At 39.5% G+C, this 127,629-nt stretch overlaps 8 protein-coding genes and 1 non-coding gene across 12 annotated transcripts; 5 read left to right on the top strand and 4 right to left on the bottom strand.

Moving 5' to 3' along the window:
* Window positions 1-3,996: 3,996 nt before the first annotated feature.
* On the top strand, window positions 3,997-8,483 carry LOC141756253 (alpha-1,6-mannosyl-glycoprotein 2-beta-N-acetylglucosaminyltransferase). Its single transcript, XM_074615847.1, has 2 exons — window positions 3,997-4,075; window positions 4,190-8,483. Exon 2 carries the CDS (start codon window positions 4,384-4,386, stop codon window positions 5,704-5,706), a length of 1,323 nt encoding a protein of 440 aa, XP_074471948.1. The 5' UTR covers window positions 3,997-4,075; window positions 4,190-4,383; the 3' UTR covers window positions 5,707-8,483.
* brox (BRO1 domain and CAAX motif containing) lies at window positions 7,560-29,492 on the top strand. Of its 2 annotated transcripts, none has more exons than XM_074615842.1 (13): window positions 7,560-7,700; window positions 11,532-11,633; window positions 11,896-12,002; window positions 14,675-14,771; window positions 16,415-16,510; window positions 16,658-16,730; window positions 18,802-18,907; window positions 20,424-20,513; window positions 21,746-21,831; window positions 21,961-22,042; window positions 24,111-24,261; window positions 25,357-25,516; window positions 26,584-29,492. In XM_074615842.1, the coding sequence occupies exons 1-13, from the start codon at window positions 7,642-7,644 to the stop codon at window positions 26,665-26,667; spliced, it is 1,293 nt and encodes a 430-aa protein (XP_074471943.1). In that variant the 5' UTR covers window positions 7,560-7,641; the 3' UTR covers window positions 26,668-29,492. The 2 variants fall into 2 exon arrangements, with proteins under 2 accessions (XP_074471943.1, XP_074471944.1); XM_074615843.1 differs by lacking the exon at window positions 7,560-7,700 and adding an exon at window positions 10,577-10,730.
* Window positions 29,493-29,868: 376 nt separating this feature from the next.
* Window positions 29,869-32,592, top strand: LOC141756262 (uncharacterized). Its single transcript, XM_074615858.1, has 5 exons — window positions 29,869-30,780; window positions 31,004-31,171; window positions 31,260-31,314; window positions 31,404-31,498; window positions 31,617-32,592. Exons 1-5 carry the CDS (start codon window positions 30,757-30,759, stop codon window positions 31,827-31,829), a joined length of 555 nt encoding a protein of 184 aa, XP_074471959.1. The 5' UTR covers window positions 29,869-30,756; the 3' UTR covers window positions 31,830-32,592.
* A 149-nt stretch (window positions 32,593-32,741) lies between these two features.
* trnas-gcu (transfer RNA serine (anticodon GCU)) lies at window positions 32,742-32,823 on the bottom strand. Its single transcript has one exon. It is a non-coding gene; the product is annotated as a tRNA-Ser (tRNA).
* A 2,129-nt stretch (window positions 32,824-34,952) lies between these two features.
* mep1a.1 (meprin A, alpha (PABA peptide hydrolase), tandem duplicate 1) lies at window positions 34,953-44,637 on the top strand. 2 transcript variants are annotated; one of them, XM_074615832.1, is made up of 14 exons: window positions 34,953-35,078; window positions 35,163-35,187; window positions 35,274-35,318; window positions 35,430-35,470; window positions 36,196-36,271; window positions 37,379-37,496; window positions 37,661-37,836; window positions 38,250-38,468; window positions 39,332-39,478; window positions 39,598-39,813; window positions 41,890-42,354; window positions 43,983-44,156; window positions 44,238-44,322; window positions 44,379-44,637. In XM_074615832.1, the coding sequence occupies exons 1-13, from the start codon at window positions 35,022-35,024 to the stop codon at window positions 44,285-44,287; spliced, it is 1,809 nt and encodes a 602-aa protein (XP_074471933.1). In that variant the 5' UTR covers window positions 34,953-35,021; the 3' UTR covers window positions 44,288-44,322; window positions 44,379-44,637. The 2 variants fall into 2 exon arrangements, with proteins under 2 accessions (XP_074471933.1, XP_074471931.1); XM_074615830.1 differs by having other exon boundaries at window positions 34,954-35,078; window positions 44,409-44,637.
* A 5,924-nt stretch (window positions 44,638-50,561) lies between these two features.
* On the top strand, window positions 50,562-61,206 carry mep1a.2 (meprin A, alpha (PABA peptide hydrolase), tandem duplicate 2). 2 transcript variants are annotated; one of them, XM_074615828.1, is made up of 14 exons: window positions 50,562-50,737; window positions 50,857-50,881; window positions 50,964-51,017; window positions 52,517-52,554; window positions 52,639-52,714; window positions 52,809-52,926; window positions 53,113-53,288; window positions 53,691-53,912; window positions 54,319-54,465; window positions 55,579-55,794; window positions 55,980-56,426; window positions 57,965-58,138; window positions 58,387-58,591; window positions 60,610-61,206. In XM_074615828.1, exons 1-14 carry the CDS (start codon window positions 50,675-50,677, stop codon window positions 60,758-60,760), a joined length of 2,112 nt encoding a protein of 703 aa, XP_074471929.1. In that variant the 5' UTR covers window positions 50,562-50,674; the 3' UTR covers window positions 60,761-61,206. The 2 variants fall into 2 exon arrangements, with proteins under 2 accessions (XP_074471929.1, XP_074471930.1); XM_074615829.1 differs by having other exon boundaries at window positions 50,628-50,728.
* Window positions 61,207-61,302: 96 nt separating this feature from the next.
* On the bottom strand, window positions 61,303-72,861 carry adgrf3b (adhesion G protein-coupled receptor F3b). The gene is made up of 9 exons (XM_074615827.1): window positions 72,628-72,861; window positions 71,671-71,811; window positions 70,324-70,523; window positions 69,356-69,535; window positions 65,635-66,948; window positions 63,920-63,961; window positions 63,643-63,672; window positions 63,483-63,556; window positions 61,303-62,371 (listed from the first exon to the last, which is right to left on the bottom strand). Exons 1-8 carry the CDS (start codon window positions 72,776-72,778, stop codon window positions 63,491-63,493), a joined length of 2,124 nt encoding a protein of 707 aa, XP_074471928.1. The 5' UTR covers window positions 72,779-72,861; the 3' UTR covers window positions 61,303-62,371; window positions 63,483-63,490.
* Window positions 72,862-75,114: 2,253 nt separating this feature from the next.
* LOC141756570 (uncharacterized) lies at window positions 75,115-91,624 on the bottom strand. The gene is made up of 10 exons (XM_074616434.1): window positions 90,608-91,624; window positions 90,208-90,299; window positions 87,263-87,323; window positions 87,034-87,046; window positions 83,805-83,957; window positions 80,816-80,968; window positions 80,310-80,371; window positions 80,144-80,202; window positions 77,506-77,630; window positions 75,115-75,356 (listed from the first exon to the last, which is right to left on the bottom strand). Exons 3-10 carry the CDS (start codon window positions 87,314-87,316, stop codon window positions 75,115-75,117), a joined length of 861 nt encoding a protein of 286 aa, XP_074472535.1. The 5' UTR covers window positions 87,317-87,323; window positions 90,208-90,299; window positions 90,608-91,624.
* Window positions 91,625-97,093: 5,469 nt separating this feature from the next.
* LOC141756237 (adhesion G-protein coupled receptor F1-like) lies at window positions 97,094-118,522 on the bottom strand. Its single transcript, XM_074615821.1, has 22 exons — window positions 118,451-118,522; window positions 117,670-117,721; window positions 117,407-117,550; window positions 117,122-117,295; window positions 113,328-113,366; window positions 112,912-113,067; window positions 112,617-112,784; window positions 112,402-112,431; window positions 111,987-112,277; window positions 111,808-111,896; window positions 111,612-111,673; window positions 111,189-111,310; window positions 110,848-111,060; window positions 108,602-108,805; window positions 106,763-106,885; window positions 106,475-106,656; window positions 104,185-104,349; window positions 101,364-102,725; window positions 101,164-101,205; window positions 100,121-100,162; window positions 99,969-100,029; window positions 97,094-98,377 (listed from the first exon to the last, which is right to left on the bottom strand). The coding sequence occupies exons 1-22, from the start codon at window positions 118,517-118,519 to the stop codon at window positions 98,319-98,321; spliced, it is 3,849 nt and encodes a 1,282-aa protein (XP_074471922.1). The 5' UTR covers window positions 118,520-118,522; the 3' UTR covers window positions 97,094-98,318.
* Window positions 118,523-127,629: the final 9,107 nt, after the last annotated feature.

Genomic DNA, 127,629 nt, shown 5'->3' on the forward strand with positions numbered 1-127,629 from the left:
ACTTTATTCTCGTAATATTACAACTTTTTTCTCGTAAAGTTATGACTTTATTCTCGTAATTTTACGACTTTATTCTCGTAATATTACGACTTTTTTTTACGCCCTAATACTCCGTCGTAATATATGTCCGTTTTGGCCTACAGACACTATTTCCTGAAAGTAGAGATGCTCTCTCTCTCTCTGCGCTGCGATTCAGGCCACATGATTTAAATGTGGCATTATTTGATGCAGTGGGACCGTTTATATCACTGGGTCACACACCCAGTCTGTTATGTTGTGTTATCTGGAGGAAGTGGTCCAGCAGCCTCAGCAACAACAGAGGCGGCCCTTCATTAACCCTGAGTCGAGCATGACAGCCTGTGGGGGGATTATAAATAGAAACTGTCACATATAATAACAGCCCACCACAAAAAAGAAGAAGAAAAAAACGGTATACATTAACATGTATGAAATGCTGTAATTCAAACTTCCCATTCACAGCCATTTGACATACATGTGATTGAAGAAATAAAATCAAATATTACTAATAGACAGTATCACTATCACTGTCAAAGTTAACGCGATAATAACGCGTATGATATGTGATATCATATGAAACTAGAAAACCTAAGGAATCCATTGGTACCAACCATGTCATACTAGATTGTCGAGGAAAAACTGTCATGGCCATTTCCAAAGGGTCCCTTGACTTCTGACCTCAAGATATGTGAATGAAAATGGGTTCTATGGGTACCCACGAGTCTCCCCTTTAAGGTACATTTTGAACAGATAAAATATGTGCCGTTAATTTGCGATTAATCGCGATTAACTATGGACAATCATGCGATTAAATATTTTAATTGATTGACAGCCCTATCGATTATGATTACTTGTTACGATTACGAGCGGGTCCTTGAGAAAATTTTCCCCCCTGTAAGGAGTCCCTGGCCCCGAAAAGTTTGAGAACCCCCTGGCATAGATTAGTTTTCTCACTACAGAGCAATTTTTAATCAACCTAATACAAAATTGAAAGCTTTAAATTGAACAACCAATTTAGTGTCATAGGTCAAGAAAAGACTGGAATGTCATCCCTGCTTCCACGGGAGACATTGTATACAGGGTTGGGCCAATATGAATATATCAGAGGTTTTTCCATAATGTGACCACAGATTTGCAAATACGATACGATACGACAATACTTTATTGTCAGACAGGTCTGAAATTTGTTTTGCATAACAGCAGCTCCATTTGCAACATCACAAAAAGGACAAAGACAAGAAACAAGAATACGTACATTTAAACATTACAACCACAGAAGACGATATTCAGGGCCCTTCAACGTACATTTGATCTGGGATTAGGCTCCATATTTAGTTTTAGGATTGACTGGTGTACAAAAGAATGCTTCAGTCTAACCTTATTAAATCGTGGAACCCTGTATCTCCGATTTGATGGTAACAATTCATATTCACTGTTCAAAACATGGTTGGGGTCAGAGACGTGTTAGCCAGCCTTAAGATGTTATTATGATAGGCTGAGTCATAGAATTTCTCAAGGGGTTGACCTACAATCTTTGAGCAGATTTTCATTTGGTGGAGCAGTTTTGACTTTGAAGTAGTGGACAAATTATTGTACCATGTAATATAACAATACTGTAGAACACTCATAATCACAGAAATAGAAAACAAAAAAAATAATTTGTTTAATCGCCCCAAATCAATGAACAGCGATTTATTGCAATTTGGGATACAATTTTATTCATCAACTGTTTCCCAATTCATTTTCCACAAAATGTACTATTTCATGATGTATACTGATATCGCCAGATAAAGGAATTTATCACCTAACTCTAGTTATTAAGTAGTCATCACTACTGAATATTATGCATGGACTAACAGAGAGCACAGGTATTCTCCCAACACTACAGTGTCCTATTTAAACCTATTGTCCCAGTATCTGACGCCGGTCCCGGGATCCGTCTCCTGTTGTAATGTCCCCTTCCTTATCAGGGGGATCAAGTTTTCCAGTTTCAGCTGTTAACACCCTACACCCCTTTGTTTGGGTGAGATTTCAAGAAAACAGATTCCAATTAAACCAGTCAAACCTGAACAGGTAACCTAAAGGCCTGGGGGGGGGGGGGGGGGGGGGGGGGGATGTACTTTATTGAAGTAAATAAAGTCCCTTCAAAAATCCTATTATACATTTCATTCTTATTTAATTTCAAATTAAATTTTTATAGCAACAGTAGGTCAAAACTATAAAAGTTATTTGTTTTAACGCCACTAATTTCTTTAACGCATTAACGCAACTTGTGATTTTTAGGTTGCAGTGGGCTCTGCTTTTTTTTTAAGCTAGTGAAAGTTGTGGTATTAGAAACTACAAAATCTAAGGAATCCATCGGTACCAACCATGTCATACTAACCTGTCTCCAAGGAGGCAAATAACGCTCCAAAGTTACGTTATATTTTGGTGAGGAAAAAACTGGCATGGCTAATTTTCAAAGGGGTCCCTTGACCGCTGACCTCCAGATATGTGAATGTAAATGGGTTCTATGGGTACCCACGAGTCTCCACTTTACAGACATGCCCACTTTATGATAATCACATGCAGTTTGGGGCAAGTCATAGTCAAGTCAGCACACTGACACACTGACAGCTGTTGTTGCCTGTTGGGCTGCAGTTTGTTATGATTTGAGCATATTTTTTTATGCTAAACGCAGTACCTGTGAGGGTTTCTCATTGTTTGTCATTGTTTTTTTTGCTGTTAATTAATTTCCAATAGTAAATATATACATACATTTGCATAAAACAGCATATTTGCCCACTCCCATGTTGATAACAGTATTAAATGCTTGACAAATCTCCCTTTAAGGTACATTTTGAACAGATAAAAATGTGCGATTAGTTTGAGATTATCGCAATTAACTATGGACAATCATGCGATTAATCGCGATTAAATATTTTAATCGATTGACAGCCCTAACACATACATATACAGGTCAATATATCTATACAATATATAGACAACATCTGTTGAGCAAAGAGCTTTATACAGAGATGAGAGAGCATGGGAGTTGGCATATTAAGACAGGACCTCAGTTTTATTGCCATTTAGCTGTAGGAAGCTGCTTGCCATCCAGGTTTTATGCCATCAAGAGACATTTAATTTCAGAAGAATAACCCAAGGTGGACCAGCTTTTCTCCTTAAAGTTACGAGCCGCTCCTCTGAGTCGCTCAGCTTTTTAATTCATTATTAATATTTCTTTTAACCGTTATAACCGATTGCGTTAATCAGTTTAAGTGCTTAATGTCAGTTAACGGTTAAACGGTTAATTATTAACATCCCTAGTTCACACATTGGCATTAAACAAATTTTTAAAATGTGTAAAAAACTTACATACAGTCCCTTTAAAATACAGGGCTTAAATATAAACATGACTAAATATAAAAATAGTAAATGTAAAGTAAGTAATGCAAATTTGTAATTTTGTTGAAGACAGTATTTCAGATGGGAATACAAACAGGATGTAGTATATATAATAATGAGAAGTAATACAAATATATACAGAGGTGTAAACAGGTAGTAGTAGTAGTAGTAGTAGTAGTAGTATATACAGTATATAAATAAAGGTAACAAGTGATGAGCTCAGGAGCTCAAATTCTCTGTTTTTATATCAACAGTGCAGCTATATGGGTCCAAACTGAGAATGTAATGCCAGGAGACTATAGAGAGCCTTTCAAAGGTATAACTATACACTCACTGATTACTTCCACACTGTGATGCTGTAGTCGACTAACAAGAGAAACACTGTTCCAGTGTTACTGCAGTAAAGATAATAACATCTTTCTCTGAGAGATGTCTCTCCTGTTCCCTATTCAAATAGAGCCTGATTTACATTACCCTTCTCATATTACTCCGCTGCAGGCAGGACGCTGATTGGTCGAGCAGCAGCTTCGTCTCTCCCCCTGGTTGGCTGGATGGGACACGTCAGCAGTCAATAAGTTGTAGAGACAGACTCCACCGAGATGTCTCATGGTCCGGACCCATCATCCTCCTCTTCCTGGTTATGAGCGTGTTGACACCTACTAGTTTGGGGGTAAGTCAAATGAAGCGTCGACACGCAGCTAGCTTCTTTTGTTTTTAACGCCGAATTAACACACAACTTTAATATAAAGTAGTCAGCTCGCTTTGTTCTACTTTTTCTCAACAGGTGGCAAAAAAACCCAAGCGTCAGTTTGGACAAATGTCTCAGTTTACTGGTGGAGACACCGTCGAGAGGCGCGCGGAGGAGCAGCAGCAGCTAGAGCGAGACGGTTGACATGTCACGACACGCGTCACGCGACGAGTTTCACGAGAGTTTGACGGCGCGAGGACACTGAGTTCACAATGAAGACTTTAAAGTGAATGAAAAGCCATTTTTTTTTGTTGTGCTCCTCAAAGTGTGTTTTTAACTGTAAGAAGATGAGGTTCAGGCTGCTCAAGAAGAACCTGCTGGCGCTGCTGGGTGTTTCCGTGGTAGTTGTGACTCTCCTGTTTTCCACACGTGTGTTGTTACTGTCTGATAATGACACATCTGGACCTACTCATAGTAACAATAACGCTCAGGGCAACCAGGCCATGCACTCTGGTGACGTCAAGTTCAACTTTGGCTCTCTCCCAGAGTTGACTAAGTCAGTTTATAACGCCAACTACAAGCAGTGTGTCCACAATGCTGACAAGTTCCCGGGGGAGCCTCGGCTGGTGCTGGTCGTGCAGGTCCACAACAGGCCCGAATACCTCAAGCTGCTCGTCAGATCCCTGGAGAGAGCCGCCGAAGTCCACGGCTTCCTCCTCATCTTCAGCCACGACTACTTCTCAGAGGAAATCGACGCCATCGTGCAAGGGATAACTTTCTGCAAAGTGCTGCAGATTTACTTCCCCTTCAGCACGCAGCTGTATCCCGACGAGTTTCCTGGGAAGGATCCACGGGACTGCCCTCGGGACATATCCAAGGGCGACGCGCTCAAAACAGGATGCCTCAACGCGGCTCATCCCGACTCCTACGGGCACTACAGGGAAGCCTTCATAACTCAGACCAAACACCACTGGTGGTGGAAGCTGCACTTCGTGTGGGAGCGGGTGCAGGCGATGCAGGGCTACGACGGGTTCGTGATCTTCCTGGAGGAGGACAACTACATCCTACCTGACTTTTTCCATTATTATAAATCCATGATGGAGTTCAGGAAGAGCCACTGCGCTGACTGCGACATGCTGGCTTTGGGGAACCACGACGGTTTAACTGATTTCACCAAACTGTCCAACAAGGTGTTGACCACCGGTTGGATGTCCACTAAACACAACATAGGCATGGCCATCTCCAGGGAGGTGTACTACAAGCTGATGGGCTGCAACGTGGAGTTCTGCACCTACGACGACTACAACTGGGACTGGACCCTGCAGCACCTCTCGGGCACCTGCATAGCGAAGCCCGTCAAGGTGCTGGTGGCGCAGGGCTCCAGGGTGCTTCACACGGGAGACTGCGGCCTCCACCAGAAGGAGAACTGCAGGCCGGAGTGGGCCTCGCAGAAGGTGGAGGAGGGCCTTCATACGGTCAAGGACAGCTTCTTCCCTCCGTCTCTCGTCCTCAGCAGCACAGAGGCGGTGGAGCACAAGGCGCACATGAAGAACGGAGGATGGGGGGACGTCCGAGACCACATTCTATGCAATAACTACGCCAAACGTCTTTGAACTGTAACTTTGGGTAAAAATGTCTATTGATATTCTGCAGATGTGCCATTCATGGGGGGTTTCTGCAACTACAGTCACTTTTGATTCGCCCAAAATTAAAAAAAAAAAAAAAAATTAAAATTTTAACCACCAGAGTACGTAATACTTATAAACCTGTACACAAAATGACATATCATATCACTCATTTTATGTATCTCAACAGATACCACAGTTGTGGGACATGAAGAAAAGTGCTGTTTGGACCCATAAAATGCTTCATAAATTGTTCAAAATTACATTATTTAGTAATTATTTTTTTACTCTCAAGATAGGTAATAACACGGTGTATATATTTATCAAGCATTGCACTGCAAATGTTGACCCAAAATTTCATTGCTGGGACTTTAAAAATGCCCGTAGTTGCAGAAACACTCTCATACGTAACATTTCAGGGTTTCAGAGGCTGCAGTAATGTTCTTTTCCGGCGAGGTTTTTCAAAAAACAGGACCAAATCAACTCCACGAATGCTGCACGTACACAGCTAGACTTGTTCTTCCAGTCATTTTATATTTTGAATCACCAAAACTGCACAGTTGCCAAAGACTTTTCTTGAGATTTGTGTTGTGTATACTGCAAGCTTGGTCATGCTGTTCAATTTCATGTCACCAGCTTTGTTTATCTCTGGGTGTCTTACAAGCCAAAACATTAGATTAGATTTATTGCGCAGCAATGGGAAGAATATATATCCGAATATGCACACACAATAATTTGCAATTTTATTTGCAAATATTTTTCCTTGTCTGGGAACATTGCACAGGATGTTGTTTAATTCTCAAGAATTTCAATTGTGTTAGTGCATTGCTTTTATGATCCAATATAGCCGCAATGCTTTTTTTACATGTGCTTTTTAATGGTACGATTTTAAGTGCAACAAAAAAAAGAAAAGACTTGCGGTTTTAATCAAAAATGTGTATGACAATCTGAAATATAATGGGGAAAGTTTTAGATCGTACAGCAACTGCCTTTGACTTTAATGTCAATGATTTCATGCACATAACGGGATCTGTGTTATACCTTCACTGTAACCGGGGGTCTTTTAAAGCAGCAGTAGGCAGAATGTTTTTGGCATCTTTGGGCAAAAATTCCATAATAACCTTTCAGCATATTGTAATTCAAGTGTTCTGAGAGACTTCTGCTCCTCCTCATGGCTCTGTTTTCAGGCTTTAAAAAAATCTAGGCCGTGACGGGAGACTTTGGCTAATCACAGGTCATTTCAGAGAGAGCGTTCCTATTGGCTGTTCATTCAACGGAGGCAGCTGTCAATCACTCGCAAACTCCGATCAAATGGTCAAACATTCTGTTACTGTAATGCCTATTTGTAATGTAAATTGTTTTCAGAATCATCTTGTAATGTACTGTTTAGCTGTAAAATGAGATAAGTTTGCTCCGGCTGGTGGGCGGGGCTTGGTATTTCCTCAGTTAATTTCCAACATGGCTGCCAGATCACAAACATTCTCATTTCACAGCGGAACGGTACACTACAAGATGTTTCGGAAAACATTTTCTGTGAGAAATAGGCACGGAGGAACATGATTTTTTTTTTTCCAGATTATCTGTCTCATGCACTTCTGTCAGGATATAGTAACCCCTTTCATAAAAATATATATATATTTTTCAAATCATACTTGTTCCAATCTGCCTACTGCTGCTTTAAGGTGAGGTCACCACTTACGTAATCAGTCTGTATTGACCTCCTGGTTGCATCAACAGAGCTTATTGGTTTTTTTTTTTCTTTTGATCGTGACTCTTTATATTTGCTTTCTGATAGGTGAAAAGTGACCTTTTGGAGTGTTGTTCAAAATCGTTCTTTCTGCAAACATCAGGGTAGTCTAGGATTCTGCATTTCTACATTTGCACCTTCGTCGTTGGAATTTAATTTTGGGATATAACATCCCAATGAGGGATTTTCTAAAACGGCTTTGCTGTTCCTTTTCCTGGCATTCATTCAATAGTCGGTGAGAAAAAAAAAATCCCACTATAGCTGAAGGTTTTACAGTGTAAAACTGACACACGTATTGTTGCTATTATTGCCTTAAAGCTGACCAAAAGTGCCTTTTATACTTTGTGCCTAAACTTGTTTTTAAAAAGAGATTTTTAAAGGGGCACTGATAACATTGTTGTTGACCAAGTACTTAGTCCACTGTTTATGCATTTGTCAGTGCTGGGGACCTGTAGTTCACATGATATATATATATATATATATATATATATATATATATATATATTTATATATATATTTGGTGGTGTCTTTCTTCGTGAGATGTTGAGGGAAATTGAAATGTGAAAGTTAATTTCACAAAAGTCTTCATTGTACAATTAGGTAAAAATAATTGCGTCACTTTGGCATCTTGTTTGTAACGAGTGAATCCAGATAAGCGGTTTAATCTGATATTGGTGCACCTCAGTGTGCCTTACGGAGATTCCTGGTAAAGAAATATGAATGGAATGTGATTAATTAAATAAATATTCTTCTATTTTTATGTTGAAAAGCACAATCAGTTCTTAAGGAACATGGCAAAGATGGCCTGATTAGGCAAAGATGGACTTTGTACAAATGACTTTCTCTGACGTGTGTATGTATGTATGTGGGTTGTTTGATGATTCCTTGGTTGGTTGAGAATGAGACAACTTTTTTTTTTGCTAGTTTTCTTTTCTTTCTGATTATCACTTGAAATAGCTGTTCATTGTTCACTTAATGTTTGCCAAATGGGGGAAAAAAATAAAAGGCAGAATTTTCATTGTTTGTTGCATCATGGATAAAAAAACAAACTGGTAACACTTTCACTTTACACATGTTTAAATTTTTTTTTTGTAAATTAATTTATATGAAACTACATTCTTACAGAGGTTATATTTATATTATGGCTGTCAATCGATTCAAATATTAAATCGCATATTTTTTCATCTGTTTAAAATGTACCGTAAAGGGAGATTTGTCAAATATTTAATACTCTTATCAACATGGGAATGGACAAATATGCTGCTTTATGCAAATGTATGTATATATATTATTTATGTGTGTATATATATATATATATATATATTATTTATTTATAATATGTATATATATATATATTATTTATAATATATATAATTTATTTATAATATATATATAATTTATAATACATATATATTATTTATTTATATAAATGTATATTATTTATTTATAATATATATATATATTATTTATAATTGTTTATATTTATTATTATCAATTAACAACACAAAACAATGACTAATATTGTCCAGAAACCCTCACAGGTACTGCATTAAGCATGAAAATATGCTCAAATCATAACATGGCAAACTGCAGCCCAACAGGCAACAACAGCTGTCAGTGTGTCAGTGTGCTGACTTGACTATGACTTGCCCCCAAACTGCATGTGATTATCATAAAGTGGGCATGTCTGTAAAGGGGAGACTCGTGGGTACCCATAGAACCCATTTACATTCACATATCTGGAGGTCAGAGGTCAAGGGGACCCCTTTGAAAATGGACATGACAGTTTTTCCTCGACAATCTAGTATGACATGGTTGGTACCAATGGATTCCTTAGGTTTTCTAGTTTCATATATCATATATCATACGCGTTATCTATATATATATATATATATATATATATTAGTAATATTTGATTTTATTTCCTCAATCATATATGACAAATGGCTGTGAATGGGAAGCTTGAATTATAGCATTTCATACATGTTAATTTTTTTTTTTTCTTTTTTGTGGTGGGATGTTATTATATGTGACAGTTTCTATTTATAATCCCCCCACAGGCTGTCATGCTCGACTCAGGGTTAATAAAGGGACGCCTCTGTTATTGCTGAGGCTGCTGGACCACTTCCTCCAGATAACATAACATAACAGACTGGGTGTGTGACCCAGCGATATAAACGGTCACACTGCCTCAAATAATGCCACATTTAAATCATGTGGCCTGAATCGCAGTGCAGAGAGAGAGAGAGCATCTCTACTTTCAGGAAATAGTGTCTGTAGGCCAAAACAGGAACATGTATTACGACGGAGTATTAGGGCCACATTGAGGAAAAAACTAAAATCTGAGATTTCGAGAATAAAGTCGTAATATTACAAGAATAAAGTCATAACTTAACGAGAAAAAAGTCGTAAAATTACGATAATCTAGTTTCATATGATGCCATCATCATACAACCTCCGAAAGATCGAATAGTGGCCGGGCCCGACGGATTTTTAAGAGGTTAATATGTTAAAGTAATTATTGGACCCCTTTTAAAATGGCCATGCCAGTTTTGCCTTGCCAAAATTTGGCCCAAGTTTTTAGCGTTATTTAGCCTCCTTTGCGACAAGCTAGTATGATGTGGCAAGTTGCGTTGATGCGTTATTGTTGCGTTAACATTGACAGCCCTAGCCTATACAGTATAATATAATATTTAAAAAAACAACTCAATTTTAATCTAATTGAGACAGTGTTCAATGGGTACACGTCCAGTTAATTCCAGTAAGAACCTGGAGGTATTCAGTCATTACACAGGAGGTTTACTGAAAATACAAAAACATAACATCTCTCTACAGACAACCATACAATTTTTGATCTCTGGTCGATCTTTTTCATTCATCCATTATTTTATCATTTTGGTTATGGGAATTATTCTAAAAGGCAACACCTGCATAGAAACGCAACAAAAGACAATTCGAGGAAATTATCAGTTAACTAGTTCGACAAAAACGCTAATTACCAGTGAGTGACCGTGCAGCTGTTAACAGCAGTGATCTCATCGCATGTTTACGCTCTTTTGAGTCACTGAACAACAGAGAAGCTGATCGGAGATCTCAGGTATTTTCCGGACACGCGTCACATGACTGAACCGTGCGCTCTCATTGGTCCGTCTCTACTCCGTGTTTATTTCCGGAAGTAAGTTGTTGTCAGTGGAAGTGAGACTTTCCACCGCTTTTCCCACCACAGGACTATCAAACCTCTAGTCTAACAGCACCGGGACCATAGGTAAACAGTCAAACATATACTATACATTTAAACTACCAGTATATTCACCCAGCTGTATATAATAGGTCAGTTATCACATCCACTCGACCAGCGAGCTCATCATGTTTACACCTCCAGATGTTAGCCGCTGTTAGCCGCTAGCTAGTTACTGCTCTCCGTAGCTTACGTAACCGACTTCTTGTTTACAACAGACAGACACATACTCGTTAATAAACACCAGTCTTGGCAGCCCAAAGTAACGTTAGAGGCTCTGTGTGTTCATTTCAGTGAGGTAACAACTAGTGCCTCTGGAGAGAGCTAACTAACACGGCCGCTAGCTAGCAGAGCTGTAGCCACCGTGTCGGTAACATGACGTTAGCCGAGATGACACATAAGCTAGCTAACGATGCCTACCTAATAATCATCTCTAATTAAACATTCTGCAGGCCACCCTTTCCACTATACACACAGTGTGTTAATACTAGAAATACTCCTCATTCATTGACTGCATGTCATCCTGTGTTTAAGGTGTGCCCTCATCAATAACCTGATATTTCCAGGTGGAATTTCCTTCATTCATTCATTCATTCACTTATTTCATTCTCACTGTGCAATATCATTTTCCACTTGTGCAATTGTGTTAATAGTCTGTTTATTGTCAATACTGTATATACTGCTCCTATTTTTTGACTTCCTTCTATTTAAATGGTTCATATTTTGTTACACTTTGTTTAGCTCTTTTTTTTACTGTGTTAGCTGATGCATCTTGTTTTTTGCTCTATATCCCCCTTTGCTGCTGTACACTGCACATCTTATCCACAGGATGGCTCACTGGTTTCACAGGAACCCACTGAAGGCAACAGCGCCTGTGTCCTTTAATTTCTATGGAGTGGCAGGGAGCCCCGCTGCCAATAAGATATGCAAGTATGTCTTATCTCCATTATCGAGAACATTGTTGTCAAATTGGACTGTGACTGTGACCATGATCAAATACTGTAGTACATCGTTTTTGTCTCCTTACCCTCTCTAATGATGATGTAATGTCCTATGACATGTTCCTGTTCCTGTAATCACCTATTTCTCTTACGAGATGGCCATGCCCTGTTGTTGGATATAATCACTCTGAATACTGTAATGCTATTTTTTTTAGAGCATCGATTGATTGCTTTTTGTTTGACACATTCAGTGACCTGAGGACAAACAGGGCGAGACTGCTGGAGATGTTCACTGATGTCACCTGCAACCCCGAGATCATGAAAAATGCCACAGATGCATACTTCTCCCTCCTCCAAGGTGTGTTTACACTCCCACTACACCGTGCAATCTCATCTATTCTTCTTCTCTGTCTTGTCCGTCAATACAAACAATACAAAAAAACATTGTTCAAACCAACAGAGCTTTATTTGAATTCTGGTCGAGATCCCAGCGTTTCCCAATGTAACACCCTCCACAAGTGCTGGCTAAGGAATGACAGTCAGGGAGTAACTTAAAAGAGTAGAAATTTTAATTACAGAAATTTAATTTTACAATTATATCCCCCACTGTAACCTACTCACTGTTTAAACCCCAGCTATACTAATAGGGCAGGGCTGAATTACACACTGATATACACTACAAATCAAGGCGTTTACACGCTGAGTGAATTTCACACATTTATAAGTCACACGTGATTGATTTCACTGCAAACGATTTGAAACCACACCACGCCTTAAGCCTGCCCTGGCTGTCTGACTGGGATTCGACCTGAGTGAGGTTATACACTGTGGGGAAGCAGGCAGATTGATGAACAAAACAAAACAAAACAAACAACAAAAATATAAAAAAGAAACTAGTCCGCCCCCAAGGGCAATACCCATATTTTTTGCCTGCTACCAGCTCACTTGCCAGGGCGGACTAGACAGCAAATAAACCCTAAAGCAAAACAAACGCAAACAAAAAATAGTCCCACGGCAAGAGCAGCTAATGGCCGACTGATGCTCTGCAGAGAAACAAATATTAACAATCTTAAAACACTTTATTATCAAACATTGAAATACATGCGAACTAAATATAAAAACACTACATAACTAAACTTTAAAATACCTGTTACGTCGATCTACTTTCCTACCGACTACCAGCCGCCTTCAACGCAGCAGGGAAACAGGCCTGAAATACATGAACACAAGAAATGTCACACACATTCAAACCCGACAGCATAAAACAATACACAAAGACACCCGTTTTAGGCCTACCAGTTGTTCCTGCTCTCTCGTTTCTCTGTCTGCCACATGGAATGAGGTGTGCACCTGCCTCCCTCCACCGGCCTGAATCAATGCCACAATCAAAGTTCCTCCTGCAGGTAGACCTATATCTGCAACCCTCCCTCATGGTTGCCCTTCCCCTTTCCTGGTCTGTCAACCGGCCACACCAAGATACCCAATGGGAATGGGATAGGCTGAATTTGAAAGAAATGTGTATAAAATGATGTGCAATACATCTGTATTATGTCCATTTGATTTGAATGGTGCAGCGTGTCAGTGGTAACATCTCATTGCTTCAATAAAGACTTGGAGCAAGCGGATAGAGAATATGCTGCCCATGGTGCTGTCAGATGGAGTGGGAGAAGAATTTTTCCAACTTTTAACCTTTTTTCCATTCCACCCCTCTTTTTCATAGACCCATTTTGTCTTTTTTAGGGGGGGTACAGGTAGTCTTTAGGCGGAGTTAGTAGGTCAACAGTAGATGTCACATAGAAGTGGTATACATCATCTGAGAGCTGGGAACCTGAAGATAAATTTGAGATGCAGCTCAGCACTGTGTCAAGTTGTTCTTGTCATAAATCAGAAATTACGTTAATTTAAAATAGATTGTGAAAGTGTACACCGACTTGGAACATGATGATAGAAGTATATGATGGTCATTCCCATGCTCTATTATGTCTCATAAGTTGTTGCAGCAATTTTTGGGTTGATACCATTTGTTACACAGATTTGGTGATAAATTTAAAAAAAATGTACTACTTGGGAATTGATAAAAATGATCAATAATCCCTCCAAAATACCACATTAAGACACCAAGACCTTGAAGGAACACCATAGGTATCAAAAACGTTTGACATTTGGAGATTTCTGCAAGAATTGTATTTTTCAGTGACTGGATAGCGAGTGCTTCTGTTGTGTAAACTGCTCAGAAACCCCCTAATTGTTGATCTACTGTAAAGTTTCATGAAGCTGTGATTATCTTAGAGGTCACCACAGGTAATTCTATACAGTGAGGTCAAGCTTAAAAAAATGGTCTCACTACAATGAAATGGCTACTATGGGGATTAACATCATCACACATGAACACAATCGGGCTCATTGAATCCACAAGAGTCTCAGCATGTTATTTTTTGCCCCAAACTGCATTTGATTATCATAAAGTCTGTAAAGGGGAGACTAGTGGGTACCCATAGAACCCATTTTCATTCACATCTCTTGAGGTCAGAGGTCAAGGGACCCCTTTGAAAATGGCCATGCTAGTTTTTCCTCTTCAAAAATGTAGCATAACTTTGTATCGTTATTTAGCACTCTTTCAGACATGCTAGCATGACATGGTACCAATGGAAAGGTTTTCTAGTTTTATATGATACCACTCTAGCTCTAACACTAAGCCTACTACAACCTCCAGATTCCTCAAAGAGTGGAAGAGGTCAGATATTTAAGGGGAAATTTAAGGGGAAAACTAGATGTTAAATAGTGTAAAGCCAGTTAAGTATGCAAAATACTTCACATTTGTACAGTTAATGAGCAACATCTTGGCATGTCATTGCCTAAAAACACTGTGCTTGAAAAACTAATTAATTATTGTAAATTGTGTGTCTGTGTTTGCCTTCTAACATTGCATTTGTTTTTTTTGTTTTTTTAAACTTTTATTTTGCACCTAACCAACAGCTTCTCTCTTTTTTTTCTTTCTTTTTTTAAAAATATTGGTTCATGATACAATAGGCTTCATCTCATCCTTGGATGGAACTACACAGGAGAACAAGATGAGGTTCATCCAGAACTTCAAGTGGACTGACACCTTACAAGGAAACTCACCAAGGTAAAAACAGACGGAATGCTTCCAGTCTCATTGAAAGTATTTTATGTAGTGTTAAAGGTTGCGTGGCACTGTTAAGTGTATGGGTTGCAGTTTTAATAAGGAGGGGCGAAGTAAACAGTTTAAAGTGTTTCTAGGAGGCCATTAACCATCTATTTGAAAGATGTGCTGCACATATTAACAGTTCCTAAATGAGGAATTGTGGGCAGAAGTGATTACAAAAACTTGAAAAAAAAGACATTCAACTTCTTACTCATGACTTAAGTGGCCATCTAGTGAACAACACAGATACACATCTAACATCCGTTCTATCTACCATCTCATCCTGTGTGAAAGTCCTCGCAGCAATGAAGACTACACATAACCCAGCTCTAGTTTAGCTCATTACATTTTCACCTCAAAAGCTTATAAAGACATACAAAAACGTTCTGATAGGGCTGCACGATCATGGCCAAAATGATAATCACAATTATTTTGATCAGTATTAAAAGATCCTGATTATTCATCTCGACTATTCATTGATTTTTTTGCGACAAAATATTTTTTATTGCACTTTCACATTTAAATAAAACAGAGCACTGCTTTCACTTCCATGTTGTGCTACATTCCTGCTAATTAAGGCTGACATTGCAATATTTATTTTTCTGTGATAGATATTGCGATATAAAAAAATACAGGATATATCCAACCTAAATTTTGTAGGCTACATTTTAAAGTTAAATGCATCAATCTGGTGCACTTTGAGAGCAAGATCTATGAAGAACTTTGTGCTCTTGTAAACAGTTTAAAGGTCCCATATTGTAAAAAGTGAGATTTTCACGTCTTTTATATCATAATGCAGGTTTAAGTGATATATAAATACTGTGAAAGTATCAAAACACTCAATCCACGGAGAAATACACACAGCCTGTATTCAGAAGCTCTGCGTTTGAAACAAGCCGTTAGGATTTCTGTCCATTTGTGATGTCACAAATACACAATATTTAGACCATTTCACAGTTTTTAAACGTAAACATACTTAATGGGTCCCAGTTTATTTCCTGTTGCAGTGTATGTGAATGACATCAACTGACAGGATGTAAACATGGACCCAAGCTGTTTCCTAGCAACGCAATTCCGTTGCCACTCCGTTGAAATGTACTAAAACGGAGCATTTCAGACAGTGTGAATACAGGTATATTCAAGCCGACAGTATGAGGAAAATATTGTGTTTCTTGAACATTAAAGCATGTAAACATGTTTTAGTAGAAACCCAAAATACAAGTATGAACCTGAAAATGAGCACGATATGTCCCCTTTAAGATCTGAAAAAAATCACACCCACATAGCATGATTAACAAGAAGGGCTCAGTGTTTCAAGACGGGTCGGGGGTTGCCGACGTTGCCGCAGACCTCTGGTTGACAGTTGCGCTGGGAGTCCCGTCCATCCCGCAGGGAGAGAGAGGGTGCAGCCAGCATTAACATCTACGGTCCCGGGAAGCAACTAGGTCTGGGCGAGGGCTCCTGTAATGCTCACGGAAATTCACCTGGCGAGGGCCTACTCACCTGCAGCCCTACTTACTGATCATAGTTATTACCCTGCAAAACCAGCAGCTACAGTCGTACCAGCCTGTATAACCCACCGTCTCTCCATGCTCTCCTCCCAGTGCCCAGCAGGATGCAGTCTTTGAACTGGTCTCCATGGCCTTCAACGTAGCCCTCTGGTACACCAAGTTTGCCTCGAGACTAGCGGGCAAAGAAAAGTATGTCTTTTTTTTTTTGTCCGTATTGTTGTATTCATTCATGTTAAATCCATCGTATATTGATTAATCCTAGATTTTTAAAGTCGTGTGCACTGCTTTGTTAGTATACTAAACATTTTGTTGCCGTCATGTTTTCCCGTTTTATAGCGTAACAGAGGCCGAAGCGAAAGATGTTCACCGGAGCCTGAAAGTTGCTGCTGGTATATTCAAAACCCTCAAGGTGAGGAACATCTACAGACAAGTCAAGTCCTCCTAAAGCCACTTCCCAGTGTCAGACTTTGAAAAACCCCCTAGTCTAAAATGTAAAAAGCTAGCCCCCACGATGCCTTGTGGGGAATTATTGATGTAACTTCTGGCGCGTCGTGTCACTGAACCTGAACCGACATTTTCCATGGTAACAATTATTACATCAATTGAATATTTTGACATTTTAAAATTTTCATTAATCGCCGTTGAAATCATGTTCCGCGCTCCGTACGGAACACCGTTAAGCTTAATGATCTTCCTACACAGGCGGAGGCGTCACTTTGCCCCACTTTTCTCAAAAACTCTTGGTCCAAAAGACATCAGTCAAAGTGTAGACAGTTTAATGGATGTTCCCTCATGAGAATGAGCACACAAACAAGCTTGTCTGGCTCTTAACAATAGAGGAGTTGTTGCCTGGCGTGGCGCTGAAGGGCGTAAAGTGTACAGAACACCGTACCACAGCTCCACAATGACATTTTTAGAAAATGAAAATTTAACATTAGTTAAATATCTGTTAAAAATAAAGCAGGATTTGCTAAATTGAAGGCAAATTACTTTTCAAAAGAAGCGCCGTTGGCGGTTAGCTACTATGGTTAGCCCAGGGGTCTGCAACCTGCAACTCCGGAGCCACATGAGGCTCTTTAGCCCCTCTCCAGAGGCTCCCTGTGGATTTTTAAAAAAATTAGTGGAAATGAATAACTGTTCTTTGTTTTTACATTTTAATTTTTTTTTTATCATTGTTGTAGGTCTATGGTACGACAGTACGACGGAGTATTAGGGCCACATTGAGGAAAAAATAAATAAATCTGAGTTTAGAGAAAAAAGTCGTAATGTTATGAGAATGAAGTCATAATATAAAGTAGTAATTTTACGTGTTATTTTCTTTTTTTCTCGTGAAGTTATGACTTTATTCTCATAATATTACGACTTTTTTTCTTGTAAAGTTATGACTTTATTTTTGATATATTATGACTTTATTCTGTAAATCTCAGATGTTTCTCCCTCAGTGAGGTCCTAATACTCCGTAATACATTTGCACTTTGGCCCTCGCTGCATTAGACTTATATACTATATACTTAGACTATAAACTGTTACCATCAACACAATGCTTAAATGACAGATAGATTTTTTTTTTAATTATTTTTGCCTAAAATGGCTCTTATGATAGTAAAGGTTGCTGACCCCTGGGTTAGCCTATGGGACTAACTAGTTTACTGCTACTTCCGCTACCTCACCGGACGTTACGCCCATAATCGTTTCTACAGTAACACCCCTGAGAATAAGGTGGATAACATGAGGGTTTTCTCCAAAGACTCAGAAACTAGAGATGTTCGATACCTGAACTTGTGGTATCGACTGATATACGAGTACCGAACCAATGCCAGCGTGATAAAAAAAATATATATAGTTATTACTATTATTTCACAGCTGTTTACTGCTGACCATGTTTGGATGTGATATGATTACTATCTTCGTTGTCTGGCTGGGCTCAGGTTAAACCCTTTAATGTAAAACATGAACATTCAGTTTTACTTGTTGTAATGTTGTGAAATGTTGCCAAATGGCTGATATTTTCCTCGCTGACTGACTACCGTTACACTCTCCACCAGCACCGCACTGTTGTTGTTTGCTATCGTCACGTGACAAACTACCTGCGATCAGTTCTTCTTCGCTGCTCTAAAACAGTAGTTGCCGGTGGCAGCCATGATACATCCAGGGGCGACAGCACAGTGAAGGCTACTGTTTTTGGAGCAGCGAAGAAGAAGTGATTTCTGGTTAAACAAGTCGATTTTTTTTCTGGGTTGATAAGTTATGGTATCGGATCGTTAAATAGTCTCGCCGATACCAGATATACCAAATTTTGGGCAGTATCGGACGCATTTCCGATACTGGTATCGGAACAACTCTACCTGAAACAGCAGCACTTCTTGTTCCTTTACTTCCACTGCAGCAGTCAGATTAATACAGTCAAGAAGTGCATCGGTTAATAATAAATAATAAGTTAAAAGCTGATTTTCACACAACGAATACTCTGTTTGCTACAGGAGGTCCACATCCCACGTCTCATCACCCCAGCCGAGAAGGGCCGAGACCTGGAGCCCAGAGCGATCGATGCATATATCATCCAGTGCCAAGCGGAGGCACAAGAAGGTAAAGGCGCTCCAGGCTTGAACTCTGAACTATATAGCTATATAGACTTGTACTCTTCAGCCATAACTAGCATGCACCAGGCCCGGTCGTTGTACGTCAGACACATTTCTATTAGATTAATATAGTTTCTTTTTTTTTTCTTTTTTTTACTGTTTTTGTGATTCGCAGTCGTGGCTTTCTGTTGAAGTTTTAATCTGAAATTCTGCTCAAAATTCATCTTCTCAATTTATACTGTAGGCCAACTGTCTTAGCTGCACATTACTCGGCTGCAGCGGGGCATTTTTCTTTACTTCCTAGTATGTAACCATCATGAGAGGGAGCAGTAAAACTGAGCTTACTGTAGTGGCGATATCTGTGTACTCTAAAGCCCGGAACACACCAGGAACGTCAGGAGTGCGTGGCGGTTGTGTTACCTGTTGTTTTTATTCCGGCATCCGTGTTAACAGGTAAGAGCAGCCACACTGCCCACGAGACGCACGTCACACGCACGTCACACGCACGTCACACGCACGTCTCAGCTGCGTCTCCTATAGAGATTCGTGATCTCGCCTATTTTTGACGCGTGTCACGCGCGGTTCACAGCAACAACAGACAGTGAAAGTGATCTATTGACTGTATATTAACATCATACCAGCAAGATTACTACAGTTTCGATGTCTACCTGTAGAATATGTTACGGAGAAGAAACAAAAGTAAAGACTTATTTTTAAATTAACACTTCCAGCTTTCATTTCTAAATAAAAGCCCTAAAGCGTTTTTTCTGTGGACAGAATTCCTTCATTTGTTAACATGAGGCTTTTATTCTGGAATATGTGCCGGACAGTGTTCTAGAACATGCAGTGACTTGGGGAGCTCAACGAATGGATATAGTACGGAGTTTTAATTGCGGATTATTACTATTATTTACAAATTACCACACGTTTCTTAACCTTTCTCGGTCTAAAATAAATAAAAATGATATTTATAATGAAATGAAATGGCCATTAAAAGGCAAACTCTATGTAGAAAGAAAGGGCTGACAGCTCCAGCAGACATGCAGCTGAAACGCAGCTGGTGTGAACTCCCGACGCGTGATTCATGCAGCCGCCACGCCATGCAGCCGCCACGCGCTCCTGACGTTCCCAGTGTGTTCCGGGCATAATACTCTCTACACTAGCAGATCTAAATCCAAGACAGAATGTCCCCTTAAGGAGCAATGAAGTTTATATTATACATCGCATCATAGCCTGAAATAATACAATCTGAATAGAACCATAACAGTGCAGTGTGACGTAGCAACATAATTCTTAAGTTGGGTGTTGTGTTATAGGAACTATAACCTATAACCAGTGGATTGTTTTACGTTGAATTTAAATTTATATTGACATCTGACAATACCTAAGGGTTACAGAGGCGCTTTCCGGACAAATGACAGCAGACACTCACAGCAATGAGTTAATGAATCGTTAATGATTCCTAACCGGCTAAATTTTATACCGTATCCATATTTTTACCATCTATTTCTCTTTTTCCATAGTGACAATTGCCAGAGCGATCGAACTGAAGCACAACGCCACGCTCATCGCAGCGCTGGCATTTGAGACGGCAAACTTCTATCAAAAAGCTGGTCAGTATTTTGGAAATTTTTGGAAAATTTCTTTTGAAAGTGTTAAAGTATTACAGTGCTCATTACATTTTCATTTAAAAATTCACCAGAATGCAGGAAATGAAATGTTGGACCCCCAGAACCCCCGCTTGATATGTCCCCCCCACCCCCGATGTTGAAACGAAATCTACGCCCTTGCTTTTTAGTATGGCAGCAGTGTAATGTTGTTTGAAATGCTGTAGTTGCTTCCTTTTAGATATATATCTCTGAGCATCCCCAGCTCTTGGAACAGGTTTTGTGTGTCGCAGTGCCTTTGCAGATCAATCTTTTATTTCGCACAGTTTAGTCAAATGAAAAACTCACAGACAGGAGATTTGGTTTGAAGTACTTTGTAGGGCTGTCAATCGATATATAATATTTAATTGCATAATTTTCCATAGTTAATCATTTTTTATCTGTTCAAAATGTGCCTTAAAGGGAGATTTGTCAAGTATTTAATACTCTTATCAACATGGGAGTGGACAAATATGCTTTATTTATACAAATGTATGTATATATTTATTACTGGACATCAATTAACAACACAAAACAATGCCAGATATTGTCCAGAAACCCTCACAGGTACTGCATTTAGCATAAAACAATATACTCAAATCATAACATGGTAAACTGCAGCCCAACAGGCAACAACAGCTGTCAGTGTGTCAGTGTGCTGACTTGACTATGACTTGCCCCAAACTGCATGTGATTATCATAAAGTGGGCATGTCTGTAAAGGGGAGACTCGTGGGTACCGGCTTCACTGATCTGGAGGTCAGAGGTCAAGGGACCCCTTTTTAAGTTTGGAGCGTTATTTAGCCTCCTTTGCGACTAGCTAGTATGACACGGTTGGTACCGATGGATTCCTCAGCTTTCATAGTTTCATACGATGCCAGTATCTTCAAACTGAGCCCGCTGCGACCTAAAAATCACTTGCAAGTTGCGTTAATGTGTTAAAGATATTAGTGGCACTAAAATTAATTTGCGTTAACTCGTTATTATTGCGTTAACTTTGACAGCCCTAGTTTGAAGTATTTTTATATTTTTTGAAAGGCCCTTCAGAGGCGTGAGGCCCTATGCCTGCCGCACCAATCAAACACCCCATGTGACATCTCTGGTAATAATAATATAGCAGTGATCAGTCACCGAGAGAGAGAGAGAGAGAGCGAGCGCATTCTATAACAGGCTGGTAAAGGCCAGTATTTCTGTCCACAGACCACACATTGAACACCTTGGAGCCGGAGTGCAGTAGTAAATGGAGGAAGTACCTTCAGCTGAAGCAGCACTTTTACATGGCTTACGTAAGTTCACGCATATCCTAATGCATGTTTTCACAGTACTTTTTGTTCATGCAACGAAACCTTACATGACATTAGAGACAGAAGATCAAATCAGGCTCCTGATTGTACCCATATATTCTGTTTTCGCAGGCGTACTGCTATCATGGACAGACACTGCTGGCGAGTGACAAGTGTGGCGAGGCTATACGATCCCTCCAGGAGGCAGAAAAGTGTACGTATATATCTATGTGTTGGATTAAGCATTTGTTTCATCTATTGTTGAACCTTTTTTTTTTTTTTTAACCATATGTATTAAAGGGATAGTTTGGCTGTTTTGAAGTGGGGTTGTTGTGAGGTACTTCTCCATAGTCAGTGTATTACCCACAGTAGATGACGGTCGGCACGACCCAAGTTTTGAGAAACAGACAGGAGTTAGTGCACAGAACCAAAGCAATGTACAGCTGTAGACGGGAGCAGCAGCAATATGTATTTTTGACACCTAAAAGAAAGGCCCACCTAAAAAAATCATTATCAGTTTAAGTGTATGCCATATTTAGAATAATTTCACCGCTTTATCTTGCCTTGAGACAGCCCTTTTGTGGCGGGTAACTGAAGCCATTGTATCCATGTATGCTCTCGCCAAAGCCACCAGACTCCATTGGGAAAAAAAGTAATTTTACCCCGCAGAGCACAGGAGTTGCCGATCTACCGCTGCTTCAATCTATTGGTTTGTTCGTGTTATTGTGTGATGTTGGGTTATTTTTAATTCATCAAAATGACACAATAGCACAAACAAACTAAAATTACTGTTTTTTTTTCAATGGAGTCTGGTTGATTTGGCGAGAGTATAGATAACGGCTTCAGTTCCTTGTCAGAATCATGGACTGTATAGTTGTCAGATGGTAAGGTAAAACTGATGTAGATTTTTTTATGCCTTTTTCGGGGTCTAAATACGTTTTGCTGCCGGCCCCGTGCACAGCAGTACATAGCTTTGCTTTCTGTGCGGTAACTAACTGCCTGTTTCTCCAAACTGGGGTCATGCCGACCGTCATCTACTGTAGGTAACACACTGACTATGGATAAGTACCTCATACAACCCCACTTCAGAACACCCGGACTATCTATTTAATGTATTCAGCTTCAGGTTAATGTGTTTTTTTTTTCTTTTTGTGCATGTTTCTATGTGAAATACACTCATTTATTTGTCACTGAAAGCACATGTCTAGCGATGCACCGACACCCCTTTTTTTCAGACCGAGCACAAGTACTTACATTTGGGTACTCGCCAATACCGAGTACCGATATGAGTACTTCTCTGTGCCAAAAGACCCTCGTTAACAGACAGCTGGAGGGTGTGAGCGACACACGGCAGGCTGGGGAGTCCCGCATATGAGGCGGTGTGCCGCGACCGGCTCTAGGTCGGCTTGGAAAGGCTCGGGGCCAAGGTGGCTCGCGGCCGCAGCTTTACAGCGCTACCCGCCAGGACCTCGCCGCACCGTGGACAAAGGGCTTGCTGCGCCCTCTCTCCCCGCCGTGGAGGGCCTCCTGCTCCCGGTACGTCTGTCGACCGGGGCGGACTGTCCTCAGTGCACCCTAAACGCGTTGTGCTGCCAGATCGGGGCTCGGCCCACGTAAAAAGGCGCCAGAGGTCTGCGGCGATGTCTGCAACCCACCCGACCCGTCTTGAAAAATGGACCAAGGAGTCTAACGCACTCGCGAGTCAGAGGGTGCAAGCAAAACCCCGTGGCGCAATGAAAGTGAGGGCCGTTGCGTGCCGGCTGAGGTGGGATCCCGGCCCCGCGGGGTCAGGCGCACCACCGTAAAGTGGTATCGGTGCCGTTGTATCGGAGCCATTTTGCGAGTACGAGTTCATGAGCACAGTACCGGACCCGATACTGGTATCAGTATCGGTATCGGTGTATCCCTACACATGTCAATCAGATATGGTTAATGTGACGTGTGTTGTTACATTATGTGCAGTATGTTATTATGAAAACATGAATTGTTTAGTTACATTTTTCTTGGTTAAGTCCATTATGCAAAATATAGACTTATACAGCAGGTTAGAGTTTACAGTATGCAGTAAAGTTACCGTTAGTACTTGCTCACTTGGAAAACCAGGTGTTTCCTGTGTGTTTGTTTCCTGTGTGTTTGTTTCCTGTGTGTTTGTTTCCTGTGTGTTTGTTTCCTGTGTGTTGCTGCAGATGAAATGAAGAGTCACATTTTTTTTCTTTTCCTCGCTTCCTTTGCTATGCTGCCTGGATTTCTTCTGTATTGACACGAAGAACCTCTCTGTTTAGGTTACTCCCATGCCGAGGCGCTGTGTAAAGAGTATCGTCAGACCAAAGGCCCGGGCACCACGGCCAAACCGTCGGAGCAGCTGTTCTTCCTCAAACTGGGCGGCCTCATTAAAAACACACTGGAGAAGTGCCAGAGAGAAAATGGCTTCATGTGAGTCAGTCACTGCTGACACATCCGTGCATGCAGACTGATATACTGTACATATATTGTTGTTCTTGGAAACATCTATATCTCACACAAAGGGCAGTCATATTTGAGTGGAAGCATTTCAGGAAAAAATATTAAACGCACCATATTGTTTTTGCTCCCGTTTTTTCACAAGTTTAAATCAAATATCGGAGACTTTTTTTCTGCCCACACGAGGCTTATTCCTCTCAAATTTCCTCTCGAAGCGTTGCGTTTATATTTGCTTTCAGTATAGTTGCATATACAGTACATTTTGTGTCTCTCCCAGTTGTTTTGGTTGCTAAATAGATCTAGGTGCAACACTAAAGCCTCTGTGATATTGCTGGCAGTGGCAGAGACATTATCAAAACTTAAATCTACTCTTGAATGCCACAATATGTGATTTTCTGCCGCTAGGGGTCTCTTAATCAGAGCAAAAAGACGAAGTTTGGTGACGTTGTGAAGTAGCGTGGGTTCATTGGGAGTTGTTGCTGTCATTGCAGTCAGTTAGGATTCCTTCAGTGTTCATCGTTCAGAAGGTTTCTACCTAGAGCAGAATTATTCAATTCAATTTATTTTTGTATAACGTCAAATCACAACAGAAGTTATCTCAAGACGCGTCACTGCGCAATGGTCTCTTCCCTCTCCAAAACAAGTGGACACGGTGATTCAAACTTGTAAAAACACTGAATAAAGCAGTGTTTAAAATCAGCGTTTCTCCAATTGCTGTTCGGCGGACACAGGACGGAGGGGCTGCGAGCCGAGCTGCCGCTAAACGTTTGCACAGTTTGTTTCTCTAATAACTTGAGATCCACACGTCTGATACATAATTAAAAAGTTCTAAAAAGTGTGTCGTAAAAATGCGCCTTAAAACTGGATAAAAAGTCAATTAATGACAGCTTCTGGGAGACAATCACACTTTTCTCCTTAAAGTGACGAGTTTTTCTCATCTTTTTAATGAATTATTAACATTTCTTTTAACTGTTTTAACCGATAGTGTTAATCGGTTAAAATACTTAATGTCGATTAACGGTTAAACGGTTAATTATTAACATCCCTACTTTGGACTTATTTCCTCAGATACTTCCACAAGGTCCCAGTTGAGGCGCCCCTGCTGGAGTTGAAGGCGAGTTACGGCCTGGCCGAGCCGATCGCCTTCGAGCTGCCGCCTCTCAGCGAGCAGTGCACTCCTGAAGTCTATGCGACTTTTGACCTGACCAAGGGAGCCAAAAATGACAAGGTACTGTAGTGCGGCTCATGTCAAAGTGTTATCGCAACATAGGCTGGATGACAGTAGGGGGAGGGGGAAAAAATCAATTCATCCATGTATCACATTATTTTTTTACGATTTTGAAATAGATTTTTTTTTTAATACCATAACCGATATATTTGCTTCATTTGAGTTTATGCGGAGGTAGAAGGAAGTTACCGCTTTTATTGTTGTAGTCTGAGTAAGACAGAGTAACCTGACGTCACAGCAAGCCGAACCGAGAAAGTAGAAAACGTCGAAGGCTCCACGTGGATACGACCTGCACCCTCACATGTTAAATCCAGCGTGGTAAACACTACACATCCAGTAAAGGATGGAAACACTTTGGGTTTCACACATTGACATGACAAGCAGAGCTAGACATCACGGCTAAAGCTGCATGCTAACTCTGTCACGGACAGGAAACGTTATCGTATCACGGTAGGAAGTAGACACGTGGGACTCTGTCCGGTTTTCAAAATAAGGTGTTAACAAAGGGAACTGTATATACAAAATACATCTATGTAAATAGGATTGATAGATTATATTCACCAGAAGTATTAAACATTACAAGTCCCTTATAAATTAAAAAGAAAATACCACTAATTTGTGAGGGAAATTACTTTATTCTTTGATTCTTGGGTTGTGGAAAAAAATCAATAATTAATGCCTGACAATGACTGATATGACTTCAAGACATCTCTGACTACATACATGCTGAAAAACATTTTTACTGTATCAATTTAGATATTTTCCACAGTAAAAGTCCCTAGAAGTGTATGATTCAACTTTTTCCCATGGTCTAGTGTTAAAAAAAAGTTTTTAAAAAATAGCAATAAATCGTATATATATATATATATATCGAATCGTAATATTTGTAGAATCGCAATACTTAAAAATCGCAATACATATCGAATCGGCACCCGAGTCTCGTGATAGTATCGAATTGGGAGATGGGTGTATCAAACACCTAATGAGGTCTTTATTCTGAAGAAAAAACATTAATTAGCTTCCGTCTGTTTTTGAGAATTTTTTTGTGACTGTTGCTTTAACTCCAGGCCAAACCCAAGGAGGAGGAGGTGAAACCAGTGAAGGAGCCGGATCTGAAGCCTCAAAAGGACACAGGCTGCGTCATCTCTTAAACTCTCCACAGATCCTAATTTTCAGCCTCATGCTTCTGTAACCATCTATTGTAATGATGGCATCATACTTCTTTTCATGTAAACCTCCATAGGAAAAAATTTATTCTTTTTTGTAATATTAATCCATGGTGTTTTACATTTATGCTGTATTGTATTCTGGTATGACAGCCGTTATCCTCGCATCTAAGCCGGAGCCGGTACTCCTCTTAACCGTCTCACAGCTACTCATAAAGTCAACCTAAAACCTTTTAGAAGATAGAAAGGTATTTAGTAATTACTAGGGCTGTCAATTGATTCAAATATTTAATTAAGATTAATTGCATTGGTACAGGGCAGACTCGTGGGTACCCATAGAACCCATTTACATTCACATATCTGGAGGTCAGAGGTCAAGGGACCCCTTTCGAAAAGGTCCATGACAGTCTTTCCTCACCAAAAATGTAGCGTATTTTTATAGCGTTATTTAGCCTCTTTCCCGTCAAGCTAGTGTGACATGGTTGGGTACCGATGGATTCGATATGAAGCCAGTATCTTCACTCTAGCTTTAAAACTGCCCCCCCCCTACAACCCTAAAAATCTCAAGTTGCGTTAATGTGCTTAAAAAATTAGTGGCGTAAAAACAAATTTGCGGTAACGCGTAATTCTCGCGTTAACTTTGACAGCCCTAGTAATAACGTGTCAGCTGAAATGTTCACTTTGAATTAGGTCTTTACATGAGGTCATTTCAAGTATTATAAATAAGCCTTATTGGTAAAGCAGTCCTATTATTGGTGCCTTTGGCTGCAATGTAAACCTGCTCACTGTTGCCTCTTAACAGAAGTGTCTGGTTTTCAACCTTTTTTGGGCTCTGGAGTGATCATAGATGACTCAAGTAATGGAAGCGGGTCTATCAAAACATGCTGAAAATGGCCTCAGGAAACAGATCTAAACAAAAGATGCAGCAGTAGCATCTAGCAAGAATATTTCCCACTACCTAGAATATGATTCAACCATCCAGAATGAGTAAATGTAGGGAATTGCATTCCCACATCCAAACTTCCTCATAAAACACACTAAGACAATTAATGGAATTGAACTGTAAATCAGTATGCGGACAGACAAAGATGACCGCGTGTGTCAAGCGTGTGCTGGGTGCATTTTGCTTGTTTTAGCTGTAGCAGTTTACAATCAATACTTTATTTTTAGATCACATGACGTATGTACTGTAGTTCTTTTTGTACATGACATTACGTAGCTGTTTTTTCTTTTCTTTTCTTTTTTTTTTACTTCTACTACTCATTTAAGAAAATGATGAGGCTGAATCATGCTTAGGGATTCTGTGATACATCCCCGATAATAATTTATTTCTATTGTGTAATGGTATTTTAGTTAAACACACTTATGACAGCATATACAATTCTACTGTATGTAACTCAAATCATGTGTTTTTGGTGATTTTTTTATGTTTCAGTGGATGCACCAGAGTACCCACCGATACATACGGTAAAACGCTTAAAGTTTTCAGTTGCTGAGAGAGTGCTGTGTTGTCAATAGTTGACACAGTATATGTACTGTACATCTATTGAGTGTTATCCCTTTTCCTTAAAGGGGCTCTGTGTAAGAATCAGACATTTTGCTTCTTAACAGCGACACCTGTGGCCGTAAAGTCAGTCGGCGTCCTGTTGCCCGCGCTTGTGCTCGCACTACCGACACACACGAGACTGAACGTGATTGACGGGCATCGTGTTGATTAGCAACATTAGCCAGCTGAAACCACGATATCAATACATATTTCACATGCTTGCTAGTAATGTTAGCTTACCAAACGAAGGTCCCCTCCTTGAATCGAAGGCCCGGCCAATGTTGATCCTAGCGTTAACTTTTCCTGCTTCAGCCTCCCGACCGTGGTCAGAAGACACAGGGAAGACACCGTAGTTTTGGTCGTTTGTTGGCGTTAGCGGACTCCATTTCTAACCAAACGTTAGCTATGGTTGCACACTGTTAGCCCTGAAGCGGAGCTGAAGAGAGTAAAGACATTCGCGAGCGCTACTGTTAACTTTTCCTGCTTCACAGGCACAGGGGAGGCACCGTAGTTTTGGTCGTTTGTTGGCGTTAGCGGACTCCACATCTGTTTTATTTTCCCGGAAAAAACGGGGGCCGGGTTTTTCACAATAAAAGCAGTCTACAGGCTGATAGAAGAAACCCAGAAAGTTGCGGAAGGTCTCTTTTTTTTTTTAGGTTAGCTCACAACCTGTTCACACATTGGCAATAAAAAAACGTTTATACGTTTAAAACTTACATACAGTCTCTTTTAAAGGTAAACATCGGGGCACGAGTGTTATCAGATCTGAGGCTTGGAGAGCACACAATCATTCGTGTCCAAAAGTTATTTTACGTGGTGCTGCTTCACAGAAGTTGTCTCCAAAGCATAACTATTAATTGCTGAAAAAACTTGTATAAACTGTAATATACCGCTCACATGTACTCATTTATGCCCCTACATGTATATTAGCTTACCTGAGCTAGACTCCAAACAGTAGTGAAAAGCAGACAAGCTAACTGTCACTAAATCTCATTATCGCACATTGTAACACCTTTGCACTTTATATTCAGTTGTGCAGGGATTTCAGCGGGGATCTGAATGGATTATAATGGTCAATGCAAGTAACCGTTGTTCATTATACCTGGAACAGAAATCAGACCAACGTTAGTCCTTTTATTCTTTTCAAGGCAACTGTGTCAGATCACCATTACAATGTACACTCCTGTAGCTCATTATTCCTCCTCTAATGGTGTCAGTCATGTAAACTGTATTTCTAACGGTATTAAATCATCCACAAAAGTCAGTTCTGTCACATTGTGTGCTTATATGTCAACATGATTTACGCATCATCCCAGTGTAAAACCCTCTTTCTGGCTCAAGGATTTAATGAAGGAACACAAGCTACAGAAATGATACATTTTGGTTGTGTATTTCTGCTGTATTGTCCAGTTGGAATTAATATGATACTAGTGGTATATACTATTATATGAAATGATGTGAAAACATTATATAATTATATATGATGCTCATTTTCAGGTGCATACTTGGGTTTCTACTAGAACATGTGTACATGCTTTAATGTTAAAAAAGAAAACGCTGTATTTCAGGTGCATACTTGGGTTTCTACTAGAACATGTGTACATGCTTTAATGCTAAAAAAGAAAACGCTGTACCCCCCCCCTCTCCCGGAAAGCCCAGTCTGCTCTGATTGGTCAACCGAACATAACACTTGGGACTCCGCCCCAGCTCCGCTCTGACTAGCTATATTTGAGGGTGTGCAAATAGCTGCAAGTCAGGCATTATGCAAATATTACTTGGTGACATCATCACGTTACGGAAGAAAAGGTGGGATTTCAAGCGAGGCGTTTAAGGCAGTTCAGGAGCAGTGTTTCTGTGGGAGAGAGTAACTCCCTTTGGCGTGGACTTTGGGCTTTGAAACTTTGCAGACCTTTCAAATGCACAAAAAACGACATAACACACTAAAGGAAAGAGGAAAAGCACAATAGGTCCTCTTTAATATTATGCTGACATTATACTACTATATTAACATTATACTTTTTTTATTTAATGTTATAATATTATACTAATTTGAATGATGTAGATTGAGCCACAACCAGGATGCTAGTGCCGTCCCAAATTTGGATTATTTAAGAGGCTGAAGTCAGGCTGAGTTGCATCAAAAAAAAAAAGTGGTCTCCTGGATTTGAATACTCCACTTACATATGAAGTGCTGAAACCAGCAGATATACAGCATGTAGATATGAATGAATGGAATGTTTAATCTGACTTTAGGCCACCTACATTGACATTCTACACAGCGCTACTACAAGCCCAGCCCCTCAAGCCTGAGAATGAAACTGATTGCATCAACATTGACTCTCTAACCTCTGTCCTGTGATAAGGTGTGCACTGCTGTATTCTGCGTCTCAGGTTTCAAGAGTGTTCCTGCATCCTGTAGTTGTTTTTTCTCCACAAAGCAGAGTCGGCGTGGATGGACACACAGCTGTGACAGGTAGAACGAATTGACGGCGTTGCATTTGGAGCGACAAAGAAAAGACTTATGAAGAATGAACAACAGCCACCACCAGGAAGTAAGTGTTGTAATAGTGAAGCAAAACAAACAGAGATGTGTTAGCTTAACAGATTGTGTTCAGTAGCACTCTAGCAAACTTTTAACAGCTGTGTGTGACTTTGGAAGACCTCTGTCGGTATATAAAAAAGGCCTATAAAGTGACAACATGCTGCACACAGTTAATGTGACAACGTGTCAGTACAAACAAAAAGCTTCTGTAAAGCCCTGTCCAAATCTGTCAGATGTCACCAGACATACAGGAAACCCAGTTTGGGAGTCCTGCCCTGTCCAAACAGAGGAGGGTCATCCACTTCTCCAGCGGCGAAACCCTGGAGGAGGAAGACAGCGAAGAGGAGGAGGAAGAGGAGCAGTCGTCAAACAGGCCTCCCTTCAGAGAACCTGCAGAGAAGGTGGGACACTGTTACAGGGGAGACATTTCATGTTTAGTTGTCATTAAGTAGGACATGTCATTAAGTTGTCTTGTCTCTTCTTTCTCAGACTAGGTTGTCCTTCAAGAGTGTGGCCTTTCTACTTGGGAGGATTTCACTGCTGAGTACGTAACGTGACATTTAATCCACAATAGGCATGATTATAGCTGTAAAGAAAGTCTCCCTGAGTTATGTCATTGTTGCCCAAAATTAGCTTGCGATTTCCTTGGCGAGAGACTAGCCGGTGCCCTAGGACTGAACGCAGCCAAGTACCAGTATGCCATAGATCAACATCATCGGGACCACAAGGTAACGTCAAATGCGAGTGCAACAAAACAAGCATACTGTCCAAAAAGTAATATAATAGTGTAGTTTGGTGGTGGTTATTTCCTTGTATTCCACTTCATTTCCTGTTTCTCGCTCGTAGACAACAAGCAGCCGAGCCACAGACGACCTCACGGGAGGACAGGCAGAGTCGATCCACCTCTCTCCTGGACCGGACGGGAGTCATTACGGAGCTGCAGGAGGATCACGATGCCCTGCTGGTTCCCAGGAGAGCTGCAATGATGAGAAACATACGGACAGAAGTGAGGGACGTTACAACAGAGCCTATCAAGCAGATGAGGACTACTTTAAATAAAACAACAAAAAAAAAAGATGAAAAGCAAAGGAATGTGGGTTGTGGTTTTATGTGAAAGCCTTCATTTAAAGGTCCCATAATGTAAACAGTGAGATTTTCAGGTCTTTTACATTATAAAGCAGGTTTAAGTGATATATAAATACTGTTAAACTATCAAAACGCTCAATATACGGAGAAACACACAGAAATTATGCGTTTGAAACAAGCCATTCGAATTTCTGTCCATTTGTGATGTCACAGATCTACAGCATTTAGACAATTACACGGTTTTAAACATAAACATTCTAAATGTGTCCCAGTTTATTTCCTGTTGCAGTGTATGTAAATAACATCAGCTGACAGGAAGTAAACATGGACCCAAGCTGTTAATTAGTAACGCAATTCCGTTGAAATGCACTAAAACGGAGCGTTTCAGACAGAAGGTGAATACAGGTATATTCAGGCAGACAGTACGAGGAAAATACAGTTGTTTTTTTAACATTAAATCATGTAAACATGTTCTAGTAGAAACATAAAATACAAGTATGAACCTGAAAATGAGCACGATATGGGACCTTTAAAGTGCACAGTGGAGGAAATAATGCAGTAATGCTTGCTTTAAAGTATGGTGGGGGCTGTTTGTAGTATAGTATTGTAATATGGTCATGTAACAACAAAACTATGTGAAAGAAAATTCCCAAAACATCAGTTTGTGACTAATGCTGTAAAGCATGGTGCAATATTTTGTTAATGTGACAACCAAAATAAATAACCTGATCTTGAATGTGTAAACAGCTGGTCTACCAAAGAGAAACGCTGCCGTTTACTGTCAACAAAATATCAATTAAATATGATCATACATAAAATATAGTAAAACACTAAGCCGTACTACACTGTTTTAATAGGATAAATATTGATAACGTGAAAAGATATCGACGAGGATGGGATTCGAACCCACGCGTGCAGAGCACAATGGATTAGCAGTCCATCGCCTTAACCACTCGGCCACCTCGTCCCGGTGCGAAGAGGGTGGTAGAGGAGCAAGATAAACATCCCTTCAGTCTGTCGGAACAACTGTTCTGTTATATTCGTAGACAAAGATATGGCTAAACTTCCCTCGTAGGAAGCTAATCGGACCTAGCTATGGCAGGAACGTAACGTTGCCATGCTAACGTTAGCTAACGTGCTAGTTAGCCGTGCGAATGTGCTAATGAGCCACGATAACTCTGACTACGACTAAAGTTGTGGATAACATGCCTGTTGTCATCTACGTTACACTCTCTCTCTCTTTCACCCCCTAAACAAGCACACACAGGACGTTAGCCCGGTTAACTACACCTGTGTAACCTTCTAGGTGACGTTAGCATCGGCTACATTTCTGCAACGGAACTAGCTAGTCAAGTTAAATAATATAGCCTAACTGAATATGTTGTGATGTCACAGCAGTGCTTCCACCCGGCTCAAGCTTTAACTAACGTTAGCCACATGAACATTTAAGATTATCAAAGGGGAAATTTGGGAATACTCATTATGTCCATAACATTTAAGAACCACTAAAATGCCCTCAGACCAGTGCAATTTGGATAATCTTCAATATCACAAATGACCATAATATTGTGTTTGAGTGGGATTGGGAGAGTTGCTCCTTTCAGGGTTGTAATAGACTACTAGAAAGCCTTTAACAATAGGTAGCCTCCAAGTTATCCTTAACAGCACTGAATGTTTTATTAAGAGATTCATATTGTGAAAACTTAGTCAAACCACTGGAACTGTGACATTAGAGTAAAATATTTCTCCCAGTAAATATGTGAATCCCCAACCATAAAACCAACTGCAGGTGTAATCTTGGGGTCTATTTGACCTCTTTGCAGACTCAAACTGTTGCTATTTGTGAGTGAACTGAGTTTACACCACACAGAACACACTGGCCTGAGTATTTGTCGCCATCTAGTGGTTCAATTGGATCCTTGTAAAAAAACACACAAGTGACTGACTCCTCTACCTTCACTTGACTCATAACAAAAGACACATCAGAACTAGTAAAAGGAAGCGGCCGGCCAATAGAGGGCGTTAGGGCGCCGCCCTCCCTGAGTCACACACAACAAAACATTACTACTACTACTACTAATAATAATAATGATAATTATAATTATATAAATTGTCAATATTTGTGTTTTAAATATGGAATGCACCCAGTAATATGTGTAATTTGATTGTAATGCGATTATATTTTGTATTAATAATCTGAATCTGTAAAGTAACTAAAGTTGTCAGATGAATGTAGTGGGGTAAAAAGTCTAATATTTCCCTCTGAGATGTAGTGGAGTAGAAAGTAGCAGAACATGGAAATACTCATGTAAAGTAGAAATACATCAAAATTGTATTAATGTACTTAGTTACATTCCACCACTGAGTACATTTTATACTGTTGTGTTTTTCAAAGCATTATTTACTCTTCCTGTTGGAATAAAATAATTGTTAATTATTTAACTGCAAAGTAGTAATGTGTTTTTGATACCTTCACTTTTTTTGCATTAAATCATACCGGGATGTTTGCTGAAATTGATTGGATGTGGCACAGCCCTACCTAGAAGCATTTCCACCAGCCGCCACTGACTAGTAGCCTCATTTTATTGCCTCCCCAAAAAGTAACTTTGAAATGTGTGAGTCTCCAAGTCTAACTGCATAACTTTGCAAGGTTGGGAAATTGGAGAAAACAATTGAAGAGAAAACCAAAACCAACATGGGTAGAACTCAGTGGTGGATGGAGTACCTGAACGCCACACTTGAGTGAAAGTACAGCCATCCAACCAGAAAATGACTGATATATATATATATATATATATATATATATATATATATATATATATAAATATATATATATACTGTGTATATATATATATACAGTATATAACATAACACATCATCAATGAGCTGGAAAGAAATTTCTGAATTTAGGGGAGCTATAAGATGTTATAACAAAATCCCATAATACGCCCAGGTAGTGTAAAGAAAGCATGCCATTGCAGCCATTGTCCATGTCATGCCGTGTGCAAACACTTCATAAATCAGCTCACCAATCAGTAACACCGCTGACTCAAAGTCCTTCGGTTATTTATAACCTTCATAAACTTCATCGAGGGCTAAAGGTCATATCTTGTCAACGTGCAAATTTACAGCAAAGCGGCAACATTTACTCCGTGACACAGCGTGATGATGGAGCGAGTCCTGTTATTGTTTGGTCTGGTGGCCCTTGCCACTTCATATACTGTAAGTATTTATTCATGAATGATTAGCATGATGTGATGTGGTCATTAACTGGGTGACGGCTTACATTGGTTTTGTGTTATTCAGATACCTGTTTCCCCCGAGGTACATGGTATGTCAAAACATTATCTTTCTTAAAAAGACGCAGCCTAACAGTTGTTGAAAAGAGTCTGAGCCGTGTCTGTGTTTGTGTTACAGAGGTGTACGAGAATGGCGAGGATGAGAACCCCATCCTAAACCCAGGTGACCTACGACATTTTGATTGTTCATTGATCCTGGTCCTGTATTTCCTGATGTAAAATGTAAAATGTGTTTGTTGCTGATTTAAACACAACGTTTGTTCCTGTGCTGCAGGATCAGACGCCAACCTGCTTGAAGGGGACATTTTGATTCCAGTAAGTTGTATTTTGATATGAATTTTATTTTCCTTATTTTTCAGGGAAAATGCTTTTGCTTAAAGGTCCACAATTTGTAAAAAGTGAGATTTTCATGTCTTATATATTATAAAGCAGGTTTAAGTGCTATATAATTACTGTTAAACTATCAAAACAGAATTTGTGCATTTGAAACAAGCCATTAGGATTTCTGTCCATTTGTGATGTCATAAATCTACAATATTTAGACCGTTACACGGTTTTAAACGTAAACATTCTAAATAAGTCCCAGTTTATTTCCTGTTCAGTTTATGTGAATGACATCAGCTGACAGAATGTAAACATGGACCCAAGCTGTTGCCTAGCAACGCAATTCCGTTGAAATGTGCTAAAACGGAGCGTTTCAGACAGAGGGTAAATACAGGCATACTCAGACAGACAGAACGAGTGTTTTTTTTAACATTACAGCATGAAAACATGTTCTAGTAGAAACACAAAATTCAAGTATGGACCTGAAAATGAGCACGATATGGGACCTTTAATCACTGCTAATCATCTCTTGACTGTTTCATTGGCAACTTTGTTTGTGCGCAATCACGTGTCTTGCTGCTCTCGGCCCTCTTGCTCTTGAACTTTAGGGTTATAGAACTATTTCAGATAACAACACTGGCTTTATTGTGTGTTTTTATTAGCCTCGATTAGGTTTATGGTCACATTTCTTTTCAAACACTTCTCTTATGCAACAGGAAGGAAGGAATGCCTTGGCTGACAAAAGATACAGATGGAAATTTCCAATTCCTTACATTCTGGGTGATGATTTGGGTGAGTTTCTTTTTTTAATATTCAGTACACTCTGAACACTGTATTGACTGTAAATACTCACTGTCACATGTACGGCCCAGAGTTAGTAAGCCCCAGTCTGGAACCATCTGATGGGTCGAGTCCTTTCTGACCGACTGATTACAGCGTGTTAGAGTAAATGGGGCTGTGTCTTCCATTATTACTAATACTGGGGCTCCACAAGGGAGCACCATTTCCCCAGTTTTATTACCTCTCTCTACAAATTAATGTGGAAGCAGCACATCTGATCATGTTACTATTAAAGCAGCAGTAGGCAGGTTGGAGCAAATATGATTTAAAAAAGTTATTTTTATAAAAAGGACACTCTATCCTGACATGAGACAGGTAAGGTCTGAAAAAAATCATGTGTCTCTATGTCCTCCGGTCTCCTCCGAATGGCATTTGCAAGATTCCACAGACCGGAGGAAAACAACCAATCAGAGCCGAGCTGGAGCCTCGCCGTCTCTGAGCAGCTGTCAATCACTCACAAACGCCGATCAAACTAGCCAGCGCTGATCAAATATAAATCAATATTCTGTTACTGTACAGCCTATTTCTCGCATAAAATGTTTTCAAAAACATTTTTTAGTGTACTGTTTAGCTGTCAAATGAGAAAGCTGGTGACCCGGCAGTCATGTTGAGATAAGAAATACCGAGCACCGCCCACCAGCCGGAGCAAACTTTCTCATTTTACAGCTGAACAGTACACTACAAGATGATTCTGAAAACATCTGAGGAGAGAAATAGGCATTACAGTAACAGTCTATTGATTCATATTTGATCAGCGCTGCCTAGTTTGACCGTGTGATCGGAGTTTGCGAGTGATTGACAGCTGCCTCCGTTGAATGAACAGCCAATAGGAACGCCCTCTTTCTCTGAAATGACCTGTGATTGGCCAAAGTCTCCCGTCACGGCCTAGTTTTTTTTTTAAATCCTGAAAACAGAGCCATGAGGAGGAGCAGAAGTTTAGTTTTCTCTCAAAACACTTGAATTACAATATGTTGAAAGGTTATTATGGAATTTTTGACCAATTATGCCAAAAAAAACAACATTCCGTCCTCTGTCGTGACTGTTTCTTTCCCTTCTCAGATCTGAACACCAAGGGCTGCGTCCATCAGGCTTTCGAAATGTATCGCCTGAAGTCTTGTGTTGACTTCAAGCCTTACGAAGGAGAGAAAACATTCATCAAGTTTGAAAAGAGAGGAGGGTATGGCTGCATTTGCAAAAATCTACTGTTACAGATAGCTGCTGCAGAATAGATACCAATTTACAGAGTTCAAAATTCAAATAACTCTCTGTGCATTGAAATCAGCTTCAGTCATGGGTTTAAGTTCAAGCTATAACTTTATGCAACTGCTTCTACCATTTTAGGTGTTTCTCCAGCGTTGGTGACCAGCAGACCGGCCAGATTCTGTCTTTGGGGTCAGGCTGTGATCACAAGGCAGTGATTGAACATGAGCTGCTCCACGCTCTGGGATTCTACCATGAACAGTCCCGCACAGACAGGGATGACTATGTCGACATCTGGCTGGATCAGGTCACACCGGGTACGTCTAGGAACTTCATGGTCAGGGGTCTGCAACCCGCAGCTCTTTAGCCCCTCTCCAGTGGCTCCCTGTGGATTTATAAAAATGGAAATTAATAACTGTTCTTTGTTTACATTTTCATTTTTATTTATCATTGTTGTAGGTCTATGGTACGACGGTACGACGGAGTACTAGGGCCACATTGAGGAAGAAAAATAAATCTGAGATTTAGAAAAGTCATAATATTACGAGAATAAAGTCATAAAAAAGTCGTAATATGAGGTTTTTAAGAACATTATAGCATGTAAACATGTTCTATTAGAAACACAAAATACAAGTATGAACCTGAAAATGAGCACAAAATGGGACCTTTAACACTTATTTTGGCATTTTGTGTGGTAGGAAAGACTAAATGGACATGAAATTTCCCGCAGGACTTCAACACAACTTCAACAAGTACAACGATGACTACATCACCGACCAAAACACGGCGTACGACTACGAGTCCGTCATGCATTACAGGCCCTTCTCCTTCAATCAGAACGACCTCCCCACCATCACCACCAAAATCCCAGAGTTCTACAACATCATTGGCCAGTACCTCGACTTCAGCAAGATGGACACCTTCAGGCTCAACCGGATGTACAACTGCTGTACGTATATGTTGCATGAGTAAATTTCCTATGTTGACATGTTGTTTTTTCTTATTTTATTTTATTTAGCGAATGCAAAGTCCTTGAGCCATGCAGTTGCCTCCTGGTCTGCTGTATGGAGGGTGTCTAACCCTCCTTTTAGACTGTGGAGCGGGCAAGCTTCAATGATGTGTTCCATTGTTTGCACCTCTCCACAGGCACACAATGGGCTTGGGCTGCTGCCCCATTTGTGAAGGCTGGCCAAGCAGGGGCCATGTCCGGACCTGAATCTATTAAGAGTTGACCACTGTATCCTTGGCAGGTTGGTGCCAGGGACCTGTTGGGTGGGGGCTGACACCAGATGTTTGTTTGGGACATCCTTGGACTCCCATTCCTTTTCCCAAGCTGATTGGGTGGTGAAGTCGGCTGGTGGGGTATTCTTCCATATCGGTCGTCTAGATGGAAGACGGGCAGTGGGTGGGTTGAAGATGTCTGCATGGATTGGTAGATGGGGAGAGTCTTCGACCTTTTGAAGCATCCTTTGAGTAGATGCTACTCGCCGGATATGTGGGGGGGTTATATTGGATAGGACAGGGAGCCAGGGGAGTGGTGTTGAACGAATAGTCCCGCTTATGATTCGCATGGTTGTGTTGAGCTGGGTGTCCACATGGTGTGTATGGGGTGACCTGGACCAGACAGGGGCACAGTATTCTGCTGCAGAGTAAGCAAGGGCCAGTGCCAAGGTGCGCAATGGACCGAATGCGGTATTATTGAACAGAAATGATCGGAGTCTTTAGGGAGTAGGATTCAGCGTGTACAAAAGCCTCCAAAGAACAAAATGCACCAAAACTGTCAAATGACTCTTGACCCCCTTCCCTCCCCAGCTGGTCCTCTCACCCTGCTGGACCAGTGTGCCTTTGAGTACGCCAGCATCTGCGGGATGATCCAGGCCACCTCTGATGACGCCGACTGGGTTCATACTAAGAGCAGTGTGGATACAGAGGATCACACACTCCTGGGACAATGCAGAGGTCAGAGTTGAATAATGTCTCTTTTAAAAATACCAATTACTGATTATTCTAAGTTCAGACAGCATGGAAGAAATGAAGTTGCATGCGGTTAAGAGCTCGTCTTGTCTTCGCTCTTCTAGATGCTGGCTACTTCATGCACTTCAGCACCATGACTGGGAACCCTAAGGAGTCTGCACTGCTGGAATCGCGAACTCTCTACCCCAAGAGGAGGCTTCAGTGTCTGCAGTTCTTCTACAAGATGACCGGGAGCTCCAAGGACAGGCTGGTGATCTGGGTCAAGACGGACGATGGCACAGGCACCATTCGTAGAATGAAGAAGATACACATCTTTTATGGTATTTATGAAGTGGGCATGTTTATGACAGGACATATTTCCCAGCAACTACCTGGAGCCATAGCTACACAGCTTTGCATCAAGGCAAATATTAGCTGGTTTAGCTGCTCAGTAGTTTCAAATGATATTCAAATCAAGTTATTTTAAGACATCATAACATACAAGTTAGACTGTTACTTACTGCCTAGATAGTTAAAGGTCTTATTGATAACATTTTTACATAGGTTACAGGTCCCATATTGTAAAAGTGAGATTTTCATGTCTGTTATAGTATAAAGCAGGTTTAAGTGCTATATAAATACTGTGAAAGTATTGAAACATTCCATATACGGAGAAACACACACAGTCCGTATTCAGAAATTGTGCATTTGAATCAAGCCGTTAGGATTTCTGTCCATTTGTGATGTCACAAACTACAATATTTAGACCATTACACGATTTTAAACGTAAACATTCTAAATGTGTCCCAGTTTATTTCCTGTTGCAGTGTATGTAAATAACATCAGCTGACAGGATGTAAACATGGACCCAAGCTGTTGCCTAGCAACGCAATTCCGTTGCAATTCCATTGAAATGCACTAAAACGGAGAGTTTCAGACAGAGGGTAAATACAGGTATATTCATGCCGACAGTATGAAGAAAATAACGTTTTTTTTTTTTTTAACATTACAGCATGTAAACATTTTCTAGAAGAAACCCAAAATACAAGAATGAACCTGAAAATGAGCACGATATGAGACCTTTAATATTCAAAAAAAATAAATAATACATCCACAGAGCTTGTAGAAATGTGTGGACAGTGTATGTCATTTCCTAAAAAAAATCGGGTTATGATTGAGAAGTAATCATTTAAAACGTTTTGGCGGGACAAAATTAACGTGTTGTTTATCTCTGTGGAAGATATTTGGCATTCGGCTCCCACTTCTAACAAGAGGAGGATGCCATCGATCCAACAGAGGATGGATGGCTTTCCTAGCTAGACTGATTAGCCATTAGATTAAGGGGGTTTCTGAGCAGTTTACATAATAGAAGTGCTCGCCATCCAATCGCCGAAAATGCAATTCTTCCAGAAATCTCCATAAGTCAAAAGTTTTTGATATCAAATCACAGCATGGCTTTTTCTATGGTGTTCCTCAAGGTCTTGGTGTCTTAATGTGTTATTTGGGAGGGATTATTGATCATTTTTATCAATTCTCGAGTGGTAAATAAAAATTGTTAAATTTAGCACCAAATCTGTGTAACAAATGGTATCAACCCCAAAATTGCTGCAAGAACTTATGAGACATAAGTGAGCATGGGAATGGCCATCATATACTTCCATCATATTGTGGTTTTCAGAGGGTTAATGGACAGATGTGAGAGTGGTATGAATTATTTCATCTAATTCTTGGCAAGAAAGTGAATATTTCCCAAAATGTCAAACTAGTCAGTAAACCCTGGCTAAGGGCTAATGTTAAAGGTCCCATATCGTGCTCATTTTCAGGTTCATACTTGTAATTTGTGTTTCTTATAGAACATGTTTACATGCTGTAATGTTAAAAAAAAAAATATTTTCCTCATACTGTCGGCCTGAATATGCCTGTATTTACCCTCTGTTTTAAAGCTCCTTTTTAGCGCATTTAGACGGAATTGCGATGGAATTGCAACAGAATTGCGTTGCTAGGCAACAGCTTGGGTCCATGTTTACTTCCTGTCAGCTGATGACATTCACATACACTGCAACCAGGAATAAACTGGGACACATTTAGAATGTTTACGTTTAAAACTATGCAAAGGGTCTAAATATTGTAGATTTGTGACATCACAAATGGACAAAAATTCTGACTGCTTGTTTCAAATGCAGAGTTTCTGAATACTATCTGTGTCTATTTCCCTGTGGATTGAGCGTTTCAATACTTTCACAGTATTTATATAGGACTGAAGCCTGCTTTATAATAAAAAACATGAAAATGTCCCTTTTTTATAATATGGGACCTTTAAGTGAAACCTCACTACTTCACTATCCCTCTACTTAACATACAAACAATATTGCCACACATAGTAACATTTGTCATCTTGTCCTTTCCCCATGACCCAGGGGATTCCGACCACACGTGGAAGATCGCCCACGTCCCAATGGAGGTAGGGGAAAAATTCCGCTATGCTTTCCAAGCCGTGCGCAACGATCCCTCCGCATCCGCCGGTGGCATCTACATCGACGACATCAGCCTGACCGAGACACGCTGCCCCAACGCCGCGTGGACGATCCAGAACTTCTCCAAGATCATGGAAATGGCCGACAGAGACACGGTTATCGACAGCCCTCGTTTCTACAGCCCTGAGGGCTACGGTTACGGTGTTCGTATCATGCCGTTGTCGAGTTACACTGATTACACGGGCAACTACACTGGGCTGTACTTCCACCTGGTCAGCGGGGAGAATGATGCGGTGATGCAGTGGCCGGCCATAAACAGACAGGCCACCTTGGTGGTGATGGACCAAGACCCAGACATCAAGCTGAGGATGTCCACCGCTCGCAGCCTCACCACTGATATGAGGCAGAGTAAGTGCTCCTTATCTATTGTCTTCAGAGGGATTAAGACAGTACAATACATATATAACATAATTACAACCACATTCAATTGGACTGTGAAACATTATTTATAGATCCCTTTAAACTAGGGCTGTCAATCGATTCAAATATTTAATCGCAAATTAATCGCAAATTTTTTATTTTTTCAAAATGTTCCTTAAAGGGAGATTTGTCAAGTATTTAATACTCTTATCAACATGGGAGTGGGCAAATATGCTTGCTCTGTATATATATTTATTATTGGAAATCAATTAACAACACAAAACAATGACAGATATTGTCCGGAAAACCTCACAGGTACAGCATTTAGCATAAAACAATATAACTCAAGTCCAACAGGCAACAACAGCTGTTGTTTGGAGCGTTATTTAACCTCCTTCCCGACAAGCTAGTATGACATGGTTGGTACCGATGAATTCTTTAGTATCTTCACTCTTGCAGCTTTGAAACTGAGCCCGCTACAAAATTGCAAGTTGTGTTAATGCGTTCAAGATATTAGTGCCGTTAAAACAAATTTGCCCTACTATTGACAGCCCTACTTTAAGCAACTGTTGCTATTAAAAATGTTTTCCAAAGCATAAACTAAATGGTCAACTTAAAAGGTAGAAATATGAAAATGTTTCATTCGGATCCAGTATAACAAACTCCTGAAGACAACATCTCAAAATGTTTTAGTCTAGATCTTCTATGAACAGTTCAAAATGCCATGGAGATGAGCGCCAATTATCACTCAAATTAAAACATTTTCAACTCGCACTGACGCATCTTTGCCTCAAATCGTACACGGGAATTTGTGCCTAATTGGCGTCCATTTGTGTCTTTCCATTGAGTTTGTATGCAATCGAACCGCCTCTTAAATTCACCTTTAGATTCTACATCCATGCTATACAGCTCTCTGGCCCTGTTCAGACCTGGCGTTAACGTGCGTCCTGAGTGATCGGATCACAAGTGGACAGCGCTAAGTACAGTGGAGCCGATCCCAGCTGACATTGGGTGAAGGCGGGGTACAACCTAGACAGTTCGCCAGACTATCACAGGGCTGACACATGGAGACAGACAACCATTCACACTCACATTCACACTTACGGGACATTTAGAGTCAACAATGAACCTAACCTGCATGTCTTTGGACTGTAGGAGGAAACCTGGGCACCTTGGAAAACCCACGCTGACACGGGGAGAACATGCTAACTCCACAAAGAAGGGACCCAAGTTTGAACCAGCGACGCATGTGGAGACGCATTCTAATGCCAGGTCTGAACAGGGCCTATGAAGCTGTGAATGCTAAGGTCGGCATGCTAACACGCTCACAATGGCAGTGGTGACATAATGATGTTTAACAGATCATTTGCATGCAAACATATTAATTTCCCGGTAAAAACAAAGTACAGCCGAGGCTGATGGGTGAGTAATTTTTTTGTTTTTCTCTTCAAAATGTTATGACGAGCCATTCGATAGCTGTGATACAACCGACCGTCGCCCCAAAAGCACTCATCCATCACGCACGCCAGCTTTCAACAATATGAAATCACAGGTTGTTCTGCGATGACGAAAGTATCATTGAATACATGGCGATTCTGTGTTTTTGTGTCCTCTAGCGTCAGATGGAAAGTTGTTTTGGGACAATCCCTCCAAGGTGGGGACGAATGACCCTTCCTGTGAATGCTACAGAGGCCAATCATGGGGCTGGAGTAACTTCATCAAGCACTTTGACCTCAGGCGGCGCAATTACCTCAAGAACGACGACCTCATCATCTTCATTGACTTCGAGGGTGAGTGGTCTTCTCGTTCGGTGTTGTTTGCGTTGTGTGTCAGGATGCAGGCATCACAGGTAATTACTGCTTTGTCCACAGATATAACATCACTGATCAAAACAGAAGTTCCCATTGATCCCAAGGAGTAAGGTCACACAGGATTTGATATCATGATTAACTGGAGGTAAGACATCAGACACTTTTTCTATTTCACAGATTACATCACACTTGTATGTGAAGTTACTTTTTTTTTTCATTTAAAATAATCAGATGCAACATATGCGGCTGAGAAGAACCACCTATGAAGATAAAGAAAGGATGGAAGATTACTGCTGTGACACAGTAAAGTTATATTTGGTACATAATCTATAATTAATAGTTAAAATACTGTATTTACATAAAAAGCTTTTGATGAACGTCATCATTTTGAACAAAAAAGTTCTTTCGCATTGAACTGTTATCCTATTAAAAGCTATTAAATGAAGCTATTAAAGAACAAGCCTGTGGTATGTTTCTTTTGTTTTGTGATGTAAAAGTGGCTGCTTGATAAACTGATTGATAAACTAGTATTTATATTTGGTTTTCGATTGTTTTAAAAGGATGCAATAAGTTAATATAATAAAACACAATATCATTACAATGTCAAAAAAGTCACAATATAGTATGTCAAGAAAGTCATGAAGTCATAGTTTAGTATGTCAAAAAAGTCATAGTATAGTATGTCAAAAAGTCAAAAAGTCATAGTAAAGAATGCCATTACAATGCCAAAAAAGTCATAATATAGTATGTCAAGAAAGTTATGAAGTCATAATATAGTATGTCAAAAGAGTCACAAAAGAGTCACAATAGAGTATGTCAAAAAGTCAGAATATATTATGTCAAAAAAGTCATAGTAAAGTATGTCATGACAATGCCAAAAAAGTCATAATATAATAAGTCAAGAAAGTCAAAAGGACATAGTATAGTATGTCAAGAAAGACAAAAAGTCATAGTATAGTATGTCAAAAAGTCATAAAAAGTCATAGTATAGTATGTCAAAAAAGTCATAAAAAGTAATAGTATAGTATGTCAAAAAGTCAAAAAGCCATAGTATAGTATGTCAAAAAAGTCATTAAAAAGTCATAATATAGTATGTCAAAAAAGTTAAAAAGTCATAGTAAAGTATGCCATTACAATGTCAAAAAGTCATAATATAAAATGTCAAGAAAGGCATGAAGTCATAGTTTAGTATGTCAAAAAGTCATAGTGTTACAGCCACTGCCGACGCCTGCTACATGTGTCTTCTTCTAGAGTGTTGATTTTTATGCTGAAAAAGATGTGTGGACCCCTGCATACCACTTGCTCCTCCTGCTGAGGCGTGACTCATCTCCACCTGTCTGAAGAGCCAGGGATCCTGATTGGAGCGGCACTTGTTCCAGCTCTCCAATCCAGAGTGTGCAATTTGGGGACTAAAGCATCAAATACCAGGCCGACTCAACAGTCACTACGCAGCTGGCATTTTCATCTCGCCAATGTGCCTCCCGTTATTGTTGTTGAGTTGTTACATGTAAATGTTAATTTTGGTTAACTTTGTGAATTTAAAATAATTGAGGTACTCGTCAGCTAAAGTACCTGGGGCCTCATGTATAAAAGACTGCGCAGCTTTCACACTGGAAGATGGCGTACTCACAAAATTGGAAAAGTACGTACGCACAGAAATTTTCACATGTATAAAACCATGCGTACGCCTGTTCCTGCGCACCTTTCCTTTATACATCCCACTTGACGTGAAATTGAGCGCAGCTGCACGTGCCACTTGGTCCGCCTTGTCTCCTCCCATTAATAACTATGCAAATGACTATAAACACGCGCCATGCTGTCACTTATTGTCCAAATAACAACGGCAAATCACGCTGGAAAAGGAACAAAAAAGAAGAATTTCACAGAGTGTGAAATTGAAATGTTTGTTACTGAGGTGGAAGCTAGAAAACATATTTTATTTGATGGTCTTTCATCAGGAATCAGTAACAAACGCAACGTCTCCACAGCAGCTGACCGTGCGCTCCCGAAGGTTCCCGAAGGCTTCCGAAGGCGCACGATCAGCTGCGCCCCGTGCCTTGACTGCTGAGAGGCGCCGGTCTGGCCGCGTCCTCAAATATACTATACGCTGTGCTGGAGTCACAGAGAGAGATTGTCAATACAATGAAGGATAATATATATATATATGCAACGAATTAAAAAGAATGAATGATGGTGGGATAAGTCATATATTAAAAGACCTTGTTAAAAAAAAATGTTTGTCTCAACTCACCTCGTTGCTTTACATTCTGTGTATCTCATCCAAACGGCGCCATATAGCTGCTGCATTTGGCTCATTGTTAGGTGTGCCAGGGTCCGGTTCATCCATCTGTAGCTCCAGGGGACACAGGCTCACCATGGTGGTTTGCCACATTGTGCAGCACGCGATTTTGTTTTTGGCACGGTGGTTAAGTCATGCCATCTCTGGGAAATTAGTTTAAATGTGTTTTTGTTGTGCCTCTCTGATGTTAAACTTTATGCGCAAACTAGTTAAGAAATATGTGGGTTGTTTTTTTTGATCCCACATCATAAATAAAGCTCAGTAAGTTGAGTGGAAAAAATATTTTTACACATTTAGGGAGTTTCAGGACTTTGTAGTTTGACACTGCCAGATGACAGAGTTTGGAAGACGGCCCGCACATTCTCACGACTGGTCTAGAGTTTGCGGCACGGTCCGCACATTCTCACGTCACGTTGATTTTTATACATCCCGGCGTGAGCGTGAAACACAGCGTACGCAACATTTTAGTACGTACGCACCGTTTATACATGAGGCCCCTGGGGACTGGACGGATTACTCACGCTCAGAAAATGTTGTCATGTTTAGAGACACTAGGTGCAGGGTGCTGTTTTTTTAGAATCTTCTTTTGGTTTGATTTATTTCTTTATTTTTAACTGCACCGACCAGTCCTTTTTCCTTTTTAGTTTACCTCACACATTTTTGTTTGTATTAAATAACCAAGCTCCTTGTTAATATATCCGTTTATTTTACCAATCACATCTGGTTTTATGTTGCTAGCCTTTCCCTTTACGAGCTGCGTTGTAACATATACTGTAGCATATTATGTCATTAAATTGTCACAAATTCATTGTATGCCATTATTGTCATAAAAAGTCATAGTATATATGACATAAAATAAGTCATGAAAAAGTCATAGTATAGTGTCATGAAAAAGTCATAGTATAGTATGACAAAAAAGTCATAGTATACTATGTAAAAAAACAAAACATAAACAAGACATAGTAAATTATGTACACAGTATATTGCTTTCTGCAATCAACAACAAAGTGAGAGATCAAATGAAACTTAATGCCTTTTGCTTTGGCATGACATAGTACCTTAACTTCCAACTAAGGGTTAAAGGTCAAGTTTGAGCTCAAGATTTTTTTGTACATAAAAAAACGTCATTAAAAAACAAAGAATTGCCACATTTCCAATATTACAACTCATTTAGCTGGACACCAAAATAACTTTAAAATATTTTTTTTTCTGGTGAGTTAAGGTCTATTTCCTTTGTAGGACAGAATAAGCAGCATGATTTAGATAAGGTGTTTTATCCTTGATTGATTATTACTCTTAAAGGGGACCACCACCAATTTAAGAGATCAGTTTACCCGTCACCCAGCCCGTAAAAACAGTTATATAATGTCTTCTGTGGTTCTGGAGATAATTTGTCAACTCTGAGGAAATAACCCTCATGATGTCATCAGGGTCTGCCAAAATAAGCTACTGGTTGCATCATGGGAAATGTAAGATCCAGCTGTTTTGGAGCTTGACTTTAGCCTGAGTCCAGACCTGTGAATCACAGCCTGCATCTTTGACTCGTTCAAATAGGTCTGGTGTTGTGCCCACTGATGGCGGTATCACCCAGTTAGAAAACAATGTAAATGAGAAAGTGTGTGACCCGTTGGCCATGTTGAGATCAGTTGAGGAAATACCAAGCACCGCCCACCAGCTGAAGCACACTTTCTCTTTTACAGCTAAACAGTACACTACAAAATGTTCCTAAAAACATTTTATGTGAGACATAGACATTACAGTAACAGAATATTGATTCATATTTGATCAGCGCTGCCTAGTTTGACCGTTTGATCAGAGTTTGCGACTGCCTCTGTTGAATGAACAGCCAATAGGAACACTCTCTCTCTGAAATGACCTGTGATTGGTCAAAGTTTCCCATCACGGGCTAGATTTTCTAAAGCCTGAAAACAGAGCCAAGAGGAGTCTAGTTTTCTCTCAGAACACTTGAATTACAATATGCTGAAAGGTTATTATGGAATTTTTGCCCAATGATGCCAAAAACATTGTGCCTACTGCAGGTTTAAATTTTTGACCGTTGCTTTTTAAATCTGTCTCTTGTAAGTCCTTGAACTTTCTGGAGGTGCAATAATACTGATAATAAATCAATCAAGTGTTCCTTTAATATCAACTAAATCAGCTGCATTGACATTTGATACATATCAGCACAGACATTATAAGATAAGGAAAATGAAATATAGCACGTTATCAGGGATTAGTGATGATATGGCACAGCAAATTGAAGTGTCAGCACTTGTGTTCTTCTAATAAATCAAAACACTACAGGAGGATTGAATGGAATGTACAAGCAGTTTCTTCAGTTAACACAAAGAGGACATGGCTGTTAGACACAAATATGCAACCCCTCTTGCATTGCAAGATTGTTTTCTGAGGACTACATGACTTGGTAAAATACTATCCCAAGCCACAGAGAGGTTAGAAGTCATACCCATTAAAGCTGAAGTAGGCAAGATTGGAGCAAATATGATTTTAAAAAGTTATTTTTATAAAACGGTCGCTATATCGTGACAGTAGTACATGAAACAGGTACCCTGAAAAAAAATAATGTGCAAAACGGCATCTGCAAGATTTCACAGACCGGAGGAAAATAAGCAGTAAGAGCTGATCTGCTGTCCAGCTGCTGTCTATAAGAGCCGGCTGTCAATCACTCGCAAAAACTCCGACGAAACGGTCAAACTAGGCAGCGCTGATCAAATATGAATCAATATTCTGTTACGATAATGTCTATTTCTCTCCTCAAATGTTCTCAGAATCATCTTGTAGTGCACGGTTTAGCTGTAAAATGAGAAAGTTTGTGACACCACCGACATTGTGAAATCTAGTGAAAGAACGCCAAGTTCTGGTCACATGACCGGAGCACAGCCAATAGGAACGCTCTCTCAATGAAATGACCTGTGATTGGTCAAAGTCTCCCTTCACGGGCTAGATGTTCTAAAGCCTGAAAACAGAGCCATGAGGAGGTGCAGAAGTCTAGTTTTCTCTCAGAACACTTGAATTACAATATGCTGAAAGGTTAGAATTTTTGCCCAATGATGCCAAAAATATACTGACTACTGCCGCTTTAACACACCTATAACACAGGTCTGTTCATACAGGTATTTAGGGGTCCACATCGACAACACTCTCAGCTGGAAGGTACATGTTGGAAACCTTAGCGGATGTACTTTTTACGCAGACTCAGGTTCTATGGAGTGGAGCAGAAGATCATGTTACTTTTCTACCGGGCTGTCTTGGAAAGTATTGTAAGATATGGCATCACGGTCTGGTACGGTAACCTGACCGTGCAGTTGAGGTCACAGATTTCTCGCCTGGTGCAGACTGCCATGAAGGTTATGGAGGTCAAAAACCACCCTACCCTCCAGATGCTTTATGAGCAGTCTGTCATCAGACAGGCACAGCAAATTGTGTCAGACCCAACTCACATCTTACATCAGGAGTACCAACTTTTACCTTCCAGCAGGAGATTTAGAGTCCCACGGTGCAGATTGAACCGTTACAAACATTCATTCCTGCCGATGTCTATAAAACTCCTCAACAACTCGTAACATCAAGCTATCATAATAACAGTGCAATATGTTAAATTGGGACAATGCAATATGTTGCATATGTGTAATATTGGACTATTGTCTGTGCAATATGGGCAAGACGGTAGACGGTGCAGTACACTACCGGTGCAATACCTGCCATGGTGTGTGTGATAGTGTGTGTGATAGTATGTGCCATTATGTACGTGAACTGTGTATGTGTTGAAACATCTGTTTCTGTGAAACTGTTTCCCTGTCTGATGTGGAATTGTTTATTATTGTTGCTGATGCTGTCTTAATTTAGTGTTTGTAACTGCAGTTGGACAGAGTCCAGGAAAAATTTCCCCGCGGGGACAATAAAAGTATATCTTATCTTATCTTAACAACATAATTGCCTGTTTTAATAGACTAAAGAACAGAGTTCTTGTCAATGTATTGTTGATTCGGTTGCCTCTGTACAGGGTCAACAGTTCATTGTGCTGTCAGTCATATAAGTGGAAGGGAGGACACGTGTGAAATGCCTGTTACTCATTGAACACCATAAATAATCCTGATCAAAGATCCTCTCCAGCTGCTGTCTTTATGGACATGTTTACACTGGCATCAGAGAAACAAGTTTGTGTCTGGATAACGACATGGGCTCCGGAGACGGTTTGAGGAAAATTGCTGCGCTGATCGGAGTCTTTGTGGTATTGAAGGTAGGGAATTTTTTGAAGCATTTGAAATTTTATCACATTGAAACAGAAATAAAAAAAAAAAAAAAAAAACGTCTCTCTAGAAGGGTTTAAATTTAGACATATCTCTTTTTGTGTGCTAGGTGCAAGCTGTTCCGACACGTGCCGGTTGGTTAACTTTATTGATCATATGCACATAAAACAAGCTTGGTTTTTACTTTTTGGCGGTAACAATAAATTTATCTTCCAGGTGATAATGCAGACGCTGGTGAACTGAGGGACGACATACTTGAGATCAATAGAGGTATACTTTTTAAGCCTTGTCAAAGATGCCCTGTTTCCTGTTGATATGTTATCGTAGAGGCAAAGTCCCGCCCCTTCCGGTGGACCAACATTGGACCTTATTTAGGAAAAAATATGAACGGTAGTGATATGAAGACAAATCATTTTTATGCTGTTTGAATTGCGCCATGAATCACACATATGATGTTTGTCAAAAACATAATTTTGCAAGTCAAGAAAGTTGCAGTTTGTCGTAAAACTGTTCAAGTATCAGACTGTGAAAATACGTAATTAGAAATACGACATACCCAAAAGTTGCGTTGGCCTAAGTGACATCTCTCTCGCTGAAGCTACGATGCCTAGGTCGTGTCTAGAAGGTAACCCGCGAATAGCGAAAACATGCAAAAACTTGCAAAAACTTTAGCATCTTAACCTTATCTATTCAAGGTCAATGCCAAACCTTAACCATCTTGCGAGAGTTTCACAATTTGCGTCTTACCTTCTAGCCACGACCGGATGCGTGTGCGTTTCATACTTGGATGTTCTCACACCAGCAACGGGTCTTGCTTATTCTTTCTCTTCCCGGCTGATAAAAAGACCAGGAGTCGCTGGATGAAACACAACAGGTAAGATAACGTTACATTTGTGCTTGGAATATAACTAAGTTAGCTAGCTAGCTAGTGTTGGTGACGTATATTGTGCGAGACATGAGATATAGTTCACTGACCGGTTTCACACAAAACTAAATGATACTACTACAAACCTACGACAAACTGCAACCTTCTTGACTTGCAAAATTATCTTTTAAATTGACAAACAGCATATGTTTAATTCAGGCCACAATTCAAATGGCATCAAAACTTATTTGTATCTTGCCATACATGTTTTTTATGAAATAAGATACCTTGGGGAATCAAGCCCCCAGGAAGAGTACTGGACTTCGAAGCAAATTTTATATAGTGGCCAAACGGCGGTACTACAACTTCTGTGTCCGTCACGTGATGCCATTGGACCCAAAATGACTTTTTCCCATAGACTTACATTGGGAAAGAGACGTCTGTAAAACAGAGGATCATTTTTTTTTAGGTAAATCAACTTCCCAGTATGAAAACTTGAATAGCCCTTATTCAAATCATTAGGTCCTAAAAGTTATAAAATGCACTAATAGCCGAATCCAGAGTTATTTTCCTTCTCCCATTCATGTGAATGAGACCCAGTCTGAGGCTGGACCGCGGGCTGGGAGGCGGAGTTAAAAAAAAACGCTGCCGCTCCATGGGCCCAATGGATGCGGAAGATCACTGGAAGATCCGGGTAATTCTATACTCAAAGTCAAGCTTTTTTTTTGCTTCATGCGCCACTGAGCAACTTCCATAGAATGATCAGGGCCCCGCCTCCAACGCTGTATCCAGTTCTCTTTATACATCCATGTGGGGAAGTTAGGAATACTGGAAAGGGAGGGACTTCACCTCACTATATACATCGTTGACTTGATATTCATATGTACTCAACATGTGTTTTTAGGGTTAACACACCTGTTTCAGGGAGACATCGCTGGTGATGTAAGTATACAGAGAGTCTGAGCAGAGAGTATGTTTGTCAAGAACTTAAAAGCATACTCTCAACACTTTCAATGTGTCTTGTAGCCCAACAGGAATGCAATCCTTGATGAAACAAGAAGATGGAAGTTTCCCATTCCCTATATCTTAACGGATTCTTTAGGTACACTATGCACAAAGGAATACATTTCGACCAACAAATAATTTCATGAGTAGGTAAATATGCATATCCTGATTTGGAATTTCCATTACTCTAGAACTGAATGCTAAAGGTGTGATCCTCCAGGCTTTTGAGGAATACCGTTTGAGATCCTGTGTGGACTTCAAGCCCTACGAGGGCGAGAGCAGCTACCTCTACTTCACCAAGCAGTCTGGGTGAGCTGCAGTGTTCCACACGACTCAGGAACGATCTTGGCTGTTGCACAACTTTATGGGCCATGCTGTCAAGTCATCAAAAGCGTTAAGATTAGGAAATGTTGATGTGACGAAATGCTATTTAGAGCTCAGTAACAGCACCTGAGGTCGATTGCTGATTGTTAATTTTCCATTTTACCAATTCAGATGCTGGTCATATGTTGGAGATGATAGAACAGGCCAGAATGTGTCCATTGGGGAGAGGTGTGACACTAAGTCCATTGTGCAGCATGAGCTCCTCCACGCTCTGGGCTTTTACCATGAACAGTCTCGCTCAGATAGAGATGACTATGTCAAAATCTGGTGGGACCAGATTGAAGACGGTGGGTCACAATATTTAATTCTTTTGTTTTATTCAGGGCTGTGGTCAGGATTTTAGAAATACTCCAAATTCCGCCATCACAACCCCACCCACCTAGGAAAATGTTGACTAGTCACCAACCAAGTATTTAAAATAATAACATTTAACAATTCAATATTTATTGAAAACTAAGGCTGTCAAAGTTAACGCGATAATAATGCGAATTGAAATTATTAGCACTTGTATTATAATGTAATCAAAGTAGGTTGCAGGCTGTGTCTTCTAATCTGTCGTGCATTACTAAGTTTTATAGGAGGTTTTATAGCTTCTACATATGCATAACGTTACGTGGTAGCATTGCTAGAAGGAGTTGATTTACTGTCAATTGACTATCTACATGACAATGTTTCTGCCTTCTCCACAGGTATGGAGCACAATTTCAACAAGTACGAGGATGACTTCATCACTGATCTGAACACGCCATATGATTATGAGTCCATCATGCACTACAGGCCGCTGTCCTTCAACATAAATGGAAGTGTCCCAACAATCACCACCACCATACCATATTTTAATGAGGTCATTGGCCAGCGGATGGACTTCAGTGCAGTGGACATCACCAGGCTCAACCGCATGTACGACTGTGGTGAGTGTCTCCTTTCACGCCTGCTCAAAGGTTACAGAAAGGCAACTGGTTCACATCCTATATCCTGGCAGGGAACGTGGTTAAGAATCCATAAGATACAGGTGTGTAAGAAAATTACTGATTTATTGTCACACTAGACCTGAAATACATATATATTCTCATCTCAAAGCTGCACTAAAAGAACTCTGTAGTCCCCTTCAGCTTTCCGAAATTTTAGTCTATGTTGAGCTTGTTCTTCTGCCCCATAGTCTTTGACTTAAGAGCCACACTAGAGAGATTTTTATGTATAAATCCCACTGGTAGTTGTAGATCCTCCATATTACACCGATCAAATTTGAGAATGTACTCCTTTCTGCAATCTCTGTAGAGCTTTGTAGGTTGATTGTTGCTAACTGTCCTGTTCCAGCCAACACACACACTCTCTTGGACCAGTGCTCTTTTGAGCTGATCAACATCTGTGGAATGATTCAGAACGAGCAGGACAACGCAGATTGGGTCCAAACGCTGAGCAGTCCAGCTGATACCGACCACACCGTGTCAGGGCGCTGCAGAGGTACTGAGCTAATTCTCTAGATCATATAGCCTCAACGCCCAGCTGTTGAGTGTCCTATATGATGTAACAGAAGGGCAGGTAATTAGATCAAATTTGACAGACTTACATAAATTAATATCTTGTTCAATACTAGCTATTTATAGCATTTATTTATGCTTCTTTGGTGCTTGTCAACACTCAAATGGTGCGTACCTACTCAGGAGGTGGCCATACGCAATAAAAAGTAACGGGGCTCATGCATGGCGCAAGGTGCCAGGGGTGGATGAGATTCACCCTGAGATGTTGACAGCTCTGGACATTGTTGGACTGTCTTGGCTGACATGCCTCTTCAGTGTCGCGTGGAGGTTGGGGACAGTGCCCGTGGAATTATTATTGGGCTGCTCAGCCTCCCTGGGAAAGTTTATTCTAGGGTGCTGGAAAGGAGGGTCCGACCGATTGTCAAACCTCGGATCCAGGAAGAACAATGCGGATTCCGTCCTGGCCCGAGAGTCCCGTGAGGATTATTACGGGAATATGGGGTACCGAGGTTGCTGTTACGAGCCATCCAAACTTTGTATAACCAAAGTGAGAGCTGTGTCTGTATACTCGGCACAAAGTCAAACATGTTTGCAGTGGGTGTTGGCCTTCACCAGGGTTGTCCCTGGTTGCCAATCCTGTTTGTGATTTTCATGGACAGGATCTCAAGGCGCAACCGGGGGGTGGAGAGTATCCGGTTTGGGGCCCTCAGATTTGCGTTCTGCTCTTTGCAGATGATGTGGTTCTGTTGGCTTCATCAGACCCGTAAGTGCCGGTCCATTTCAAGCACTTACCCTAACCAAATAGTTTTGTTCCCTAAATCTAACTGCGACCGTTTCACAACGTTAACCACGTCTTACAACGTTAACCACGTCTTATAATGTTAACCATGCGCAAACTTTCTGCGTTAAGATACTACGCAAAAGGCTGACGCTGGAAGCTTTGTGCCCAAGCGGCAAAATATGACAAGCAGGGATGAGGTGATGTTTTTTATGGATAAATGCTGTTGTAACAGGACATGAATAGCATTATGCTCTAATGCCAGTCATCACTATAAATCAGTTAACACAATATGTACCAATGGGCTTCCCTTTCTAGATTCTGGCTACTTCATGAAGTTTGACACATCTTCTGGCGCAGTTGGAAGCAGTGCCTTGCTAGAGTCACGTATCCTCTACCCCAAGAGGGACGAGCAGTGCCTGCAGTTTTTCTACAAGATGACTGGAGCAGCTGGAGACAAACTGGTGATATGGATCAGGACTGATGATGGGACAGGGACTGTACGCAGTGTCAGGAAGATCCACACCATTACAGGTATTTTATTTTATCCTTCCTGTGCCAGCACATAATACACTGCCTATTGCACAGTGCATTCTAAAATGTTGTCACTTCAAAATCCTTAATGAAAAGCACTTTCTATCCATGTAGTGGTTATTGCATTGTAAGACATTGTAATTCACAAACCAATTTAAATAAATCACCTGCTTTTTGTCTTTCAGGTAACGGAGATGCTGCCTGGGAAATAGTCCATGTGACTCTCAAGGTGACAGAGAAGTTCCGCTATTTCTTCCAAGGCATCAGAGGATCATCCAACTCCTTGGGTGCCATCTTAATCGATGACATCACTCTTACTGAGACCATTTGCCCCAGTGCTGTCTGGCAAATCCACAACTTCACCAGCGCTCTCGCCACCACTCCTCTTGGCAGTCCAGTTAAAAGCAAGTGCTTCTCCAACTCAGAGGGCTACTCATTCGGTATCAGTGTTTACCCAAATGGAAAAGTGAGTGCCTATCCAGACTATGTTGGCATAGCCTTGCACCTCTGCAGTGGGGAAAATGACGCAGTGATGCAGTGGCCAGCCATAAACAGGCAGGCGACTATCGTTGCCATGGACCAGGACCCGGATGTAAAACTGAGAATGTCTTCTACAAGAAGCTTCACCACAGGTAGGTGTCACTGGCATTTAGAGTTCTCTAGCCAGATGAAAGGGTTGGCTTAGTTCAGCTCTACGGTGCTTTTTTAGCATTCTAGCGCTTAGTTTTATGGCCCACACCTTTACTGTTTTGGTTCATTTTCACCAATCTCTTCAACCTCGTTTCCAGCAGCTGGTTTCCGCAAAAAGTCTCTTGAATGTAGGATGAATGTAAATATCCACTCTCCTTTTAGCTCTGCTTTTGCTCTCCACCAAATCCTGTGGGAAATATCTTGCTCTTTAGCTGCTAAGTGCTTTGCTATCTTCACTGGCAAGTCGCTAACCTTGTCTGCCGTTTGATGCTAGGCAGGTAGTGTACAGTGTGTTGTTAGAACTTTTTTGATGAAAACAGCTGCCTGTAACGTTTAGAAACAAGCTTGATGAGAGAGAGCCAAAATAGTAAATCTGCTGGCCATACAATCAAAACACTAAGCTGAAAGGCCTACAGTGATCTCTGTAGATATTTTGTGTGGTTCAACTCTGAAGGCTCTTGATTGTGTACTGAGGGGTGTAGGATACTACAAAGCAATTTTGGGTTATAGAGGTAGAGTATGTCAAGCCTAAAGCCAGTATTTCAAATGTCACAAAGGTGGCTTTCTTTTATCCTGGCTAGATCGCCATGGCAACCTTTGCTGCAGACCTAGCCTGAACCATCTTCTCATATTAGCTCCGGTCAATGTCCAGAAAATCGGGTCTGGAGTTGCCCTTTCACACATGTAGCACACGACAGGAGATTGTCTGTGTCAGACGTGTTCTCTACTGGAAATATTCCGTTTGGTTCAGGTGCGGTGGCGCCTGTGTAGAGCGCGCAGGCTACGACGCGGCTACTGACTACTTGACCACGTAGCTGGTTTGTAATTTGGTCATAAAGAACCAAGTTTCTTGCCATTGCTTGAATTTGTTTGACAATTTCGATATCTGCCCTTATCGACACAACTTCACGAATCTCGACGTCTCTCCAGTTTTCCACATTTTCGTTGGCGTCCTCGTGTAAATGACCCTTCTTCTTCACAATTGGATGTTTGTTTTCTTCTGGTTTTGCACCAGCCACATGGAAATATCATCAACACGCCCACTCGCTCATCGTGAATTCTCAGGACAATGACCTGCTCTTATAAAACATGGGTCCAATCGGACATTACGCAAACTTTGTAATAGGGAGCTGGCAGAGTAAAGTCCGTTTAATGTTCAGTCTTAATGATTTGGTCATTTGCGTTCTTGCATACAGCTCCTCCGGGTAATGTCTAGATAAGTTCAGGTTTGCAGTGCATGTGTGAAAGGTGCTCTGGTGTGGAGCAGGTTATGTTCACAGTGTAGCTTTTTGCTGTGCACTTTCTGTTTCGTTCATAAAAAAACCTTTTAGGCTTTGTCAAGCCAGTTTAGGCAACACAAGTCTGGCTCTGTCGAATTTGCTTCGTAGTACACACCCTGATATCCTGTTTCAACCAAAAACATGTAGAATTCAGAAATGGAAAACGTTTGCTTTTTTTCTTGACTATTTCCCCCCCTCAGTCACTGATCCTCGTTGGAACAAACCAACAGCTACTTCAGGTGCAGTGATGGATGAAGACTGCCAGTGCTATCGTGGTCAAGACTTTGGCTGGAGCACATTCATTTCTCACAAGCACTTGGACAGGAGGAGCTTCCTCAAGAACGATGACCTCATCATTACTGCTGACTTCAATGGTGAGAATCAGAAATATCAGCTCTTCCACCCGGCTATACTAGACTATTCATACATCAGACAAATAGTCTGCCAAACAACAGCTAATTTTCTACATTTTTAAGAACATTTCCTGCAAATGCCTGTTCAATACATAGAATTCTTTTCAGATTTCCTGCTACTTTAAATCGTGTCTCACTTTTCTTTTTTACATACATTATTTGAGTTAACAGTTTATTTTAACATCTTCATTAACTTGTTGTTTCGTTAGATTTGACATACTTGATCAAGACTGAGGTGCCTGTCAAACCGGCCGCACCAAGTAATGACATCACAGATGAGAAGCCAATCAGCGAGGTGGAAATGAGACCAGAGGCTCATAAACACAGAGAAGCACGTGCTGCCAACCCCTGTCATCCCAACCCTTGTTTTAACGGAGGCATGTGTGTGGAGAGTGAAGGGAAAGCCTCATGCAGGTGTGTGTTTTCGGGAGTCGATGTACAGCACATGGCTATATCTGTGGCAATTTAGGAACTTTTAGAGAACTGGGGATATTTTGGCCAATCTTCACTTCCAAAAGATATGAATTTAAATTCAATGTCAATTAGGCGCAGGCCAATGCACTTACATAAGGCTTGCACCCATAGGTGTTTGAATAGTTTTTGTGAAGTGTGAAGATCAATACCACCATGTGTTAAAGATATAGTTTGGATTGTTTGAAGTGGGGTTGTATAAGGTACTTATCCATAGTCAGTGTATTAGCTTTAGTAGATGGCGGTCAGCATGCCCCCAGTTTAGAGAAACAGACAGGAGTAATGGCGTGGGAGGAAACTACTGTACTGATGTGGACGGGGGCTGCAGCAAAACATATTTTAGCCACCTTAAAAAAAATATCAGTTTAAGTGTACACTATTTTTAGAATATTTTCACCGCTATACCACTAGCCCTTTCCGACGGGGAAACTGAAGCCTTTATATCCATATGCTCCCTACAAAGCCACCAGATTCCATTGACAAAAACAGTAATTACCTGTTTAGTACCTTGCAGAACACGGAAGTTGCCCATCTACCGCTGCCTTGATTGGTTAGTTTGTTTGTATTATTGTGTGACTTTGGGGAGTCTGAACTGACCATAGTCTTTAATACACTGACTATGGTTAAGTAAATCATACAACCCCACTTCAAACAATCCAAACTGTCCCCTTAAAGCAGCAGTACGCAGAATGTTTTTGTCATCATTGGGCAAAAAATGACATAATAACCTTTCAGCATGTTGTAATTCAAGTGTTCTGAGAGAAAACTAGACTTCTGCACCTCCTCATGGCTCTGTTTTCAGGCTTTAAAAAGGCTGTTCATTCAACGGAGGCAGCTGTCAATTACTTGAGAACTCCGATCAAACAGTTAAACTAGGGAGTGCTGATGAAATGTGAATCAATATTCTGTTACTGTAATGCGTATTTCTCGCATAACATGTTTTCAGAAACATCTTGTAGTGCAGTGTTTAGCTGTAAAATTATAAAGTTTGCTCCGGCTGGTGGGCGGTGCTTGGTATTTCTTAAACTGATCTCACCATGGCGGCCGGGTCAACAGAACACTACAAGATGTTCCTGGAAACATTTTAAGCATCAGGCACTACAGTAACAGAATATTGATTCATATTTGATCAGCACAGCATAGTTTGACCGTTTGATTGGAGTATGCGAGAGATTGACAGCTGCTCAGAGATGGCAAGGCTCCAGCTCGGCTCTGATTGGTTGTTTTCCTCCGGTCTGTGAAAAATGCAGATGCCATTAGGAGCACCGGTGGACACAGAGGAACATGACTTTTTTTTTTTCAGATTACCTGTCCGATGCACTGCTGTCACGATATAGTGAACGTTTATTAAAATAACTTTTAAATATTATTTGCTCCAATTCTACCCACTGCTGCTTTAAGTATGGAGCTGGATCCAGGAGTTCATTAGCTTTGCTTAGCATAAAGACTGGAGGCCGGCTCAGTAATTAATACAATCCCTCAGTATTACTTTGGCCATTTATGATATAATTTAGACTACTCCGGGCATGATGAAAAATAATGGGGAAATGTAACTGTAGTTTCTTTAGTATCCTTTGAGAAAAATACTTATTTGCTTTCTTGCGGACAGTAACACAAGAAGATCTATACCACTCTCATGTTTGTGTGTTAAGTATGGAGCTGGAGCCAGGAGGCAATAAGCTTAGTTTAGCATGACGACTGGAATCAAGGGGAAATAGCTAGCCTGGCTCTCTCCAAAGTTAAAAAAAGTGCCTACAAGCACCTCTAAAGCTGAGTAATTAGCATGTTTTATCTTGTTTGTTTAAAATGTAGACAAACAGAAATGTGAAACTTTAGTTTGTAGTTTTATTAGCAGTTCTGTGCTTTAACTATTTCTTGGTTAACAAAATGTATATCATATTTATATCATATTTATATAATTTTTCCATAATAAAAAAAACTTTGTCTGCTGATATTCTCAGGTGTGCATCAAGCCAGACCACCTACTACGCTGGTAAGAGGTGTGAGGACCTGAATGTAAACGGAGGCATTCTAGGAGCTTTGATCGGTGGCGCAGCGGGGACCGTGGTTCTGACGCTGGCCATCTTCACCGTCATCAGGAGAGCTCAGTGAAAGACATTTCAGAGGAATAATGTGTCCTCTGCGTTCATTCAGCAGTGAATTCACGGCAGAAAATGGTGCCAATGCTTTTAGAGATGAGTATTTGTATCAGTTTATATAGGCTCATCATTTTTGGACACTAAATGCATCTCGGGCCTTTATGTGTTACGTCCCCACATGAAATTTATTTTTTATTTTTTCCCTTAGACTGAGCCCAGAAATCAATCCCCAACAACCACAGGGGAAACTTCAACTGTCAAATTTCTAGTTCTCCCAAATGAATAACATTTTTCAATAGAGCACGAGTTTTATGTGTCTTAAGTTTGTTTAATTTGTATGATACAAAAAAATCATATGTAGTCCACTAAATAAATTCTGTTATGAAAAATTAATAATTTCGATTGAAACTTCTGAGTCATGCATCGTGTAATGAACAATAAAAGACATTATTTTCCTTGTCTTTATTTCAATACATATTTTTAGATACATACACTAATTTGACACACATAGTATACAGGTTATAGTTCAAGTCAAATAGTGTACATTTACAGACATTCCTTCTAAACAAAATAATCAAACCAAGCCAAACTTGTTTAAAGGTCCCATATCGTGCTCATTTTCAGGTTCATACTTGTAATTTGTGTTTCTAATAGAACATGTTTACATGCTGTAATGGTCAAAAAACACTTTATTTTCCTCGCACTGTCTGCCTGAATATACCTGTATTCACCCTCTGTCTGATACACACCGTTTTAGTGCCTTTCAACGGAATTGCAATGGAATTGCGTTGCTAGGCAACAGTTTGGGTCCTTGTTTACTTCCTGTCAGCTGAGGAAAATAATAATAATATAAACTGGGACACATTTAGAATGTTTACGTTTGAAACCGTGTAATGGTCTAAATATTGTAGATTTGTGACATCACAAATGGACAGAAATCCTAACGGCTTGTTTCAAATGCACAGTTTCTGAACACGGGCTGTGTGTATTTCTCCGTAATTTGAATGTTTTGATAGTTTAACAGTATTTATATAGCACTTAAACCTGCTTTATAATATAAAAGACCTGAAAAGCTCACTTTTTACAATATGGGACCTTTAAATCTATGTTCTATACACAGTCAACTCAATCTGGGCGTACAGAATGCATGACATCTAATTTGGCTCTACTTAATGCTATACAGTGGCAATTCAGTATTTTGTTTCACTTCTTTGGCACTTATAATGCAAATGGAATTTAATCTGTATCTGCTTTACCCTTAAAAAATAAAATGGTGGCAAATATATGCGTTAGCTAGATCTACATATAACTCCCTGGAGCAGGATTTCCTGTGAAATCTTTGTCAGCCTCATCTAAGGATGATGACCATCAGCGCAAGTGCTACTACTACTACTACTACTACTACTACTACTACTAATAATAATGGTCAATTCTATCAAATCATTTAATATTATCAAAACATGCAGTGTTCTATTCAGTAACCTTTAGATGACAATTAACCTTGTATTAGGCCATTCATCTATACATCTGTAACTGTCTCTATAATCTAACACAAAGTAGACTAAGAGTTTTAGGCTACAAGTGGAGCTGCATACATGCGAGTCGCTGTTTCCGTCTCCACAATCTGAAACGGAGAGATGAGCAAGTATTTAGATCATTTCTAGACTAGATTCACAAACTCACAAAATATCAAAATCTGCTTACATGTGGCGCAAAAGTGATTTATATAGCCGACAGACCCATTTCATGTAACTTTGCATTGCCTGTTAAGACGCTGGGTGCTATGGTTACTGCAGCAGCATTTGCCATTGGACCTTACTGGGTCACCAACAGCACAACATGCGTTATGATCACAAAAGCAGAAAATAGATAGAAGTAGTCACTGAAAATACACAAAACTTTTCTTTCGGTAACACTTATACTAACGATCATTTATGAATGGTAAATTGATAGTTACCGAATCTTAGTTAATAGTTATTTTACTGTTAATAAAAAACATTTAAACGATAATGAATAATGTTTACTAATAATTTGTAATGCTATAATTTGTTATTTTTATCATTAGTTTGTTTAATATGAAATAATTAGTTCATAAATTCTATATTGTATAGCTGATAAGAGACGATAACAATACATTCTGATTACATTAAAAATTAGCATTTATTATCAATTTATTGTTGTACAAATTTTTAACATTTTAGAAACTATGCTACTACATTTTATATAATATATAAGTATTTGTGAACGATTACCTACCAAATGATTTGTAAACCTTTAAGAAATCGTTTTTTAAAACATCTAAGGTTTAAACATCTTTAAGGTTTACAAAAAATATATGAATCATTAACAGATACTTATATATATATATGTATATATATATATATATATAGTAAATACATTTTTATAATGTGTGCAACTGTAAACTGTTCGCTGTCTTTCACATTCTTTCACAACAATGACCCGCTAGCTATACATTATCCCGCTTATTAGACGGCTACACAGCGTTTTTTGTTCTGTTTTGATCAAAGCAGAGGGTTAGTATGGTTTATAAGACAGCAAGTCAGTGTTGCTCAGTAAAGATGCTGGTGCAGCAACCCAAGCAGAATCAGCAGCTTTGCAGTCTAAATGCATCTACAGTCCTGAAATGCAATTGTTATTGAAAATGTGTGTGATTGAAGATGCAGCCATAGACACAAGTTAAAAGGAGAGTCTTAATGGCATAAAATAAGACTGACCTCGGTCTTCATTTGTCTTTTGTGTACGTGGTTGTCAAATTCGTCTTGCTCTCACTTTTTCCTTTGGATTTTGCCTGAGGGTAGAATGAAAAACGAGTTACGATGCATGTTTCCATCATTTAATGGCGTTGTTCTGGATAGACCTCATTGGTAAACTTACCGTTATGAGCCTTATCATTTCCTCTCGAACCTGTTAATAAAAGCACAGATAGCTTAATAGATTGGGCAGATGGTAAATACTAAACAACATGATTATTGCCAACATTTTTCGGCCCCCGGCATCAAACCCATGCCTCCCATGGCGAGGAAAAAAGAAAGAAAGAATTCCCTACCTATGACCACTGGACATTTGAGAGATTTTCAATAAATCAATGAGCATACTGACACTGATAAAGCATAGCAGAGATATCTTTCTATTGATAAAATGACAAACCTACCTTTTGCTCTGCAAAACACCCAGTGATCAAAATGAAAAGGCCCTGTAAGAGAAGAAATTGAGTGCAACGGGTTATATTTTTATTTGGAAAGAAATATTAAATACCACATTTAAGGTGTGTTATGCTAATGTAGTGGCTAATGTAGCCTAGTAGCCTCAATCAGAGATGTGGAGCAGGCTACATGAGACATCACTTGCAGGGTTTCCGTCGGAAAAAAATGGTGCCGATCCACGTGTCCTGGAAGATTTTAATGTCCCGGACAAACAGGAGAAATTCCGGTCAAATATTATCCGTGTTTATTGAAATTAAAAACAATTGAGAGGCAGGCTATATTAAGAATAACGCCACAGTCCCTCTGTCTTAAAACTGTATCACTGGCCCTGTTCACACCTGGCATTATCATGACATCATCACAGAAGCCGTTTCCATGCTGCAAAGCAGACAAGCGATCGGGTCTGCCTTTATTTCTGAAATTTTTCCGATCTTTACGGACATTTTTCAAATTCTTTTTTCGGACACCTTTCGGAATTTTTTCAGAAAATTTTGGAGATTTTTTGGGCATATTTTTGGACAATATTTGAAAATCTGTTGTGCATTTTGGGATAGTTTTGGGAATTTTTCGGCCTTTTTTGGACATATTTTCACACATTTTTCAACCTTTTTTTCAGACATTTTTTGGGAATGTTTGGCATTTATATCAACCTTTCTAAGGACATTTTTACAGATATTTTTCTGACATTTTCAGACATTTCTTTTGGACATTTATCAGCCTTTTTCCAAATATTTTTCAGAATTCTTTCAGACATTTTTCGCACATTTTTCAGTCTTTTTTTGGAATTTTTTTTTTATGTTATCGGTTTGTCTGTCTATTCACATGAGGAGCTCAGAAACCCGCGGATCCCAGCGGCACGTCAGTAGAGTAGGCGGTCCTTAGAGTGGCCCAGGACACATTCACTACAGACTGCTAAAAGAATGTGGCCATATGTGGCCCAGACCACCTCTGAATGTGGTCTGAAAGATCCAATCTCAATGCGTCTTGAGTGCGTACACACCTGTACTTGGAGCTGTCCACTTGTGATCTGATCACTGAGGAGGCATGTTGATACCAGGTCTTAACAGGGCCGCAGACTCATCGCCATTATCAAGGTTTCTGCCAGTGTATTGCACCGACGTTTTTTTCTTTTTTTAAACTAAAATGTGTTATACAGGTAGCGAACTCCTTCAAGGAATAACCCAGTGCGAAGGTGTTGCGTGCATAACGTTAGTGAGTGTGGCGGTGCGTGGTAAAAAAAACAAAAAACGGTAATTACCAGATAACAGAAACCCTGATTGATCACTTGAGGCATTTGATCAGATTCCACACAGCTCTCTCTATAGCCCAAAAAGGCTTCATACAACTTTTTTTTCACGTTATGCAGTAGTACGCCTCAAGACTTTTGACGTGTAGGTGGAATTCCCCTTTAAATGACGGTGCCAACTCAGTTTTAGCGCCAATCGGCAATCCCTGGCTACCTTACATATAAATGATCCCAATGAGTGAGTATAGGGATTAAATATATAGGTTCAATTTGGGGAAAAGAGAGCACTGGTAGCGATTGGTGGAGTTGATATTGGAATTGGTATTGGGAGAGGAAAAAGTTGGATTGATGCATCACTAATATCAACATTCTGTTTGGTGTGTGTGTGTGTGTGTGTGTGTTTTGCTTTCAAATTACCTGGAAGGAATTGAGGATGGTAAAACTGTAGCTGGCAACTTTATACATGGGACTGCTAGTCTTCAATAGGAGCAGAGCGAAGCCAATTATCCATGTTACTCCAAAAACAGGCGTTAGAAAGACCAACACTTTGATGATGCTCTTGGCTGTCTCCTTGTCGTCTGCCTTGCTGCCCTCAGGGGCCGAGGACTTCACTAGAGTAAGAATAACGACCACCATGGAAAAGATATTTGTCAAAATAACGGTTCCTATGGGGAGGAGGAAAGCATGAATGGAACCCTCCAAGAGTCTTTCATAAACTAGCCAGCACGTTTTCTTATTATAGTATTCCTTCTCGGTGTATTTAGAATACACATAGCTGGATCCCACTATTAAGATTGGGCAAATGTAGCCTACGATGCTGGAGAAGAACATGAAGACTCTTTTCCTCAGCGGGCTGAAGACGAAGATGAGCTGGTGGACGAGCATGACGCTCATGCACAGCATCCAGCTGAACATGGCCAAGTAAAACAGGTGTTTGCATACCGTCAAAGTCAGGCACCAGGTGTCCCCGAGACTCTCAGGGGAGGTGGAGGCCAAGAAACTGCAGTTAGCGAGCAAGAGGAACACGGCAATGTTCACTATGGCTGTGTGACGGAAATGCGAAAGGTTGCTCTTGACCACGGCCGACCACACTAGATACTCAATGATGAGGAAGATCAGCAACGAGCAGACGGAAATACCCAGGCCCACATTGGTAATGATATCTAGGACTTTATCAGGTACGTCACCCTTGGACATGAGGACAGAGAATGAAGTCAGGTGGTTGCATTCACAGACTGTGCGGTTTCCATCGCTAGTTTGGGCAGTGCATCCCACATTTGACCATTCCCTCTTTAAGGTGTCCCAGAATACGCAGAAAGGTTTAGTGGGTACCAGCTGCTCCTGGGGAAACTGCATTTTAATTTTCATAATTTCTAAATAAGGATCGTGGCGGTCCTCCAGCGTCGTCGATACTAAGAGGCTGGTACGCTCCTTTGTGACGTAATTATTTTTTAGTTTATCCATTAGATTTTTCACGGCAACGGTTTTCATTACTCCAGTGGACTTGTTCAGATTCACGTCGATGCCAAACACGGACACGTTACAGTCGCGACTTGTGCAGAATTTGAGCTGTAAATTTTGAGTGTCGAGATCGTTGCTCTTGTTGAACTTGATATTCTGTACTAGTTCCTCCACGGAGTGAAGGTAATTTGATGACATCTGCTCAACAATAGATCTGTTGACCCCACCCCAGGTCTTGTTCAACATATTGCTTGCTGCGTTCACAAAATCCTGAAACAGAAGAATACAAAATAATCAGTGCTAAGGCACATTTTACCTTGGGATGTCCTGAGCCGATCCTAAGGATAGGTATCCAGTCGCAATTTAATGGACCAGTATCGGCTAAAATAAAGCTGACCGAAATCCAATCCTTTCTCTACTATGATGTGTTTTGTCCACCTCAGCCTGCAAGTGTTGCAGCTGCTCTCCTTTACCGACTAAATTAGAGAAAATGTGTTTGGGAAATCATATCGTCGCTACTTAACGTTTTATGAATCACAACTTCCCAATTAAACTTCCTTTCTTTCACGTCATATAATTTAAGCTTATAAACTTTATAGTTTGGAATCAGGACCTTAAGTTTTTGTATCTAGTTGCTTGTGTAATATGGGTGTGCAAGTTTTAGTAGGCTACATGTATTATTTCCATGTGTCAGATATATATTTAATCAACATTTAAAGGTCCATTTTCAGGTTCATTCTTGTATTTTGTGTTTCTACTAGAACATGTTTACATGCTGTAATGTTAAAAAAAAAAAAAAAATTTCCTCATACTGTCTGTCTGAATATACCTGTATTTACCCTCTGTCTGAAACGCTCCGTTTTAGTGCATTTCAATGGAATTGCAACAGAATTGCATTGCCTGGCAACAGTTTGGGTCCATGTTTACCTCCTGTCAGCTGATGTCATTAACATACACTGCAACCAGGAATAAACTGGGACACATTTAGAATTTTTAAGTTTAAAATGGTGTAATGGTCTAAATATTGTATATTTGTGACATCACAAATGGACAGAAATCCTAACGGCTTTTTTCAAACGCATAATTTCTGAATACGGGCTGTATGTATTTCTCTGTATATTGAGCGCTGCAATACTTTCACAGTATTTATAAAGCACTTAAACCTGCTTTATAATATAAAAGACATGAAAATCTTGCTTTTTACAATATGGGACCTTTAAGTAATATAGCAGATCGGACTCTATATCATCAGATACTCAAAATTAAGGGACTCGGATTGGGATCTGGTCCAAAAACAAAACATTGGGACATCCCTCATTTGGTCATTTGGTTAAAGTCTTGTGTCTCAAAAGTGCGATCTAACATGACCTTGTTTAAAAACCTAATCACAATGTAGAGAATATTTCATTGTATTTTGGAGGCGTTTCAATGGCCCAAGCAACTGAGCCAAAATAGTTTTGCCCCAAAAGCAGCCCAAATCCAGTACATTTAGTTGCCAGACTCATGCCATGGCTGAGAATCACCTCCAGGGTGGTAGATTTCTGAAAAGCTAGCTTAATTGGACTGAAGCTAGCTCGAGCTAAAAAGATTAATAATTGAAAAAAAAAATCACCCATTCTCAAGACAAATCTTGCAGCCTTATATGGGCCAGAGGCTGAAGTTTTATCCTCCAGTGTAGGGCTGTCCCTAATACCATTTTCTGGGCTTCGAAGCTTCGGTAAGAAATATTCGAAGGTATTCGAAGCTTCGGGACAGTGCTGCTGCCGCACTACTGCGCACACACTCACACACACCCCTACACATAACAAACAGCGACATCCGTCTGAGAATGACTAATAATAATGTTGAATATTAATAATGAATAATGTTGTGGGATTATTATTTCATTGGGTATTTTGGGATTTATACATTATTGCATACTTACATATATATATATATATATATATAAAACAAAGCATTTGAATACTGATTTGAAGTTCAATTACCACGGCAACGGACGAAACTTCGAAGCATTCGGGTCAGCCCTACTCTAGTGCCAAAAAAAACAACCCAGACACAAACAGGACCGACAAACAGCCAAAGTTGGATCGATTCAACTGGCTACCTGTAGAGGGACTAGAGGATCTTCTCAGCCCATAGTAGAGCAATATGTGAAAATTATGCACAGCTTTAGATGACACATTTAAAACACTTAAAGTAAAACTGCACATTTTGACCAAAAAGTACTTGTGCGATTACTTCTGAAGCTTTTAACCAGATCTTGTGGCCTTGTCATGATGAGGGTTTAGTTGTTATGACATAACCCAAGTATAGAAATTCAGCTATGTGGCAACAGGTGGTCGTATATAGTGTGTGTGTTCTATCTTCTGGGTGTACCAGCAGAGATGTGGAATGGTTTGTTGTAAGTGCTGACTCCTTGTGACTTGTGAAAAACACTTGCTAGACATTCTACTTACCATCCTCCTCCATCCAAATTCCATACTGAGGTCATGTGATAACAACAAAACCATCTCCATGACAACTTAAACAGCTGAGGAGGGCTACGAAATATGGTTAAAAGCTTCGGGAAAAAAAAAGAAAGTAGCCTACATGGCCTTTCCAAGGTCATGCATGAACCTTCAAACTCAAAACTCCACATGTATTACAGAAAAAGTAATAATAATCAACAAGGGCTTACAGGAAGGACATCGTCTTGCAAGTCAATAAATTCCGATGCATTGGCCATCACATCAAGAACACTGATGGAAGCGTTAACGTCGGCAATAGAATAATCGTCATCGGATGTAGAGCTGTTCTTAAGCCCTGCAAATATATCCAGGGCCACCGCCTGGGTAGCCCCTAGTCCCTTACGGAAGTTCTAGAAACAAAAAAAAAAAACAGTATCTCAATGTAAAAATGTACAAAAGCACACAAAATACATCCTCACGCAAAATGTTGATGGGGTCTGGGGATGGGGAACAGCTGTGACCTTGAAATTATAAGGTTCCATCTGCGATTTGAGAGGTTTTAAGATACTGAGGTTCAACGTTTTCACATTCCAGACAGCAAAACTGATATACAGTTAAAATAACAGGCATACTAAAGGAAGTGAAAAAATACGACCTTCTAATTCAGATAACTAATTTTCCTCTTGGAATTATAAGGTTATATCTTCTAAGGCTTTACACAAAGCAATGATTTTGTTGGAAAATGTAGACAGTTTAATCATATTTGCAAGCTAACTGTCTAGCATGGTACCTGATGGTAAGAATCTCGCTATTCACCAAGTTCAAACAAGATTACTCCAAACGTGGTTGGCTTTTCTATTAGTGGCATGTGTTTGATGAAGCCATGAATTTTGAGTAATATTGAATGATCTATTAAGCTAATTTAACCCCAGTCTCAGAGCAGTGAGGTGACATGGTAAAGAGACGAATTTCAATTGATTATCTTTCCGAGCACCGTGGTCTGCAGGTACACCGTTACAGGGCCTAGAGAATGACTTTTCTCTTGTCAAATTTTAGGGCCATTAATGCATAAAAGTCAAAAAAACGTACTCGAAATGGTGAAACTTCTTATATTGCCAGATGGATAGGTCATTTTTGACAAAAAACATCAGATAGAACTTTATCATTTTAAGGTCATGAGCTGAAATGCTGCACTCACTTCTGCAGCATTCAAAACTTTCTTCAACTCTTCATCAACGCAGTTGGGAAACACCGACTGCCAGGTAGTGCCATCACAGGTGCGTGACTTATAGCCAACCCTGCCCTCTGGACATGTTGTATTAATCACTGTGTCTCCAGCTGGGGTTTTTGGCCAATATTGTCCATTTACATTTTCCTCAATGCAAAATGTTTTACCCTCTTGGAGAAAAATATAGGGAATCATTAGTTGATGCAAGAGACATTGCAAATAAATGTAACTATAAACAAAGTAATACAGTATTCTGAGAATGTGAGAATATATCCGTTCTCACTCCCAACTTGTCAAATACCGCCGCTTGGTCAGTGCCCCAAGGCATCAGATAACAACGTACAGAGGCACCCTTTAGAGAATGTATGCGACGCACCAAGCTTTCAACTAACTCCAACGCAAACCCACCCCGTGCGTTATTCAACGGTCGGAGCAAGTGACGTAGTATAAAGAGCATAACGGCGCGTCCACACCACCTGCGCCTGACAGCTGCCTGGTTGGACGGCTGCGTGATTCACGCGTCAGGTGTTCCCAACAGCTGCGTTTCTGCTGCTGCTGCCAGCCCTTTCTTTCTACATAGAGTTTGCCTTTCATAATGGCCAGTTCATTTCATTATAAATATAATTTATATTTATTTAAGACAGAAAAAGGTGAAGAAACGTGTGGTAATTTGTAAATAATAGTAATAATCCACCATTCAAACCCAGTACAATATTCATTCATGGAGCTCTCCAAGTCACTGCATGTTCTACAACACTGTCCTGCACATATTTCAGAATAAAAGTCTAATGTTAACAAATGATGGAATTCGGTCCACAGAAAAAAAATATTCTTGAGGGCTTTTATTTTGAAATGAAAGCAGGAAGTGTTTACTTTTTTCATGTCCGTGACATATTCTACAGATATAGACATCGAAAGTGTAGTAATCTTGCTGGTATGATGTTAATATACACACAAACGATCACTTTCACTGTCTGTTGCTGCTGTGAACCGCACTGCTCGCGTTAAAAATAGGCGAGACCTCCAATCTCTAGAAGAGACGCAGCTGACACGCAGACAAGTTTATTTTGAAAGGACACTATGCATGTAACAAGCGTATATTGTCACACAGCCCCTGTCACATCCAAAACTAATGCTAGAGGGGTATCTTATGCGTCGGTATCCGAAGCCGAGCGGCACTGACCAAGCGGTGGTATTTGATGAGTTGGGAGTGTAGAGAATGTGTTGCATTATATCATAGACTGAGTTGATAATAAAGCAGATTAAACAGAATTAAAATTCTTTACATCATTTTTTTTTTTTTAAAGAATCAGTTACCATAAATTACTGGGATATCCACTCTTTCACTTTGTACTTGGTCCTTAGTGTTCTTAAAAGTGACAGTAACATATTGTGCCTTGCTGGATTCCGTACAACTGACATCAACGTTGAAAGCATAGACCAGGTTATCTCCATCAGCTGTAAAGAAAGATTAGTTTCAGGGTTAGGTTTGTGGTTGTGGAAATTCATTCATTTTGCAGAACTATTTTGAATTTAAATTTGCATTGATGTTAACAATTAAAGCAGCAGTACGCAGTATATTTTTGGCATCATTTGGCAAAAATTCCATAATAACCTTTCAGCATATTGTAATTCAAGTGTTCTGAGAGAAAACTAGACTTCTGCATCTCCTCATAGCTCTGTTTTCAGGCTTTAGAAAATCTAGTCCGTGACGGGAGACTTTGATCAATCACAGGCTCTTTCAGAGAGAGAGAGCGTTCCAATTGGCTGTGCTGTGGTCATGTGACTGGAACTTGGCGTTCCTTTAACAGATTCCACAATGGCGGCAACGTCAAAAACGTTCTCATTTTACAGCTAAACAGTCCACTACAAGATGATTCTGAAAACATTTAAGGAGAGAAATAGGCATTAACGTAACAAAATATTGATTCATATTTGATCAGCGCTGCCTAGTTTGACCGTTTGGTCGGAGTTCGCGAGTTCGCGAGACACAAGACCTCAGATCAGCTCTTACTGCATGTTTTCCTCCGGTCTGTGAAATCTTGCAGATGCCGTTAGGAGCACCGGAGGACACAGAGGCACATGATTTTTTTCAGGTTACCTGTTTCATGTACTACTGTCACGATATAGTGACCGTTATATAAAAATAACTTTTTTGAATCATATTTGCTACAATCTGCCTATTTCTGCTTTAAAGTAGCGTTTTATGCTGCAGCTAACTAACGGAAGGAAAGAGAGAGGACAGATTTGAGAAATACTGTAGGTTTGTCTTACATCTGTAGTCAGGTAGTGCATTTTTCCCTGTACCCCTGTAGCTCCACCAAACTTCAAAGGTCTCTGTGCTGTTTGAGATGGTGGCAATGACATTTATAGGAACAATGTGATGCCCTCCCGAACAGTCTACAGTAAGAGGATTGGTCTTCATGACGATCACATCGGGCAGGAGAGCCACATTCAATTCTGCCTTGGCTGTGTGCCTGACTGACCGATGAGTGAATCCACACTCGTATGAGCCTGCAGGAAACATGTAGGCAAATTCACACTAGCAGATTTATCTTGGAATCAAACAATTACATTAAACAGACGTATCAAAAGTAAAAGTAGTGGTTCTACAGAAAAAAATTGTCCTCTGTAACTGATATAGTATTATGTATGACATTATAAGAATGTTATCACTGATGCATCAGTCTGTAAGCAGCACTTTACTGTTGTAGCTAGTTGGAGCTAGTTTTAACTAGCCTGTTTTATCAACAGTTCAGCGGTTCCCAACCTAAAGGGGTCACAAGAAAAATCTTAGGGGTTGTGAAGTGACTATATGGGGTAGGAAAGAGGAAGAAGAAGGAAAAAGACCCTGGAAGAGCACACATGTAGAACTGAGGAACATAGGACCCTGGGAACACGGGGACCCTTTGTCATGTTCCCATTATGTGCCATATAAATCTGGGGAACATAGGACCCTGGGGATATAGGACCCTGGGAACACAGGACCCTTTGTCTTGTTCTCATTATGTGCCATATAAATTTAGGGAACATAGGACCCTGTTAGCATAGGGCCCTTTGTCATGTTCCCATTATGTGCCATATAAATTTAGGGAACATAGGACCCTGGAAGCATATGTTTCTTTGTCATGTTCCCAATATGTGCCATATAAATTTAGGGAACATAGGACCCTGAAAGCATAAGGCACTTCGTCATGTTCCCATTATGTGCCATATAAATCTGGGGAACATTGGCTTCTGGGAACATAGGGCCCTTTGTCATGTTCCCATTATGTGCCATATAAATCTAGGGATTTAGGACCCTGGGAGCAAAGGACCTTTGTCATGTTCCTATTATCTGCCATATCAATCTGGGGAACATTGGACTCTGGGAACATAGGGCCATTTGTCATGATCCCATTATGTGCCATATTTATCTTGGGAACATTGGACTCTGGGAACATAGGGCCCTTTGTCATGTTCACATTATGTGCCATATAAATCTGGGGATTTAGGACCCTGGGAGCAAAGGACCTTTGTCATGTTCCCATTATGTGCCATATAAATCTGGGGAACATAGGGCCCTTTGTCATGTTCCCATTATTTGCCATATAAATCTGGGGAACGCAGGACCCTGGGAACATAGGGCCCTTTGTCATGTTCCCATAATGTGCCACATAAATTTAGGGAACATAGGCCCCTGGAAGCATGGGTTTCTTTGTCATGTTCCCAATATGTGCCATATAAATTTAGGGAACATAGGATCCTGAAAGCATAGGGCACTTCGTCATGTTCCCATTATGAGCCATATAAATCTGGGGAACATTGGACTCTGGGAACATAGGGCCATTTGTCATGTTCCCATTATCTGCCATATAAATCTAGGGAACATCAGACCCAGGGATTATAGGATCCTGGGACCATAGGGCCCTTTGTCATGTTCCCAATATGTGCCATACAAATCTGGGGAACATAGGATCCTGGGAACATAGGGCACTTTGTCATGTTCCCATTATGTGCCATATAAATCTAGGGAACGTAGGACCCTGGGAACATAGGGCCCTTTGTCATGTTCCCATAATGTGCCATATACATTTAGGGAACATAGGACCCTGGAAGCATGGGTTCCTTTGTCATGTTCCCATTATGTGCCATATAAATCTGGGGAACATAGGATGCTGGGACCTTGTGGCTCTTTGTCAGGTTCCCTTTATGTACCATAAATCTGGGAAACATAGGACCCTAGGAACCTCGGACCCTGTTAACATAAGGCCCTTTGTTATGTTCCAATATGTGCCACATAAATCTGGGAAACATAGGACCCTGGGAACTTAGGACCCTGAGAACATAAGGCCTTGGGACCATAGGGCCCTGGGAACTTAGGACCCTGGGACCATACGACCCTTTGTCATGTTCCTAATACTGTATGTGACCCTATAAATCTGGGGAACATATGGTGGGAATGTAGGAATAACCCCGCTCTTGCACTCAGTGTTGTGTTTGTTAGCAGCGAAGAAAGGAGAGGGGTCTAGCTAGTGTTAGCTGTCTCTCTTTCATGGGTCGAGGTGTGGTGATGGCTAATGTGCTTACCATACACATTCCACACATTCCTCAGTGATGATACATGGAGTGACGTAGGGAGTACTCATTTCACAGCTGGGTCTAAACAACATCCTAAATTTTTAGTGCCGCCCACAGAGATATTGCACCAATCACATTACTAGCACAGTAACTGGCAGTCAGAAACCAAACAAGTAAACAGGTCAACACAAACTGAGCTTTTTACTCGCCTGACCAGATGCCTGTCACCTCCCGGAGTGTAACTTCAACACAAGACTTCTCTGAGACCTCTGTAGAACAGTTGTAGCCCAGTTTCACCACACTGCCGTTGTTGAGCTCAAAGCGTTCATACTTCCTACTCATGTTCCATCCAGCACTGTCTGTCGCCTCCTCAAATGTGCATTTCAGTACTGGATCAGACTTATAGCACACTGTAGTGTTTGGGGACTCAATGGTGACCATTCCTGTGTGAAGGAGGCAATATAAATACACAGCAATACAGTTATTATGATTGGGCTAAGTAGGAGGTTCTGCCTTTCAATGTCAGTCCATTGGTTTGTGAGTCCCGACAGTCATCGGTCTATCCAAGGCTTTGGTGCGGAGCAAGATACCTCAACGTTCTGGTTCAATCTCCATGATGCATACCCACACGTCTCAGTGGAGGATTTTTTAATGATTTAAATGTTTGGTGACTACTTTGTCTAATGATAATTGATCTTAAAAACTGAAAAAAGGATGTATTTAAAAAAAATCTGCTGTAAATATCCCCCTATGGTTGCCAGAGGATGAATACGGTTGTAACAAGCTCTGGCCTTTACCACATCTCCACCAGGAAGAGGATGAACTCTTTCCAGTTTGTCAAATTTGCACAGAATATTATCTCTTAATTTACTATTCAGATTTCCATGAGTACATTCATGCTCCCAGGTGGATAAACATAATGGCCTTACATTTTTATTACCCCAACCTTAGCCCAAATGTTGGAGAACTCCAAAATCATCAGTCCATGTTTGTTCATCCAACACTTTTGCACTATATTGGGGGATGTAATGAACATCCCAGCTTCTAGAGACCACTTTAGACTTTTAGTGCTGTTTACAGGCCAATGGCAGAAAAGATGTGCAAATACTCTGACACAATCCCAAGAACTGGAGAGATGACACAACCTAGTCTCACAGGAAAGGCGTATAAATACCACAACACAATTTTTTTGTACGTCATTTGTACGCCACGCAAACATCTGCAGATAGGTTTAGGCAAGAAAACCACTAAGTTAGGGTAAGGGAAAATGGTCATGGTTGGGCTGAAAATAAGTAAACCAAGTAAAACATGTATGGAGACAACTACGGAAAACACGTCACTAACGTCAAAAAAAAAAATGTGACAAACGTCACATGACAAATGCCACTGACGTAACTTACAAGACAAAACACCGATAAACAACAGTCTCGAACACGGGTCTCCGGGTTAAAAGTCGATGTTCAATGTTTGTTGGGCCCATCCACCCCACCTCACCTCACCTCACCTCACCTCACCTCACCTCACCTCACCTCACCTCACCTCACCTCACCACCCACCCGACATAAGTGTATTTTCTTGATTTTTATACTACGTCACTAAGTCTTACCGTAACATTTATACAAGGATGCGTTGACATTGCAGTCAGTACAAGATGGTTTATAAAAGACACGCAGAAATCAAGAAAGGCGTACTTATTAATGCTAAACGCCTTGCATATTATCGTGGAATTTATACGCCTTTTTGTGCCAACAAAACAAAAAGGCCGTAAGAAGAAGAAGAAGAACTAGATAGTTAAATAGATAGATAGATAGATAGATAGATAGACAGACAGATAGATAGATAGACATATAGACAGATAGATAGATATAGGCCTATATTACTACTGTTATTGGTACTGTTAAATAAAGTTAAACAAAGTAAATATGATTTCTAGAGCGTCAGTACTGGCATTACAGGAAAATGTAAAAGCATTTAAGCAGTATGTAAACCATTCAGAAGCTGAACTCGCGCAATATCATCCATGTTTTATAGTCTTAATTGGGATCAATGGACCAATAGTATTGTTTTAGCCCACACATTTACTAATCCAATAATTATAATGACTATAAAACATATAATAATCTAAATTTGATTATATGATACTTATGCTTTTTTAATGTTCCTCAAATGTATAACTTATGTTTCCTTGCAATGGACGAACAATTTGTGGACTGTTAAAACAAGATGTTTAATTGTTTTCTGGGAAAGAGTGCTCTTGACCACAAAAATAAGAAAAAAATAGTGAATCCCAGAAATCGATGGGTACTAACAAAAAATAGAGAAAATTTGTTCGCTTCCTGCATGAGGCCCAATACTAGAATTAATACAATTCAATAATTGTATTCATATAAAAAAACAGATAGATTCCTGGATTTTAAGAAAAAAATCCAGGAATCTAATTCTGATGCATCTTGGCCACATTATAAGTGCAAAACACAAAATACACAGCAGATATTAGTCTATTGAGAGCATGCACTACAACAGCTAAGAAATAGCTACAGAGTCAACATGATCTAAATTAATGACAATAAACAGCAACACTTTTGTACTGACCTGAAGTGTCGACCCAAAGTACAGCTCCGAGACTGGTTTGCAGATTTTCCACAATGACTTGAAGTCTGAAAGTGTCAAATTTGATGCTGACAGCTACCTCAAAGTCGGTAACTTTCTTGTCTAGCCTTGAAGATTTGGAAAAAAACAAAGAAAGTTCATCGGTTAGTCAGAAAATATCTGTTTGTATGTTGAATTAACACATTGTTTTACTATCACACTACCATTTAATTTGATTAAAAACAATGCAACAAATTTGCACACTTTCCTAATGTATATGTTATGTTATCCTATGTTTATATTACATACGTTAGTTCTAGTAGTTAGGTGTATTTATAGTGTATTCTAATATAGTCTTTATATTGTGTATTCTATAGATATTCTATAGATATACAGTATATCTCCAGTGTTGATATGTATATTTACTGTTCCTGTGCAATGCCTGGATAACCTGCTGCTGTAACACAATCATTTTCCAATTTGGGATCAATAAAGTACATCCATCCATCCATCCATCCATCCATCCATCCATCCATCCATCCATCCATCCATCTATCAAAATGCTTGCAACCAAGGTGTGTCCGCTGACAAATCTACCTTTCTGATGATATGTTTAAATAATATGCAGTAGCCAATGCTCATTTTTAAGGTGTTTGTGCAAATTTTCACCTCGCTTTATTCGCGCAAATATGACTGCTGGAATATTTTTGACAGCTAATGTACCAACTCTACAAACGTTAGCTGTAGCAGCTTGTTAGCAACGTATGCACTGACCAGTGTGTGCGTGTGTATTCAATTAGAACAGGGGTCAGCAACCTTTACTATCAAAAGAGCCATTTCAGGCAAAAAAAAAGAGAATAAAATCTGTCTGGAGCCGCAAAACATTTGATCATTGTGATGAAGGTAACACAGTTTATAGTCTAAGTATATAGTATATAAGTCTAATACAGTGAGGGCCAAAGAGACAAAGTACTACAGAGTATTAGGGCCACATTGAGGGAAAAAAAATCAGAGATTTCCAGAATAAAGTCATATTACGAGAAAAAAGTAGTAACATTACGAGAATAAAGTCATGACTTTACAAGAAAAAAAGAAAATAACATCAAATTAGAAACGTATGACTTTATTCTCATAATATTACGAGTTTTTTTTCTCTTGTAAACTACGAGAAAAAAAGTCATAATATTATGAGAATAAAGTCATAGCTTTACGAGAAAAAAAAGTCGTAATATTACGAAAATAAAATCATAACTTTACGAGAAATAAAGTCGGAATATTGAGAAAATAAAGTCATAACTTTACGAGAAAAAAAAGTTGTAATATTACGAAAATAAAATCATAACTTTTCGAGAAATAAAGTCGGAATATTGCAAAAATAAAGTCATAACTTTATGAGAAAAAAAAGTTGTAATATTACGTGAATAAAGTCATAGCTTTACGAGAAAAAGTCGGAATATTGCGAAAATAAAATCATAACTTTACGAGAAATAAGGTCTTAATATTACAGAAATAAAGTAATAACTTTTCAAGAAAAAAGTTGTAATATTACGTGAATAAAGTCATAACTTTACGAGAAATAAAGTCGTAATATTACGTGAATAAAGTCGTAACTTTACGAGAAATAAAGTCGTAATATTAAGAGAATAAAGTCATAACTTTTCAAGAAAAAAAGTTGTAATATTACGAGAATAAAGTCATAACTTTACGAGAAATAAAGTCGTAATATTACGTGAATAAAGTCATAACTTTACGAGAAATAAAGTCGTAATATTACGAGAATAAAGTCATAACTTTACGAGAAATAAAGTCGTAATAATACGTGAATAAAGTCATAACTTTATGAGAACAAAAGAAAATAACACGTAAAATTACTAATTTATAATATTATGACTTTATTCTCATAATATTACAACCTTTTTTCTCGTAAACCTTCGACTTTATTCTCGTAATATTAAGACTTTTTTTTTCTTAATATTATGACTTTATTCTCGAAATCTCAGATAATTTTTTTTCCTCAATGTGGCCCTAATACTCCGTCGTACCGTCGTACCATAGCCCTACAACAATGATAAATAAAAATGAAAATGTAAACAAAAAACAGTTATTCATTTCCATTTTTATAAATTTACAGGGAGCCACTGGAAAGGAGCGTAAGAGACGCATGTGGCTCCGGAGCCGCAGGTTGCTGACCCCTGAATTAGAATAATGGAGTAAGGAGTAAATACTTCCATTAAACAGAGACAAACACACCATCTTTGCCTGAACTGAGCCTCTCAAAAGCAGTACATCCCTATATATATATACAGTATGTACTGCCCCCCCAAAAAACTCTACCTATCAAACTCTTGAGGTCACGCTGGCCGTCCGCGGTGAGAAAGAAAAAAGCGGTAGATGACAGGATGACAGACAACGTAGTGTGACGTTATATATACAATATTATATATATATATATATAATAAGCCGACGACCTCACGGTACCGCCAGCTGTGAGCTGTGATCTGTTTTTAAAGTCACGCACCTTGGGCGGAGGTCTGTGCTCTCCGAGTGCCATTCTAGTTAAAGGTGCCATCGCATCATTCATTTCAGGTCTTCATAGATACAAAAATAAATGACACGTAAAAGTCTTTGCAAAGTACAATACCTGTGACCGGTTACATTCAGGTACTCAAAGGCATTCAGTTTTCCAAATTCAGTCTCAAGCTTTGAAAAGAAAGAACATTAAATAATTGACATGATACTTATGTATTACAGTGTAAAACATCTCCAACAATGTATAAGCATACATTTGTGATGAGAGTGAGATGTACCTGGGTAGTTTGGACAGAACTCCACATGACTGTATTCATTATAACTGATCCATTGATGCGAACTGTGTCAATTGCAAATATTATCATTAGTTTCAGTTTCAGATATCAACAAGCATATTTGTACATATGGAAAAAGTACAGAATGTGAATAAAATCTAACAACACAGACAGTAGTATGCATGAATACTTTCAGATTGTAGTGACCCTTATTCCAAACAAATGTGTTAATTATGTCACATCAATTTACAAAATAAATAAATCATCGAAAAAACAAAAAACATCATAGAAAATACTAGTGCAAATACTTCAAAATGTACTGCTGTAATTGCTAAATTGGTTAAAAATATGTGCATTTATCATGGGTTTTTGGATATCTTGTAACTAAAGGTAATAATACACATGTCTATTTAAATAAATAAAAACTTTAATTCAATTTAAAAAAAAGAAAACTATACTACAAATACTACAAAAAATGAGGAACATTTTTCACCCATCAGGACTTTTACCTTTGACTTTGGCAACGCAGAGTGGAACGATGTCTGACACATTTTGTGTGCAAGTCATTTCACGGCAACAGCTGTGATTGTAGCACACTGTGTTGCTCCAAACATACCCGGGATAGCATTTGCAACTGGTTTGATCTCCAATAATCTGGCACTCTAGAAAGAAAAGCACAGCCGTCAATTCCTTAAAGTCCCTGAAAACTTGGTTTCAAAAATCTTTCTTCATCACATTAAATATAAGAGAGAGAATATCAGAACAGTCAAGAATTCAAATCTACTTTATAAGGACTGTGTGAGTCTGGTTTAACCACATTTGATAGACAGATACCTGCCAGAGCAAGCCCACAGCCCAGTTTGATTCTTATGTTACTTAACTCTGATTGGAGCAGAGAAATAGAGCCTAGAATCCAGGTAGTATGCCAGACACGGTCATCAGGATAAGATAGCATGCGTTCATTCAACACATATTCACTCCCAACTTGTCGAATACTGGCACACAGGGTATGTCTCTTGCGTTACTTTTGGACTAATCAGGGACGGTGTGTCCATATACGCTTGTTACATGCATATTGTTCTTTCAAAATAAACTTCCGTTTTCACAGGAAGTTAGGTTTAGGCAACACAACCACTTATGCCCTGTTCAGACTACACGATATCAGCCCGATTATAGCCCGACACGGCCGAGGAAAAGTCTAGCCTGTCAGAATTGTTCGTCTTGACACGCCTAGTGTGACATCAACGACGTGTGTTCCTTTGCGTTGATCAATCAGGTGCTCTCTCCAGAGCACAGTCGCAGTAAGGTCACTTGGTAATAAACAAACATGGCGAAAAGGAGGAGGGATGCCGAGTTTGCTGCTCTCAGGTGGGACAACGAAACTGACAACCCATACCGTCCTCTCTGTGCCTCCCAGGAGCGCATCCACAACCCTTTTTTCTTTCTTTTCTTTTTCTTTTCGCCACACAAGACCGCCAGCATCACACACAACGCTTCCATGATCGTGGAATACGACGTGCCATGATCGGTCGCGGTCATACGTGTAGTCTTGCCAGTCACCCGACCAAGACACTGCAAGAGTTTATGGCGCTGTGATCGTCAGATCTGACATGGTGACCATCGTCAAAGACAAAAATATCGTGTAGTCTGATCCCGGCATAAGGTAGGGTTATGAAACGGTCGTGGTTGACGTTAACTTCGCTGACTAGCGACTCACGGGACTGACGATACCGACGAGTCACGTGACGATTGACGTGACAAAATAAAGCAAAGTTACTTTTAGTTTCATATGGGACACCAACACCGATCTCCTGGCTGAAGGTCTACTTTTTGTTTGACCCATTCACCACCCGTCCCCACCGCCCGCCCGCCCTTTGCGGATTCTCACGCTATTAATACTATGTCACGCCCCCACTCATTTACCTGCAAAAATACAGGGGAGTGCAGGAGACATATTTCAGGATCCTGAAAAGAAACTGGAATAACTCTGAGCATAGAGTAAGTGCTAGTGATGCGTGGGTCGACCCAGAACCCCGGGTGGATTCGAGTGAGCGTACTAGAAAATATCATGGGTTTGGGCGGGTGACAAATTGACAAAGCGACTTTCAAGTAAGTTATGAATAAATTACAGATCCATTGCGTGCAATAGTCCACCTTCTCTTGCTTGTTGTAGCTGGCAGTTTGCGGATCGGGTTGTGTTCGGGTGGCTGATTAACACATATTTTTGAGGGTCAGGCAGGTCTTTGCTTGACTTGTACAGCACTGAGTTTGTCACTGTACTTATTTTCTATTTGATATAAATAAAGTTTTCTTTCTACTGCAAGCACAGCCTAGTTTTATCAAAAGACCAGTGGTGAAATACTTATTCAAGTAAAAGTACGGAAGGAGTATCAGCAAAATGTACTTAAAGTATCAAAAGTAGAAATACTCAGTATGTGGAACAGCTCCTTTCAGTGTTAATACATTACTAGAGGATACATGTAAGAGCAGTTTAATGTTGTAGTTAAATATGGAGCCAATTTACGATACTTACGGTACTACTACTGCATCATATCATATAAGCATATCATGTGTTTTTAAGTAAATGTACTTGGTTACAGTCCATCACTGACACAAGGTATTAAATATACGCTCAGTGGGCTACTTTATTTATCAACGATAGGCACAATAAAACAATACACAGCGCGATATAATACAGTGGCATGTAAACGTTTATTGATAAGGAAGCGAGATAAATGTTATTTTCGACTATGGGTCCTGGCGATGGAGATGGGTCCCAGTTTTTTCAGCAACTGGTGGTTAAAAACAGACATAGAGCCCAATAGTTTCCAACAATACAGTAACTGTGCAGTGTGTGCTGAACTGTGTTGCGTGCCACCTACCTCCATCCATTTCCCACTCACTGAATTAAAGGTCCCATATTATGCTAATTTTCAGGATGATACTTATATTTTGTGTTTCTACTAGAACATGTTTACATGCTGTAATGTTCAAAAAAGCCTTTGTTTTCCTCATACTGTCGGCCTGAATATGCCTGCATTTATCCTCTGACTTAAACGCTCCGTTTCATTACGACGGAATTGCGACAAAATTGCGACAAAATTGCGACAGAATTGCGTTGCCAGGCAATAGTCCATGTGTACTTCCTGTCAGCTGATGACATTCACATACACTGCAACCAGGAATGAACTGGGACACATTTAGAATGTTTACGTTTAAATCTGTGTAAAGGGTCTAAATATTGTATATTTGTGACATCACAAATGGACAGAAATTCTGACAGCTTGTTTCAAATGCAGATTTTCTGAATACGGGCTGTGTGTATCTCCCTGTGGATTGAGTGTTTCGATACTTTCACAGTTTTTACATTATATAGGACTTGAGCCTGCTTTATAATAAAACAACATGAAAATCTCACTTTTTTACAATATGGGACCTTTAAAGAAGAGCTGTTTAAAATAATAACCAAAGAAAGAAGAGAGTGCTTCAGCACCATACCTGCTACCAGTTCACTGAAGGAGATGGTCACTGGGTGGGCAATGCCACCCTTATCGATCACTGTGAGGTTAGTCGTCGTGTTGAAAACTGACATGACGGTCTCGGCCTGCAGCGTGACATTACCTTCCACCATCAGCTCAGCAATGTAGACATCTTCAACAGCAACATGAGACAATGAAAAGGGATTTAATGCATACAAGAGCACCTTGACCGAAGTTGTTGAGAGTGGAGAGAACCACTATAAACTCAGCCTATAGCTACGATACACTTAACCACATGATACATCTCAGTGTTAAATTTTGAAATGACATGAACGCATGGTTTAAATATAAATTCGTAATTTCTTGAGCATTCATTGATGCTCAACAATAAAAACAAAAATGTGAGAGATTAGAGATTCAGACATTGCAAGAAATGAAAAGTTGAAGCACTGCTGGAAACATAAGCAGAGGACAAAGTTATTCATACTGTATGGCCAAAGGGGCCGCCATAACAGGCTAATAACCAAATAAGACTGGAAAATAAATCAAATTCACCACAAAATAAAGAAAACAACCACGAAGGTGGTCAACCTTATGCGCCTCTGTATCACTAAAATCACAAAATTGTATTTGCGCGTGTACTCTTGACATTTCACATTGGCTACATATATACACATAACATACATGTAAAAAAATAGTGCGTAATCTGTACATGGAAAGTTTTTCTACTGATCCTATATGATAAATTGTTAACATGCTGTGGTTACGCATGACTACGTCATCTAAATTTAATTTCAGTGCATCCAGTGAAAAGGCCTAGACCTGGGTTCTGCAACCTGCGGCTCCGGAGCCACATGCGTCTCTTTAGCTCCTCTCCAGTGGCTCCCTGTGGATTTTTTAAAATGGAAATGAATAGCTGTTTCTTGTTTACATTTTAATTTTAATTTATCATTGTTGTAGGTCTATGGTACGACGGTATGACGGAGTATTAGGGCCACATTGAGGAAAAAAAATAAATCTGAGATTACGAGAATAAAGTCATAATATTAAGAAAAAAAAGTCTTAATATTACGAGAATAAAGTCGAAGGTTTACGAGAAAAAAGGTTGTAATATTATGATAATGAAGTCATAATATTATAAATTAGTAATTTTACGTGTTATTTTCTTTTGTTCTCATAAAGTTATTTCTTTATTCACATATTATTACGACTTTATTTCTCGTAAAGTTATGACTTTATTCTCGTAATATTACGACTTTATTTCTCGTAAAGTTATGACTTTATTCACGTAATATTACGACTTTATGTCTCATAAAGTTATGACTTTATTCTCGTAATATTACAACTTTTTTTCTTGAAAAGTTATTACTTTATTTCTGTAATATTAAGACCTTATTTCTCGTAAAGTTATGATTTTATTTTCGTAATATTACGACTTTTTTTTTCTCGTAAAGCTATGACTTTATTCATGTAATATTACAACTTTTTTTTCTCGTAAAGTTATGACTTTATTTTCGCAATATTACGACTTTATTTCTCGTAAAGTTATGATTTTATTTTCGTAATATTCCGACTTTTTTTTCTCGTAAAGCTATGACTTTATTCTCGTAATATTATGACTTTTTTTCTCGTAAAGTTATGACTTTATTCTCGTAATATTACAACTTTTTTTCTCATAAAGTTATGACTTTATTTTCGCAATATTACGACTTAATTTCTCGTAAAGTTATGATTTTATTTTCGTAATATTACCACTTTTTTTTCTCGTAAAGCTATGACTTAATTCTCGTAATATTACCACTTTATTTCTCGTAAAGTTATGACTTTATTCACGTAATATTACGACTTTATTTCTCGTAAAGCTATGACTTTATTCATGTAATATTACAACTTTTTTTTCTCGTAAAGTTATGACTTTATTTTCGCAATATTACGACTTTATTTCTCGTAAAGTTATGATTTTATTTTCGTAATATTCCGACTTTTTTTTCTCGTAAAGCTATGACTTTATTCTCGTAATATTATGACTTTTTTTCTCGTAAAGTTATGACTTTATTCTCGTAATATTACGACTTTTTTCTCGTAAAGTTATGACTTTATTTTTGCAATATTACGACTTAATTTCTCGTAAAGTTATGATTTTATTTTCGTAATATTACCACTTTTTTTTCTCGTAAAGCTATGACTTAATTCTCGTAATATTACCACTTTATTTCTCGTAAAGTTATGACTTTATTCACGTAATATTACGACTTTATTTCTCGTAAAGTTATGACTTTATTCTTGTAATATTACAACTTTTTTTCTCGAAAAGTTATGACTTTATTCTTGTAATATTACGACTTTATTTCTCGTAAAGTTATGACTTTATTCACGTAATATTACGTATTTTTGTTCTTGTAAAGTTATTACTTCATTTCTGTAATATTAAGACCTTATTTCTCGTAAAGTTATGACTTTATTCACGTAATATTACAACTTTTTTTTCTCGTAAAGTTAGGACTTTATTTTCGCAATATTCCGACTTTATTTCTCGTAAAGTTATGATTTTATTTTCGTAATATTACGACTTTTTTTTCTCGTAAAGCTATGACTTTATTCTCGTAATATTATGACTTTTTTTCTCGTAAAGTTATGACTTTATTCTCGTAATATTACAACTTTTTTTCTCTTAAAGTTATGACTTTATTTTCGCAATATTACGACTATTTCTCGTAAAGTTATGACTTTATTCTCGTAATATTATGACTTTATTCCTCGTAAAGTTATGACTTTATTGATGTAATATTAAGATTTTTTTTCTCGGTGCTTCTCTCTCTTACCTCTCTACATTTCCCTTGGCATTGTGTTCACCATTGTACACCACTTTGTTAAAAAAAAAAAGTTATTGAAGAGGAAAAATACAGCGCTTGGTCGCTAACAGGACGGTAAGTTTAGAGTTTATTCAAATGTCTGTGTTTGTACCATCGTCTTTGGTCTCCTAACTGTCCACAAACTATTGCCTTTTTCCCCTTTTCACTGGCCCAGTTCCCCAAAATTAAGATTGTTTGCCACTCTTTCCTTGAGACCCTTTTTTTAGCTTTTACAAAACGATCATTTAGGACTCTCCGGCTCTCTTGCCCCTCAAAAGTCAACACTATCAAGATGCTGGTGAGACCAGGCCCTTCAATACTGGCCAAATTTGGGGAAGTTTTCGGTATCTTACTGAAACGTCTTACAGTATATGACAACGTAGCCAAGCGACTCACCTGTGGCAAGGACCTGCAATGGCAAGAACAGGCAAACAACAAAATTAGTCTTTCTGTCATGGGTGTTATTCAGTCTTATGTCAATTAGAATTGTATTTTTAATATTTATTATATACATGCAACACTCTTAAGTGCATTGAAATAGAATATTAGAATATAAAAATAAAATGTAAGTGAAAATTGATGTCCTATCAAAAAATATACACATTAGACTGAGAAGCATCTTTACCTGATAGAGGATGTACACAGCTCCTGTCAGAAACAGAAACACCCTGGAACACATTGTTACTCTGGTGTAAAACAAAAAAAAGAAAAAGGTAAACTAACATTAGAACATTAGCAGCAATTAAGGAACAAGGTGACAGAAAATGCATAAACTCACAAATGCACATATATACAGTATATACATGCCTCTATAAACAGGCATCTTCTAAACTCATGAAAGATTTTCAGGACTTTGCAAGTCTTTCGCATGTCGCACAATGTTCTTGAGTTAACTGATAATTAATGAGTTTTAAGCTAGAACAAGTCTTTAATCAGCATGTGTATGATTTTTAGACTAACTATATCAACAATTGGTCTGTATACCTTTTAGAAACACTTTGGCCTAGAAGGAGATATCTCTACAACTACTTGCCAGATTATCACAAATTCATTTATATTCAGGGTCCCTCAGAAGATGATCCCCTAATCTTTCGTTTTAGACCAAATGTTTCCCTTGACCAACAAATTGTACACAAATCAACTTGCTGAGAGTTTGCAGGGATGCATGCCCAAAAGAAAAGCCCACATTTCTGGTGGGAAGGAGAAACGCACCTACTTTTAAACATTATGAAAGACTTGGATATCAACAGGTTTTTGGATGTAAAAAATATCACAATGCTGACCCTTTCAAGAAGGTGGTTGCAGCAATGTAAGAGGGTGGCTGTGTAACGCACGATCGAACACCAATAGGGCAAAACCCAGAATATTTTGTGCATGTAAATGTAGTCACTGTTGCTATCTCCATTTTCGACAGTGATCTTGTTTTCTTATGTGTTGGGTGCTTGTGCCAGCTGAGACAGTTTATATTTTCCATCATGATCAGTTGGGAAATACCAACACATTCTCGCTCCTAACTCATCAAATATCGCCGCTTGACGGCGGGGACGGTGTGTCAATATACGCTTGTTACATGCATAGTGTCCTTTCAAAATAAACTTCACAGGAAGTTAGGTTTAGGCAACACAACCATTTAGTTAAGGTTAGGAAACGGTCGTGGTTGACGATAACTTAACCGACTAGCAACTCACGTGACTCACGGGGCTGACGAGACCGACGAGTCACGTGATGATGACATGACAAAATAATTCAAATAAAACATAAATAACTCGACGTTACGTTTAGTTTCAGACGGGACACTAACAACGGTCTCCTGGTTGAAAGTTTATTGACCCATCCACCACCCCTCATGCCCACCATGAACGAACAGTCACGCTATTAATACTACGTCACTTGCGACCGTCAAATAACGCTGCGGGGTGGGTTTACATTGTAGTTAGTTGAAAGCCCGGTTCATCACAAACTGACGTGAAATGGTGCCTCCATGCATTGTTTTTTACAATGCTGAGGGCCACTGCCCAATCTTTGCCAAATTACCCCCAAAAATTGCCTAATCAGTCAATCAATTATTTCACAAGTTGGGAGTGAGACTGGGTTGGGAATACATATAATACTCATAGTTCAAACTCTTCAATTATAATGTCTGTGAATACACCTGTAACAGTGCAATGTTAAAAAGTACGAACAGTGCCTTTAAAAAGCCATGATAATAAACAACTTAACTTGAAAAACTTTGCTATTCACACAGTACTGTACTAATCTTTCAAACATGCACTTTTATCTGACTTGTGCTTTAGCTGTTCAAACATCAGCCAGTCTATATTTGACTATGAGTCTGACAGTGGCGCAGCTACACTTTTATAACACCAAAAACTTCCATGACACTCTTATCAGCAGCTATCTGTTTATCCTTCCGCAGAACGGGAAGCTCCTATTCTAGCTTGCCAAAACTTGTTTGCATCAATTTGAATTTGGGTTATTAATACAAACAATGAGTTGGTGTTCTTTTTTTCTGGTCCTTGTAACAGTGCACTGTTCACATCAGTGGCGGTATATACCCAGTGTGGTCAGATGGCTGTTGATGTGGTACAGGTCATGCCCACCTAATTTCCTTATTGGGTTAGGCATGGCTTCCTTTTAGCCATTATTTAGCCTAGCAATGGGCCACATACTTGCACGCTGACAATGTGCATACATACAGTAACCACCTACATACACACAAATGCATACATTAACAATCCTATAAGAGTTGGACACAATAACAGGAACAACTCAATGTCATAACCATTATAATTATTATAACATTCCCAAATGATAATGGAAACCGATTACGGTTACAGTGATAAAGATCTTATATGAATCAAAAAGCTTGGGAAATAATCATTCTAACTAACACTCTAAATCTATTTTTTGTTTTACTTTATCTACCCATAATACTTTGCCTCACGTTAACCCATCTGCCTCCGGCTGGCTCTACCTGAGGCTGGTGCTGCGTGCACATTTAAATCATGACAGGACCAAGAAAGTCATTTTCTGTCAATGAAAAACGTAACGGTAACATTGAAACGGTCAATAAAATTCAGTAAAAAAGTGAAGCTGTCCGTTTCATTACTTTATAATCATGTAATAAATACAAAAAAATGTCAATTAGATGGTAATCTGCGTGAGAAATAGCCTAAATAAAAATAAAAAAAAATGGTTAGTTTAATCATCTGCATAAAGTTATATCAATTTGACACAGCAGACGTGATCACTATAAGAGGTATCCACTGTGTTGTTATTATATGTTCTTATTTTTTAAGCTTACAATGTCCAGAATGTACTATGTTTTTTAAATTTTCTTTTGAATTGCACATTGACCATAAACACAATTTTAACAAAAACTAAACATTGTAAGCGTCACAAACTTCACAAAACTAGAGGTCAAATATCAGAATTTTTAGTATTTCTGTAGAAATCCGCACTGCATTCATCATTCAACATATTACCTCAAGATTTGAAAATCGTTTTTTCAGAGAGATAGAAAGAGCCATTTCCCCAATTAAAGTAAAAGTAAATCACCCATACACTTACTCGGATTCTTCGGCAGCAGTCACTTATTCATGTAAGTCGAGAAATGTCCATGCAGTCCAACTTGATGATATTAAAAAAAAATGTTCTTTGGCCTGTGAAAAAGTACACTTCTTGTTAACAAAATACAGGTTCCTTATTATTCATATCAAGAATAGCATGTACATTTTTTGTACTGAATGGTAAAGCATTTAATTTTGACGTCTGGTGGTTTCTGTTGCAATAACAAGGAGAGCTCTCAGGTTTAAACAAGACATCCCAATTGTATGGTGCTATTTATACCTTCGTATTAGGAAATAATAGGCCTACTGTCTGTAAGAAAGTACTACGTGGTAAGATCTAGCCTCTGTAAAGATCTCATCTTTCTCCCAAAGATAAAAATATAATAATAAAAAGCTCTTACCTTGGCTTTACACTTGGCATCGCACAGAAAGCCGATGATTAACCTGCTGCATTTAGCAAACAGAAATCTGACTGTACTCCATATCTATCGGGCACACATCAGAACTAGAGTCAAAGTAAGTGAGCAGATCTGTCAGAAAGACGGGGTTAAGCTGGACAGGGTGTATGTGTACGTTTGTGTGTGTGTGTGTGTGTTTGGGGGTGGTTGTTACGGGACACACTTATGTCATGACTTTGTGTTGGAAGACCATTTGCATTGATGGCATGTCTCCATGCCAGCTGGACTGGTCAGCATACACACAGAGCCTATCAGCTTTCCATGGATATTTGTTTATCAAATCAAGCATTCTCCTTCAGGAGGCCACAGAGCAGCTGCTCTGTCTCATGAAACCAGATGAGTTTGTGCTCTCTTTGAGTCCTCATAAGTCCTCTTTTAACTAAAAATGTTTCCAATCCAGCGAACACCACCATCACCGACAAATAGCCAATCACATGCCACAACCAGATCAGACTTATGAGCAGTGGTGGAAAGCAACTACCTACTCAAGTACTGTACTTACAAAAACAATTGCTATTATGTAGCGGGAGAGGGGTGGTATTCCGAGAAAAAAAACCTCTACGATTAAGGTCATAAATTTAGGAGAAAAAAACTTGGATATTCGCTGAGATTAAAGTCACAAATTCACGAGAAGTGTTTTTTTCTGGGGTCAGGGAACCACATACCCTAACCCTAACCCAGGGGTCAGCAACCTTTAATATCAAAAGAGCCATGTTAGGCAAAAAAATAAAATGAAAATCTGTCTGGAGCCGCAAAACATTTGATCATTGTGATGAAGGTAACACAGTTTATAGTCTAAGTATATAGTATATAAGTCTAATGCAGTGAGGGCCAAAGAGAAAATGTACGACAGAGTATTAGGGCCACATTGAGGGAAAAAACATCTGAGATTTCCAGAATAAAGTCATAATATTAGGAGAATAACGTCATAACTTTAGGATAAAAAAAAGTCGTAATATTACAAGAATAAAGTCATAACTTTAGGATAAAAAAAGTTTTAATATTACAAGAATAAAGTCATAACTTTAGGATAAAAAAAGTTTTAATATTACGAGAATAAAGTCATAACTTTTGGATAAAAAAAGTCGGAATATTACGAGAATAAAGTCATAACTTTACGAGAACATTTTTTGAAAGATTACGAGAATAAAGTCATAAGTTTACGAGAAAAAAAATCTTAATATTATGAGAATAAAGTCATAAGTTTACGAGAAAAAAATTTGTAAGATTACGAGAATAAAGTCATAACTTTACGAGAAAATAAATCGTAATATTACGAGAATAAAGTCATAACTTTTCGAGAAAAAAAGAAAATAACACGTAAAATTACTACTTTATAATATTATGACTTTATTCTCATAAAATTATGACTTTTTTCACGTAAGCGTCTGACTTTATTCTCATAATATTACGACTTGTTTTCTCCTAATATTATGACTTTGTTATCTAAATCTCAGATTTATATTTTTCTTCCTCAATGTGGCCCTAATACTCCGTCGTACCGTCGTACCATAGACCTACAACAACGATAAATAAAAATGAAAATGTAAACAAAAAACAGTTATTCATTCCCATTTTTATAAATCCACAGGGAGCCACTGGAGAGGAGCTGAAGAGCCGCATGTGGCTCCGGAGCCGCAGGTTGCTGACCCCTTCCCTAACCCTTTGCAAGGTTGGATCAACCTCATCAGACTACATGCCCCCGCTTGCCGTATTATGTCTGCCGTGGATGATCTTATCAAATTATACTTTGCAATTGGATTTAGCAATAAGGAAATACCATAGACTGTATATAAGAAGCGGACGTAATCACCGTGACGTCACCCGTTGGTTCGTGGACTGCCGTTTTGAAGCCTCGAGTTCGTCATTTTGGCTGACGCCATCTTGGCTTTTTGCAACCAGAAGTGACACGAGAGAGTAGAGCTAAATACAACCGAATGCTGAATAAGACATTTTGAGGCGACCAGAATGTCATAATTAACTTTCATGAACTGAAAACACACTGTGAAAGGGTTAAAGTTAAGACGAAAACACGGACAACGCTGTGGTAGCGACCTGCTGCGCCCTAAAGCATCCCCTGCTTTATGGTCTATCTGACTCTAAATGACCATAATTTAATAAATGAGCATCATGCTGTATTGAAAAAGACTTGAAACTAGCGATTGAGACCATAAACTCATGTTTACAATGTTTACTGAGGTAAAAAATCAAGTGAGAAGTAGGCTCATTTTCTCATTGACTTCTATACAATCAGACTTCTTTTTAGCAACAAGAGGAGTCGCCCCCTGCTGACTGTTAGAAAGAATGCATGTTTAAGGCACTTCAGCATTGGCTTCACCTCTCAGTCCCGTAGGTAGCCCACCGGGGAAATACTCAGGATTTTTTCCCAGAAAAAAAAACTGTTTCGAGTTTTTTTTCTCGTGAATTTACCACTTTAATCTGGGAAAATCTTGGTATATTATACCCTCCCCCGGTTCCGTAATTATTTTGGAGTAATTGCTTACATGTTAATGCGTCAATAATGATAATCCAATATAATGATGTAACATTAACAGCCCAATTTGGCTGCATAGTGACTACTTTTATACTTACATTTGGCTACTTACTGTACATACTTTTACTTAAATAAGGTTTTGAATGCAGGATTTTTACTTGTAACAGAGTATTTTTTAAATTGTGGTTACTTTTTAAGATCTGAATACTTCTTTCACCGTGGATTATGATAAAACATAAAGAAAGTATCGACTACTATGGGGTACTACAAAAGTACAGTAATACGAGAAGGAAGTTCGACTGAGCTTACAACTAGGAAATATGAAATATAGCAACTAAGCAAGAGTGAAACGATTACACTGCAAAATGTAAGCTAGAGACTATCACCATATCTAGCCTCAAAAAACCTTTGAACAATGCATGTTAAAGTAGTTTTAGACATAAAATTTAACAACATCTTGCTTTAAGAGAACAAACCCAACCATAGGGAAAACAAAGACAACTCCTTTCTTTGCAATTTCTCATGCCTTCCTTGCTCATTTAAATGTCTCTAGTTAAGTCAAGCCACACGTTAGATCAGGGTCAGGCGGAGGGTGAAGTGTTTGGAGGGCAGTTAAATTGACTGTAGATTGTGTTTAACTCTTTATCGTCTATGACAAGAGCAAACAGAGCAATCATCACCTGTCTCTTCTTTTTACGGCCCATTATTTATGCTGGCAAACTAATACATGTTGGGTATTTGCATAGCAGCAAAAATGATGTAATGATCCTTGTAGACTTGAGCTCTGCTACAAGCAGCTGTCTGTAGGTATAGGCCCTGTACCTTTATTGGAAACTGTCCAATAAAACAGTAGCGGCTAAGGCAGGAAATGCTATTTACTGGCTATATGAACTCTTGATCACCGTGACCATTTTTAAATTAGTAATGAAATCCAAATGTACAGGTTTATATTACGGTGTTTTTTGAAGTATCAAACAGGGCCAACTTATCAAAGTTGTTCTTCATTTAGTGAGACAGTTTTCATTTATGTTCTCTAGAAATTTGGGAAATGTTGTATGCTGGTTTGAGTTAGGTGACAATGGTTTGAAAATGACATAATGGTGAAACAAGTGGTTTAGTTTTCTACATCAATATTTTGGCCTTTGTTGTGGCCAAATTAGTGCAGCTGGATACAATGTTCTTCATTGTTAACCTCGTAGCACTGCTGGGAAGGACTACAATATCAGGCTATGCAAATCACTCAACAGCCGTGTAAGGACAAACAGCACAAGAATAACCTCAGGCTGAATAGGACGGCTACAGTCGGTGTGTTGTTTGCTGACCCAGTCTGCTCTACAGTGCTTTGTTTGAGACATTAGAAAAATAATTATGTATATTTATATGCAGGAGTTTGTTTTTTAAGTATCAAGATGTGCTGTGTTTAAGCTCCCACATCAGTCTTTTTTGACATGTAGAATATTAAAGGGCCCATATTGTAAAAAGTAAGATTTTCATGTCTTTTATATTATAAAGCAGGTTTAAGTGCTATATAAATAATGTTAAACTATGTAAACGCTCAATATATGGAGAAACACACACGGACCGTATTCAGAAATTGTGCGTTTGAAACAAGCCGTCAGGATTTCTGTCCATTTGTGATGTCACAAATCTACAATATTTAGACCATTTCACAGTTTTAAACGTAAACATACTAAATGTATCCCAGTTTTTTTCCTGTTGCAGTGTATGTGAATGACATCAGATGACAGGAAGTAAACATGGACCCAAGCTGTTTCCTAGCAACGCAATTATGTTGCCATTCCGTTTACATGCACTAAAACGGAGTGTTTCAGACAGAGGGTAAATACAGGTATATTCAGACAGACACTACGAGGAAAATAATGTGTTTTTTGAGCATTAAAGTATGTTCTAGTAGAAACCCAAAATACAAGTATTAACCTGAAAATGAGCATGATATGTCTCCTTTAATCTGGGCGTGATGTTACTGCAATGTATTTACTTTCCACTATCCACTGTTACATGATGTCAGGTTGAAACATTACAATACTGATACACCTTCAGTTATTTATTAATGTGGCCTCTGAAGCATTTCAACCACATCTACTGATCATATCCTAAAACCACAGAGCTGTAACTCTTACTAAGATTTAATGGCATTGTAGACAAAGCTTTATTTTTTTTAAGGATGGTGCAAAAGAATGTGACAGATTAACAGTAAAGGAGGCACTGATATACAAGGTTAGATGGGTTTTTGAAGGGGTTTCATTTTAATCACTAATACATTTTCATTCATCACCAACATATCATTTGTAGAATTGACACATATGCTGTTTTTTTACAAATTCTTTGTAAGACTTTGCCAAATACAAAATAAACAGCAGATCAAAATGAAGAAATGTTATAAACTACATGGAGAAACCTCAAATGTTTAAAGTGCAGAAAACTACTAAAGAAGCATTTTTTTTTTTACAATTTAAAAAAAAAAAGTGCAGTAAATAACTTCAGTCAGTTGGACTTCAGCCTGTAGCCTGGAAGGACTGACTATATAATATGAGTGTGCCAGTCGATTGTGGAACTTGTTTTGCATAAGTGTGCTGAATGCTAATGAACTTATTTGCTACTTTCACTGTGCTGCTTTGTTTTTCACTCCCAAGCTACAAAAGCTATATAAGGTAGCCAATTAACTATTTAGTATCTGCACACTTTTTCCCAAATGAATGTATGATCTAAATGTAACGAAACTTGTCATACTAGCTTGTCGCAAAGGAGGTTAAATAACGCTCCAAACGTATGCTAAATTTTGGAGAGGAAAAACTGGCATGGCCATTTTCAAAGTGGTCCCTTGACCTCTGACCTCCAGATATGTGAATGTAAATGGGTTTTATGGGCACCCACGAGCCTCCCCTTTACAGACATGCCCACTTTATGATAATCACATGCAGTTTGGGGGCAAGTCATAGCCCACTGACACACTGACAGCTGTTGTTATCTGTTGGGCTGCAGTTTCCCGTGTTATGAGCATATTTTTTATGCTAAATGCAGTACCTGTGAGGGTTTCTGGACAATATTTATCATTGTTTTGTGTTGTTAATTAATTTCCAATAATATATACAGTACATACAATTGCATATTTGCCCACTCCTATTTTGATAAGAGTATTAAATACTTGACAAATCTGTCTTTAAGGTACATTTTGAACAGATAAAAAAACGTGTGATTAATTTGCAATTAATCGCGATTAACTATAGACGATCATGCGATTAATCATGACTAAATATTTCAATTGATTGACAGCCCTTATTTTAACAGTTCATCAAACAGGTAGCAAACTCCTGAACTGCTGAAGCAAATACTGGCCTTTCTTCTAAAATTCCTGCATTAAGAATTCAGCTCTTTCTAAAACACTAATGAAAGAATGTTAGGACTGCATGATGGAGCTTTAATAAAGCCTAGTGAGACTATTTGGTAGTGAATATTGTACACACACACACACACACACACATTTTGTCAGATGGCAGTAACATGTTTCTAATACAAACATGAATGTACACCGATCAGCCATAACATTAAGACCACTGACAGGTGAAGTGAATAACGTTGATTATCTCGTTACAATGAAACCTGGCAGTGGGGGGATGTATAAGCAGCAAGTGAACATTTTGTCCTTGAAGTTGATGTGTTGGAAGCAGAAAAAATGGTCCAGCGTAAGGATGTGAGCGACTTTGACAAGGGCCAAATAGTGCTGGCTAGACGACTGGGTCAGAGCATTTCCAGAACTGCAGCTCTTGTGGGATGTTCCCGGTCTGCAGTGGTCAGGACCTACCAGAAGTGGTCCAAGGAAGGAAAACCGGTGAACCAGCGACAGGGTCAGACCCGAGGCTCATTTATGTACGTGGGGAGCGAAGGCTAGCCGTGTTGTCCGATCCAATCGAAAAAGTTATTACTGGTTCCGATAGAAAGGTGTCAGAACACACAGTGCATCGCAGTTTGTTGCGTACAGGCACCGGTTAGGGTTACCCGTGCTGACCTGTGTCCACCGCCAAAAGCGCCTACAACGGGCACGTGAGCATCAGAACTGGACCACGGAGCAATGGAAGAAGGTGGCCCGGTCTGATGAATCACGTTTTCTTTTACATCATGTGGATGGATTGAGTTGGAGGTGTTGACTCGGCCTCCAAATTCTCCAGATATCAATCTGATCGAGCATCTGTGGGATGTGCTGGACGAACAAGTCCGATCCACGGAGGCCCCACCTCGCAACTTACAGGACTTAAAGGATGTGCTACTGACGGCTTGGTGCCAGATACCGCAGCAGACCTTCAGAGGTCTAGTGGAGTCCATGCCTCGACGGGTCAGGGCTGTTTCGGCGGCAAAAGGGGGACCTACTCAATATTAAGCAGGTGGTCATAATGTTAAGGCTGATCAGTGTATATGTAGTTCTATTGGTTTTATGGATATGCAAAAACAATACTGCCAAAAACAGCAGATGATGTTAAACTGGGTTGAGGGTCTCCTCAGTATACTTTACTGTACATGCAGTGGGACACAACTATGTTGAGATCTGGGAGAAGAGAAGAGTGGAAAGTGGCCGTCTGTGTGATTTTTTTCTTCCTGTTGCTAAGCTAAAGCTATAATAGCAGCAGAGGCTCCATATTTAAAAAGACATTTAGCTTTTTTCACATTGTCTTTGGGTAATTGCTGGAACTCCCCTTTACCTGTTTGGAACTATATTTGACTGATAGTCTTATCCAAGTCAATTTGTCATCGTGATGCCACACCTTGAGCAAACAAGTTCACTGATCTGTGTAAGACAGCCTTGCCTGGCCTAACTGATTTGATTGGCAAAGTAAACCAAAACCAAGAGCCATTTTGCATCTTGTGGACATTTTGTTGTTGGAACACAATGCGATGAATAATGAATAATTTTAAATGTCCACATTTTTTGTTTTATTTTAAGTAAGCGCAAGTAAGTGGAATCTCTCAATATACTGCACACACACAAATTGATACTATACATCACACATACAATATGTAATACTAATAAATATTATTTTTCTTTCTGCAATGAAGAAAGAAAGAAGAAAAAAAAAAACGTTGTGAAACAGCTGGTTTGCTTGGTTGGTTGTCATTGTGACTGACCAGAGCTGTTTGCAAAGATCATCAAGTGTCGGTGAAGGACTGAGACAAACCGGTGGCACTAGATGACACATTGTAACCATCTGCAAAAACAGAAACAAAACAAAGTGATTAAGTCTGTTCGCAAAACAATATGACTGATAGTGAACCAAGACTAACAGGTGAATTCACAATGAATAGATTGCGGCCTCTGATAGCGCCTTTGAATTGCACATCGCTTGCAACCGCTATCTGCTGTCTTAAGGTCCAATTCACACAAGGCACTGAAATGATATTACAGTGCAAACACGGAGATAACATTTTGCCCTGCAATTTGCCCTTTTTTTGCATCTTATCCATGTGGCAAAGTATAAATGTTGCCTTTGTGCCAAGAACACAGCAGACAGAACAATGGAAGAAAGGAAAAGAAAAATTTAATTTTCAGGCAAGGAATTTAAACGTGACAGAGAGAAACACTATTTGGGATTAAACCTCTTCCACTCACTGAGGGTGCCTACGCCCTAGAAAACCTAAGGAATCCATTGGTAACAACCATGTCATGCTAGCATGTTGGGAAGAATACCAAATAATGCTAGGAATTTCCACAAAATTTTGAAAAACTGGCTCGTGAAATTGGGGTTCTATGGGTACCCTAAAGTCTCCCCTTTACAGGCATACCCACTTTGTGATGATCACATGCAGTTTTGGGCAAAAACCATGCAGTTATTTGCATGCAGTACAAATGTTATTTTCGCCTGTTCTAAAAATGGTGTATCTGAATATTTCTGCATACTGGGGTCCATAAACAGTCTTGGAATTACATAAATTGGGTATTACTGTAAAGCTGAGACTCTTGTCGATTCAATGAGTCACATTGTATTCATGTGTGATGATGTTAGATCACCAAGAAGACATTTCATTCTAGTGAGACCATTTTAAAATTTGACCTGACTGTATAGAATTAACTGTGGTGACCTCTAGGATAATCACAGCCTCATGAAACTTTACAGCCACAAACTAAAGACCTATAGCATTCAGAGGATGGGTGGCTTTCCTAGGCAGATTGATAATAAGGGGGTTTCTGAGCAGTTTCCAGAACAGATGTGCTCGCCATCCAATCGCCAATTCTTGCCAATTCTCGTCAAAAGTTTACAAAATCACAGCATATTCTCTCAGATGGTTGTGTAACAAGCCATCTGGCCGGTAAGGTTAATATCATAGCAAGTATCTCCAACGCAGAATTAAAACTCAGAGGTTGATTTGGCTCCTAGTAATTACAGTCTGAACAACATGATGACAGTAGCATTATCCATTAATGTTTAGCACAGTCACAAGCATAGTTTAGTGCACATGCTAACGTTTGCTAATTAGTACATTAGCAAGTATTACACAAAGTGAAATTTTGCGCAACATGGAAAAAAACAGGGGAACACCACTTACATTACACATTAGAATACACTGGGGAACATGAATGTTGCTACCAAAATGTTGTGCCAATTCATCTAACAAATGTTGAGATATTTTACTGTAAAAGTGACAACTTTGACCTCAGGGGGATCACCAAAGTCATTAAGCTTCGTTCTCTATAGGAAGCACGAAGCAATTCATCCAATAGTTATGGAACACAAACTGCAACACTAGCCTTAAGAAATTTAGTGATCTTTAGGTTCTTTCTTTTCTTAATTGTTGCTATACCTCTTCTCCAGTTCTGGAGAAAGGCCAGTCCACCTGATGATGAGATTCCAGTACTGGAGGTCTAAAAAGAATAATGAAAACAAGAACATGAATCACCACAATATGTGAGTCTGCTAACAAAAAAATGACACAATTAAGCAAACTGTTCTTACCGTTGTCCCGGTTAGTGACTTTATTGTTATTTCTGACCGCACCTGAAAAGTTAATATTCAAAAATTAGAAACAAACGTTTGTTTTAATGAAAACATGTTTTTAAAGGGTCAACAAGTAAGATTTTATATAGTTCTCTAAACTGCTCCGCAGGGTTTTTTGTAAGACAGGCCTTCAAACTCATGTTTGCAGCATCGATGATTCAAACTGGTCTTTCTGAATCACATTTCACTTTCCCGCCAGTAACTGTGACAACACATTCACACTAGCGAGTATTTTTAATTTTTTTTTTTAAATGCAGTGCATTTTTCAGACTGAATGCCAGCAAACTCTGAGAGTTTTTGCTTTTTGATATTTTGAAGGAAATATCTCTACATCTTTGTAAAATCACAATGGTTGCTGTAATAATGTTCTGGAATGTGTTTCATTATTTACTCCCTGGACATTCATCCCTTTTTGTCTGCTGCTCAGCGGCAAAATTCATATATTGAAGGAACAGTGTGAAACATTGAGGGGGATCTATTAGCAGAAATTGAATATATTATTAGAATTATAATATTCATAACTATGTTTATATTAGTGTTTTAACACCTGAAACTAAGAATAATTTTTTTTTGTTAGCTTAGAATGAGCCCTTTATACTGTATCTACTTAGGGAGCGGGTCCTCATCACAGAGTCCACCATGTTGCTCCGCCATGTTTCTACAGTAGCCCAGAATGAACAAACCAAACACTGGCTCTAGTGAAAGCCTTTTGCGTTTTTACATTACCTATAGGCTACCGTAGTTCTCCGACACATGAGCCGCCGAGTGCAAAACCGTGGTACTGCCAGCCGGCGTCTGATGGGGCGAACGGCGTTACCACGGTTTGGCACTCTGCGGCTCACATTACCACAATCTTGGAAAGGGAGGAGAGAGCGGAGGGATACTCATATGGTTGCAATCTGCAACCACACCACTAGATGCCGCCAAATCCAACACACTGTACCTTTAAACATTAGCAATTGCAATATTAGAGAAATAACAAATGTGAGACACATACAAACCTTTTTGTCCAGTAGCGTTCCAAAGACCAATATGAAGAAACCCTTTAAATAAAGACGCACAGAGTAGCATCAGCTAAGAGAGCTTCAATGACAAAAGGCAAACTCACTATTCAGAATCCATCGAGTCATTTTACAGTAGGGACCACAGTATATAGTAATATATCATAGATAGATCAGTAGTATTACTACTCCATTTGTACCTGCAGTGAATTGAAGAATGCGAATGAAACATGGATCCCTCTATTTCTTGGGTCGGTCACGGTTCCAACTCCCAGACCCCAAGTTAATCCAAAAAATGGCGTGAGGACAGCCAAACTCCTGACAATAACCACCAGAACGTGCCTCTCAGCTGCTTGCGCAGCGTCTCCCACTACCCTTCTCCTCAACATTTTATACATCACCACCAACAGGATCAGAAAGTTAATCACCACTATTAAAAGTACAGGGATCACAAAGGCCAGCAGAGCTCTGGACTCGTCAAAGTTGAGCCAGCATCCAATTTGTCTGATGTACTCTTCTTTGGGTGCGGTTACAGCTATGGTTATGATCACGATGAGGAGAGGTGCCCCGTAGCCTAGACAAAATCCAATAGCCAGCAGAGATTTTTTGGACAATCCCCCATCAAAGACACTGACTGTGCGGTAGAACAACAACAGAGCCGAGGCTAACATCCAGAAGAACAGGGCTAGGTAGAAAAAATGGATAAAAAATGTAGCCGCATTGCATGCGGCTACATTTTTCTCATCTGCATCTGAAATGGCTGCCCCAATAATAAACCAAATGTTAGCAATCAGGAGAGACATGGCGATGTTAACGATGGAAACATGACGTAAGTAAGATGTGTTATTCTTCCTTATTTTTCTCCATATGACTGTTTCAATTATGAGGCATAGGACCAAGGAACCCATAGATATGCCAACTCCAATGTAGGTTATGAAATCCAACACAGGATCAACTGGAACGAAGGGTGACATGAGGATAGAGAACGAGGTCAGGTGGTTGCAGTTGCAGGTGACGGTTTGGTTTGTGTCGCGTACCAACTCGCAGCCCTCGCCGTCCCATCCACCAAGACCATCAAAGAGGCTGAAGTTCCAGAAAACACACTGAGGATTCCTCAGAGTATCATTAATAATGTCAAATGTGAACGAAACATTATTGATGGTGACATTGGACTGAACAAGTACAACTCTCCCATTGATGACGTTGAAGGATGAATTGTCTTGATCTCTTGCAGGGAGTACGTTATCCATTGAGGCAAATGTTATCACAGTGATGGACTTTATTCCTCCATCAGACTCTAGTATGTTCGTCTCCACTGAAGAATTAAACTCAGCATTGAAAGTGTCTGTGAATGTAGTTTTGTTCAGGAGAATAAAAGGTGTGTCAATGTCAAAAGAGTCATTGGTAAGGCTACTTGTTATATTCTCAAGAGACAGCAAGAATGTTGAGCTGACGCTTCTAGCTGTGGTTGTTGAGATGTTTCTGGTGTCATTGGTGTTTAGAAAGTTCCATGATTCCTGCGCTTCATCTGTGGTGAGGACACCTGTAGTTAAAAGGATATCCTAAATTGAAAGGAAAGAAAATATAAGATCATTTAGATCTATTAGACCCCTTTTCCGTTAGTTAACATGATGACGTATTTTGTGGGAGGAGCGTTAAGTGGAGGCAGAAACATTCTCTGAACAAGTTAGTTAACGCTGGCTAGGAAGTATTGCTAGCTTCTTTTAACAATGGCTGAAGAAAATACTAGTTTCTCTCAACATGTAGCTTACTGTCACTCACTCTCCAGGATCAAGAGTGTTAGTTGAAAAACATTAACCAATGGGAGCAGATTAGCCGAACCCTACGACCGCTGGCAGGCTACTTTTGAGAGGAGTAGACGACTGGCTAACGTTAGTTAGCTCTCTAGATTGTCTGTCTCCGGAACTGGCTAGTTAGCTAGCTAGCTTGTCCAGAGACTGACAAGCTAGATAGCTAACCCCTGCTGTCCTCCTGACGAAGTAGTCTCCTAGCAGTGAGGAGTGAGGCAGAGGGACTGTGACCCAGTGCTGTCCGATGTTGGGCTCATTTTCTGTAGCATGATGGAATTAGCAAGGTAGCTAGCTAACTAGCCCCTCGCAAAATGAGTAAAATTTAACAAATTAATGCTTCATCCACAAAAAAATCGTAGTAAAGCACAGTGCTATCGCCAGATGAGTGACAACTTTGTTCGGCTCATTTTCTGTGTTGCATGACAGCATGGGGGAATTAGCAAGCTAAGAGATGACGGTTAGCAGAAGGCAAAATATTAGCTACATTTACTCTCCATCTCTGAAACGTTTCGCCGATATTGTAACTCGCTAGAGCCTGAAATACGATACAATACGATACAACTTTATTGTCAGTCTGCACTGAAATTCATTTTGCATCCATAGGCAGCTCAGTTTGAGAAAAAGTACACATACAAAAGACATACTGTTACCATAAGCAAAGAAGACAAGTAAGACCCATCAGACAAAAAACAAAACACATCACAATTAACCATACATAACCTATTAAGAAATTACCATATGTCCTCTGGATTTACATCTCCTTAGCAGCACATTAATTATTATTTAGCAACAAGATGGACTGATGGACAAAAGCATTCTTAAGCCTGATGCGATTAAATGTAGGGACTCTAAATCGCCTCTTGGAGGGCAGAAGTTGATACTCCCCATGCAAGGGATCAGAAGAGATGCTGTTGGCAAGTCTGAGCATGCTCTTGCTGTGAGCTGCTTGAAAGGAGGGTGTCACAGGTTGGCTATAAAGTTTAATAATCACAGTTTGTCATCTCAAATGTATGCAATATCTCGATTCTGGCTCCAAACAACACAACTAGATGACATTTTCGAGGTGTAACTTTAGCCCACTGCTAGTGTTTGCCTCCAGTCTTTCCTTTGTTTGCCTCCAGCTAACACCGAGACGTAATCACGACGTCAACATAAAAAGGGTCTAAATGGTTTAAGACCTGTGTAAACTTCAGCAGGCTAATTCACATACCTCCATTGAAGTCCTAGTTATTGGGATACTCAAGTTGGCTACAGTGCTGAGTATTTCAACAATGGCATTAATGGTTGCAGGAGAGTCAACCACGTCCTCAGTGGAGTTGAGAGTGACATTGCTGAGTTGACTCAAGAAATTTGGCAGTGAATTGTTATTCAAGAACTGTGAGATTTGAAAGAAAGAAAGTGTTAGCATTTCATGGTATCTGAAGCATCAAATTAAAGTTACAATGTATAGGATTTTTATTCACTTATAGCATATTTGAGATTATTCTGATAGCATGAGTTTTGTTTGTAGAAAAATCCGACAATCCTGGTGAAACTTGGTTCACCGTAAACTGTGCTCGATTGCAAACGCAAACTAGTGCATGTGGGTGTGGCCAACTCTTTTGCAACTTTGTTTGACAATTGGCAGTTGCGCAGCCCTGGTGCAGTGCGACACAATGTGGAAGTGAATAAATACATTATTATAAGGTGGAACATAGTATCAGTTGGTAGAGTTGATGTGAGCTTCATATTTATACTGCAATAACTTAAAAATACCCTCTATGGGGCCGTACACATGCCACGTCTAAAACGCGTGGAAAACACCAGCCGTGCCGCATTCATCCTTTTATCCAAGGTGCGTCCGAGGTTGTGCTGCTGTGGCGTCTGCCATTACTAAGCAACCAAAACGTGTGCGCTGCGATGACGATGATGAAGTAGCGGTAATTTAGCAGTAAAAGCCTCACTATCTAACCAAAACAAAGTCAAAACAAAGAGCTTTCCAGAGTAAATCCCTCACAATAGCTTCACCGATTTCCGTGTCAAGTTGACTGACCTTGAAGCAAGTAAAGTAGTCCGTGGGACAGATGGTAAAGCTCTGGGTAGTCCTGCACTAAAATGATTAACTTCTCCCCCATATATTTACTGTAGACTGATTTACGGAACAAAGAAAAGATATCTCCCAGGTGTGATTGGTTGTTCCTCGTCACATGACGTGCGGTGTGTGCTGCAGCGTTCCGAAACAAATTGGAAAAATAAAAAAAAAAAACTTACAATTGGGGAACTGCTACCACAAAGTTGCGAACTCTTGCTCAACGCAACGGCGTTGCTCCTGTGTTTGAGCGTGTCCTCCGCGCGTCTTGACAACAATGAATTTGAGTGTGCAAAAAAACGCGGCATGTTAATGCTAGTTAGTGCTTCTTTTATCATTGTCAATGTGCCCTCCACTTTATGCAACTGTACACTCTAAGAAAAGTCCGTAAAAATACTGGCCAATGTACCGCGTTTATATGAAGGAATCTTCTGTATTTATTTTTCACAGGAGGTTTCCCTGTATTTTTAAATACGCATTGCATTGTGGGAACAAGAACATCCACTAGCGCGAAAGCTGGAAGAGGCATAGACCATCACACATGGCAAAGTTTAGATTTGGAGAAACCTTTCTCACACCTCTATGGTAAAAAATCAACAATTAATGTCTAACCAAAATGCTTTATGTTCAGGACTTAACGTTAGCTCGGTATTGTTTTAGTTGGAAAGCTGTTTTGTTGTTTAGTTCAGCTGTTGTCGACCGTTAACGTTACCAGATACGCCAGGAATATTTTGCTGACTCATTTTGAGACTAACACAAGTTTGATATTGTAGTTTACGTTTTAGTAATGTTTATATTTTAGACTTCAGTGGACGTCAGGTAGAGTTAACCCCAGTTTTAGTCTCAGGCGGTCCGCAAAGACCGATAGGTAACGTACAAACGCTAGCGTTAGCGTCTGTTTTCCCTCCAGAATGTTAAGGTTGGGCCTGTTATTTGGCTAGGTACGGAGGATATACTGTGAATATACAGAATTTTCCGTTTTAGGATTAACAGAAGTGTCCGTGAATGGTACGGAGGACATCCTGTAAATCAACAGAAATTTACATTTAGAGTTGATGAAAATGTCCGTAAACTTAACGGAAAATGTCCTGGTAATTTTCTGCCAGGACATTATCTGTTTTACTACAGATTTTTTTCTTAGAGTGTATACTTCTTTTCCACCGCTGCTAGCAGGAATTCAGTGCCCTCTATTTCAAAGGAAACACCGTTATTCTACTACATTTACCTTGGTAACATTTTGAATGTGTTTTTTATTACTTTTACAGTGTGGTATTACTGTAATAGTTTTACTGGAGTAAAATATCTGAGTACTTCTTCACCTGCCAAGACAACGATGGAGGCCCCATGCCTAATTTTGCCTAAAGGCCCCTAAATCACTGAATCTGTCCGTCTATGTAATTTGGTTTCAGGAACAGCTAGAGAAGTAGGTCACCTTAGCTTGGTCGAGCAGCTTCTGAACCGCTTCTAGGACGCAGTCGTCTCTCTTTTCTCTCCATTCACCATCTCCTTCACAAGCTACTGTCCTTTCTCCCACCTCATTCACTTCGCAGCGAGCTAGAGCCTCGTCACCTTCATTTCCGACACCAAAGACGGGATCATCACATCGAAATGAATCTAGAGAGAAAGAAATAGGTTTAGACTTTAGTACTTCTAATTACAGGAAAACGTATCTTGACGTGATTGGTAGTCAGTGCTCTGCAATGTCTGGATCAATACTTACTCTCTGTGGATAACGCCAGTGTTATATCTCTGCTAAAGTCTCTAAAGTTTTTCACTTGACAAGTGATAATCTCTTCTGTCTTTGAACAGTTGATTGGAAACTGATGGATGATCTCCCCTGTGCCTTAAAATACAAGAAACAACACTCAACTTAGAAAAAGATGACTAATATTCACTAATTGAAAATAATGTGTGTATACGCTAGGACTGTCAATCGATTGAAATATTTCATCGCGATTAATCGCATGATTGTCCATATTTAATCACAATTAATCGCAAATTAATTAATAATTTTGTATCTCTTCAAAATGTGCCTTAAAGGGACTGTTTGTATGAATCAGAATTGCTTGTTAATAGCGACACCTGCGGCCGTTAAGTCAACGAAAGTCAGTGTCGGGTTTGCGCTTGTGCTCGCTCTACATAGACATGAACGAGCATCGCTCAAAACAGTGAGGCGACACACGTCAGCTAAAACCACAATATCACTCTATATTTCAGCTGCCTGGCAGTAATGTTAGCTGACCAGACGAAGGTCTCTCCATGAATCAATGCTGATCCTAGTGTTGGCTTTTCCTGCCTCAGCCTCCCGACCGCGGTCGGAGGGAACGGGAGACACCGGAGTTTTGGTCGGAGACGATAACGTTTCTCTCTGCGGAGCCCCGTCACTTCACAAGACACGGGAAACCTCTGTTGGTCTGGAGGAGCTGCAGCAGTTATTTCTGCACAAACGTCCACTGTACATTCCCTAGATATTCTCAGAGCTAAACTAACTCTTCTGCAGTGTGGAGTGTGTGCGCATGCACGTGAGGTGGAGCGAGCTGAGTGAAGGAAGGCAGGCAGAGGAGCAGAGGAGCAGAGTACAGCAGAGACTCTGGTCCTGGAGACCAAAGCTACGGTCTCCCCCGCGTCCTTCGACCGCGGCCAACACTGTTTAACAGACGGGCTTCTCTAGATATAACTTTGCGGTTTTGGTGCTTCTGTGTAGTTTGTTTTGGAGTCTGAGTCTGAACAGCGGAGCCACACGCGAGCGCGCATGGGACACCGACCCGCAATGATTTATACGTGTAAGAAGTTACAAACAGTCCCTTTAAAAGGAGATTTGTCAAGTATTTACTATTCTTATCAACATGGGAGTGGACAAATATGCTTGCTATAATGTATGCATATATTTATTATTGGAAACTAATTAACACTAAACAATAAGAAATATTATCCAGAAACCCTCACAGGTACTGCATTTAGCATAAAAAATATGCTCAAATCATAACATGGCAAACTGCAGCCCAACAGGCAACAACAGCTGTCAGTGTGTCAGTGTGCTGACTTGACTATGACTTGCCCCAAACTGCATGTGATTATCATAAAGTGGGCATATCTGTAAAGGGGAGACTCGTGGGTACCCATAGAACCCATTTACATTCACTGATCTGGAGGTCAGAGGTCAAGGGACCCCTTTGAAAATGGCAATGCCAGTTTTTCCTCGCCTAAACTCTGCGTAAGTTTGGAGCGTTATTTAACCTCCTTTGCAACAAGCTAATATGACATGGTTGATACCAATGGATTCTTTAGGGTTTTTAGTTTCATATGATACCAGTATCTTTGCTCTAGCCTTAAAACTGAGCCCGCTACAACCCAAAACCCGTAAGTTGCGTTAACGCGCTAAAGAAATTAGTAGCGTTAACATTTTTTTGCTTTAACGCGTTATTATCGCATTAACTTTGACAGCCCTAAAAATAATTTATGTGTCTACACGTTATCTCAAATTTTTGCCTGAGAACAACATTAATAATATCTCCCAATAGCTGATTTGTCTTTAGGTGCTTTTATGTTTCAGGTTTACCTGCAGTGGATGTGCCTTTAAACTCAACCTCGTAGGGGCTGTTGACAGAGCACGTCAGTGGAACTTCCTTTCCATTTTCACATTGAACAATTTGTCTGACTGGTGACACTTGGATCAAGGGTCTCTCTTGGAGTTTGAATACTCCGTTGAATCTCTGCCTGAAAGCTGCATTGTCTCCTCTTCTCAGCTTACATTCATAACCTCCTGAAATTAAAGGTGATCATCTATTAATGTCAAATCAATGTGTTGCCAAAAAAATATAAAAAATATATCAGATGCCACCACCACCAGGTTACAAGGGGTCAACAACCTGAATCAGCATTAGTTGGTGCCTTCAAATGAAACTCGTGAGCTCGTATTTACAACAAGGGAACTCGTGTACACAAAGTCCTTGGCGCTCAAGTGGTTAAATCGTGAGAACAACGCTGCTAAGCGACGGCAATATTAACGTTTCTGTAGGCATCTGGGAGCCACAGAGGCTAACAATTTAGCCAGGTAGCAAGCGGGTAACATAATGCAGGAAATGCAAAGGCATAATGACAGACAAATAAGATTAGGCTGCTGGGAATATCTACAGGAATATTTTCCTCGGACATATAAAATTACGAAGAAAAACAATATACAACTAAAATTACAATATGTTAACTTATTATGCGCCAAGAAATGTTCTCACATGGCCTCCGCCATTTCTGACAACGTCAACAAACATGTCCCAACTCGTGAACTCTGAGCTTTCAGAAACCTTCCATTCACGAGGTTATGAATACCACAAGAGGGGGGCGTTCATATGGCTTCCTCTCTTGAACGAGGTAAAAAGGGCCCCATTTGAAGGCACCATATGTATAAAGATAGAGATTTAGATATAGTGGAAGCAAAATTCTTCTACAATTTCCAAATATTTTGTGCTGTAAGCTTTGATTTAAGAGACTTGAATGGTACCTTTAAAGCTGCAGTTGGTAACTTTTATGAAAATAACTTTTTATCATAGTTGCTCAAACTGTCACTATATCCTGACAGTAGAGCATGAGACAGATAATCTGTGAAAAAATATGGTTCCTCTGCCTCCAACCAATCAGAACCAAGGAGTCTCTAACACAGTGTCGATCAACTTGGCAATACTAATCAAATATGAGTCAAGATTATGTTACTGTAATGCGTATTTCTTGATAAAAAATGTTTTCAGAAACATCTTGTAGTGCACTGTCTTGCTGCAAAATGAGAAAGTTTGTTCCGGCCGGTGGGGGTTGTTCTCCTTTGGGAAAACAAAAACAAAAAGGGTGAACATTGTATTTCATAATTTGCTGTTTCGTGATGGCACCTCCGTATGCATAAATCAGTAACGTCAGGAAACAGCCTGCGACACGACACAAGAGCAAAAGACTTTAAAAAACTTTCCCGCTAAAGTCTCCATTTTATATAACTTACAAACATGAACACAGATCTTGTCTAGTTCGTTCAACGAGCGACCAAACAAACATTAGCTGTTCAGCTAAAACATGTCACTGCAGCATGCCACTCCAATACTTCTTCTAACAACACACTATCTGCCTATGGCTACAGCGCATCTTTGTTTTATTTTTTCTCTCGTTCCCCTGCTGGAGCTCAGCCTGCAGGCTACTGTCAATCAAACACGGACATGAATTTGTCTTTGTCTCATCTACCTTTAGGTGTTTCCAAAACCACAATAGAAGGAGTCTGAGTCTGAATATAGGGTTACATAACAGCCAACTATTTAGTGAATACTGGGGTGTGTCTGTTAATGGCTGTTAGGCATTATCCAGAATGGAATGTCTACAGGCTGCATATAGAGGTGCCGTCAGGAGGAAATTATTTTCTCTTTTATAATTTTATCCTTAACTTGCGGTTTCAACTTAAAGGTGAAAAAGACTGATGCAAAAACTAATAGTTACTACTTCAGGTATATGAGACCATTTTAGCCTTATATATAATTTCAGCTGTGTGGAGTTAACCCATGTCTACATTTTTTTTTTTTTACATTTTTGGTCAAATTACTTGACCATCACCAGATAAATGTTTTTGGCATTGGTGGGTTAACAGTGTAGCTGTTGGTTTTGCAATGCGATACAAATATCACCCTCAAGCCAATCAGAGTATTGCATTCACACAGGTCAGAGCACAAGGACAAAAGTACTCGACAGCGCCTGCATTGTAAATGTGTATGATTTGGAAATGTTACCAGAGACAATTTTTTTTATTGAATGCACCATACTAGATCAATTTCATACCATTGTCGGTGCTAAAGAAATTTAACACAGTTAGCGTTGCTCCTCCATTTGAAAACACATGTTGATCATCTTGGCGAATTAAGTCATTGTCACGTCTCCACTCTGCAATGAAGTTGGTACCAAAATTGAGATTCGCTGGTGGTGGGCCACAAGTTATAGTTAGTCTATTCCCAGAAAGTACTTGAGGTGGGGCAAACACTAAGGGCGTTGGGCCTTTAAGAAAACAGACACACAAGTCAGACAATTATTATACAACCATCTTATACAATGGAACAATTTAAACAATCACAGCATTTTTTTCCAAAAAACATTATTTCCAAAAATGTGTAAAACTGTCTTACTGTCAAACAGAATTGGGTAGTTTTCTGACAGCTCTGTAAATATCCCTGCTTCTAAAGCTTTTATTTCCATTTCTTGAAAAGAAGTTGCATTAACAGCATAGTCACAGATGGTGCTCCCGCTCCTGTAATGTAGAATTGAATCCAAATGAAAATCTGATCACAAGCAGGTAAAATGTTGTCCATTTAGGACCATATTATATCTGCCCCTGGAAACCACCATTAAACACCTACAAAAAGGTCTTAAACACTGTATGGTTAATTGTTTTGCAACATGAAAAAGTACTGTAAAAAGTACTGTTCAGTTATACAGTTGCACTATGCTTGTATAGTATGCTACAAACCTGAAAACAACCAAACTCTCAGTAGAAAAGTATAACAGATTGAAGAAGGAGAGTAAAATCAAAAGAATAAAATTTGACTTACCGGAACCTAATGGACGCTACTGCTGTAAAAGTTGAGATGTGCGTATTACTTTGTCTTTCAATCTGTTTGAGACAGAGACATAGCCTTGCTTGTTATCAGTTCTACAATTAAATCAGGATCATATATCGCAAACATTCGTTGCATCAACATTGTGACAAAACTGTAAGATTGAGACGTAAGAGACATTCAGACTTACAGAGTTAAAAGAGTCTTGGTAAATGATGTTGTTTGGGTTATTGTATGAAGAATTAAAAGTCAAGTCCATGGTAAAGGACAAGCTCCTCACTACAACAGAAAAGGTTGTTATCACAAAGAAGTTATTTTATGAGATACATTTATTCGACATTTTATTATTCAACATTTTATAAATCATACCCTGTGTTATCACTGCTGTTGTATTTGGTGTTGCTGTCGTCATCGGGGTTATTATTGTTGTTGTTGTTGTTGTTGGTGTTGTTGTTGTCGTTGTTGGTGTTGTTGTTGTCATTGTTGTTGACGTTGTTGGCGTTGCTGTTGTTGTTGGTGTTGTTGTTGTCGTTGTTGGTGTTGTTGTTGTTGTTGTTGTTGTTGTTGTAGTTGTTGTTGTTGGTGGTGTTGTTGTTGTTGTTATCGTCATTGGTGTTGTTGTTGTCATTGGTGTTGTTGTTGTCATTGGTGTTGTCATCCCTGTAAAAAAACAAATTGCAACAATAAATGGTATTTTATTTCCCAACAAGTGTCTTCAACTACTACAGACTCCGGTGAACTTTAAAACAAAACATTCAAAACAAAGCAATAAATGTTCCCATACCAGGAGTCGGGGTTGGACATTGAGTGACATCTGTGGAGCAACATTGAAGATTAAATTATTACACCACGTTTTTCTGCTCAGGAAAAACAAACCATGTTTATCTCAGAACGTGTAGGAGAGTCAGGCAGATACAGTCGATATACAGTATATTTGTTACCTTTTTCACAGGTAGCATCACTTTTTTATTGCCACAACCTCAAAATAACAATGCTTACTTGTGATTGGTCGACAGTACTCTCCATCAGAAGGAAGTCCATTAATGCATCCACAGGTTTGTCTGGTGGCATTATTGCACGCACCGTAGATGACACACTTGTCACATGACCAAGCAAACTGCTCCTCACACTCACACTGCAGTCCTCCAGTGGAGTTTGGAAAGCACCCTTTTAGAGAAATACAATTAAAAAAAACTTCCAGCAATAGTATGCAAATCAGACACTATTTGACAAAACAGCATTAAATGGACCACACAAACCAATAAGGAAACCAATAAGCAGCAAAAGTTCTTACCTGTGGTGAAATTTAAGCCTGTCACTTGTAAAGACTGAGTGACGGTGAAGGGTAATGGCACATTGTTCAGAGTGTTTCTGAATATATTAATAAAATTGGATGGCACACTGGAGACTGGGATGCGCAAGTCTAGGATTAAATCAATGATCACCGGGTCTGTGGAGGAGAACAGGAGAAAATCTCGTCATTGTTAATAAATTTTTCAGCAAACATTTTTTGCTTGAATTGAGCTTTTACGTGATCAATGCAAGTTGTATGAGCCTACAGGCAGAGATATATATTTCCAAACCATAAAAAATAGCGGTGTAGCTATAGATACTACGAGAGTGATGCAATTTTCTTGATTTTACAGTGCCAGTGCCAAGCTTCAGAAAAACACACACAGATATTCAATCTCTACATTTGATGTGTTATACCGTTTGTTGGCGTAGGTGTTGCTGGTGGTGGTGTTGTCTCTGTAAAAATGAAAATAAATAAATGTTAATAATATTTTATAGTACAACTGAAATAATAACACATAACACGTAGCTTCATAACAACACATAACAACACGTAGCTTCATAACAACACATAACAACACATAGTTTCATAAAAATACATAACAATACGTACCTTCATGACAACACATAACACGTAGTCTCATAACACATAACAACATGTAGCTTCATAACCATACATAGCTTCATAACAACACAAAACAACACGTAACTTCATAACTCATAAGAACATGTAGCTTCATAACAACACATAACAACACATAGCTTCATAACAACACATAACAACACATAGCTTCATAACAACACGTAGATTCATACGGTCTTACGCAGGTGGTTATCAACTTTGTAAATCAACCCAGGGTTTCTCAGTCTGGCTATGAGCGCGTTCACATGAACAGGGTGGTGTCTGCAGTTTATGACCAATCACAGGCATGGACAAGTCTACAGACTTGCGGCGAGACAGGAAGAGTAAACTATATTAGACAAATGGATTAGAAGTTAAACACTTAATCCAGACTAAAAGTAACACAGTTGAAGCTGCCAAATGCAGGAAGGACAGCTGGTGAAAGAAAAAACTTCCGATGTGTGAATGCGTAAATTAACAGACATGAATTTAACGGAACACTCAAAAGTCAGATATAGTCATCTAGATATAAATAGCTTTACGACATGTAATGAATGAATGAATTACACCTAATTATGCCCATTAACAAAATTGCATGTGTGACTATTTCAACCTCTTTGGCGGTGTGAAACGGACTCAAGAGCAAGTAAAAAAATAAATATAAAAACATAATTCAAAGCGGTTAACACCGACAGCATAAATCCAGCTGTCCTTCCTGCATTTGTCACGGTCGGTCTCGTGTACCGAGCTCTGATTGGTCAGTAGGCGGTGCTTTTACACGAGTTGATCTCTTATCTGGAACATAACCTGCTCTGGAGCAGGTTAGCTGTTCAGCATAAGTTACCATGGCGACCTACCCCGGTAAGAAGTGATCCACCTTCGTAGGACGGAAAACCCTGAAGAGTTAACCCTGAAGTTACCTCGTTAACGCCAAATCCTGCTTCGTAGTACAGGCCTCAGGTGTTTAGTGACCAGGTGTGTGATGCTGTTAATAGCATCATCAGTGCTACGTCCTTGCTTGTAAGCAAACTGAAAGGGGTCTAATAATGCATCTACCTCTTTCCTAAGCAAGGACACCATGATCCTCTCAAAACATTTCATAACAATGGACCTCAATGCAACAGGCCTCGAAATTTTTTTTTTTTTTGAGATAGGTGTTATTAATTTTTTTTTTCTTCCTAACGCTGGGTGTAGTGGGTGTAGTACAGGTGTGCCTAAAAAGTGATTGGACCTCATAAGTGTTATATCACCAACCTTGCAGGGAGCCGATCCCAGCTGACATTGGGCGAAGGCGGGGTACACACTGACACATGGGCTGACACATAGAGACAGACGCTCACATTCACACCTACGGGACATTTAGAGTCAACAATGAACCTATCCTGCATGTCTTTGGACTGTGGGAGGAAACCTGAGCACCCGGAGAAAACCCACGCTAACACGGGTAGAACCTGCAAACTCCACACAGAAGGGCCCCAAGCCGGAAGCGAACCTACAACCCTCTTGCCGTGAGGCGACAGTGCTAAACACTGCACCACCGTGCAGCCAACTCGAGTCATTTGTACTTTATCCATGCCAAGCAAAGACACATTGTTGTCATACCAGGACACAATGCGGAACAGTTGTAATCAAAACTGTGTTATCAGCTTACCAAGGAAACCTGTTAGAGGTTTAACTGTGTTATCAGCTTGGCAAAGGAAACCTGGTAGAGGTTTTTATCTGTCTGTATGCAACATATTCTTTTTTTCAGGATGATTGATTAAAGTTCATTAAGTCCATCCAAAAAAAACAAAAACATAAGCAGTTACTTGTCACAGGTGGTTCCTTGTTGCATGATTCAGGAAAGTAAAAATATGTCCAACACCTCCCATTAAAACAAAATAAATTTTAAAAAACGACAAGGCATTGTCCTTATACAGTAAAACTACTTCAAACAGAGCATTTAGGTTGATGATTTGATGCATACGAAGCACCATCTACTGGCCAAAAGGGGAAATTGCCCTAAAATTTCATACAAAACATTTACACACAAATGTTCCTGAATAAAGGTCATCCACATTTTTGATGAGTGGTGAAATTAAGTCTTTCAACAGTGTTCAGTTTAATATACCACTAACAAATGTATAATCAACAGTTAGTTCTTCAGCTCACTTACTAGAGGAAGAATTACATTTGCATAGTTTGGCCTCTTTAGACCTCAATGCAGCAGGATTACAAACAACAAATTAAAACACCCCAGGGGAAGAATAAAAACAGCAGTACTGGCCTGTAAACATACTCAATTACTAATAAAAGTCCAGCGTTTAAAATTTAACTAAATTACTAATTCTGTACTTTTACTTAAGTATTATTATGTAGCTTGGCCATTTTCGCAGTTATATATTTTTATCATCAGACTGTTAATACTATCAATTGGTTAAAGCAGCAGTAGGCGAGATTGGAGCAAATATGATTTAAATAAGTTAGATTTTATAAAATGGTCACTGTATCCTGACAGTAGTGCATGAGACAGGTACTCCTAATGGCATCTGCAAAATTTCACAGACTGGAGGAAAACATCCAATCGAGAGCCGAGCTGGAGCCCCGCCATCTCTGAGCACCTGTCAATCACTCGCGAACTCCGGTTAAAACGAAGCCAACAATTTAAAAAAAATGCAGTTCCTGATAACTTGTGGTTGTTAGCCAAGTTCTAAGGGCATGCTGCCATCTCATTTGCATAACTTCAGTGTATTGTTCAGCATGTCAGCATAGAAAGAAACCGTTTCCTTAAAGCAGCTAGAAATGGAGCAAATATGGTTTTAAAAATGTTATTTTTTACAAAACGGTCACTATATCCCGACAGTAGTGCATGAGACAAGTAATGTGGAAAAAAAAATGATGTTCCTCTGTGTCCTCCGGTTTCCTCCGGTGCTCCTAACAGCATCTGCAAGATTTCACAGACCAGAGGAAAACAACCAATCCAGAGCCGAGCTGGACCCTCGACTTCTCTGAGCAGCTGTCAATCACTCGGACCAAACGGTCAAACTAAGCAGCGCTGATCAAATATGAATCAATATTCTGTTACTGTAATGCCTATTTCTCGTGCAAAATGTTTTCAGAAACATCTTGTCCTTCCTAGGCCTTCGGCCTTGGCGGAGGTAATGAAATGACCTGTGATTGGTCAAAGTCTCCTGTCACGGGCTAGATTTTTTAAACCCTGAAAACAGAGCCATGAGGAAGTGCAGAAATCCCTCAGCACACTTGAATTACAATATGCTGAAAAGGTTATTATGGAATTTTTTACCCAATGATGTTAAAAATATGTTGCCTTCCATTGCTCTAATGTGTGAGCAGCATTTCATGTCCACCTACAACAAGGCATCATATTCCATAATCATATCATATGTTTTGCATGTAAAATCTGAACCTGCAAGTATCTATCTAGCTGTAGAATGAATGAAGTGGAGTAAACAGTACAGTTTTGTGGAGTAGAAGAACTAAGTATCATAAAATAGTAATACCCAGGTACCTTTAAATTGTACAGACTCAACATGTTTTTGTACTGAGTGAGCAATCGACTCTTTTGGTTGCGCCGCAAACGCTACTATACCTGTTCGACTGGTGTTTAGCTGACAGTACTGTCCGTCAGCTGGAAGGGCATTAACACATCCACATGTGTCACCAATGATGGCATCACAGGCTTCATAGTTAATGCAGCTGTTATACGACCAAGCATAGCTCTCCTCACATCTGCATTGGTATCCAGACAGATTTGATGAACACACTACGGAAAAAAAACAGCAGCACATGACATCGAGGTTTACCGACATGTTTCCTGGTAAAAAAGAAATTTGAATATATTTGAATTTGACAAAACAATGGACAATGAAAGGACCTGTTGTGGTGTTGATGCTGGTAATTAAAGCGGTGCCGTTGATCCGGTAAGGAAGAATGAACTCGCCCAAAAGCGTTCGGACACGCTCCAGGTCTGAGGTGTTGATAACAGCTTGGAGTACATAAGAGGAAGAACTTAAGGAAGCTGGAAAGACATGAAACAGACATAAATCAGATATTGAATTGATAGTTCATACTTCAGAGATGTAAAGGACAAATTCAGGAGGGCTAAATTCTGTTGTTTACCATAAAAAAGTGACTCACCCTCTCTTTTTTCTCTGGCATGAGTGTGTGATGCTTTTGTACCCATCAATCCCTGGAAAAATAATCTGATTAGTTCAATTGTACTTGTGTTTGTCTACATAAAACAATAACTGTAACTACGTGCTGATTATACACAAAACCACATACCGCATTAAAGGTCCCATATTGTAAAAAGTGAGATTTTCTTGTCTGTTATAGTATAAAACAGGTTTAAGTGCTACATAAATACTGTGAAAGTATCGAAACGTTCAATATACGGAGAAATACGCACAGCCCGTATTCAGAAATTGTGCGTTTGAAACAAGCCGACAGGATTTCTGTCCATTTGTGATGTCAGAAATATACAATATTTAGACCGTTACACGGTTTTAAACATAAACATTCTAAATGTGTCCCAGTTTATTCCTGGTTGTAGTGTTTGTGAATCATATCAGCTGACAGGAAGTAAACATGGACCCAAACTGTTGCCTAGCAACGCAATTTCGTTGAAATGCGCTAAAACGGAGCGTTTCAGATATACAGGTATATTCAGGCAGACAGTATGAGGAAAAAAAAAAGTTTTTTTTTACATTACAGCATGTAAACATGTTCTAGTAGAAACACAAATACCAGTATGAAACTGAAAATTGCACGATATGGGATCTTTAATATATTTCACATTTTTAGCGATGTAGCCAAATCACACATGTTTGCAGTATCTCATGGTATAGCATTAACACCTTGAGTGGTATTCCTTATTAATTCTTACCTCAAAGAATACATTCAGAGACACTCTGTATACCTGATTCTGCAGACTGTAGTATAGAAGCAGAAGACCAACCATGTATCCTACTGCCTTTGGCAATGCCATCCCAACTAGAATGAGAATACAAGCAACACAATGATTTTTAATTACTAAATCGATCAGGAGACATGTATGCATGTGTTCCTCACGGTTTAAACTCATAGCTGATCTAACAAGGTGTTATGTGAGGTTGTGCTAGTACTTGTGCTTTCTTCAAAATGCTACCCAACAATTTAAAAAATGTAGTTCCTGATAACTTGTGGTTGGTATTCAAGTTTGAGGGCATGCTGCCATCTCAATTGCAACTTCAGTGTATTGTTCAGCATAGAAAGAAATGATTTCCTTAAAGCAGCAGTAGGTAGAAATGGAGCAAATGTGATTAAAAAAAGTTATTTTTTATAAAACAGTCATCCTGACAGTAGTGCATGAGACAAGTAATGTGGAAAACAATCATGTCCCTCTGTGTCCTCCGGTGCTCCTAACCGCATCTGCAAGATTTCACAGACTGGAGGAAAACAACCAATCAGAGCCGAGCTGGAGCCTCGCCGTCTCTGAGCAGCTGTCAATCACTCCGACCAAACGGTCAAACTAAGCAGCGCTGATCAAATATGAATCAATATTCTGTCACTGTAATGCCTATTTCTCGTGTAAAATGTTTTCAGAAACATCTTGTAGTGTACTGTTTAGCTTTAAAATGAGAAAGTTTGTGAGCTAGCCGCCATGTTGAGATCAGTTGGGGAAATACCAAGCACCACCCACCAGCCACAGCTGAACCGTGCACTACAAGATGATTCTGAAAACATTTTACGCGAGAAAAATACATTATAGTTTCTCGCATAAAACTTTGTCAGAAACATCTTGTAGTGCACGGTTCAGCTGTGAAATGAGACAGTTTGCTCCGGCTGGTGGGCGGTGCTTGGTATTTTCTCAAGTGATCTCAACATGGCAGCCAAACTTTCTCATTTTACAGGTAAACAGTACACTAAAATATGTTTCTGAAAACATTTTATGCAAGAAATAGACTCCTAGACTTTGAAACAGCTTACCATATCAGGTTGATTCTGGTACTATTTTTAAAACGATCTTTAAAAGCTTTTTGGTATAGTTTACACTTTTTGTCCAAACAATATTTATCGTTCTCTCCTATTTTGTGCACATCCCATTTTCTTGTCTATTTCAATAGAACACACAAAGTGTTCTATTTATTTTATTACTATTTGATTACAGTTTTTTTTCTTTCGTTTTTTTCCAACTATGCATCTTCCTATCAGCATTCCTGGTTCTGTTTAGCACTTTGTAAACCCCTTTTATTGAAAAGTGCCCTATAAATAACTATTACTATATAGTTATTTTCAGTTACTAACACACTGCTGGAAATTGCTATTTCAGATTTGCATATGAACATCATTTGTTGCATATATATATATATTTTTTTTTTACAATTTTCATTGTTTTTATTTCTGCATTCAACCAAATTATGTTTTTTGTGAACCTTATTTCACTCATCTTTTATGAGTGTTCGGTGTATATGCTCTAAATTGTCAAGGAGCAAATAAAGAATTAAAAAGTGCAATTTTCACATCTAGTGGTGTGGTTGCAGATTGAAACCAACTGAGTACCCCTCCTCTCACCCGTCTCTTTCCAAGACTGAGGTAACGTGAGCCGCTGAGTGCAAAACTGTGGTAACGCCTTGCTCAGTGGCCATCCTTTCCATGCCAACACTACTTTAGGAGCAACAGAAGTCAGAATGCAGCTGGTGGTACCACGGTTTAGCACTCTGCGGCTCACATTATCGCAGTTTCACAAGCATGACAGAGAACTACGGTGACCTTCAGGTAACGTAAAAACGTGAAAGGCTCTCTCTAGAGCCAGTGTTTGGTTTGTCCGTTCTGGGCTTCTGTAGAACATGGCGGAGCAGCATATTGGACTCTGTGAAGAGGACCCGCTACCTATGTAGACATGAAGGACTCTAAGCGAACGAAAACACAACGATTATAGTTTCAGGTGATTACACACTAATGAAAACATAGTCATGAATATTATATTCCTTTTCTTTTAATAGATCCCCCTAAATGTCGCATAGTGTTCCTTTAAGACAGCCTACTACAACTCCTAATTTATACCCTGTCTGGCAATTGGCCAGGAATACATTTCTGCATTTGTCACTAAACGTCTGACTCCGCTAAACCAAGTTTGGTCAACACAGATGAAAGTCCTCTCGTTTCCAGTTACTGAACATTACATTCATAGATTAAAACACTTGATATTAGGAATAATGTGAATTTAGTTAAAGAATGGAGTTAAGTTTAAGTTTGAAAAGCACCTTTTCAAATGTGAAACCCTCCTAGTCTTTGTTTCACGGTTTCAAGGTTTCTTTCACCGGTCTTCCTAAAAAAAAGCTAAAACATTCTACTGGGGTTTTCCTTTCATAATCTACATTCAATGTGAATTTAAAACATAATATAATCTGAAAGCACCTCAATATTGTAACCAAGATAAAAGACAACAACTGTTTGTTAGCATTGATCAACTACAGCTCCCAGGAGATTTTGATACCAATATTGCTAAGTACAATAGCAAGAGAATACAATGTTGTTTGGTACTGCTTTGTAAGTAAAGCTCAAGCCCCTCACATAAAATCTACTCAAAGGGCAGACATTTGTAGTATTTAGAAAGGAAATATAAAAATCAATATGTTCCATTTAGTCCTATTTACCTTCAGTATGTTCCCAAATGTTTTTCATCTGCTCAGTAAAATGGGTTGGATGTAAAATTGCTTCGGTGTTAAATGTTCTTCTGCATGAGTAAAGACTATCCAAGCTTCATCAAATATGTGCTTTCTCTACAATATGTAACTACAGTTTGCCTGATAACATAATACGTAATAACCACCGATATAAGATAAAAGTGAAGTTTTAAAATGGTAATTGTATTTATTTACCTCTCATTGTCCTCCAGCTTCCAATAAGGGCTCTTTATCAGGAGGGAACGATAATGTTACTGCTCGTCTCCAGATACACAGAACTATCATCATGAGATAAAGTACTAGAAATCAGTCAACTTCCTGGAGTGCTTTTGTCTGAGTCACACACCTGTCTGGCAAGTTAAGTAAGCTGATCCTTGGCACAAGTCTAGATGCACAATTGTACGTGTCTGAGCATCCAAAAGTGGCTGACAGGTGGTTGTTGCGGGGGCAGGAGGCCCTTTCAAATGGTTAAATCCCATTATTGTCATGATTATGTTTTAGGTAAAAGGGATCCGTATTCAAATAAAGACCACATTATGTAACACTGTAGGCTTTATTCCTTTATGATATATACTCCCATAAACAAATACGATACTTGGTCAAAGTGCTATATATACAATTATTTCGTTTTTGTAAACAAAAACAGAGGCTGTCAAAAGTATAGCTCTAAGGAACAGTACAGATGCACTTCAGTGCGTCGAATCATCCTTCTCATGGAAGCTGTTTCCGTGAAAGGATGACTGAAATCTTTCCCTGTCTTGTTCCTCTTACTTTAGGGTAAGTCCAATGGCATTTGAGCAAAGGAACAGCTACCATTTGTGGCATGGCGGTTGTAAAAGCCTTTGTAAAGTTGCCAAATAAAAGGGAGTAGACAGCGAGTCTAACATTTTTGTACTCGGCTGAGTCATGAAACAAGTCAAGTCGAGTCGAGTCAATTTTATTCATATAGCCACAAATTTGCCTCAGGGGGCTTTACAATCTGTTCAGGATACGGCACCATCTATCCTTTACAGTGTGACCCTCTCATCGGATAAGGAAAAACGTAACCAAAAAAAAAAACCTTTTAACGGGGAAAAAAATGGAAGAAAGCTCAGGAAGAGCAACAGAGGAGGGTTCCCCCTTCCAGGACGGACAGATGTGCAATATATGTTGTGTGTACAAAGTAACAGCATAATGAAAATACAACATAGACAATCCATATGACAAAACATAATACATGTAATGTGAACATATGTGAGAAGGTGGATCCAGGAGGATGTCAAGCAGCTTCCCGGCGTCGCCAGATAGATAGATCCAGAGCAACACAACCTCTTCTCCAAGCCAGATAGGTAGAGCCAGAGCAACACAACCTCCTCTCCACGCCAGATAGATAGAGCCAGAGAAACACAACCTCCTCTCCACGCCAGATAGATAGAGCCAGAGCAACATGACCTCCTCTCCACGCCAGATAGATAGAGTCAGAGCAACACTACCACCTCTCCACGCCGAATAGATAGAGCCAGAGCCAGAGCAACATGACCTCCTCTCCACGCCAGATAGATAGAGCCAGAGCAACACGACCACCTCTCCACGCCGAATAGATAGAGCCAGAGCAACACGACCACCTCTCCACGCCGAATAGATAGAGCCAGAGCAACACGACCTCCTCTCCATGCATTTTACTTTAGGCCATATGGTGCATAAAGAGACTACTATTCATGCATTTAAAAGTGGAGCTTAGCATTTCCCTCTAGTCATTCAGTACTTGAGCATCAGTCTGCCTCTTGTGGCTTATCTGTATTACTTAACATTGACAGGAGCATCTAAATGAAAACTCAACATGCAAATTAGGACCACTACTCATGTGTTGCATGTATCATAAACACTGATGTTGTGATTATTTTTATAACCTCGCACCTCGCAGTTACATTTATCAAGAGGTTACCTCATGTCACAATATGCCTACAGGAAACTGTGTTCATCAGAAATTGACAGTGTTAGTCATTTTTTCCAAGAGCTATCAGCATCCTCTTGTGGTCTTGCAAATAATATCCTCTCCAGAAACAATACAGCATTGTGTGTCAGTCAAAAGGACACACTGTACGTTCGTGTTCAGTAGCAAAGTGGGAAGTAGGGTTATGTTGAATAATAATTATGATGAGGGAGCAAACTGCAATTGTGCTGTCAATGGGATATGCTTGTGTAAAAGGGGTGTGGTATATAACAATGTGTGTTGGTCTACCTAAGACAGTGGTTCTCACGCTTTCTGTCATTCCCCCCCTTTTATATATGTAACTGGGATGTAATGTTTCTAAATGTCTTTTTAATGTCAGAGTTTTCATACATGATGTTACCACCCTTAAAAAAATGGGGAAAATATGATTTTGTTATTGTGGTTATCTAATATAAAGCAAGGAATCTCTTTCTGTCTGTTTGTATGTATGTTATTCACATATCTTGAGAACCGCTCATCTGATCTACTTCATACTTGGCAGATGTATTGCTCAGGACCTAAGGGAGTGCAGGATTGAATGTGGTGCAATTTGGGTTAGGGTTAGGGTTAGGGTTTGGATGGTGCCGCTATAGAACTTTACATTTTGGCCTGTAACTTTTGAACCGTAAGTCTCAGGATCAAAATTCAAAGTCATTTCCCTGGATCTTGTGGTTCCAAAAGAATTTATCAAATTAAGCCACGCCCATTTGCTTATTTCCACCATTTTTACTTTTTTCCAAATGAGATTTTTTGCTACTTTTGTTCAAACTTTGAGCAATCGTCACCAAATTTGGTACAGAACATCCCTGGACCAAGCCGAAAAAGTTACTTTTTTGGATTGTGGATGTTACATACAGTTTTGCTATAGCTAGCTTTCAAAGTTAGCTCAAATGCAGTGGGCAGGGCTTATATTACAACAAATGCCATATCTCCTGAACGCTTTGTGTTATTTGGTGGAGCTGTGTAGATATGATGTCTGAGTGACCATGACGAATTTGGTGCCATTTGGTCAATAGTTGGCGCTGTAGCAGCATCATTTAACTAAGGGAAGGAATCACTGTCTGTCTGTCTCTCTGTGTATGTATATGCCCTTCGCATATCTTGAGAATCATCCAATCAGCTTCACATTTGGTGGGTACAAGCAACCATACTGCAGTTCTAGACAATGCTGCAAGTGCTGGCGGGAGTGCTGGTGGATGGGCCCAAGAAACACAAGGCTTTCACATTACAATCAGCTGTTCGTTCGTGTTCTGTTGTCAGAACATTACGTCTCATTTTCACTTCACAGTCATTTTAAGCCTAATCATGTTTTCTAAACCTTAACAAGTGGTTTTGTTTAAGTCATGACACAGTATACTTTTGGCATCATTGGGCAAAAATTCCATAATAACCTTTCAGCATATTGTAATTCTAGTGTTCTGAGAGAAAACTGGACTTCTGCACCTCCTCATGGCTCTGTTTTCAGGCTTTAAAAAATCTGAAGACTTTGACCAATCGCAGTTCATATCAGAGAAAGAGAGTGTTCCTATTGGCTGGGCTCTGGTCATGTGACCGGAACTTGGCGTTCCCTTCAACACATTTCACAATGGCGGCGGCGTCACAAACTTTCTCATTTTGCAGCTAAACAGTCCACTACAAGATGATTCTGAAAACATTTGAGGAGAGATATAGGCATTAACGTAACAGAATATTAATTCATATTTGATCAGTGCTGCCTAGTTTGACCGTTTGGTCGGAGTTCACGAGTGATTGACAGCCGGCTCTCATAGACGGCAGATGGACAGCAGATCTCAGATCAGCTCTGACTGCTTGTTTTCTTCCGGTCTGTGAAATCTTGCAGATGCTGTTAGGAGGACAGAGAGGAACATGATTTTTTCAGGTTACCTGTTTCATGTACTACTGTCACGATATAGCGACCATTTTATAGAAGTAACTTTCTTTAATCATATTTGCTCCAATCTCGCCTACTTCAGCTTTAAGCACGTCTGCGACCAAAAAGTGACGCCGATGGGTCTGACGAAGTGTCAGTATGTGAGAAGTTCACATGAGAATGTGTTGAAATATCTAAAAAAAAAGAAAAATGCTTGGCTGAAGTATAAAATATGGTATGTGACAGAGTGCGATGGAAACGGGCTTACTGAATAAATCCTGACGTTCATGAAGCATGCGTCTTAAATGTCCACTTAAGAGACAAAACACTGGGGCAGATGAAAACATCAGATCTGTGTGAACCGATGAGGAGACTGTAATCTTCCTCACAAAAATGCACATGAAACAAAAACGCCATATTTCCATCACATATTTCATACTTTTCTATTGTCTGAGGTTTGAACGCCACTCTTTCAGCTATGGCATCTTGTTGCGCCCTCTTCCTCTGCAATATTTAAATGGCACCTGAAATATTCACGGATGGAAATGTGTGTCAACTTGGAAAAAATGATGAAATGTGCTACATCTGGATGGGAATGTGACTAATGTTGATTTCTTTGAACCATGAAGGCAATCTTTCTCCAACCTTCATCAAGCAGTTTTAGTTTTCTTACCTTATGCAGCCTGTGGCGAGCTGTCGTGCAATGTCTATGGAAAGCTGTGGCGGCTGCTCCGAGATCAGCGAGCTGCGGCGGTTTGATTCTGGGGCGATGTGCGGCCAAACTAAAAATTGGGGATAGTTTAACTTTTATCAACGAATTGCAACCAGAGAATACCTGCAGCTACAGTAATCAGTAAACAGAGTCCTGTGACTCCTGTGACATGTTGACTTATGTTCCAAAAAAATTCTTCCCACCTGAAGCACATGAATACGCCTCCCAGCCTCAGACAAAATGTAATTATTGTGGTGAGCCCCACTTCACCTCTGCCTAGTGTTTCCAGCATTATAGATGCTCTCTATACAGTAGGCTCTAGAGTTAGGGGTTCCCTTTTTTTGCCAGGCATCCTCTACGTCAGCACCCCCCACTGTCAACTGGTCGGTCAAAGATGGCACTTTGAGTGTGACTTGCATCATTTTAGTGGGGCCGCTGAGCTGAAAAATTCATAATGGTTGTGAATTTTGCGATAAAAGCAACGCATTTGGCACAGACGGTTCATATGTTATATGTGTAAGCGCCATTTACTAGTGCCAAGTTTATGTTTATTGTTTGGATGATATTATTTGCCGGAGTTCAGTGAGGAATATATTTTAGTGTAATGTTGGAGAATAGTGTGAATGATGTGATTCATTCCTGTATATTTGACCACTGTGAATCTAAGTTTCGTCCTGGGCGGCTTACGTAGAGATGTGACAAAGGGACAGGAAGTGAATATTATTGTGAAATTACTTTTATTTTGAAAGGTTCTGTTTTGTAAATACGGTTGTTTTACCGTTGCCGTTGCTACCGGGCCGACTCAACGCGTAAAACATTGTCATGTCGTCTTTGAAATGTGGTTATTGACTAAAAGTAAGAACAATGAAGACTAAAGATAGCCACTACAATATGTTTATATATTATATATTTATGTTGTATATTATGAAAAGATATAGATATTGGGGCACTACAAATTTGGCCCCTGAGGGTCATGGATGCAATTTTTCAAATTGGCCTCCGAATACTGTAGGTGCTAATATTCCTAATTGTCTTAACAGGTCGCGATATCTCTGTCAATTGGTCAGCTAATAGAAAAGTAAAATGCACCGATGGAAAGCTGAAGATAGTTGTCATGTTAATCATGAAGACGAGGGGGTGAAGTTTGACCCTGAAGTGACCATGCTCCTTTCATTTGGTTTTCTGCGTTTTTATCAGGTTTTTAAAAGCACCCTTAAAAAAGAAAGAGGGGAAAACACATCTTCGTCTGTGATCTTCTGGTGTCTGATCTAATCAGCTTGAACACACCTTGGAAATCATCAAGAGTCATGAAATCAGTTTTCTGCAACATTTAGGAATATTATTTTGTGACCATTTGGAAAAATGGCTGCCATGGCCCTCAGGGGCCAAATTTGCAGCGCCCCGATATCTGCATCTTTTTATAACATATAAAACTACATCTGTGCCAAACGTGTTGCTTTTATCACAAAATGCACAACTGTAATGCTTAACTGACCTGCTATTTTAACTATTGTTTACTTTTCTGTGTTCAACACTATAAACAATATGGGAACTGTTAATTTGACTGTTTTCTGTTGTCTGCGTTTGTTCTCAGTCACATAACACCATAATGCATGATGCATTCCTCATAGACTGAATCATGAATTTCACACCTAAGAAAACTTCTGGCTTGATATTGAGTGAGTAAACAGAATGTATTCCCTAGACTATTAACAGGGCTAACTCAGATTTCTTGTTTGTTTCTTGTTCCTCACTAAATTGGACTCTGCGGTGTATTATGTCATTATTCAGATCATTAAGAGGCCATACATTTGTTTTGTGCTATTAGATTTGTTGTTGCTTGAAACCAATAAGGCCCCAGGTTGAAAAGGTGAGA

This window comes from Sebastes fasciatus, chromosome 18 (genome assembly GCF_043250625.1).
Source record: "Sebastes fasciatus isolate fSebFas1 chromosome 18, fSebFas1.pri, whole genome shotgun sequence".
NCBI classification, from domain to species: Eukaryota; Metazoa; Chordata; class Actinopteri; order Perciformes; family Sebastidae; genus Sebastes; species Sebastes fasciatus.

Coding starts and splice junctions, on each gene's coding strand:
- LOC141756253 (XM_074615847.1), top strand. CDS start 4,384: ATGAAAAGCCATTTTTTTTTGTTGTGCTCCTCAAAGTGTGTTTTTAAC.
- brox (XM_074615842.1), top strand. CDS start 7,642: ATGAGGGATTTTCTAAAACGGCTTTGCTGTTCCTTTTCCTGGCATTCA. Junction 16,511..16,657: donor AGACTAGCGGGCAAAGAAAA/GTATGTCTTTTT, acceptor CCCGTTTTATAG/CGTAACAGAGGCCGAAGCGA. Junction 24,262..25,356: donor CAGAGAGAAAATGGCTTCAT/GTGAGTCAGTCA, acceptor TTATTTCCTCAG/ATACTTCCACAAGGTCCCAG.
- LOC141756262 (XM_074615858.1), top strand. CDS start 30,757: ATGAACAACAGCCACCACCAGGAA. Junction 30,781..31,003: donor ACAACAGCCACCACCAGGAA/GTAAGTGTTGTA, acceptor CAAATCTGTCAG/ATGTCACCAGACATACAGGA. Junction 31,315..31,403: donor TGGGAGGATTTCACTGCTGA/GTACGTAACGTG, acceptor GCCCAAAATTAG/CTTGCGATTTCCTTGGCGAG.
- mep1a.1 (XM_074615832.1), top strand. CDS start 35,022: ATGATGGAGCGAGTCCTGTTATTGTTTGGTCTGGTGGCCCTTGCCACT. Junction 35,471..36,195: donor AAGGGGACATTTTGATTCCA/GTAAGTTGTATT, acceptor CTTATGCAACAG/GAAGGAAGGAATGCCTTGGC. Junction 39,814..41,889: donor GAAGATACACATCTTTTATG/GTATTTATGAAG, acceptor CCCATGACCCAG/GGGATTCCGACCACACGTGG.
- mep1a.2 (XM_074615828.1), top strand. CDS start 50,675: ATGGGCTCCGGAGACGGTTTGAGGAAAATTGCTGCGCTGATCGGAGTC. Junction 52,715..52,808: donor TATCTTAACGGATTCTTTAG/GTACACTATGCA, acceptor CCATTACTCTAG/AACTGAATGCTAAAGGTGTG. Junction 53,913..54,318: donor CAACCGCATGTACGACTGTG/GTGAGTGTCTCC, acceptor GTCCTGTTCCAG/CCAACACACACACTCTCTTG.
- adgrf3b (XM_074615827.1), bottom strand. CDS start 72,778: ATGAAGACCAATCCTCTTACTGTAGACTGTTCGGGAGGGCATCACATT. Junction 70,524..71,670: donor GGATATCCCAGTAATTTATG/GTAACTGATTCT, acceptor TTTTTCTCCAAG/AGGGTAAAACATTTTGCATT. Junction 63,673..63,919: donor GGTGTTTTGCAGAGCAAAAG/GTAGGTTTGTCA, acceptor TTTTATTAACAG/GTTCGAGAGGAAATGATAAG.
- LOC141756570 (XM_074616434.1), bottom strand. CDS start 87,316: ATGTGTTCCAGGGTGTTTCTGTTTCTGACAGGAGCTGTGTACATCCTC. Junction 80,969..83,804: donor CTTCAGTGAACTGGTAGCAG/GTATGGTGCTGA, acceptor TTTTCTTTCTAG/AGTGCCAGATTATTGGAGAT. Junction 80,372..80,815: donor CTGCGTTGCCAAAGTCAAAG/GTAAAAGTCCTG, acceptor CAATTGACACAG/TTCGCATCAATGGATCAGTT.
- LOC141756237 (XM_074615821.1), bottom strand. CDS start 118,519: ATGGCATTGCCAAAGGCAGTAGGATACATGGTTGGTCTTCTGCTTCTA. Junction 106,657..106,762: donor ACTGGCGTTATCCACAGAGA/GTAAGTATTGAT, acceptor CTTTCTCTCTAG/ATTCATTTCGATGTGATGAT. Junction 101,206..101,363: donor CATTCTTCAATTCACTGCAG/GTACAAATGGAG, acceptor CTTTATTTAAAG/GGTTTCTTCATATTGGTCTT.